The sequence below is a fragment of the Hyperolius riggenbachi genome, chromosome 9, assembly GCF_040937935.1.
Source record: "Hyperolius riggenbachi isolate aHypRig1 chromosome 9, aHypRig1.pri, whole genome shotgun sequence".
Classification (NCBI taxonomy): domain Eukaryota; kingdom Metazoa; phylum Chordata; class Amphibia; order Anura; family Hyperoliidae; genus Hyperolius; species Hyperolius riggenbachi.
The window spans coordinates 265,927,684-266,043,520 of record NC_090654.1 but is presented as its reverse complement, the minus strand read 5'-3'; the positions used below and the strand labels follow the sequence as shown (position 1 = coordinate 266,043,520).

The window sequence follows — 115,837 nt, the reverse complement described above, 5'->3', positions numbered from 1 at the left end:
GCAAAAAACACCCATAGCAGAAAACTGATGGTTTTCTGCATGGACAAGTGTGACCTTAGCCTAACAGTCAGGGCAGCAGCAGCACCTGCAGTGTAACAGTCGGGGCGGCAGCAGCACTTGTAGAGTAACAGTCAGGGCAGCAGCAGCACTTGTAGAGTAACAGTCAGGGCAGCAGCAGCACCTGTACAGTAGCAGTCCAGGCAGCAGCAGCAGCACCCGCAGAATAACAGTCAGGGTAGCAGCAGCACCTGTAGAGTAACAGTCAGGACAGCAGCAGCACCTGTAGAGTAACAGTCAGGGTAACAGCAGCACCTGTAGAGTAACAGTCAGGACAGCAGCAGCACCTGTAGAGTAACAGTCAGGGTAGCAGCAGCACCTGTAGAGTAACAGTCCAGGCATCAGCAGCAGCAGCTGCACCTGTAGAGTAACAGTCCAGGCAGCAGCAGCAGCACCTGTAGAGTAACAGTCAGGGTAGCAGCAGCCCCTGTTATGTAACTGTCAGGGTAGCAGCAGCCCTTGTAGAGTAAAGCTGGAATCACAGTGGTCAGTTGCATAACGCACGTGTTAAAATGTGTGTGAACTGCAGTTGAGACTGGACCTAGACTTTAATGCAAAGCCTGCATGCAGCGAGTTAGAATAGCGCAATCTATTACTGTGAACAGACCCAGAGAATTATATGGGCAGTAAGTTGACATGCAGAATTTTTCTGCAATGCAACTGAGCACTGTGAACCTGGCCTAAGGCTGGATCCACACCTGTCTGGTTTTCTGAGAACTAATGTTCATCAATGGGCTAGTTCACAGTTGAATGTGTTTTTCACATGCAGAAAAACAACTGACAGCAATGCAGCACTATCAGACAACTCATGCAGAAAAACTGACCCAGAAACTGATAGATACAGTAGGTGTGAATCCAGCCTAACATTCAGGGTAGCAGCAGCACCTGTGGAATAACAGTAAGAACAGCAACAGCATCACCTGCTGAGTAACAGAGCAGAAGCACCTATAGAGTAATAGTCAAGGTAGCAGCACCTGTACAGTAATAGTCAGGGTAGCAGCAGCACCTGGTGAGTAACAGTCAGGGTAGCAGCACCTATAGAGTAATAGTCAGGGTAGCAGCAGCACCTGGTGAGTAACAGTCAGGGTAGCGGCACCTATAGAATAATAGTCAGGGTAGCAGCAGCACCTGTACAGCAATATTCAGGGTAGCAGCAGCACCTGGTGAGTAACAGTAAGGGCAGCAGCACCTATAGAGTAATAGCCAGCCCAGGGCAGCAGCAGCACCTGCTATGTAACAGTCAGGGCAGCAGCTGCACCAGTTATGTAACAGTCAGGGCAGCAGCAGCACCTATAGAGTAATTGTCAGGGCAGCAGCATCACCTGGTCAGTCACAATTAGGGTAGCCGTAGCGCCTGGTAAGTAACAGTCATCACAGTAGGTGAGGAAGGGGCACCGCACCAGTAAATTGTATTGGGGAGGTGTGAAGAATAAACGCTATGGGCTTGATTCACAAAGCGGTGATAACTCAGTTATCACGCCTAAAAGACTTTAGGCGTGATAAGCTTTGCACTAGCAAAGTTATCACCGCTTTGTGCTCTAACTCGCGCGAAGCTACCGCGTACGTGCGCGCGCGCGCAAAGTCCCATAGGGCTTAATGGGAGCTTCGCGCGAAGCGCCGGGTGCTGCGCGCGCAAAAATTTGCGCGCGGAAAATTCGCGCGAGTTTCTTCTTATCATGCCTAAACTGAGTTTAGGCGTGATAAAGGGGTTTTCACTCACGTGCAAACACTTTGCACCGCTTTGTGAATCAGGCCCCATGTGTCCAAATTTAGCCAAATCCTGCACTAGGAACAGCAGGATTTCCCTTAAAGGTGGTGTTTTTAAAGGGAACCTAAACTGAGAAGTATATGGATTTTTCCCTTTAAAGCGGATCCGAGATGAAAAACTTACTATAACAAGTAACTTGTCTATATATCTTATCTAAAGTTTAGATCGTTTACACAGCATATCTAGCTGCAAACAGCTTCAAAAGTTTATGATTATTTATTCCTGTGATGCAATGAGGGCAGCCATGTTCTGTTTGTCACATTGTCACAGGCTAAGCGCTGGAGATGTTATCAGCTTGCCTGTGTGTAAATTCAGTCCCCTCTCCTTCTCCCTCCTCCCCTCTGCCTCTGAAATCTCTGGCTAGTAACCTCCTCCTCCTCCTGCCCAGACTGAGCTCCCATAAGCCCTTGCTACTGTGAAAAGCTGTGGGCGAGGCTTGTTTAGTTTATTGGGAATTAGAGTATTAAAACAAAACAAAAAAGTATTTGGCTTCAGGAATGCCCTATAAACTACTGTATATGAAAGGAATACAATTATGCAATGAGTAAAAGTTTATCTCGGATCCACTTTAAAATAATACCAGTTGCCTGACACTCCTGCTGATCCTCTGTCTCTAATACTTTTAGCCACAGCCCCTCAACAAGCATGCAGATCAGGTGCTCTGCCTGAAGTCAGACTGGATTCGCTGCATGCTTGTTTCAGGTGTGTGATTCAGCCACTATTGCAGCCAAAGAGATCAGCAGGACTGCCAGGCAACTGGTATTGTTTAAAAGGAAACATCCATATCCCTCTTAGTTAAGGATTCCTTTAAATGGCATTAGTGTTTCTTTCTGAACTGACAATTCCAAGTCCCCTTCCAGAGATGAGTAAGGGAAGGACTGATCACCAAGGATTTGTTTATCCTCCCGCTGTAGAGGGGCAATAAACAAATAAACCCCTATTCAGCAGAGCTAGCTGAGCAACAAGCTGGAGCCATCTAAATTTCCAATACGAACATCAGAAAGTAAATAAGGTGCCCATACACCTGTCGATTTTCTGGCCGATCGACCATCTGATTTGATAGTGGTACCCCCGGCCGCTGTCCCTTCAAATGTAAATGTACCCTCCGTGCATTAAAATACTTGACCTGTCCACTGTTGCCCACTGCTTTTAACAAAGGTGTCCATATATCTTCCGCATTGACGCCCCATGTGGCTACCAGCATATAGCATGTAGACCGCACGTATGATGTCACACACGCGCCCCCGCGCTATATGCCAGTAGCAGGTATAGGTGCCCCCATTATAGGGCACCATTGCGGTGAGCACGTTTGTTACTTGCGGCGGGTGACAACAGACAGGTAAAGTATTTTAATGTACGAGGGGCACATTTACATTTGGGGGGCAGCCACGGAGGCAGCGAGGCGACAGATGCAACATCATGCTGAAATCGATCAGGAATCGGCCTGCTGTGTATGTGCAGCCAACAGACCCCTCTCTGATCAGAAAGAGATCAGTCTCTTGGTCAATCTGCCCATACGTCGGCTAGATGTATGGGTACCTATAAGCAAAAGCAGAGCCTCTATAGTACATCTCTTCCTCTGACACCATGAATAGAGGGGCCGATGTCAGTGAAAGTATCTGCTCTTGGGTTACAAAAAGTTCAAGGTGAGATTCGCCCAGATATAAAGTGCATCACTTTTTCCACATTTTGTAACCGTATTTTTTGGACTATAAGACGCTCCTGACCATAAGACGCACCCAGGTTTAGAGGACAAAAACCAGGGGAAAAATATACTAAACCTGGTGCATCCATGGTGAATGGGGCATCTTGAGGATTATGCCCCCTTGTACCACTTGTGTCTGCGCGTCCTCTTCTGCCCTCCTTGTGTCCTCCTCTATGCCCCTTTGTGTTCCCCCGTTTGTCCCCCTGTGTCCTCCTCTGCATGAGCACAGTACAGGGAGTCCCCGACATTGAGGCGTATTGTAGGTTTGAATTGGCAGGCGTTCACAAGTCAGGAACTCTCTGCATTTGGACTATAAGACGCAGTGACTCCCCCCCCCCCCCCTTGGGGGGCAGAAAAAGCGAGTCTTATGGTCCAAAAAATACAGTATGTTACAGCCTTATTCCAAAATGGATTAAATTCATTTTTTCCTCAGAATTCTACACACAACACCCCATAATGACAACGAAAAAAATATACTTGAGGTTTTGGCAAATTTATTAAAAATGAAGAAAACAGAGAAATCACATGTACATAAGTATTCACAGCCTTTGCTCAATACTTTGTTGATGCACCTTTGGCAGCAATTACAGCCACAAGTGTTTTTATTATGATGCCACAAGCTTGGCACACCTATCCTTGGCCAGTTTTGCCCGTTTCTCTTTACAGCACCTCTCAGGCTCCATCAGGATGGATGGAAAGGATTGGTGCACAGTCATTTTAGGATCTATCCAGATATGTTAAATTGTATTCAAGTCTGGGCTCTGGCTGGCCACTCAAGGACATTCAGGCTTTGTTCACATCTAAAATCACAATCGCTGACACCAGCGATTTGCGATTTTGTGGGAATTTTTTTCCCCCTCCCGTCACCCGGTTGGGTACTGGGTTTTTTTTTAAAAGCGCTTTTCTAAGCGCTTTTGCAGAGCAATTCGGCCTTTTTTCACTTCCTGACGCAAGTCAGGAGATGAACTCTTTGACCTGGAAATGAATAAATACAATGTATTTATTAATCAAAGCGCTGGGGAAATCACTATACAAAGCACTTTTTCCAAGCACTTTGCAATTTTCCTATACCCTCTATTGAGCAAAAACGCTCAGAAAATGGTACAGGCAGCGCTTTGCTGAGCGGATCAGAAACAAACCGCTCAGATGAGAAATCTCTCATAGGGAATCATTGCACAAGCTTTTTAGTGTGATTTTCAAAATCGCCGGCGCTTGAAAAAAGGGCAAAATCGCCCTAGGTGTGAACGAGCCCTCACAGAATTGTCCTGAAGCCACTCCTTTGATACCTTGGCAGTGTGATTAGGGTCATTGTCCTTCTGAAAGATGAACTGTCGCCACAGTCGGAGTTCAAGAGCACTCTGGATCATGTTTTCATCCAGGATGTCTCTGTACATTGCTGCAGTCATCTTTCTCTTTGTCCTGACTAGTCTCCCAGTTCCTGATGGTGAAAAACATCCCCACAGCATGATGCTGCCACCACCATGCTTCACTGTAGGGATGGTATTGGTCTGGTGATGAGTGGTGGCTAATTTCCTCCAAACAAGAACCCTTCACATTCACATTCAAGATTTCAATATTTGGAAGTCCTTTAAAGGGTCTGTGGTAAGACATATTTTAAATGCTGCAAAAACAGTACTTATGAGAGCGTGGGGAACAAACAGGATTCCCAGGCTTTCAGAAATTGTTAAAGAACTTGACCTTATATACGATCTAGAGAATACAATTTACACGCTTCAAAACAGAACCGAAAAATTCAACAAAATATGGAGAATTTGGGTTATGTATAGATACTCACCTGAATTCAGACAAGCAATTGATGCAGATAGATAGACGGGCCGGATGACCCTCATAGGGGCATCCGCCTAACATACCCTGGCATTGGTTGATCATACAGGTAGCCGAATACTGTCGCTTCTGTAGGCTGAACCCTCGTGTCCCGGAGTTTGTTTAGTAACCAAAGTTGGTTGCTATCAATAGTTACTTTAATACAAAAAATGTGAGTAAACTATACTTAATGCCATTAAACCTATGGATGTAATTATCAGTAGATAAATACAACTTTCCTATGTGCACTATATATAACTATGTACATCCATGGTTGTTGGTTATATGTTTGCTTTATATATGCTTTCTCAAAATAAAAGTATTTGATAAAAAAAAAAAGATTTCAATATTTGGATCATTAGACCAGAGAATTTGGTTTCTCATCGTCTGTGAGGCCTTCAGGTGCCTTTTGGCAAACTCCAAGCAGGCTGCCATGTGCCTTTTATGAAGGAGTGGCTTCCGTCTGACCACTCTACCATACAGGCCTGACTGGTGGATTGCTGCAGAGATGGAAGTCCTCCTGGAGCTCTCATGGAGCAAACATCAAGTTCTTGGTCACCTCCATGACTAATAGGAAAAAAACAGAAAGGGACATTGAAAGCCCAATATAGTGTAGTATGTAGTATAACCAGGGGCGTCTCTAGCCATTTTGTCACTCCAGGCGAGAAATCCTGTAGCACCCCCCCCCTCCACCCCCGTGATTGCCCCCAGTCCCATACCCCGCACCCCTCATGGTGAACACCACTCCTGTGGTGAACCCCACCCCCAAGACCCCCGAAAATCATAATGCAGCAGCGTTTCACCAGAAAATGTACTTATTGCTGCATGGGTTCACCAGAAAATAGTTGTTATGCAGCAGAGCGTTTCACCATAAAATATGCTTATTGCGGCATGCACTCACACACACCACACACAGTACACACACACACACACACACACACATACACACAGTACACACACTGCACACAACATACACACTATACACAGTACACACACACACACACACACACACACTAGACATGCACAGCACAGTACACACACTATACACACACACACACACACACACACACACAGTACACACACTGCACACAACATACACACACACAGTACACACACTGCACACAACATACACACTATACACAGTACACACACACACACACACACTTTAGACACGCACAGCACAGTACACACACACACACACACACACACACACAGTACACACACTGCACACAACATACACACCCACACACAGTACACACACTGCACACAACACACACACACACACACACACAGAGCACACTATACACAGCACACAGTAGACATACACTATACACATACAGAGATAGGAGGAGTGGAGTGAGACTGAGAATAGCCTGAGATGGAGCAGTTTATCTGTATTGCAGTCCCACATTACACAGAGACTAGTTGCTGGTAATAGGACTGCTGTCCCTGCCAATCTCTTACACAAGTCAGCAAGCAGCCCTCCTGGAGTCTAGGGACTGTCAAAACTTTTCAACCTGTTTAAGACCTTATCTGCACATGCAGTCATTATAACAATGGAGAGAGACCAGACAGATTTTTTCCCACTGACCCTCCAGACGAGTTCTACATCATGCTGTGTATATTTACCAGCTAGCCTGCCCTCTAATTGCACTTTTATCAGCTAGCCTAGTATTTTACATTGCCTTACATCAACAAACCTGAATACAGCAGACACAGGACCAACCCTAAATCATTGAATGAAAGGCGGCCTGGGGGGAAGTCAATGCCTGGCTGCTACACAGTCTCTACATCCACGCAGTTAGCAGTAGCAGAGAGAGAGGGACTGAATTCTCAGGAGTTGGACTCAGGAGCTGATGATGCTGTACTCCTTGGATCCCTGACTAGGATGAGTGCCTTCTCTCACTGACTCATTCATTACTGTGGTTCTTTGAATCATTGAGCTGAAGTCCAGTCAGCCCCGCTGCTGCTGTGTAAACTGACACCTGAGTCAGCTGAGAGGCATTTCTTCTCTCACTACTCAGTGCAGAAGCGCCCTTGCCTCTTCCTGTCGCCTTAGGCGAAAATTTATAGCTGCCTAATGGCTCGGACGCCTCTGAGTATAACCAGGTTATGAAGAAAGACAAACAAAAACAAAAATTTGCTTTCCTAAAACAGAAAGAATTTGCGATAATTCAGGTTGGAGTGAGCTCGAGATGTCTCCCAGAGCACCACTGCTGAATATATGCAAATTAACCATTGTACCCTTAGAAGCTAAACACACCTCCAGAACCGCTGGAATGCAATGATGTGTCAGCTTGTTAAATTGTACAGAGCCATAATAATCCAAGAAGAAAGACAAACTGTGTGCTGTTATACTCACAAGTGTGGGTTACCTCATAGGCCACCACTGTATAGGCGGGTGGGAAGCATTAGGACCTGACCGCACTCAGGTTAAGAAGTCATTCTCTGTAGATAGTAGACAATAGGTAACACCCCTCCACCGAGGGTGGACTCGAGAATGTAGCAAGGATGGAACAGAGGTGCCAATGACAGAATAAAATGTTAAGCCCTCTACTTAAGGGGGGGGGGGGGGGGGGGGGGAGGAATAAGTCAACCACTATCTTCTCTTTTGAAGGTTTTTAACAATGTTATACTGTTATTGGCGCCTCCGTTCCATCCTTACTACAACCTCCATGACTAAAGCCCTTCTCCCCAGATGCTCAGTATAGATGGCCAGCCAGCTCTAGGAAGAGCTGAATTTGAACCTCTTCCACTTATGGACCTGTGCTCATTGGGACCTTCAAAGCAGCAAAAAATTTTCTGTCACTTTCTCCAGATTTGTGCCTTGAGACAATGCTGCCTCGGAGGGCTACAGGCGATTCCTTTGACTTCATGCTTGGTTTGTGCTCTGACATGAACAGTCATCTGTGGGACCTTATATAGGCAGGTGTGTGCATTTCCAAATCATGTACAATTAACTGAATTTACCAGAGGTGGACTCCAATTACTCTGTGAAACATCTCAAGGATGATCAGGAGAAACGGGATGCACATGAACTCAATTTTGAGCTTCATGGCAAAGGTTGTGAATACTTATGTACATGTGCTTTCTCCATTTTTTTCATTTTTAATAAATTTGCCAAAAATCTCAAGTAATTTTTTTTCAGGTTGTCATTATGGGGTATTGTGTCTAGAACTGAGAAAAAAATGAATTTAATCCATTTTGGAATAAGGCTGTGTCACGGATTCGCCTACGTCACCTGCACAAAATCGAGCACACACAGCATGATTTGGAGTACCCATTTAAAGGAATACTGTAGGGGGGTTGGGGGAAAATGAGTTGAACTTACCGGGGGATTTTAATGGTCCCCCGCAGACATCCTGTGCCCACGCAGCCACTCACCGATGCTCCGGCCCCCCTCCAGTTCATTTCTGGAATTTACGACTTTAAAGTCGGAGAACCACTGCGCTTGCGTTGCCGTGTCCTCGCTTCCCCTGATGTCACAAGGAGCGTACTGCGCAGGCACAAACCATACTGGGCCTGCGCAGTACTCTCCTGGTGATGTCAGCAGGAGCGAGGACATGGCCACGCAGGTGCAGTGGTTTTTCTAAAGTCGGAAATACCAGAAGTGAACCGGAGGCGGGGCCGGAGCATCGGTGAGTGGCTGTGCGGGTACATGATGCCTGCGGGGGACCATTAGAAGCCCTCGGTAAGCTCAGCTCAACGCTTTCCATAGATGCCAGCCATGCCAAAATTAGCAGATGTGCATTGAATCCAATCTCAAGGTGTTTGAGCCAAAAGGCATCTGCCTACCACCTTCTGTGACAAAGATATGGTTTTCTCTGAAATGAAATATGAAAATTCATATGTGTTTGGTCTCTGGAAGAAACAGAGGACCCAAGGACCACACAGGTCTCATTTTCCAAATTATGTGTTGAACTAACGCAGAGATATACTATAATCACTTCAGATATTCCATATCTTTTTTCTCCCTATACTGAGAGGGGAAGAATCCAGATCATGGGGCAGAGACTGCCCATCTCTTGTTACCATCTCCACCCTCTTGCGGAGAAAGAGTTAAATTGCTGGACACAATGGCTATCAGTATTTATATTCCATCAAGGATCTAGAAGAGAATAGAATCTTCAGAAGGATGTTGAATTAACCCTTTTTCCTACACGATTAGCTAGAGTTAGATTTGCATATGTTCGCACGCTAAAATGCGAATTGGTGGCAGCAAACCAATCTCTTTATGAGATCGCAGATTGTATCGATTGTACGTACAGTTGAGATTGTATTGTGTGTGGACTCACCAACCAATGCAATGTAGTGCTGAATGCCTTCAGGATTCCCTCAGGGTCTGAGGCTGAATGGTAAACTGCGGCAAAGGGAACAGGAATTGGAAGGTGATGTCACGGGCTGTAACATAACAAAATGTGGAAGAAGTGATGTGCTGTGAATACTTTCCAAATGCACTGTAATTAATATACATAATTTGTCATATTTTCATATTTCCACTAACGTCAGTCGTTGGCAAATCAAAGGACCTGTTACTCAAGGAAATATGAATGTTTTGAGAGATGGTTCATAATTGTGTTCTGTTTCAAAGCCAGGCTATTAATTTCTTGGGTTCGAAATATAACAACTCACATGTATTTGATACCTGTGAACTCCGGAAAACAAACTGAAACCAAAACTGATCATAGATTTATTGTATTATGCATTGTCAATGGCATAATTGTCTATTTCATGCAAAACTTCTTGAAACACATTGTTTCAGTGGGGTGGCTGGATGGTGTAATGGTTAAGGACTCTGCCTCTGACACAGGAGACCAGGGTTCCATGGCCGGAAGGTGTAATGGTTAAGGGCTCTGCCTCTGACACAGTAGACCAGGGTTCAAATCTCAGCTCTGCCTGTTCAGTAAGCCAGCACCTATTCAGTAGGAGACCCTAGGCAAGTTTCCCTAACACTGCTACTGCCTATAGAGCGCGTCCTAGTGGCTGCAGCTCTGGCGCTTTGAGTCCGCCAGGAGAAAAGCGCAATATAAATGTTATTTGGCTTGTCTTGTCTTGTCTTCAGTGCACGGCTCTCAGCACCAAGCGCCGAATCTAGGCGTTGCTATAGCAGCAATGCTATAGTGCATGGGGCACCTAAAGCAAACCGGAACTGAAAATTAAGTCAAAATAAATATGCACACATCATACTTACCTCCTGTGTAGTTTACTCCTTGATCTCTTTCCCCTGTACCACCTCCTGTTTGCCCACTGTGATCGATGGAATTCTCCATCCTCCATTTTGAAAATAGACATTACCCCATAACAGATTCCTGGTCAGCACACTGTTAAACTGTAATACCCCCGACTTAGGTCATAGAGAAAGATGGACATTACCTTGCTTATCAGTTGTCCTTTCAGTTATAACGGATAGTAACTGATATAAAACTGAAAACAACTGATATGGTTCAGTTCAGACAAAATCTAGTCAGAACTGGAAGGGATCGTTGTAAGAAGAAAATGGTGAGCTTCTGAGAGGAACTGACAGTGAGGTTAGTATGTAATATTCATTTGCAGGAACATCATGTGTTTATTTTAAATAATTTTACTCAGTTCAGGTTCCCTTTAAAGGGGCCCATACACCTAACGAATTTCCTGCCGATATACAGCCGATCCGATCACAGTGATCGGATCGGCTGTGAAATCGCTGCGCACACCACTGACAGAACGATCGATTTCCGTCCGAAATCGATCATTCCCGCTGATTCCTGTCGAGCCGTCCGTGCGGAAGATTGTTCTCGGTCGCCGGCGGGTCGGGAGTGCGTCGATAGCGGCGTTCGAATGCCCGACGACCGACGCTAGCGGCAATACATTACCTGCTCCGGCCGGCGCAACTCACCCTCTGTCCCCGCAGATTCTTCTCCGCACTGGGTTCCGGACCGGCTGCTGCTTCATTGAACTTCCAGTCCCAGCAGGAAGTTTAAACAGTAGAGCGCCCTCTACTGTTTAAACTTCCCCCGGACGGGAAGTTCAGTGAAGACAACCCAGCCGGACCGGAGACGAGCGCGGAGAAGAAGCTGCGGGGACAGAGGGTGAGTCGCGCTGGCCGGAGCAGGTAATGTATGCGGGGGGGGGGGGGGGGGTTGGAAGGGGCAGCGGCAGAACCAGCACCACCACCTCAGATTGTGATCGGTTTCAGGCTGAAATCGATTCACAATCTGTTTGCAGTAAAGGTGGCCATACGATCCCTGATCAGGAGTAATTTGAGGTTCCGCCGGACCCCAGATGACATCTCCCTCTGAATTGTGACGACTCGGAGGGTGAATAGTATTTAATGCTGCCGTGGATTTTAGCAGCAGCAGTAGGGTAAACCGACATTTAGCGCACCCTGTGCCTAGCTCATCGGCGGTGTAATAATACATACGCTAATCTCTACCCTTAGGGCCCGTTTCCACTAGCCGCCGTGTGCCCTATGAGACACACGCCAGCATTTCCTGTTGTACGAGTACGCAGCCGAATCCCAGAAGCCATGCCATGCACGGCTATGGGATTCGCTGCCACTCGCGCGGAAAAGTGCTGCAATGTCACCCAAATCGCCATGGCAAGCGATTCGGACGGCTGCTGCATTATCCCCTATGGCAGAGTTTGCTTGTGCGATTTGCCTGCAGGGAAACTCTGTGGATTCGGCCCAACTTCTGCATTAGTGGAAACGGGCCCTTAAAGAGCACCTCTGGCCAAAAAAAGGTTTCAATGGCAATACATATATTTAGTCAATGCACTGTGTACAGTTAGATGAACATACAAAGTTTACATCTGGTACATCGTAGTGGATAGAACAGACTCATAGTTATATCTGTAGTAGCACGGTCTTCTTTTTCCTCATACTGAAGCCTTGCCAAAATACACCCTCAGCATTTGGTCCTCCCCTCCAGCCTGGTTCTCTCCTCTGCCCCTCCCTTCCCTGCTCTCTGCCTCCCTGGATCAAATGACATCTCTTTTCACAGAGAGGAGATACAGGAAAACTGCTCCAGCCTGTCTTTATCATGCCTGTTTGCTATGAATCGTATTTAAGATGTCTGTCTGCCTGCCTGGATTAGATCACATGGGCATGGGGGGTGGAGCTATGACATGAATCCCCCAGCATCCTTTGCACCTATGATTTGGAAAGGAAAAAAATCACCCTGGACCAATTTAACCTGGGAAGGGGGGGATTAAGACCAAATGAGGAATATAGACCCTGGGGGTTAGAAAATCACACTTTATTATGTGTGTTTTTATATATCTTGGCAACTTATTAGGTTTAAAGCAAACTAATTTGTACGAAGGCAGACCCGACAAATGCAGATCCTGTAACAACTCCGTCTTCCAGAATGCAGGGGTTAAAAACTCTTTGCTGCAGACTCACAATTGTCCTTTGCTTGACTTTTGTCTGGTATACCATCAATCATATGACGAAAGCAGAATGGTAAATTGCTGGATTATTTTTACAAAGACTTTCCTGAACTTTGTACTCATAAAAACTCAGCGCCTCCGAGGAAACAAAGGTGATCGTTGAAACGCGTCAGGCCACTGCATGCATTATTTTCCTGTCTAATGAGTGTTTGTTACTTACCTATTGGCGCAAATAACCTGTGATTTACTAATAACTCGATCCGTGTACACTGGCGGGGCAGCTGCCGGGGTCAGCGAGGGGACATCACAAGGCCAATTGCCCAAAGATTTCATGCTGATATCAGACTGTGGTTCATATGATTTGCTATTCAGTTTGTTTATCTGTTAGAAATTTCATTTTATCAGCTTCTGACAATGTCTTACAGTTTTCATGCACGATTTTATAATAAAATAAATGAATGAAATCATTTCGGTCTTGCCCATGTTCTGAATGACCCAGAAAAGAGTCCTGTCTTCTGAAGAGGCGTTACCAGGTTGTTAATGTTATTTCTAGTTAGGTTGTCTGAAATTACAATCTTTCTCTTACAGGAACAGTTAGCTTTTGAAGTTACCCCCACTCAGGGCTGGTTCTCTCATGAAGCAAGGTGAAACATTTGTATCAAGCGGCAGAAACTACAAGGGCAACATGTTTGTACTGTGTGCTCACACTAACAGCATACAGTCAGAGTAGGAGAAGAAGTGAGAGGAGAGTGCGGTAAAGAGGTCATCACTGGGGAAAAGCAGCTTGTTGTGCTGTGTGAGGAGTCTGGCAGTGAGTGAGGAGGGGGGAGGCAGGAAAGCAACAGTGTTTCATTTGACTTGGGTGGCAGAAGGGAGGAGGTGGCATGGCTGTCCTGACTGAGGAGGAATGGAGTGGCTGAGGGTGAGCAGATTACTTGTCACAGCCAGCCTGTGTACTATTGTGTTGTGCTGCAGCATGTCATGTGAGAACATTAAATGAAGCCGAGTAAATTGTCGGGTGCCTTGCAATCATTCCAAATCGGGAGGGGAAGGGGGGGCGGGGGGGCATCATCACAAGTTTGCCTCAGGCAGTAAAAAGTTTAGAACCAGCCCTGCCTACATTCTCTGGTGAGATGGTGGCAGTATTACCAAATATCTTGTGACGGGATTGCAGATTGTGTTGGGTTGATTCATACAGTCGAGATTGTATTGTGTAGGGACACTTCATCCGATCCAAATTGTTATTTTATGCACAGTGAGAAAGGCATTCCGGTGACCCCAGTGTCTCGGGCCAGGATTGTAGCTGTAACAAAAGGAACAGGATGGTGTGGAACTGTCACAGGAGGGGAGACACTAGAAAGGGAACAGTGGAGGGGATGGGGAACTACCAGCTACCAGAGTTGTATAGCAGAGGAGTTGTATAGCAGAGGGAGGAGACATTAGAAACCAGGCAACTATATAGGGGAGGAAAAGGGGGGGGGGGGGGAACAAGACACCAGGGAACTATATAGGGGCGGGAGGGAGCACTAGCTAGATATAATGAAACTGTATAGAGGGAGGGGGAACCACTAGGCACAAGACAGCTGTATGGGGTAAGGAGGGAGGCCCAGTAGACATCAGGGAACTGTATAGGGTAGGGGCCACTAGACATCAGGTATCTGTATGGGGAGGGGGCCACTAGACACCAGGGAACTGTATAGGGGAGGGGGCCACTAGACACCAGGTATCTGTATAGGGCAGGGGCCACTAGACACCAGGTATCTGTATAGGGTAGGGGCCACTAGACACCAGGTATCTGTATGGGGAGGGGGCCACTAGACACCAGGGAACTGTATAGGGGAGGGGGCCACTAGACACCAGGTATCTGTATAGGGTAGGGGCCACTAGACACCAGGTATCTGTATAGGGTAGGGGCCACTAGACACCAGGTATCTGTATGGGGAGGGGGCCACTAGACCCCAGGGAACTGTATAGGTGAGAGAGAATAGCAACTAGACACTAGAAATCTATATAGGGGAGGGAGGAGGCCACTAGACACCAGGGAACTGGTGTCCCCATATACAGGTGTTCATTACCTGCATAGCACCAATGAAAAGCTAATAAGATGGATGAAGGTGGCCCCCCCTGGTCCAGAGGCCCTGGTGCAGTCGCAACCTCTGCATCCCCTATTGGTACATTACTGTCTCTCCCCATACAGTTCCCTTGTGTTTAGTGTTACCTCTCGCTCCCCTATGCAGTTCACTGGTGTCCTGTGGACCCCTCCCTCTTCTATACAGTTCCATGGTGTCTATTCCCCCCACCCCATATAGAGGTGTTAATTCCCAGCAGAGCACGCTGGGGAGGGAGGGCGGCCACTAGACAACAGGGAAGTGTGTGTGTGTGTGTCCGTGTGTGTCTGTGTGTGCGACCGTGTGTGCGTATCTGTGCGCCCATGTGCGTGTCTGTGTGCGTGCGTCTGTCTGTGTGCGTGTGTATTTGTGTGTGTTTGCGTGTCTGTGTGTGTGTCTGTGTGTGTGCATCATGAAAGCAGTTCAGGCAGCATGCTAGTTTGGGTTTGGCTCTATACCCGGGATAACATAGATTTGTCATTTGTAAGGCAGAATTAATGAGGAGATTTATGCAGATTACAGAGCACAGCTGGTAGTGAGGGGAGAGGGACAGATCATCCAGGGCAGAGGAGCCGATTAGCCAAAGATTCAATTAATAGAGAGGCCTGCAAAGCATTATGGGAAGCATGGACACCGCTGCATGCTATTATATCACAAGTGGCCAATATCAAAGCTGAGGATCTGCTAAAATGTGACAAATGACATCTAAATTTGACATCCTCTATAATAAAACCTAACTGTCCCAGCGTCATCCTTCCTGTCCCTGGCTGTGTGTCCGTGGGTTTTTTGTACTGAGCATGTGCTCAGTAAAGACAGCTGTTGGGCCAGGGAGCCAGGCGGACGGGTGCGCACGCGGAATGAAGAGTTTTTAAACTGACATTACATCTAGTTACCCCAGATATTACATTGCACGAGTCATGTGACATATCAATTGACACCAGATATTACATTGCACGAGCTATGTGACATTACGTCTAGTGAGCCCAGATATTGCATTGCACTAATCATGTGACATTACATCTAGTGGCCTCAGATATCACATTGCACTAACCATATGACATTACATCTAGTAACCCCAGATATTACATTGCACGAGTCATGTGACATTATATCTAGTGACACCAGATATTACATTGCACGAGCCATGTGACATTATGTCTAGTGACCCCAGATACTACATTGCACTAACCATGTGACATTACGTCTAGTGTCACCAGTATTTACATTACATAAGCCATGTGACATTTCATCTAGTGACCTCAGATATTACCTTGCACGAGCCATGTGACATTACATTTAGTGACCCCAGATATTACATTGCACTAATCATGTGACATTACATCTAGTGGCCTCAGATATCACATTGCATGAGCCATGTGACATTACATCTAGTGACCCCAGGTATCACATTGCACTAACCATATGACATTACATCTAGTAACCCCAGATGCGCTTTGAGTCCTATGGGAGAAAAGCGCTTTACAAATGTTATTGTATTATTGTATATTACATTGCACGAGTCATGTGACATATCTAGTGACACCAGATATTACATTGCACGAGCTATGTTACATTACGTCTAGTGACCCCAGATATTACATTTCACTAATCATGTGACATTACATCTAGTGGCCTCAGATATCAAATTGCACTAACCATGATATTACATCTAGTAACCCCAGATATTACATTGCACGAGTCATGTGACATTATATCTAGTGACACCAGATATTACATTGCACGAGTCATGTGACATATCTAGTGACACCATATATTACATTGCACGAGTCATGTGACATTATATCTAGTGACACCAGATATTACATTGCACGAGCCATGTGACATTACGTCTAGTGACCCCAGATACTACATTGCACTAACCATGTGACATTACTTCTAGTGTCACCAGTATTTACATTACATAAGCCATGTGACATTTCATCTAGTGACCTCAGATATTACCTTGCACGAGCCATGTGACATTACGTCTAGTGACCCCAGATATAACATTGCACGTTCCATGTGACATTACAGCTAATGACATCATATATTACATTGAATGAGCCATGTGACCTTATGTCTAGTGACCCCAGATATTACATATTACACTAGCCATGTGACATTACGCCTAGTGACATCAGATATTACATATTACACTAGCCATGTGACATTGCGTCTAGTGAAACGAAATATTAAATTGAATAAACCATGTGACATTACATCTAGTGACCCCAGATATTACATTGCATGAACCATGTGAAATTACGTCTAGTGACGTCAGATATTACATTGAATGAACCATGTGACATTATGTCTAGTAACCCCAGATATTACATACTACACTAGCCATGTGACATTACGTCTACTGACATCAGATATTACATTGCATGAACCGTGTGACATTACGTCTAGTGACGTCAGATATTACATATTACACTAGCCATGTGACATTGGCCTCAATTCACGGAGCATTATCAAACACTTTATCAAACTGTGAGGCATCGCGGGAAAACAGCCGCCTCTACTCAGCGTGAGGCGGCTGTTTCCCTGAAGGACATGGCGGAGCGCGGAGAAACCGCCGCGTCGGACGCGGCGGTCAGCGCGCATGTCCCTGCTGCGGAGACACCGCAGAGCGGTGCTGCTGTGACTGGGACTCGTAGTCCGTCTAGGTTCAGAATGACGCGCGTGCGCGCGGAAAGGCAGGACCTATATGGCAGCCAGAAAGAGGTCAGCTGACAACCCTGCCTCCTCTCATTGGTCCAGCACTTAGGGAGGTGCTGGAGATTCTGTTTGTATATATACTGTCGGCCGTTTAGTTGCTGGTTGTCTGGCGTTGTGAACACAACGTGGTAGCACTCAGACCGTAGTCAGATCCTAAAGTGTGCCGGGACCAGCTGGAGCTGTAATCCTACACTTAGCTAGATTCTGTTGATAGTTTAAAGTACTAGTTTGATTGTGATTATCTGTTAAGACCTGTTTGCCTGTCTGACCATTCTCCTGAACTCTGATCCTGTACCTTGTCTTTCAAATACTCTGTTGCCGAACCCCGGCTCGTCCTTAGACTCTGCACCTGCCTTCTGATTTTGTACCTCGATATATCTGATACCCTGTTGCCGTACCCTGCCTGTACTTTAGACTCCGCTTCTGCCTTCTGAATCTGTGCCTTATCTGTCCGTGTGGTTACGACCTGGCTTGTCCGACCTTGAGAACCGACCTTACTGTTAGAGGCGGTTCCCAGTCCTGATAGTGACACTCCCTCTTGAGTGTCACTCTCGTTCTGTCGTTCCTTCTCTCAGCCTGACTCCTCCCTCCGGGAGAGTCCAGGAGGAAATGTGCAGTACTCCTTACTGCTCTGAGGCCCAGTCCTCTCATTATTACTGTTTGCACCAAACACTCTACTCAGGTGTCCAGAGGTTAGTTTGTATATCGGATTATCGGTGATACTGCAGATCATCTATAATCTGGTATATATCTGTATTCCCAGTGATACTGCAGTTCACCGGTAATCAGATCCTCTCTGTGCTACACCGATCGTTACACAAATGTTTGATAACTTACCTCATGGGTAAAATCTCATTTTAAATTCACTAAGGTGTTATATATTTATCGAATGTTTTACCGATAAAACGTTCAACAAATATATAACACCTTAGTGAATTCAAAATGAGATTTTACCCATGAGGTAAATTATCAAATGTTTGATAAAGTGTTTGATAAACGTTTGATAATGCTCCGTGAATTGAGGCCATTACGTCTACTGACATCAGATATTACATTGCATGAACCGTGTGACATTACGTCTAGTGACGTCAGATATTACATATTACACTAGCCATGTGACATTACGTCTACTGACATCAGATATTACATATTACACTAGCCATGTGACATTACGTCTATTGACATCAGATATTACATATTACACTAGCCATGTGACATGACGTCTACCGACATCAGATATTACATATTACACTAGCCATGTGAAATTACATCTACTGACATCAGATATTACATTGCATGAACCGTGTGACATTACGTCTAGTGACTTCAGATATTACATATTACACTAGCCATGTGACATTACATCTAGTGACCCCAGATATTACATATTACACTAGCCATGCGACATTACATCTATTGACCCCAGATATTACATATTACGCTAGCCATGTGACATTAAATCTAGTGACCCCAGATATTACATATTACACCATCCATGTGACATTACATCTAGTGACCCCAGATATTACATATTACACTAGCCATGTGACATTACATCTAGTGACCCCAGATATTACATATTACACTAGCCATGTGACATTTCATCTAGTGACCCCAGATATTACATATTACACTAGCCATGTGACATTACATCTAGTGTCCTCAGATATTACATATTACACTAGCCATGTGACATTACATCTAGTGACCCCAGATATTACATATTACGCTAGCCATGTGACATTACATCTAGTGACCCCAGATATTACATATTACACTAGCCATGTGACATTACGTCTAGTGACCCCAGATATTACATTGCATGAACCATGTGAAATTACGTCTAGTGACGTCAGATATTACATTGAATGAACCATGTGACATTATGTCTAGTAACCCCAGATATTACATATTACACTAGCCATGTGACATTACGTCTACTGACATCAGATATTACATTGCATGAACCGTGTGACATTACGTCTAGTGACGTCAGATATTACATATTACACTAGCCATGTGACATTACGTCTACTGACATCAGATATTACATTGCATGAACCGTGTGACATTACGTCTAGTGACGTCAGATATTACATATTACACTAGCCATGTGACATTACGTCTACTGACATCAGATATTACATATTACACTAGCCATGTGACATTACGTCTACTGACATCAGATATTACATATTACACTAGCCATGTGAAATTACGTCTACTGACATCAGATATTACATTGCATGAACCGTGTGACATTACGTCTAGTGACGTCAGATATTACATATTACACTAGCCATGTGACATTACATCTAGTGAACCCAGATATTACATATTACACTAGCCATGTGACATTACATCTAGTGACCCCAGATATTACATATTACGCTAGCCATGTGACATTACATCTATTGACCCCAGATATTACATATTACGCTAGCCATGTGACATTACATCTAATGACCCCAGATATTACATATTACACTAGCCATGTGACATTACATCTAGTGACCCCAGATATTACATATTACACTAGCCATGTGACATTACATCTAGTGACCCCAGATATTACATATTACGCTAGCCATGTGACATTACATCTAGTGACCCCAGATATTACATATTACGCTAGCCATGTGACATTACATCTAGTGACGTCAGATATTACATATTACACTAGCCATGTGACATTACGTCTAGTGACGTCAGATATTACAATGCACGAGCCATGTGACATTGCGGCCGGTTTCACATCGTCAACCAGCGTTTTCATTGCCGTGCGATTAGAGTATCGCACTGCAAAAAAGCAAGCTTCATAGATACCTGTGTTAACGAGAGTTTATGTAATTCTTGGTGCCTAAACACATCATGAATGAGGCTCTCTACTGCTCATTTCCTGTGGTGGAAATACATATTGCAAGCAATGTGTTCCGCGTACAGAATGCGTGTCACGATAAAATTGGCGTCGGCGCATGCGCACCGAAATGCTAAACATTTTAAAATATCTGTGTCACTATTGTCTTACATGACTTCCGCCGACATGCTTCACCGCAGATGCTGTCCCATAATGTGCAGTTGACCTCGCATCAAATTGGATACTTCTGGTGCTTCCCACCACATCAGCTATGAAATGTACCATATACTGTAATGTATCATTGCTTTAGCGTCACTGTGTTAAAATAGAGCAATGCACTAAAAACGCACCAGTGTGAAAGGGGGCCTACATCTAGTGACACCAGATGTTACATTACATGAACCAGTAATTATCCGAGGCAGCTGTCCCTCTTTTGAAGGGACAGTCCCTCTTTCCTCATTTGTCCCTCTTTCTATGTATGTATGTATATATATATATATATATATATATATATATATATATATATATATATATATATATATATACATATATATTTCCCTACTAAAAATGTGTTTGATTGACTCTAAACATTATTCCCATCCTTTAAATTGATATATTACTAATTTTAAAATGTCAATATAAAGAAAAATGAACCAAAATAGAAAGGACCAGTGTAGTTTGAATTATAAAGCAACATATTTTTCTTATGAAATCTTTATGGTATGCGTTACTAGGGGTGTGTCAGAGGCGTGATTAGAGGTGTGGCAGAGGCGGGGCTTAAGTGTCCCGCTTTCTGATCTCAAAAAAAGTTGGGAGGTATGTCTATACTACCAGTGTAGGAGCTGTGGGTCTGGTGACACTGGATATTACCCAAGACAATCGCAGCATTGCATAAATTAGTGAAAAGACAGTTGTGAGAAGCCAAGTGTAAGAAAAGTTGCCTTTTATTGCCAGATATAATAATTATTCATCCTAAGAAGTGGAGGAGGGGTGTGGTAGCGTGAGGGAAGAGTCCTCTTCAAACAATGGGGGGTTAAACACAGGAGTTTCAGCAGTGATCTCAGATGCTCTGAAGACAAACATTCCAAACCAGACAACTGCAATGAATTGAGGGGCAGTCACACCACCCTTCACAGAAGTTACTTCTTGGGCTTCTCCAGAATGTTCAGAAACTTCCCGCGCGTCATTTCTCGAGCTGAAAAAGAAAGAGAACAATAAAAAGGAGAAAGATAGATTTTCACTGCAACCCTCCCACCAATCTCCAAGACAAACTTCTAATCTGATGTTGTAAACACCCGATCACCCTGATGTATGTGAAAGAATATTCCGTGGATAACGATACCCTGACGTGTGGGGAAAAATGATCCATGGATAATGATACACTGATGTGCGGGGAAAAATGATCCATGGATAATAATACACTGATGAGTGGGGAGGGATGTTCCATGGATAACAATACACTGATGTGGGGGGAGGGGGAAGAATGAGCCATGGATAATAATACACTAATGTCTTAAGGAAGAATGTTCCATGGATAACGATAAACTTATGCCTGGAGGAAGAATGTTCCATGGATAACGATACACTGATGTCTGGAGGAAGAATGTTCTATGGATAACGATAAACTTATGTCTGAAGGAAGAATGTTCCATGGATAACGATATACTGATGTCTGAAGGAAGAATGATCCATGGATAATGATATACTTATGCCTGGAGGAAGAATGTTCCATGGATAAAGATACACTGATTTCTTGGGAAGAATGTTCCATGGCTAATGATACACTGATGTATGGAGGAAGAATGTTCCATAGATAATGATACACTGAAGTCTAAAGGAAGAATGGTCCATGGATAACGATAAACTTATGCCTGGAGGAAGAATGTTCCATGGATAACGATACACTGATGTCTGAAGGAAGAATGTTCCATGGAAACGATATACAGGGAGTGCATAATTATTAGGCAAATGAGTATTTTGACCACATCATCCTCTTTATGCATGTTGTCTTACTCCAAGCTGTATAGGCTCGAAAGCCTACTACCAATTAAGCATATTAGGTGATGTGCATCTCTGTAATGAGAAGGGGTGTGGTCTAATGACATCAACACCCTATATCAGGTGTGCATAATTATTAGGCAACTTCCTTTCCTTTGGCAAAATGGGTCAAAAGAAGGACTTGACAGGCTCAGAAAAGTCAAAAATAGTGAGATATCTTGCAGAGGGATGCAGCACTCTTAAAATTGCAAAGCTTCTGAAGCGTGATCATCGAACAATCAAGCGTTTCATTCAAAATAGTCAACAGGGTCGCAAGAAGCGTGTGGAAAAACCAAGGCGCAAAATAACTACCCATGAACTGAGAAAAGTCAAGCGTGCAGCTGCCAAGATGCCATTTGCCACCAGTTTGGCCATATTTCAGAGCTGCAACATCACTGGAGTGCCCAAAAGCACAAGGTGTGCAATACTCAGAGACATGGCCAAGGTAAGAAAGGCTGAAAGACGACCACCACTGAACAAGACACACAAGCTGAAACGTCAAGACTGGGCCAAGAAATATCTCAAGACTGATTTTTCGAAGGTTTTATGGACTGATGAAATGAGAGTGAGCCTTGATGGGCCAGATGGATGGGCCCGTGGCTGGATTGGTAAAGGGCAGAGAGCTCCAGTCCGACTCAGACGCCAGCAAGGTGGAGGTGGAGTACTGGTTTGGGCTGGTATCATCAAAGATGAGCTTGTGGGGCCTTTTCGGGTTGAGGATGGAGTCAAGCTCAACTCCCAGTCCTACTGCCAGTTTCTGGAAGACACCTTCTTCAAGCAGCGGTACAGGAAGAAGTCTGCATCCTTCAAGAAAAGCATGATTTTCATGCAGGACAATGCTCCATCACACGCGTCTAAGTACTCCACAGCGTGGCTGGCAAGAAAGGGTATAAAAGAAGAAAAACCAATGACATGGCCTCCTTGTTCACCTGATCTGAACCCCATTGAGAACCTGTGGTCCATCATAAAATGTGAGATTTACGAGGAGGGAAAACAGTACACCTCTCTGAACAGTGTCTGGGAGGCTGTGGTTGCTGCTGCACGCAATGTTGATGGTGAACAGATCAAAACACTGACAGAATCCATGGATGGCAGGCTTTTGAGTGTCCTTGCAAAGAAAGGTGGCTATATTAGGGATTAGATTGTGAGCTCCTGTGAGGGACAGTTAGTGACAAGACAATATATATATACACACTGTACAGCGCTGCGTAATATGTCGGCGCTATATAAATACTAAATAATAATAATAATAATAATAATATTGGTCACTGATTTGTTTTTGTTTTGTTTTTGAATGTCAGAAATGTATATTTGTGAATGTTGAGATGTTATATTGGTTTCACTGGTAAAAATAAATAATTGAAATGGGTATATATTTGTTTTTTGTTAAGTTGTCTAATAATTATGCACAGTAATAGTCACCTGCACACACAGATATCCCCCTAAAATAGCTAAAACTAAAAACAAACTAAAATCTACTTTCAAAAATATTCAGCTTTGATATTAATGAGTTTTTTTGGGTTCATTGAGAACATGATTGTTGTTCAATAATAAAATTATTCCTCAAAAATACAACTTGCCTAATAATTCTGCACTCCCTGTACTGATGTCTGAAGGAAGAATGATCAATGGATAATGATAAACTTATGTCTGAAGGAAGAATGTTCCATGGATAACAATACACTGATTTCCTGGGAAGAATGTTCCATGGCTAATGATACACTGATGTATGGAGGAAGAATGTTCCATAGATAATGATAAACTTATGTCTAAAGGAAGAATGGTCCATGGATAACGATATACTGATGTCTGAAAAAAGAATGATCCATGGATAACGATACACTGATGTCTGGAGGAAGAATGTTCCATGGATAACGATATACTGATTTCTGAAAGAAGAATGATCCATGGATAACGATACACTGATGTCTGGAGGAAGAATGTTCCATGGATAATGATACACTGATGTATGGAGGAAGAATGTTCCATGGATAATGATACACTGAAGTCTGAAGGAAGAATGGTCCATGGAGAACGATAAACTTATGCCTTTAGGAAGAATGTTCCATGGATAACGATACACCGATTTCTTGGGAAGAATGCTGGCAATGTGGGCGGATGCTGGGAGTGTTGGCATTGTGTGTGTGTGTGTGGGGGGGGGGATGCTGGGAAAATTGGCATTGTGGGGGGGGGGGGGGCATGCTGGGAGTATGTAGGAGGATACTGGGAGTGAAGGGAGATGTTGGCAATGGGAAGGATACTGGGAGTGTTTGCAGATGTTGGCACTGTGGGCGGAGATGCTGGAGGTGTTGGCAATGTGGGGGAATTTAGCATTGTGGGGGTGATGCTGGGAGTGTGTGTGGTGGGGGGTGCTGCTGAAGAGAGAACATCTGACAAGGAACTATATTTCATGCTCTTGGAATACGCAATGCTCCTCCTCAGCCTAATGGGATTTTCCCAGCAGTATGTGTGAATTTGTTTCTCCACTCAGAAATGAACAGATGTTGGTATAAATTACTGCAGCCTCTGACGTCTGGCAAATTAAATGCACGCTCCGCATTACTAAACAATCTGCAGAAAGAAGAGCGCAGGGACTGAGGTCTCTACAGAATTCACAGTAACTCATCTTTAAATGTAGTCACTATAAGGGCAGATAAACTGCCTCTCTCGTTAATCCCTACACCACCATCATCTTCATTCATTCCATTTCTATTCATTGCCAGCATCATCTTCATTCACTGTCCCCATCATCTTCATTCACTCCATCCCCAATCATTGCCCCCATTATCTTTATTCCATCTCCATGAATTGCTGCATCCCCTTGATTACATTATTCTTCATTGTCTGCATCAACTTCATTCATTCCATCTCCATTCATTGCCTACATCACCTTCATTCCACCGCCATTCATTGCTTGCATCATCTTCACTCTATCTCCATTCATTGCCTCCATCAACTTCAATCCATCTCCATTCATTGCCCCCATCATCACCATTTATTCCATCTCCATCCATTGCCTGCATCACCTTCATTTCATCTCCATTCATTACCTGCATCATTTTGTTCCATCTCCACCCATTGCCTGTATCATCTTCATTCCATCTCCACCCATTGCCTGCATCATCTTCATTCCATCTCCATCCATTGCCTGATTCATCTTCATTCAATCACCATTGCCTTCATTCCATCGCTATACATTGCCCCCATCATCTTCATTCACTCCATCCCCATTCATTGCCCTTATCTTCATTCACTCCATCTCCATTCACTGCCCGCATCAACTTAATTCGCTCCATCTCCATTCACTGCCTGCATCACCTTCATTCCCTCTCCGTCCATTGCCTGCATCACCTTCATTCCCTCTCCGTCCATTGCCTGCATCATCTTCATTCCATCTCCATTCATTGCTCCCATCATCTTTATTCCATCTCTATTGACTGCCTGCATCATGTTCATTCCATCTTAATTGTTTGCATCACCTTGATTCTATCTCTATTCATTGCCTGCATCACCTTCATTCCATCTCCATTCATTGCCTGCATCACCTTCATTCCATCTCCATTCATTGCCTGCATCACCTTCATTCCATCTCCATTCATTGCCTGCATCACCTTCATTCCATCTCCATTCATTGCCTGCATCAACTTCATTACATCTCTATTCATTACCCGCCTCATCTTCATTCCATCTCCATTCACTGCCCACATCATCTTCATTCCATCTCTATGCATTGCCCCCATAATCTTCATTCACTCCATCCCCATTCATTGCCCTTATCTTCATTCACTCCATCCCCATTTATTGCCCGCAACATCTTCATTCCATCTTCATTCATTGCCTGCATCACCTTCATTCTATCTCCATTCACTGCCTGCATCACCTTCATTCCATCTCCGCTCATTGCCTGCATCACCTTCATTCTATCTCCATTCACTGCCTGCATCACCTTCAATCCATCTCCGTTCATTGCCTGCATCACCTTAATTCCATCTCCGCTCATTGCCTGCATCACCTTCATTCTATCTCCATTCACTGCCTGCATCACCTTCAATCCATCTCCGTTCATTGCCTGCATCACCTTCATTCCATCTCCGCTCATTGCCTGCATCGCCTTCATTCCATCTCCATTCATTGCCTGCATCACCTTCATTCCATCTCCGCTCATTGCCTGCATCACCTTCATTCTATCTCCATTCATTGCCTGCATCACCTTCATTCCATCTCCGTTCATTGCCTGCATCACCTTCATTCCATCTCCGCTCATTGCCTGCATCACCTTCATTCCATCTCCGCTCATTGCCTGCATCACCTTCATTCTATCTCCATTCATTGCCTGCATCACCTTCATTCCATCTCCGCTCATTGCCTGCATCACCTTCATTCTATCTCCATTCATTGCCTGCATCACCTTCATTCCATCTCCGCTCATTGCCTGCATCGCCTTCATTCTATCTCTATTCATTGCCTGCATCACCTTCATTCCATCTCCGCTCATTGCCTGCATCACCTTCATTCTATCTCCATTCACTGCCTGCATCACCTTAATTCTATCTCCATTCACTGCCTGCATCGCCTTCATTCTATCGCCATTCATTGCCTGCATCACCTTCATTCAATCTCCGCTCATTGCCTGCATCACCTTCATTCTATCTCCATTCACTGCCTGCATCACCTTCATTCCATCTCCGCTCATTGCCTGCATCGCCTTCATTCTATCTCCATTCATTGCCTGCATCACCTTCATTCTATTTCCATTCATTGCCTGCATCGCCTTCATTCCATCTCCATTCACTGCCCGCATCACCTTCATTCCATCTCCGTTCATTGCCTGCATCGCCTTCATTCCATCTCCATTCACTGCCCGCATCAACTTCATATCTCCATTCATTGTCTGCATCACCTTCATTCCATCTCTATTCATTGCCTGCATCATTTTATTCCATCTCCATCCATTGCTCCCATCCTCTTCATTCATTCCATCTCCACTCACTGCCCGCATCATGTTCATTCCATCTTAATTGTTTGCATTACCTTCAATCTATCTCCATTCATTGCCTGCATCAACTTCATTACATCTCTATTCATTACCCGCCTCATCTTCATTCCATCTCCATTCACTGCCCACATCATCTTCATTCCATCTCTATGCATTGCCCCCATAATCTTCATTCACTCCATCCCCATTCATTGCCCGCATCATCTTCATTCCATCTCCATTCACTGCCGACATCATTCCATCTCCATTCATTGTCCGCATCATCTTCATTTAATCTCTATGCATTTCCCCCATAATCTTCATTCACTCCATCTCCATTCACTGCCCGTATCAACTTCAATCCATCTACATTCATTGCCCCCATCATCTCCATTTATTCCATCTCCATCCATTGCCTGTATCACCTTCATTCCATCTCCATTCACTGCCCGCAACACCTTAATTCCATCTCCATTCATTGCCTGCATCATCTTCATTCCATCTTCATTCATTGCCTGCATCACATTCATTTTATCTCCATTCATTGCCTGCATCACCTTCACTCCATCTCCATTCATTGCCTGCATCATCTTCATTTCATCTCCATTCACTGCCTACATCACCTTCATTCCATCTCCATTGATTGTCTGCATCACCTTCATTCCATCTCCATTGATTGTCTGCACCACCTTCGAACACCAGAACTCTGTAGTATGTAAACACAGACCAACACACCTACGCAGGAAAATCTATCTTCAGCAATTTGCGATTGGGATTGAAGAGGCGGCAGGACAGGGTGATACACAGTGTGGACACACAAACACACAGGACAGTTCAGTGTTCTCCCCAGGCTCTTTTAGCCGGGTGCTCCACCCGGCTAGTTTTGGTGAGCACCCGGCTGTCATCTGCTTAACTCCTCCGCTGTAAGAAGAGAAGTGACAGCCCTGCATTCTCTCAACTCGCCCCACCCTGACATTTTTTCATGCCACCCGGCTACTAAAAAATTCTGGGGTGAACACTGCAGGTTGACACTCCTTCGGGATAAGGTAACACACACCCTGTACACGGGGGACAGTGGCAGTAGAGGTCTGCCTGCAGTAGTTTGGGGATGGAAGAGGCGGCTGAAGTTGTGAATACTAATGAGATCAGCACCGCTTGTGGCCTCACCTTGAAACGTCCATCACTGGGTTAAACATGATGCTAATTGCATTTGGATTGATTAATTTCACTCAGTCCTGTCTATTCCAATAATGAAATAATCACAGAGAGGGCGTGTGCAGGGGATCACTGCCACATTATCAGAGCAAGAGGCGGACTGGGGGCTCCATGGTAACAGAGACACGTGTTTTACGATTGTGAAACCCCAGACATCATAGCAGTGTGCAAAAGATAATCTTCAGTACCCAAGCAGAGACCAACATGCCTCAACAATGTGCAAAAACAATTCCGCAATGTGCAAAAGCAATTCCGCAATGTGCAAACACAGACCAACACACTTCTGCAATGTGCAAACACAAACCAACACTCCTCCGCAGTGTGCAAAAGATAACCAACTGTGCGCAAGCAGGGACCAACATGCCTCAATAAAGTCCAAACATAAACCAACACACCTCCACAGTGTGTAAACACAGACTAACTCACCTCTGCAGTGAGTAAACATGGGCCAACAACACCTCCGCAGTGTGCAAACACCACAGATCAACACACCTCCGCAGTGTGCAAACACCACAGATCAACACACCTCCGCAGTGTGCAAACACCACAGACCAACACACCTCCGCAGTGTATAAACACAGACCAATATACCTCCACACTGTGTAAACATGGACCAACACACCTCTGCAATGTGCAAATAGGCACCTACACAGGGTCCACACACAGTCCTACACACCTCTGCAGTGTGCAAACACAGACCTACATACCTCTGCAATGTGCAAATAGGGACCTCCATAGTGAAAACACAGACTAACATACCTCCGCAGAGTGTGAACACAGACCAACTCACATCCGCAATTTGCAAACATGGACCAACACACCTCTGTAGTGCGCAAACACGGACCAACATACCTTCGCAATGTGTTAATAGGGACCTACACACCTCCACAGTGCAAACACAAACCAACATACCTCCGCAGTGTGTAAAAACAGACCAACGCACATCCGCAATGTGCAAATATGGAGCAACACACCTCCGCAATGTGCAAATATGGAGCAACACACCTCCGCAATGTGCAAACATAGACCAACACACCTCCACAGTGTACAAGCAGGGACCAACATGTCTTGATAGTGTGCAAATGGACAAACACACCTCTGCAATGTTCAAACACAGACACACACACCTCCAGAATGTGGAATCGGGAAAAAAACAGGAGCACTCTGCTCCATGAAAGACACACAGTTGCAGGACAGACACTCACTATTCTGACAGATACACACTGCTCCAAGACAGACAGACAGACAGACACACACTGTTCAAGGACAGACAAACACTTGTAGAAACAACACACACAGCTCCAGAACAAACAAACACTGCTCCAGGACAGACACACACCTGTAGAACAGACACCTTCCGCTCCAGGAGGGACACACACTTGTTGAACAGACACACAGTGCTCCAGAACAGACACACACCTATAGAACAGACACCCACTGCTCCAGGAGAGACACACACTTGTAGAACAAACACACACTGCTCCAGGACAGACACACACTGCTCCAGGAGAGACACACACTTGTAGGACAGACGCACCCTGCTCCAGGACAAACACTTTTAGAACAGACACACACTACTCCAGGACAGACGCACACCTGTAAAACAGACACACACTGCTCCAGGACAGACAGACACCACTCCAGCACAGACAAACACTTGTAGAACAGACACACACTGCTACAGGACAGACACACAATTGTAGAACAGAGACATACCACTCCAGGACAGACACACACTTGTAGAACAGACACACATTGCTACAGGACAGACGCACACTTGTAGAACAGAGACACTGCTCCAGGACAGACAAACACTTTAAGAATAGACACACTGCTCCAGGACAGACACAAACCTGTAGAATAGACACACATTACTTCAGGACAGACACACACTTGTAGAACAGAGACACAGCGCTCCAGGACAGACACACACTTGTAGAACAGAGACACACTGCACCAGGACAGACACACACTTGTAGAACAGACACACACCTGTAGAACAGAGGAACAGAGACACCCTGCTCCAGGACACACACACACCTGTAGAACAGACGCACACCGCTCAAGGACACACACACACACACACACACTTGTAGAACAGACACACACTTGTAGAACATACACACACAGCTCCAGGACAGACACAAACTTGCAGAACAGACACACTGCTCCAGGAGAGACACACACTTGTAGAACAGACACACACCACTCCAGGACAGACACACACACTTGTAGAACAGACACACACCACTCCAGGACAGACACACACACACACCTGTAGAACAGACGCACACCGCTCCAGTACAGACAAACATCTGTAGAACAGACGCACACCGCTCCAGGACAGACACACACTTATAGAACAGACACACACCCGCAGAACAGACGCACACCGCTCCAGTACAAAACCTGTAGAACAGATGCACACCGCTCCAGGACAGACACACACTACTCCAGGACAGACACACACTACTCCAGGACAGACACACACACCTGTAGAACAGAGACATACTGCTCCATGACAGGCACACACTTGTAGAACAGACACACACCTGTAGAACAGAGACACACTGCTCCAGGACACACACACACCTGTAGAACAGACGCACACCGCTCCAGGACAGACACACACTTGTAGAACAGACACACACTTGTAGAACATACACACAGCTCCAGGACAGACACAAACTTGCAGAATAGACATACTGCTCCAGGAGAGACACACACTTGTAGAACAGACACACACCACTCCAGGCCAGACACACACACACACCTGAAGAACAGACGCACACCGCTCCAGTACAGACAAACATCTGTAGAACAGATGCACACTGCTCCAGGACAGACACACACTTATAGAACAGACACCCCTCGCAGAACAGACGCACACCGCTCCAGTACAAAACCTGTAGAACAGATGCACACCGCTCCAGGACAGACACACACTACTCCAGGACAGACACACACACCTGTAGAACAGACACACACCGCTCCATGACAGACACACACTACTCCAGGACAGGCACACACACCTGTAGAACAGACACACACCGCTTCAGGACAGACACACACTTGAAGAACAGAGACATACTGCTCCAGGACAGACAAACACTTGTAGAACAGACACACACCACTCCAGGACAGACACACACCTGTAGAACAGAGACACAATTCTCCAGGACAGGCACACACTTGTAGAACAGACACACACTGCTCCAGGACACACACACTTGTAAAACAGACACACACCGCTCCAGGACACACACACTTGTAAAACAGACACATACCACTCCAGGACAGACACACACCTGTAGAACAGAGACACACTTCTCCAGGACAGGCACACACTTGTAGAACAGACACACACCGCTCCAGGACACACACACTTGTAGAACAGACACACACCGCTCCAGGACACACACACACTTGTAGAACAGACACACACCGCTCCAGGACACACACACATTTGTAGAACAGACACACACCGCTCTAGGACAGACCCACACTTGTAGAACAGACACATTTGTAAAACTGGCTATCTCTAATCAGCATTCCCATAAGCATCCATTTGCCCTGTGATTGTGGAGGTATGATTGTGATTGCTACAGGCTATGTTCGGAATTACACGTTGTATATAAAACAATGTGATTACATAATAAGGGATCCAGTGATATGATCTGCATTGTGTGATGAGAGAAGCCCAGGCATGGAGTGCTTTCCTTGGTTACAAGGAGAATAGATCTTCTATAAAGGGGTGGAGGAGGCGGGAGAGGGGCTAACAGGTCCCCGAGATAGCGCCCCCCCCCCCTCTCTGTCATCCATCGGGCATCATGTTTGTGCTCAAAATTCAATTACCTCCTTATTGATAGCTGAGCGAGATATTTAAGCTGTAGACATGAGGATGTGATTTCCCGAGGGAGCAGCCCCTCTCTATTTCACCGCTCTGCGTCCCCCGGGTGAATTCCTGAGGCGTCCATATTAATAGGTAATCAGTCACAATTCATTTATTAAACAGCCGCCGGTGATTAGCCACAAGACGCCAATGAATCCTTCATTTACTTATGGAAATGTTTGTCTTACCCAAGTAGCTGAAGAGGCACTTTCATCACCAAGTGGCCCTATTAGCAGATTCTCCCAGCAAAAGAAATATGCCATGTAGGAGACTATACCCGTTATACCCGTACCATGTATTTTCTTATCAGCCACCATACTCTACCGGTACCTACTTATCATGCCTGTAGCCATCAGCTGCCATGTGCCACCTGCATCCACCACCATACCATACCTGTAGCCATCATACTTCACCACTGCCTATCACCATATTACACCAATACCTATCACCATATCACACCTGTAGCCATCATACCACACCACTGCCTACCACCATATAACACCTGTAGCCATCATACCTCACCACTGCCTATCACCATATCACACCTGTACCCATTATACCTCACTACTGCCTACCACCATATCACACCTGTAGCTACCATACCCCACCACTGCCTATCACCATATCACACCTGTAGCCATCATACCTCACCACTGCCTATCACCATATCACACCTGTACCCATCATACCACACCACTGCCTACCACCATACCACACCTGTACCCATCATACCCCACCACTGCCTATCACCATATCACACCTGTACCCATCATACCTCACTACTGCCTACCACCATATCACACCTGTAGCTACCATACCACACCACTGCCTACCGCCATATCACACTTGTACCCATCATACCCCACCACTGCCTATCACCATATCACACCTGTACCCATCATAGCCCACCACTGCCTATCACCATATCACACCTGTACCCATCATACCCCACCACTGCCTACCACCATATCACACCTGTAGCCATCATACCTCACTACTGCCTACCACCATATCACACCTGTAGCTACCATACCCCACCACTGCCTATCACCATATCACACCTGTACCCATCATACCCCACCGCTGCCTATCACCATATCACACCTGTACCCATCATACCCCACCACTGCCTATCACCATTTCACACCTGTACCCATCATACCTCACTAATGCCTACCACCATATCACACCTGTACCCATCATACCTCACTACTGCCTATCACCATACCATACCTGTACCCATCATACCACACCACTGCCTACCACCATATTACACCTGTACCCATCATACCTCACTACTGCCCATCACCATATCACACCTGTACCCATCATACCTCACTACTGCCTACCACCATATAACACCTGTACCCATCATACCTCACTACTGCCTACCACCATATCACACCTGTAGCTACCATACCCCACCACTGCCTATCACCATATCACACCTGTACCCATCATACCCCACCACTGCCTATCACCATATCACCTGTACCCATCATACCTGACTACTGCATACCACCATATCACACCTGTAGCTCCCATACCACACCACTGCCTATCACCATATCACACCTGTACCCATCATACCTCACTACTGCCTACCACCATATCACACCTGTAGCTACCATACCCCACCACTGCCTATCACCATATCACACCTGTACCCATCATACCCCACCACTGCCTATCACCATATCACACCTGTACCCATCATACCTGACTACTGCATACCACCATATCACACCTGTAGCTACCATACCACACCACTGTCTACCACCATATCACACCTGTACCCATCATACCCCACTGCTGCCTATCACCATATCACACCTGTACCCATCATACCCCACCACTGCCTATCACCATATCACACCTGTAGCTACCATACCACACCACTGCCTACAGCCATATCACACTTGTACCCATCATACCCCACCACTGCCTATCACCATATCACATCTGTACCCATCATAGCCCACCACTGCCTATCACCATATCACACCTGTACCCATCATACCCCACCACTGCCTATCACCATATCACACCTGTAGCCATCATACCTCACTACTGCCTACCACCATATCACACCTGTAGCTACCATACCCCACCACTGCCTATCACCATATCACACCTGTACCCATCATACCCCACCGCTGCCTATCACCGTATCACACCTGTACCAATCATACCCCACCACTGCCTATCACCATATCACACCTGTACCCATCATACCTCACTACTGCCTACCACCATATCACACCTGTACCCATCATACCTCACTACTGCCTATCACCATACCATACCTGTACCCATCATACCACACCACTGCCTACCACCATATTACACCTGTACCCATCATACCTCACTACTGCCTATCCCCATATCACACCTGCACCCATCATACCTCACTACTGCCTACCACCATATAACACCTGTACCCATCATACCTCACTACTGCCTACCACCATATCACACCTGTAGCTACTATACCCCACCAATGCCTATCACCATATCACACCTGTAGCCATCATACCACACCACTGCCTATCACCATATCACACCTGTAGCCATCATACCACACCACTGCCTACCACCATATAACACCTGTAGCCCTCATACCACACCACTGCCTATCACCATATCACACCTGTAGCCATCATACCACACCACTGCCTACCACCATATCACACCTGTAGCTACCATACCCCACCACTGCCTATCACCATATCACACCTGTACCCATCATACCCTACCACTGCCTATCACCATATCACACCTGTACCCATCATACCTGACTACTGCATACCACCATATCACACCTGTAGCTCCCATACCACACCACTGCCTACCACCATATCACACCTGTAGCTACCATACCCCACCACTGCCTATCACCATATCACACCTGTAGCTACCATACCCCACCACTGCCTATCACCATATCACACCTGTACCCATCATACCTCACTACTGCCTACGACCATATCACACCTGTAGCTACCATACCCCACCACTGCCTATCACCATATCACACCTGTACCCATCATACCCCACCACTGCCTACCACCATATCACACCTGTACCCATCATACCCCACCGCTGCCTATCACCATATCACACCTGTACCCATCATACCTGACTACTGCATACCACCATATCACACCTGTAGCTACCATACCACACCACTGCCTACCACTATATCACACCTGTACCCATCATACCCCACCGCTGCCTATTACCATATCACACCTGTACCCATCATACCCCACCACTGCCTATCACCATATCACACCTGTACCCATCATACCTCACTACTGCCTATCACCATATTACACCTGTACCCATCATACCTCACTACTGCCTATCACCATACCATACCTGTACCCATCATACCACACCACTGCCTACCACCATATTACACCTGTACCCATCATACCTCACTACTGCCTATCACCATATCACACCTGTACCCATCATACCTCACTACTGCCTACCACCATATAACACCTGTACCCATCATACCTCACTACTGCCTACCACCATATCACACCTGTACCCATCATACCTCACTACTGCCTATCACCATATCACACCTGTACCCATCATACCTCACCACTGCCTACCACCATACAACACCTGTACCCATCATACCTCACTACTGCCTACCACCATATCACACCTGTACCCATCATACCTCACTACTGCCTACCACCATATCACACCTGTACCCATCATACCTCACTACTGCCTACCACCATATCACACCTGTAGCTACCATACCTCACTACTGCCTACCACCATATCACACCTGTACCCATCATACCTCACTACTGCCTACCACCATATCACACCTGTACCCATCATACCTCACTACTGCCTACCACCATATTACACCTGTACCCATCATACCTCATTACTGCCTACCACCATATCACACCTGTACCCATCATACCTCACTACTGACTACCACCATATCACACCTGTACCCATCATACCTCACTACTGCCTACCAGCATATTACACCTGTACCCATCATACCACACCACTGTCTACCACCATGCCACACCTGTAGCAATGGGGGTGGGGTTGAGGCTGTGAATGAACAGTACACCATGCAGATAGTGGGTCACATAGCGACACTGTTGGCCTGAGCTCAGTGCTGGTGGTTAGCCATTATCTGCAGTCATTAAACAGCTAGAGAAGGAGCAGCTGCACACAATGTGCCGCACGCGTCACAACACATCACTCTCCCCGGCTGACACCATCTGTCCCCCAGGGACCCATGTCACACGCCTGCAATTCATTAGGTCAGTGAGAGCAGCTGAGACGCCGCCACGTGCCAGAGGGTCCTATCCCCTCCCACCCCGACCCTCACTTCCTCCACTCCACACATGACAGCTGGAGGACCCCCAGGAGAGGTGACAGCATGACAAGACCCCAAACACCCACCTGATGCTCAGCAGCCACCTAATCAGCATATAAATGGCCTCCGGACTATTCACCAGACATGAGAGGAAGCAGCTCTGCCTGGAGCACCGGAGAGGTCAATGCTATAGATAATTACATAATAATACTATGGTGGGATTAGATTGTGTGCTCCTCTGAGGACAGTCAGTGACATAACTATGTACTTTGTAAAGTGCTGCAGAAGATGTCAGTGCTATATAAATACATAAGAATAGTAGGGTAGGGCATTAGACTAGGACTATGATAAGGATTACATTGTGAGCTCCTCTGAGGACAGTCAGTGACATGACTATGTACCCTGAAAAGTGCTGCAGGCACTATATAAATCTATAGATATATAAAATTGGGTGCGCGTGCGTGTGTGTGTGTCGATCACTCAAAAACGGCTTGACCGATTTGAACGAAATTTGGTATAGAGATCCCTTACTACCTGGGATATGTTCTGGGCGTCTCGCGTCCCCCCTGCGCACATGGGCCGAGCTACAAAATGCTAATCAGATTTCACCCATTCATGTCAATGGAAAAAATGTAAAAGGCTGCCATTCTCCCAGTGATCAAGCCAGAGTCCCCACACTTGGCACAGTTGGTCACTTGGTGACCGAGGTTACAAATCCAGAAAAAGTGGGTGGGGCATAAAACAGCCAATCAAATTTCAGCTGTTCGTTTTAAATGTGAAAATATAAACTGCAGCCATTCTTACACTGTTAATCACAGGGTTCTCAAACTTGCCACACTTGGTCACTGGGTGACTGGGATTAATATTCAGTGGGTGGAGCCCACAACAGTCAATCAAAATTTACCTATTGATTTTCAAGTGGAATATTTATTGCTGCCATTCTTACACTGTCTATGGCAGAGGCTTCAAACTTGCTACAGTCGGTCATTGGGTGACTGGGGTCCAAATTCACTAAAGGGGCGGGGCCACAAACAGCCAATCAGATTTCCTTGCTGGATAAACTGCTTCTGTTCACACATTTTTGATGCATGGAACCTGAAAGCTCACAAACTTGGTCAGTGAGTGACTGTGTGTCAAGGTTACAAAAAGTGGGCGGAGCCAAAACCAAATTTCACTGGGAAAATATAAACTGCAGCCATTCTTACACTGTTAATGGCAGGGTTCTCAAACTTTGCATAATTGGTCACTGGGTGACTGGGATTAATATTCAGGAAAATGGGTGAAGCCTACAGCAGCCAATCAAAATTCACCTGTTGATTTTCAAGAGGAATATTTAAATTGCTGCCACTCCTACATTGTTAATAGCAGATGCCTCAAACCTGGTACAGTCACTCACTGGGAGACTGGGTTTAAAGGAATGGTCCAAGCAAAAACCAAAATCCATTTACCTGGGGTTTCCTCCAGCCCCTGGCCGCCGTCCTGTGCCCTCGCTGCAGCTCTGGTGGCTCCTTTGCTGCAGAAGCCGACCTCAGCAGGTTGGCTTCTTGTGCGCTCCACGGCGCTGGTCACGTGGTCCTGCCGACGTCATCAGGTCTGTACTGCACAGGCGCAGAACTACTGTGCCTGCGCAGTACAGACGTGATGACGTTGGCGGGACTCCGTGACTCGCGCTGTGGAGCGCACAAGAAGCTGACCCGGAACGGCTGCCAGGGGCTGGAGGAAGCCCCAGGTAAGCGGATTTTGATTTTATTTTTTGGTTGAATGTTTACTTTAAATTCTGAAAAGGGGGTGGGCTACAAACAGCCAATCAGATTAGTTTAATTTCAATGGAAAAATGCAACTTATTGATGCCAAGGACCCCAAACCTCACAAACTTGGTCATTGAGTGACTGTATGTCAAGGTTAGAAACAGTGGGCAGAGCCAAAAACAACTATATTTCAACATGGGAAAATATAAATTGCAGCTATTCTTACTCTGTTAATGGCAGGGTTCTCAAACTTGACACAGTTGGTCACTGGGTGACTGGGATTATAATTCAGAAAAGTGGGTGGAGCCTACAACAGCCAATCAAAAGCCACCTATTGATTTTCAAGGGGAATATTGAAACTGCTGCCATTCTTACACTGTTAATGGCAGAGGCCTCAAACCTGCTGCAGTCGGTCATTAAGTGACTGGGGTTCAAATTCACTAAAGAGGCAGAGTTACAAACAGCCAATCAGATTTCTTTGCTGGATAAACTGCTTTCATTCACACAATTTTGATGCCAGGAACCCGAAAGCTCACAAACTTGGTCATTGAGTGACTGTGTGTCAAGGTTACAGAAACTGGGTGGAGTCAAAAACAGATTTCCCTTGGAAAATGTAAACTGCAGCCCTTCTTCACTGTTAATGGCAGGGTTCTCAAACTTTGCACAGTTGGTTACTGAGATTAATATTCAGAAAAGTGGGCGGAGCCTAAAAAAGCCAATCAAAAGTCACCTGTTGAATTTCAAGGGGAATATTAAAATTGCTGCCATTCTTGCACTGTTAATGGCACAAGACTCAAACCTGGTACAGTTAGTCACTGGGGTTAAAATTCAGAAAAGGGGAGGAGCCACAAGCAGCCAATCAGATTTGTTTTTATTGATGCCAAGGACCTGAAAGCTCACAAACTTGGTCATTGAGTAAGGCCTGGGGCATACCAGAGGAGTTTTTCTGAGCGTTTTGAGTTATGTTATCCTATGTGTCTGTGCACACTGGAGCAATGAGGTTTTGTAAAAAACCCCATAGCATTACATTGGGAAGAGCTTTTGAAACCTCTAAAAGCTCTTCCCAATGTAATGCTATGCGGTTTTTTACAAAACCTCATTGCTCCAGTGTGCACAGACACATAGGATAACATTAGCAGCAGATTTAAAAACTCAAAATGCTCAGAAAAACTCCTCTGGTGTGCCCCAGGCCTGACTGTGTGTTCAGGTTACAAAAAGTGGGCAGAGCCAAAAACAAATTTCACATGGGAAAATATAAACTGCAGGCCTTCTTACACTGTTAATGGCAGGGTTCTCAAACTTTGCCCAGATGGTCACTGGGAGATTAATATTCAGGAAAGTGGGTGGAGCCTATAATAGCCAATCAAAATTCACTTGTTGATTTCACACTGCCATTTTTACACTGTTAATAGCAGATGCCTCAAACCTGCTACAGTTGGTCATTGGGTGACTGGGGTTCAAATGCTGGAGAGGGGAAGAGTCACAAGCCAATCTGATTTGTTTAATTTCTATAGGAATATACAAATTATTGATGCCAAAGCTCACAAACTTGGTCATTGAGTGTTTGTGCTAGGGTTAGAAAAAGTGGGCGGAGCCAACACCAGCCAAATACATACCCCGGGCAACGCCGGGTCATCAGCTAATACATAATAATAATATGGAAGGACATTACACTATGACTATGGTTGGATTAGAGTGTGAGCTCCTCTGAGGACTGTCAGTGACATGACTACAGTGATGTGAAAAACTATTCGCCCCCTTCCTGATTTCTTATTCTTCTTATTCTTTTGTATGTTTGTCACACTTAAATGTTTCTGCTCATCAAAAACCGTTAACTATTAGTCAAAGATAACATAATTGAACACAAAATGCAGTTTTAAATGATGGTTTTTTATTATTTAGTGAGAAAAAAAACCTAAAACCTACATGGCCCTGTGTGAAAAAGAAATTGCCCCCTGAACCTAATAACTGGTTGGGCCACCCTTAGCAGCAATACCTGCAATCAAGCGTTTGCGATAACTTGCATTTTAATTTTGGCCCACTCATCTTTGCAGAATTGTTGTAATTCAGCTTTATTTGAGGGTTTTCTAGCATGAACCGCCTTTTTAAGGTCATGCCACAACATCTCAATAGGATTCAGGTCAGGACTTTGACTAGGCCACTCCAAAGTCTTCATTTTGTTTTTCTTCAGCCATTCAGAGGTGGATTTGCTGGTATGTTTTGGGTCATTGTCCTGCTTCAGCACTTAAGATCGCTTCAGCTTGAGTTGACGAACAGATGGCCGGACATTCTCCTTCAGGATTTTTTGGTAGACAGTAGAATTCATTGTTCCATCTATCACAGCAAGCCTTTCAGGTCCTGAAGCAGCAAAACAACCCCAAACCATCACACTACCACCACCATATTTTCTGTTGGTATGATGTTCTTTTGCTGAAATGCTGTGTTACTTCTACGCCAGATGTAACGGGACACGCACCTTCCAAAAAGTTCAACTTTTGTCTTGTCGATCCACAAGGGATTTTCCCAAAAGTCTTGGCAATCATTGCACAGGGGGTAGAGGAACTAGGCCCTTTAGAAACAGCACCACACATATACAGTAATGATAAGATATATGTAATTTATTCAATACAATAACATCACTATACACATAAAAACAATTAAAACATATATGCCACCTGTGTAATCAATGACCATGAAATAGCAGCGCTCAATATATCATATGAATGTGCTTGTTATAGATCAACCTCAGGGGTGCTCACATAAGAGCCACCCGCTGGGTATGAACCCGGGTTCAATTGTTAACCAGTACAAGTAATAACGTGCAAATCTGTCCCAATGACAGTGACTCCCAATACAGTGCTAAATGCTATCAATATGATGCAATATTATAAAAACGATGCAATATGATCAACCAATCCTCAGTGAATGCACAATACCAGTGAAGCTGAAACACACTTAACAAAAGTGACTATGATACTGCATACTGGACAAGAACCACGGAGGACACATGTGCAATATACTTATCAGGATAGGAGCGCAACATCAGGCTGGCAAGGGAGAAGAAGAGCCCCAGGCGGATGTCTCCACCGGTTCCGCGGCTATTACGCCGCTTTATCAAGAGCTGGGGAAGCCGGAGCCAAGAGCCTGGGGCTCTTCTTCTCCCTTGCCAGCCTGATGTTGCGCTCCTATCCTGATAAGTATATTGCACATGTGTCCTCCGTGGTTCTTGTCCAGTATGCAGTATCATAGTCACTTTTGTTAAGCGTGTTTCAGCTTCACTGGTATTGTGCATTCACTGAGGATTGGTTGATCATATTGCATCGTTTTTATAATATTGCATCATATTGATAGCATTTAGCACTGTATTGGGAGTCACTGTCATTGGGACAGATTTGCACGTTATTACTTGTACTGGTTAACAATTGAACCCGGGTTCATACCCAGCGGGTGGCTCTTATGTGAGCACCCCTGAGGTTGATCTATAACAAGCACATTCATATGATATATTGAGCGCTGCTATTTCATGGTCATTGATTACACAGGTGGCATATATGTTTTAATTGTTTTTATGTGTATAGTGATGTTATTGTATTGAATAAATTACATATATCTTATCATTACTGTATATGTGTGGTGCTGTTTCTAAAGGGCCTAGTTCCTCTACCCCCTGTGCATCAATTTTTTGGTCCTAGCACACACATTAATAGTGTTGCAGAGATATTCCTTTCTTGGCAATCATTGAGATGTTTTTTAGCAAAATTGAGACGAGCCTTAATGTTCTTTTTGCTTAAAAGTGGTTTGCGCCTTGGATATCTGTCATGCAGGCGGTTTTTGCCCAGTCTCTTTCTTAGGGCTGGTTCAGACGGACGTTTGGAGGCGTTGCGTTTGCTGGCGTCGCGTTCAGCAGCGTTTGTGTGCGTTTGGATGCGGTCGCGTTTTTTCTTCCCCTAGGGGGACATTAGCCGTCGCGGTTAACCTCCCCTGGAAGCTACATGTAGCTTCCAGGGGCTCCTTGAACGCCAGGGAAAATCGGGACCCAAACGCCGCGTTTGTGTAAACGCGCTTGAAAGCTTGGTACAAACGCTCCCATTCACTTGAATGGGAGCGTTTAACACCAAGCCCTGAACGCTGGCTGTAAACGCTCTGCAAACGTCCGTCTGAACCAGCCCTTATGGTGGAGTCGTGAACACTGACCTTAATTGAGGCAAGTGAGGCCTGCAGTTCTTTAGATGTTGTCCTGGGGTCTTTTGTGGCCTCTCGGATGAGTTTTCTCTGCGCTCTTGGGGTAATTTTGGTCGGCCAGCCACTCCTGGGAAGGTTCATCACTGTTACATGTTTTTGCCATTTGTGGATAATGGCTCTCACTGTGGTTCGCTGGAGTCCCAAAGCTTTAGAAATGGCTTTATAACCTTTACCAGACTAATAGATCTCAATTACTTTTGTTCTCATTTGTTCCTGAATTTCTTTGGATCTTGGCATGATGTCTAGCTTTTGAGGTGCTTTTGGTCTACTTCTCTGTGTCAGATAGCTCCTATTTAACCCCCTTGCCGGTCCAATTCCTGCTGCAAGGGGGCAGCGCAGCACTTTAAAAAAAAATTTTTTTCCAAATTCGCTGAGCACCGGCATCCCCCCACCCACTCCGATCGCCTCCGGTGATCAGAGTAAGCAGGAAATCCCGCTCAGAACGGGATTTCCTGCTGGGCTTCCCCGGTCACCATGGCGACGGGGCGGGATGACGTCACCGACGTCATGGACGTCGGGACATCAGAAGGAATCCCGATCCACCCCTCAGCACTGCCTGGCACTGATTGGCCAGGCTGCACAAGGGGTCTGGAGGGGGGCGCGGCGAGGCAGGTAGCGGCGAATCGGCGGCGATCGTGAAGTGCACGCAGCTAGCAAAGTGCTAGCTGCGCGCAGCTAGCAAAGTGCTAGCTGCGTACAATAAATTTTTTTTTTTAAATCCGCCCAGCGGGGCCTGAGAAATCCTCCTACGCAGGTTACCCCGAGCTGAGCTCGGGATAACCGGTAAGGAGGTTAAGTGATTTCTTGATTGAAACAGGTGTGGAAGTAATCAGGCCTGGGGGTGACTACAGAAATTGAACTCAGGTGTGATAAACCACAGTTAAGTTATTTTTTAACCATGGGGGCAATTCCTTTTTCACACATGGCCATGTAGATTTGGATTTTTTTTAAAACTGCATTTTATGTTCAATTATGTTATCTCTGACTAATAGTTAACGGTTTTTGATGAGCAGAAACATTAAGTGTGACAAACATGCAAAAGAATAAGAAATCAGGAAGGGGGCAAATAGTTTTTCACATCACTGTATGTACTCTGTAAAGTGTACAGTGATATATAATGTAAATACAATATCATCTTCAATATACATAAAATCGTGTGTGTGTGTATGTGCCACAATCACTCGAAAACGCCTTGAACCAATTCAAGAAAACTTGGTTTACAGATCCCTTACAACCTGGGAAGATATGTTCTGGGGGTCTCATGTCCCCCTGCACAGAACCACAAACATCCAATCACTTTTCCCCCATTCACATAGATGGAAAAAATGTAAAAGGCTGCCATTCTCATAGTAATAAAGACATAGACCCCAGACTTGGCACAGTTGGTCACTTGGTTACAATTTTAGGGAACGTGGGCGGAGCATAAAACAGCCAACCAATTTTCAGCCGTTCACTTTAAATGGGAAACTGAAAACTGCATCCATTCTTAATTGCAGGGTTTTCAAACTTGGCACAGTTGGTCACTGGGATTAATTTTCAGCAAAGTGGGTGGAGCCTACAACAGCCAATAAAAATCCATTGATTTTGAAAGGAAATATTTAAACTGCTGCCATTTTTACACTGGTAATAGCAGAGGCCTGCTACAGTAAGTCCTTGGGTGACTGGCATTCAAATTCACAAAAGAGGGCGGAGCCAAAAACAGCCAAGTACATTTCTTTGCTCAATGAAATGCTTCCATTCACATATTTTTAATGCTAGTAACCTGAAACCTCACAAACTTGGTCACTGCTAAAAAGTGCAGCCATTCTGACACTGTTAATCGCAGGGTTCTCAAACTTTGCACAGGAAGTCACTGGGTGAATGGGATCAATATTCTGGAAAGTGGGTGGAGCCACAGCAGCCAATCAAAATTCACCTATTGATTCTCAAGGGGAATATTTAAGTTGCTGCCATTCTTACACTCTTAATGGCAAAGGCCTAAAACCTGCTACAGTTGGTCACTGGGTGACTGGGGTTCAAATTCACTAAAGGGGGAAGAGCCCCAAACAGCCAATCAGATTTGTTTAATTTGAATGGGAAAATTAAATTTATTGATGCCAAGGGCCACAAAGCTCACAAACTTGGTCATTGAGTGACTGTATGTCAAGGGAAAATAAAGTGGGCAGAGCCAACGAGCGAAGACATACCCGGGCAACGCCAGGTTTTCAGCTAGTATATTTATTTTTATTTATTTAGCTATTTATATAGCATTGGCATGTTAGTGCTGTACAGAGTATATTGTTTTGTAGGTAACTGTCCCTCAAAGGGGCTTACAATCTAGTCCCTACCATAGTCATATGTCTATGTATGTATTGTGTGTAGTGTATGTATCATAGTCTAGGGCTCACATCCCCCTGTACAGAACCACAAACAGCCAACCCCTTTACACCCATTCACGTCAATGGAAAAAGGTAAAAGGCTGCCATTCTTACAGTTATAAAGCCAGAGTCCCCAAACTTGGCACAGTTGGTCACTTGGTGACTGAGTGTAACGATCGGTGTAACACAGAGAGGATCTGATTATTGGTGATCTGCAGTATCACCAAAAATACAGATATATACCTGATTATTGATGATCTGCAGTATCACCGATAATCAGATATATTACTAATCTCTGGACACCTGAGAGATATGAGTGTTTGGTGCAACAGTAATACTTTAAGAACAATATCAGGAGGACAGGTACAAAGGCAGTAAGGAATACTGCTAGAGAATGAGTACCTTTCAGCAGCCTGAGAATCTCCTGCAGGGAGGAGTCAGACTGGGAGAGGAAAGGACCAGAGCGTGAGTGACACCAATAGGAGGATGTCACTGACTGATCTGTGAACTCTCTCTTAACTGGGGAGATAGCTCTCAAGGTCGGACAAGCCAGGTCGGCAACACACGGACATACAAAGTACAAAGACAGGAGGCTGATTCGGTAATCCTAAGGCAAGCAGGGTTTGGCAACAGAGTATCAGATATAGCGAAGTACCGAATCAGTGAACAGAAGAGTGGTCAGGAAAGCAGAAAGTCATAACAGATAATAAACAATGCCTAGTCTTGGGTGTGTGCATGCGGCAATCAGGTACCCATGTTCTTTCCTCAATGCCATAACCCTTCCAGTGGACCAAATACTGCACAATCTCTCACATACTCCTTGCAGTCAGTTGCCAATGAAGGCCACCATGCACACCTATCAACAAGGTCCTGTGTTCTGGTGGCACTAGGATGTCCAGCATTTTTGTGGGAGTGGAACATCTGCAATATCTGGAGGCGGAATGGCAACGGTACAAACATGACCCCTTCAGGCTTTCCTTCAGGGACATCCTGCTGGAAGGGACTTAAAGTTTCAGTCCAGTTCCTCCAGGTCTCTGTGGCTGCCAACACCACTTTCTGTGGGAGAATAGTCTCTGGGTCTGAGGACTGTGCTGTCTCTGGCTCAAAACATCTGGATAAAGCGTCTGCTTTAATGTTTTTACTACCCGGGGTATACGTAATTATAAATCTGAATCTCAAGAAAAACAGTGACCACCGAGCCTGTCGGGGACTCAATCTCTTAGCCCCCTCGATGTATTCCAAATTTTTGTGATCAGTGTAAACTGTAATCGTATGTTCTGCTCCCTCTAGCCAATGACGCCATTCTTCAAACGCCAATTCAATGGCTAGGAGCTCCCTGTTGCCTATATCGTAGTTTTTCTCTGCGGGTGAAAATCTACGGGAGAAATAGGCACACGGGTGTAACCTTCCCTGCAACACAGAACGCTGAGACAGCACAGCCCCTACCCCAACCTCTGAGGCATCTACCTCCACAATGAAGGGATAGGAGATGTCAACGTGTCTTAAAATGGGTGCAGTACAAAACAATTCCTTCAGGGTGGAGAAAGCAGCAAGAGCTTCGGAGGACCAGTGGTTAGTATCCGCCCCTTTCTTTGTGAGACTGGTGAGGGGTGCGATGACTGTGGAGTACCCCTTTATGAACCTTCTATAGTAGTTAGCGAACCCCAAGAATCTGGAGAGCCTTCAGACCCACCGGCTGAGGCCACTCCAGAACAGCAGAGACTTTGGCAGGGTCCATAGAAAGGCCCGAGGTAGAAATTATGTACCCCAGAAGGGTGACAGATGTTACCTCAAAAATGCATTTCTCCAACTTGGCATATAACATGTTTTGTTTTAGCTTGCGCAACACAAACCTGACATGATCCCTATGCTCTGAGAGGTTGGCTGAGAAGATTAGTATATCATCCAAATATACCAGGACAAATTTGCCTAAAACCTCTCTGAAGACCTCATTAATGAGCTCCTGAAAGACGGCCGGGGCGTTACACAATCCGAAGGGCATCACCAGGTACTCGTAATGCCCATCGGGTGTGTTAAAGGCCGTCTTCCATTCATCGCCCTCTCTGATCCATACCAGGTTGTATGCACCCCGCAAATCCAACTTTGAGAAAATCTTAGCATTGGTGACCTGAGTAAATAAATCATCTATCAAAGGCAATGGATAGCGATTTTTTACTGTGATTTTATTCAGGCCCAGATAATCAATGCACGGCCTTAGGCCTCCGTCTTTTTTCTTTACAAAAAAGAAACCTGCTCCAGCAGGCGACCGGGAAGGGCGAATGAACCCTTTAGCTAAGTTTTCACGGATATATTCCTGCATGGCCAACTTTTCGGGCCTAGATAAATTGTAGAGATGACCTCTAGGGGGCATACAACCAGACCGGAGATCAATAGGACAATCGAAAGGGCGGAGTGGAGGAAGTTTATCGGCCGAATTAGGACAGAAAACGTCTGCAAACTCAGAATACTGATCTGGCAATCCTTCCACGTGAATCTTGGTCTCACCCAAGGTTACCTTCGCTAAACAATGATGAAAACAATGGGAAGACCAGCTCGTTAGCTGACCAGTGGCCCAGTTAATCTAAGGTGAGTGAAGTTGTAACCAAGGCATGCCAAGAATGATCGTGGAGGTTGTCATACGTAACACAAAAAAAAAACTAATTTTCCCTATGCAACACCCTGATAGTGACCCCCACTTCTGGAGTCTGTGACAGAGCACTGTTACCCTGCAGAGGGGAATCATCTACTGCAGTAACCTCTATCTGTGGTTTTACCGGGGTGACCGGAATACCCAACTTTTCTGCAAATTCAAAATTCATAAAATTAGCCGCTGAGCCCGAGTCAATGAAGGCTTCAGTGACTTCAGACCCATCTTCCCACGAAATAGTACAGGGAAGAAGCAAACGTTTATCATCTAGGGGTAAAAATTGCATGCCTAGGGTATTACCCCCGACTACACCTAGGCAGTAGCGTTTCCCGACTTCTTAGGGCAATTTTGCACTCTATGACCCCTCTCTGCACAATAAAGGAAGAGATGCTCTGATATTCTGCGTTTCCGCTCCACTTGAGACAACTTTGACCGACCAATCTGCATTGGCTCCGGTGGGGGTGAAGCGGGTGGAGGTGGAGTCACTGGGGGTGCAGCGTGGGACACCATTCTCACATGGTTTTTACCCCGGGTCTGTCTCTGATAGCGCAGCTGGCAATCTATCCTGATGGCCGATGAAATGGCCTCATCTATGGACTTAGGTTTCGGCTGACTTAACATAAGATCGGAGACCTCGTCTGACAACCCTGATAAAAAACAATCTAAAAGGGCAAATGTGTCCCACTTGGCCGATACTGACCATCTCCTAAATTCAGCAGCATAATCTTCAACCGGTCTCTTGCCTTGACGTAAAAGTTTGAGCTTCCGCTCAGAAGTCGAGGCAATGTCCAGATCGTCGTAAATTATAGCCATAGCTTTAAAAAATTCCTCTACAGAGGTTAGGGCCTGGTGGGAAGGCTATACGCCCAGGTCTGAGAATCGCCAGATAACAAGGTTTAAATAAAGGTAACCCTTTGGGCCATAGTTCCTGAAGAATTAGGTCTTAACTCAAAGTATGATAACACTCTACTTCTAAAATTTCGGAAGTCAGATCTGTGACCAGAAAATTTTTCAGGTACAGGCATACGTATGTCTGTGCTAAGAGGAGATCGCACATCCTTCACAGCCGTCTGGAGGGTTTGTATAGATCCAGACAAAGCGTCCATTACCGTCTGGTGGCTGCCCAGCGTTGGATGCGGAATCAGCCGCCTTGTTCTGAGCACACGCGGCTGCTTTTCCGCGTTTTCTCACACTGAGGTTACAAATTCAGGTAAAGTGGGCAGAGTATAAAACAGCCAATCAAATTTCAACAGTTTATTTTAAACTGTGTAATATGTTGCTGCTTTAGAAATACAATAAATAAATACAATCAATGGGAACGTGTAAGCTGCAGCTATTCCTATACTGCGAATTTCAGAGTTTTCAAACTTGGCACAGTTGGTCACTAGGTGAATGGGATTAATATTAAGGAGCCTACAACAGCAAATCAAAATTCACCTTTTGATTTTCCTGGGGAATATTTAAATTACTGCCATATTTACACTGTTAACAACAATAATATTTTTATAGCACTTTTCTCCCTGAGGACTCAAAGCGCTGTGACCCTGCATTATGCAGTCTCAAAGGCTCGGGAAAAGAGGTGAGTTTTTAGCCTTTTTTAAAGCTGTCCAGAGAAGGAGCCTCTCACACTGATTGTGGAATTGAGTTCCATAGAGTAGGGGCTGCATAGGAAAAGGCCCGAGCACCAAATGTTAAGTGTATTCTGGGAATAACCAGCTTCATCTTGTTGGCAGAGCGGAGGGTGCGTGGAGGGGCATAAAGTTGTGGCTGGATAGTGTAATGGTTAAGGGCTCTGCCTCTGACACAGGAGACCTGGGTTCGAATCTTGGCTCTGCCTGTTCAGTAATTCAGCACCTATTCAGTAGGAGACCTTGGGCAAGACTCCCTAACACTGCTACTGCCTATAGAGCGCGTCCTAGTGGCTGCAGCTCTAGCGCTTTGAGTCCGCCAGGAGAAAAGCGCAATATAAATGTTCTGTGTTTGTTTGTTAATAGATCCGCTATGTATTTGGGTCCCATGTGGTTTAGAGCCTTGAATGTTAGCAGGCAGATCATAAAATTGATTCTCCATTTTACTGGCAACCATTGAAGAGTTTGCAGTACTGGGGTGATGTGTGAGCTGCGGGGGGCATTGGCTAGGAGTCTGGCTGCAGCATTCTGTACTAGCTGTAAGGGGCGCAGAACCTTATCTGTAGATTCGATGAACAGGGCATTGCAGTAGTCTAGGCGGGAGGATACAAATGCATGAACCAGGGCAGGTAGGTCTTCAGCTGGGATAAGGTGTTTGATTTTAGCTATATTTCTTAGATGGAAGAAGGAAGACTTGACGACAGCTGATACCTGCTGTCTGAGTTTTAGATTTCCACCCAGGATCACCCCAAGGTTTCGCACAGAATCTTTTTACTGTACAGTATCTCCCCCAATTGCTAGTTTGAGGTGCTGAGCGTTTTGAACTTTATCCATCATGGTGGACCACCTACCACCAACACCTCTGTTTTGTCAGAGTTCAGCCTCAACCAGCTGGTGTTCATCCAATTTTGTAAATCCGTTAGACACGTATTTATGGATGCTGAAGGGTCTTGGGTGCCAGGCTTGAAGGACAGATACCGTTGTGTGTCATCTGCATAACAATGGTATCCTAGGCCATATGGCAGAAGCATCAAACCTGGTTTAATCAGTCATTGGATGACTGGGGTTCAAATTCACAAAAGAAGGTGGAGCTACAAACAGCCAATCACATTTGTTTAATTTTAAATCGTAAAATTTAAATTATTGATGTCAAGGACCTTAAAGCTCACAAACTTGGTGATTGAGTGTGTCAAGGTTAGAAAAAGTGGGCAGAGCCAAAACAACTGAATTCATAGCCGGGCAATGCCCAGTCATCAACTAGTAATAATTAAAAATAATAATGATAAAATGGTAGACAGACTATGCTAGAAATAGATTGTGAGCCTCTCTGATGACAGTCAGTGACATGACTATGTACTCTGTAATGTGCTGCAGAAGATGTCAGTGCTATAAATAAATAATAATAATACTACAATAGTACATTAGACTATGACAATGGTAGGATTAGATTGTGAGCTCTTCTAAGGATTGTCAATGACATGACTGTGTACTCTGTACAGTGCTGTCAGTACTGTATAAATACCAGCAGCGATCAGAGGCAAATCTCAGGCCACGCCTGTAACGATCGGAGGCAAATCTTAGGCCACGCCTGCAGACGTCAGAGGCAAATCTCAGGCCCCGCCTGCAGCGATCAGAGGCAAATCTCAGGCCCCATCTGCAGCAATCAGAGGCAAATCTCAGGCCACGCCTGCAGCGATCAGAGGCAAATCTCAGGCCACGCCTGCAGCGATCAGAGGCAAATCTCAGGCCCCGCCAGAAGCGATCAGAGGCAAATCTCAGGCCACGCCTGCAGCGATCAGAGGCAAATCTCAGGTCCCGCCAGGAGCGATCAGAGGCAAATCTCAGGCCACGCCTGCAGCGATCAGAGGCAAATCTCAGGCCACGCCTGCAGCGATCAGAGGCAAATCTCAGGCCCCACCTGCAGCGATCAGAGGCAAATCTCAGGCCATGCCTGCAGCGATCAGAGGCAAATCTCAGGCCACGCCTGCAGCGATCAGAGGCAAATCTCAGGCCACGCCTGCAGTGGTCAGAGGCAAATCTCAGGCCACGCCTGCAGTGGTCAGAGGCAAATCTAAGGCCACGCCTGCAGTGGTCAGAGGCAAATCTCAGGCCACACAGTAGACATGGATCTGGTATACACGGGCTGCACAAACAGTGGATACAGATCCTGTATACATGGGCTGCACACACAGTAGACATGGATCTGGTATACACAGACTGCACACACAGTGGACACGGATCTGGTATACACGGGCTGCACACACAGTGGACACAGATCTGATATACACGGGCAGCACACACAGTGGACACGGATCTGGTATACACGGGCTGCACACACAGTGGACACGGATCTGGTATACACGGGCTGCACACACAGTGGACACAGATCTGATATACACGGGCAGCACACACAGTAGACATGGATCTGGTATACACGGGCTGCACAAACAGTGGATACAGATCCTGTATACATGGGCTGCACACACAGTAGACATGGATCTGGTATACACAGGCTGCACACACAGTGGACACGGATCCAGTACACATGGGCTGCACACACAGTGGACACGGATCTGGTATACACGGGCTGCACACACAGTGGACACAGATCTGGTATACACGGGCAGCACACACAGTGGACACAGATCTGATATACACGGGCAGCACACACAGTGGACACGGATCTGGTATACACGGGCTGCACACACAGTGGACACGGATCTGGTATACACGGGCTGCACACACAGTGGACACAGATCTGGTATACACGGGCAGCACACACAGTGGACACAGATCTGATATACACGGGCAGCACACACTGTGGACACGGATCAGGTATACACGGGCTGCACACACAGTGGACACGGATCTGGTATACACAGGCTGCACACACAGTGGACACAGATCCCATATACACGGGCAGCACACACAGTGGACACAGATCTGGTATACACTGGTGGCACACACAGTGGACATGGATCAGGTATACACGGGCAGCACACGCAGTGGACACAGATCTGGTATACACAAGCTGCACATACAGTGGACAAGGATCTGGTATACACAGGCTGCACACACAGTGGACACAGATCCAGTATACATGGGCTGCACACACAGTGGACACAGATCCAGTATACACGGGCTGCACACACAGTGGATATGGATCCGGTATACATAGGCTACACACACAATGTATACGGATCAGGCATACACAGGCAGCACACACAGTGTATACGGATCAGGTATACACAGGCTGCACACACAGTGTATACGGATCAGGTATACACAGGCTGCACACACAGTGTATACACAGGCTGCACACACAGTGTATACACAGGCTGCACACACAGTGTATACAGATCAGGTATACAAAGATTGCACACACACAGTGTATACACAGGCTGCACACAGTGTATACGGGTCAAGTATACACGGGCTGCACACACAGTGGACATGGCTCTGGTATACACAGGCTGCACACACAGTGGATATGGATCCGGTATACATAGGCTACACACACAATGTATACGGATCAGGCATACACAGGCAGCACACACAATGTATACGGATCAGGCATACACAGGCAGCACACACAATGTATACGGATCAGGCATACACAGGCAGCACACACAATATATACGGATCAGGCATACACAGGCAGCACACACAGTGTATACAGAACAGCTATACAAAGACTGCACGCACACAGTGTATACACAGGCAGCACACACAGTATATATGGATCAGGTATACACAGGCAGCACACACAGTATATACGGATCAGGTATACACAGGCAGCACACACAGTGTATACGGATCAGCTATACAAAGCTAGCACACACACAGTGTATACACAGGCAGCACACACAGTGTATACGGATCAGCTATACAAAGACTGCACACCACACAGTGTATACACGGGCTGCACATACAGAGTATACGGGTAAGGTATACAAAGGCTGCACACACTTGGAATAATAATGCGGATCGCTATGACACGGCTGACAGACACACAATGAGAAGCGACACACTTTATAGAGGCTGTAAATCCGGCGATTCCTGCAGCTCCGACCACAGCACAATAATGAGAACTGCCGAAAATTTACTACATGTAGCCGAGCGCCGAGAGGAGCCAAAATTACACCGCGGCGGCAACATAAATCAGCCGTGACTGCACTGCCACCACATAACCCCACTGCTGGGACATGTAGTGCACACAAACATCCTACAGGCTGGAGCTGCTGAGACATGTAGTGCAAACTCACATACACATCCTACAGACTAGAGCTGATGGGACATGTAGTGTACACACCCTGTAGGCTAGAGCTGCTGGGACATGTAGTACACCCCCCCTCCCTACAGACTAGAGCTGCTGGGACATGTAGTGCACACTCACCTACACATCCTACAGACTAGAGCTGATGGGACATGTAGTGTACACACCCTGTAGGCTAGAGCTGCTGGGACATGTAGTACACCCCCCCTCCCTACAGACTAGAGCTGCTGGGACATGTAGTGCACACTCACCTACACATCCTATAGACTAGAGCTGCTTGGACATGTAGTGCACACACCCTGTAGGCTAGAGCTGCTGGGACATGTAGTGCACCCCCCTACAGACTAGAGCTGCTGGGACATGTAGTGCACACTTACATCCTACAGGCTAAAGCTGCTGGGACATGTAGTGCACCCCCCCCCCTACAGACTAGAGCTCATGACACATGTAGTGCACTCACAGACACACACCTTACAGACTAGAGCTGCTGGGACATGTAGTACACACACACACACATTGACCTATATTTATAAAGGTCTCTCTTGTTGCACAACATATTGGGGTACAACGTTAACAAATTATTACCAATTTAAACAGCACCATTGCTAATTGATAGAGTATCAACAACACAAGTGTTAATATCTTAACTGAATATATGGAATTCAGTTCTGGGCACCACATTACAGGAAAGATATTGCAGTTTTAGAGCAGGTGCAGAGACGAGCAACAACACTGATACGAGTGATGGAAGGTCTCACTTACCAAGAAAGGCTAGATAAACTGGGTTTATTTAGTCTGGAGAAAAGACACTAATTAACATGTATAAATACATCAGAGGGCAATATAAAAACTTGGCGGATGAGCTTTTTGTCCCTAGGCCTTCACAAAAGGACTAGATGACATAATCTGCGCATGGAGGAAAAATGTTTTAGCCATTTATTTAGGAAAGGGTTCTTTACAGTAAGAGTGATTAAGATGTGGAATGCATTGCCACAGGAAGTAGTTGTGGCAAATTCTATATCTGCATTTAAAGGGGGCTTAGATGCTTTCCTTGCATTGAAAGACATCGATGGCTACAATTACTAAGTAATGCCCAATGATGTTGACCCAGGGATTTTATCAGATTGCCATCTGGAGTCAGGAAGGAATTTTTTCCCTTTTGAGGCTAATTGGACCATGCCTTGTGGGGTTTTTCGCCTTTCTCTGGATCAACAGGGATATGTGAGGGAGCAGGCTGGTGTTGTACTTTGTTTTCTGGTTGAACTCCATGGACGTATGTCTTTTTTCAATCCAAATAACTATGTAACTATCAAAAACAAGTTTCAATCTCTTTATTAACCACTTAAGATTCCAGGACGTGAAATTAACGTCCTGTAGTTAAAAAGCCGCTGAGCGCTCTCGCGCGTGCATGCACGCTCCCTCCTGCTCATGCACGCTCCCTCCTGCTCGTGCACGAGAGTGCATTCATTTAACTGTTCATGAAACCAAGGGGAAAAAAAGTTTAAATTAAAGTGACAGTGACCCCATTAAATAACAAAGTGTTTCTCTTCTCTCCCCAAGTAAAATATTAACTCCTACCTAACTAATTAACCCCTTGTGTCACCTATACTTAGCCCTAATATTAGCGGACACCTGTAATGGCTGCCGCCAGTAGCGATCGCACGCGATCAATAGGGCGAAAGCTTCGGGACTCAACACTGTACATATGCATTGCTGTGCTGTTGCCTAGCAATGTATCTTACAGCACTGGGGGTCCCAAAACTGTGCGCCATAGCAATCAGGTCCAATCGCTACAAATGCGCAAGCTGGCGATAATGGAACGCAACATTCCCAACTGGTGATGAAATATGGCATGTAGGGTATCAATTTAGCCGGGAAAAGATAAGTAACCTATTTTGATATGTTTTATAACTGTGGCACTTATGTAGCACTTGTGAAGGGTGAAATATGAAAAAAAAATTGTATTTACACCTATTTTTTTTCCATATAAAATGCTCGTAAAAATTAAATAATTCTTGAAAACAAATATTAGCAAAAGAAAGCCTAGATTGTCCTGAAAAAAAACTACATGTGCATGACTTTGATGGCATAAGTCACATGTGTCGAACTCCAGGCCTGGAGGGCCAGATCCATGCCAGTGTTTAGGATGGACTGAGAAAGAAAGGAATGTGTTCTACCTGATGGACCACACCTTTCCTGATTCAGACGCATCAATTCATTTGAGCTGTATCAAAAGTGTGTGAGGATCTCGGCCCTCGTAGGACCGGTTTGACATACCTGGCATAAGTAATCAAAAAGTTATTGATGTATCAATATTGACAGCTGAAATGCCAAAATTGTCAAAAATCTTACAGGGGAAAAAACCCCGGAATGTGACGTGGTTAACGTATCAAAATCCATAATTTTTACAAAAAAAAATAAAACTATGCTTAGAAGAAGGCAAGACATGCTGCAACCATCTGCAAGTGACCCCCACTATTCAGACATCAATGCAAAATGAGTGAACCAGAAGCACTCCAGGGATTAGATCCATCAGATGCCGGCAATAGTGTTGCGCACACATATGCACGGCAGTATTGGCATTACTTCCACATGCTGCACCGCAACTGACGCCAGTAGCCCGACTCCGGTACTAGAGTAGCACCACCATCGCTATGGTAAAGTGCGTTACTAACGATCGGCATTTGATGAGTCGGGTCCCATATGGGGTAAATCTGCCCCTGAAGAGATGACCCGGGTCATATATCATTAATTGTCAACATACATTAAACTGAGTAGAGCCTGCCCTACCTTCCTATATCACAGCAGGTATCTTAGTATCTGCGTATACAAGGAATATGCATGTTCATTATGAGACCAATAGCTGTGCCACTCTGCTGCCTGTAATCTATAGGCTGCTAAAGGCAATGGCAGGCTAGCCTGCCTTGGGCAGCAGGGTGGCGTGGTGGTTAGCGCTCACCTTGCAGCACTGGGTCTCCAGTTCGAATACCAGCCAGGGCATCCGCACAATTTGCATGCTCTCCCCGTGTCTGTGTGGGTTTCCTCTGGGCACTCTGGTTTCCTCCCACATCCCAAAAACATACAGGTAAGTTAATTGGCTTCCCCTAAAATTGGCCCTAGACTACAATACATACACTACACACAATACATACATAGACATATGACTAATGCAGGGATTAGATTGTGAGCTCCTCTGAGGAGTTAAAGTGAACATGTGCCCTAGCAGCTCCTCAAGTGTCCTCCGGTCCCCGCCGCAGCTTAGTTTCATTTTTGGCCAACTGATAGTCGGACCCCGGGAACGTTTCCTCTTCTCCGCCGTCAAGCACATCATGCGCATGCGCAGTATGCCTGCGCTTGATGGCGGGGAAGGCAAAGAAGAGGAGGCGTTGCCGGGGGCCTGTCAGGAATATATTGGGGTGCTGATGCTGTTAAGGATAATACATTAATATATTTTCATTTTCCCATTTTTATAGCTGCTGTGGTATGTCAAAGGTGTAGATACGCAGGCTAGATTCATGGACTGTTCATGTGATTGTGTGGGTGGGTCACTAGACCTACATGTGCATATAAAGAGGACTTCAGTGAATAGAGCTTGGGTAATCAGACAATGGCAGAAGTGAAGTGTTGAAGTCCTTGACACTTGAAACATTTACACTTCTGTTGAGGAAGTGAAGAACTCTAGACTAAGTCAGGAAGAGTCGCTGCACCAAAAGTTGACATGTGTGCTATTTCATTGTGAGGAAATTGAATTATTGGTGGAGGTGCAAACTACACCCTGTAAATCACATCTATGGGAAGGGGGTGGAAATCTCTGCAGACTTTAAAAACGGAGACAGGAAAAAGCCTTAATCAAGTTTCCACCTGGAGTTGAAAGCCTCACTTCACAATCTTTTGATGTATAGACATTTACCTGGAAATGGAATATGTCTGAGATTTAATTAAAAACTAGTTCCTCCCCTCCCCAAGGAAGTTGCAGCCTCCAGGCGTATCTCACAGTATAAAACAGCAGCTAGGATAACCACAACTTGTAGTTCTTGGAAGTAGCTCACACGGCTAGAACTAACCTGGTTCCTGACCAGAAGTGCGTACTCCCGCAACAACGCCAGATCGATACGCTGGTACGTTTATTTCCCCGTTTATTTTGGTAAGCAAAATCGCTTTGTGTGTATTTTTGTACTTTTATCTTTGTAACTTTTTACTTTGTTTTTGTAATCTTTTGTATATATTCTGTTCTGCATTGTTCCACCTTTTTCCCTGGAATATTAAATTATTATTTAATAAGCTTGACTTCTGCCATACTAAACTAACACTCATAGCCTAGAAGAGATTGAAGTGTGTATAAGTCCATGCCGAATTGTATGCTTGAGCAACACTACCATATGAAATTGTAATTGCATTGTGTGTGGGGGCGTTTGTCATACGTTGGCCTAAAGCGCGCAGCTGACCCAATGTACGAAAAACGCCAGTGCGAGTAGCGACAGCAGAGTGGCTAACAGTATCGTTCGGATCGACTGTTAGTGGTTTTTTGCTTCACTACAGTGTAAGATTGCAACTGTGTGTGTGTGTGGGTGCGTGGCGTTCCCGTATTCGGCCTAAGCGCAAAGCTGACCCGAAAACGAAAACGCGAAGTGCGCGCCGAGGACTCGACAGCAGAGTGGAAGTGTCTAGCGAACAGCTAGTGGTGGCAGTGAGAGGTGTTCTGAGGGGTCCCAGCCTTGTTTTAGCTTGACTAAGGCTGCTTCCCCTCTCGATCTGGTTAAACCCGCAGTCAAGAACCGTATAAGCAGGCGTGCCGCGGGCCGGTTCCTGACAGGGCCGACTGTGAGTCGGCCAAAAACGAATCTAAGCTATGGCAGGGACGGGGGGACACTCGAGGAGCTGCGAGGGCACAGGACGGATGCAGGGGGCTAGGGGAAGCCCCAGGTGAGTGAAACTTTTTTTTCATCAACAGTTAAGGTACACTTTAAGTGACAAGACAATATACTCCGTACAGCGCTGCAGAAGATGTCAGGGTTATATAAATACTAAATAATAACAACAGTGCTCACAGAAAGTAACTGAATAATAAACAACCATACTGCCCCTGACTGGTGTCACAACATGCCCTGGAGCAGTGCTGGAGTAATCAGTAATGCATTATTCGGTCACATGACCACTTCTTCAGAGGTAATGTCTGTGGCGAGGAAAGTTAGGAACTCAACTCCTTTTTATAGAGATGCCGGCAACCGACACCTGTGTCTCACTTCATCAATCAGCACAACAGAAGTGTGCTGGCAGCATCAGCATCGGGAAGTGTAGTAAAGAGGCCACTTCCGTGTTCCACGGTGATTCTGGTAAGCCATTTGGTGTTCAATTAGAGGTACTGCATGTAACTTTATTTTCAAAGAACATATTTGGGGTAGGGACACTAGGAATGTGCTGCCACCCTGTGGTTACTGTAGAGACTGCAGGGTTCAATGCATGGAATGATTATATTTGTATACTATCCTATACAACCTGCTACACCGTGTCCACAGCCAGCATTTTCTACACTGACCTCTGTTCGCTGACATCTCCTCACTGACCTCTCCTCGATTATCTACTCAATAACCTCTCCTCACTGATAACTCCTCATTGATCTGTCCTTGCTGATCTCCTGAGAAACAAGGGTCTCAAGTGAGAGTCATGGTGTAGATGCAGGAAGGGTAGCCAAGATAATATCCAGGCTTGTGTAGCTGGAAGGATAGCACGCCATGACAGACTCCAGGCTTGTGTAGCTGGAAGGATAGCACGCCATGACAGGCTCCAGGCTTGTGTAGCTGGAAGGATAGCACGCCAAGACAAGCTCCAGGCTTGTGTAGCTGGAAGGATAGCACGCCAAGACAAGCTCCAGACTTGTGTAGCTGGAAGGATAGCACGCCATGACAGGCTCCAGGCTTGTGTAGCTGGAAGGATAGCACACCATGACAGGCTCCAGGCTTGTTTAGCTGGAAGGATAGCACACCATGACAGGCTCCAGGCTTGTGTAGCTGGAAGGATAGCACACCATGACAGGCTCCAGGCTTGTGTAGCTGGAAGGATAGCACGCCATGACAGGCTCCAGGCTTGTGTAGCTGGAAGGATAGCACGCCAAGACAAGCTCCAGACTTGTGTAGCTGGAAGGAAAGCACGCCATGACAGGCTCCAGGCTTGTGTAGCTGGAAGGATAGCACGCCAAGACAAGCTCTAGACTTGTGTAGCTGGAAGGATAGCACACCATCACAGGCTCCAGGCTTGTGTAGCTGGAAGGATAGCACACCATGACAGGCTCCAGGCTTGTGTAGCTGGAAGGATAGCACACCATGACAGGCTCCAGGCTTGTGTAGCTGGAAGGATAGCACGCCGAGACAGGCTCCAGGCTTGTGTAGCTGGAAGGATAGGACGTCATGACAGGCTCCAGGCTTGTGTAGCTGGAAGGATAGCACACCATGACAGGCTCCAGACTTGTGTAGCTGGAAGGATAGCATGCCATGACAGGCTCCAGACTTGTGTAGCTGGAAGGATAGCACACCGTGACAGGCTCCAGGCTTGTGTAGCTGGAAGGATAGCACGCCGAGACAGGCTCCAGGCTTGTGTAGCTGGAAGGATAGCACACCATGACAGGCTCCAGGCTTGTGTAGCTGGAAGGATAGCACACCATGACAGGCTCCAGGCTTGTGTAGCTGGAAGGATAGCACGCCATGACAGGCTCCAGGCTTGTGTAGCTGGAAGGATAGCACACCATGACAGGCTTGTGTAGCTGGAAGGATAGCACGCCATGACAGGCTCCAGGCTTGTGTAGCTGCAATGATAGCACGCCATGACAGGCTCCAGGCTTGTGTAGCTGGAAGGATAGCACGCCAAGACAAGCTCCAGACTTGTGTAGCTGGAAGGATAGCACACCATGACAGGCTCCAGGCTTGTGTAGCTGGAAGGATAGCACACCATCACAGGCTCCAGGCTTGTGTAGCTGGAAGGATAGCACACCATGACAGGCTCCAGGCTTGTGTAGCTGGAAGGATAGCACGCCAAGACAAGCTCTAGACTTGTGTAGCTGGAAGGGTAGCACACCATCACAGGCTCCAGGCTTGTTTAGCTGGAAGGATAGCACACCATGACAGGCTCCAGGCTTGTGTAGCTGGAAGGATAGCACGCCATGACAGGCTCCAGGCTTGTGTAGCTGGAAGGATAGCACGCCGAGACAAGCTCCAGACTTGTGTAGCTGGAAGGATAGGACGCCATGACAGGCTCCAGGCTTGTGTAGCTGGAAGGATAGCACACCATGACAGGCTCCAGGCTTGTGTAGCTGGAAGGATAGCACGCCAAGACAAGCTCTAGACTTGTGTAGCTGGAAGGATAGCAGGCCAAGACAAGCTCCAGACTTGTGTAGCTGGAAGGATAGCACGCCATGACAGGCTCCAGGCTTGTGTAGCTGGAAGGATAGCACGCCATGACAGGCTCCAGGCTTGTGTAGCTGGAAGGATAGCACACCATGAAAGGCTCCAGGCTTGTGTAGCTGGAAGGATAGCACACCATAACAGGCTCCAGGCTTGTGTAGCTGGAAGGATAGCACACCATGACAAGCTTGTGTAGCTGGAAGGATAGCACGCCATGACAGGCTCCAGGCTTGTGTAGCTGGAAGGATAGCACACCATGACAGGCTCCAGGCTTGTTTAGCTGGAAGGATAGCACACCATGACAGGCTCCAGGCTTGTGTAGCTGGAAGGATAGCACACCATGACAGGCTCCAGGCTTGTGTAGCTGGAAGGATAGCACACCATGACAAGCTTGTGTAGCTGGAAGGATAGCACGCCACGACAGGCTCCAGGCTTGTGTAGCTGGAAGGATAGCACACCATGACAAGCTTGTGTAGCTGGAAGGATAGCATGCCATGACAGGCTCCAGGCTTGTGTAGCTGGAAGGATAGCACGCCAAAACAAGCTCTAGACTTGTGTAGCTGGAAGGATAGCACACCATCACAGGCTCCAGGCTTGTGTAGCTGGAAGGATAGCACACCATGACAGGCTCCAGGCTTGTGTAGCTGGAAGGATAGCACGCCATGACAGGCTCCAGGCTTGTGTAGCTGGAAGGATAGCACACCATGACAGGCTCCAGGCTTGTGTAGCTGGAAGGATAGCACGCCATGACAGGCTCCAGGCTTGTGTAGCTGGAAGGATAGCACGCCGAGACAAGCTCCAGACTTGTGTAGCTGGAAGGATAGGACGCCATGACAGGCTCCAGGCTTGTGTAGCTGGAAGGATAGCACACCAAGACAAGCTCCAGACTTGTGTAGCTGGAAGGATAGCACGCCATGACAGGCTCCAGGCTTGTGTAGCTGGAAGGATAGCACACCATGACAGGCTCCAGGCTTGTGTAGCTGGAAGGATAGCACACCATGACAGGCTTGTGTAGCTGGAAGGATAGCACGCCATGACAGGCTCCAGGCTTGTGTAGCTGGAAGGATAGCACGCCAAGACAAGCTCTAGACTTGTGTAGCTGGAAGGGTAGCACGCCATCACAGGCTCCAGGCTTGTGTAGCTGGAAGGATAGCACAGCACACCATGACAGGCTCCAGGCTTGTGTAGCTGGAAGGATAGCACGCCATGACAGGCTCCAGGCTTGTGTAGCTGGAAGGATAGCACACCATGACAGGCTCCAGGCTTGTGTAGCTGGAAGGATAGCACGCCAAGACAAGCTCCAGACTTGTGTAGCTGGAAGGATAGCACGCCATGACAGGCTCCAGGCTTATGTAGCTGGAAGGATAGCACGCCATGACAGGCTCTAGACTTGTGTAGCTGGAAGGATAGCATGCCATGACAGGCTCCAGGCTTGTGTAGCTGGAAGGATAGCACGCCATGACAGGCTCTAGACTTGTGTAGCTGGAAGGATAGCACGCCATGACTGGCTTGTGTAGCTGGAAGGATAGCATGCCATGACAGGCTCTAGACTTGTGTAGCTGGAAGGATAGCACGCCATGACTGGCTTGTGTAGCTGGAAGGATAGCATGCCATGACAGGCTCCAGTCTTGTGTAGATGGAAGGATAGCATGCCATGACAGGCTCCAGTAGCTGGAAGGATAGCACACCATGACAGGATTCAGGCTTGTGTAGCTGGAAGCATAGTATGCCATGAAAGGCTTGTGTAGCTGGAAGGTTAGCATGCTATGACAGGCTATGAAAGGCTTGTAGTTGGAAGGATAGCACGCCATGACAGGCTCAAGGCTTGTGTAGCTGAAAGGTTAGCATATGGCACAGCCCTGGGGGTTGGTAGTGGCAGGAGACAGTGACATGGAAGTGTTGAGGCAAATGGAGACAACGGTGGAAGCGAGAAGGAAGAGTGCACTTACCTGATTTTGAGCTTGTGTTTATTCCTGACACTTCTTAGGGATGCCCAGGTAGTGCCCCCAGTGGAGGAGATGGGAGTGACACCGCACACAGCTTACAGCACAATGATTGGCTGCAAACAATCATTACTTTCACACTCTAAAGGTGCGTACACACATGCGACTATAGCCGTTTGAAACGATCGTTCCCCGATCATTTCAAACGAGGATCGTTTAAAAAAAAAAGCAGCCAACGACCATTAAGTCTAACGACGGACGAGCTAGATCGTTAAAAACGAACTATCTAGCTTGGCGGATTTTTTCCAACGACAATCGTTTGCAACAGTTGTACATCGTTGGAAAACGGTCGTTCGTACTAGGCTTGACATGCACATTTCGCTATGGAACTTTTCATTTTTATGCGCAAGTGCAATAGTTGCTTTACGTGATGTAACGTTTGTTCTAATGATCAGATCGTTACACACCTTTAAAAGCTAACTTTACTTAGGTCGTTCTTTCGTCAATTAAAAGTTTGTTCGTCGTTCACAACGAATGATCGTTGTCGTATGTGTGTACATAGCTTAAACGGCTATAAGCCTCCTCCACTTGCCTGGGCATCCCCAGTACTGCTAATCTCACGTATCTACATGCAATTTGACCAACAAGTGATGGAGATTCATAGACTGCCTAATTAGATAGTAGCCCCATCTTCCTGTACATATTCAATAACCATAACTTCCCCGCCTCACCAATCCCCGGACGATCAAGTCATGACAGGTACTCACACTCTTCAAGTCCCAGCTGATAGGCCAAATTCTGCAGTCCACGAATCTTCTCCATCAGGTTAGCAATGGTCAAACTTCCCAGTTCTGAGAGAGAAGAGTCATTAGAGAAACTAAGACCTCCTAAACAAATCGGATAGCATATCCCACAATAACTGCCCTCAACATTACAGGTGAACACCATCGTTTTCTATGCAACTGCACAATATAAAAAACAAATATGCTGGTCACAAAGGATACAGAATATAAAAGCTAAAAAACACACATTATAAATGATGCATAGATGTGATACAATATTTTTAAAGCAATAACAAAAATACAATAAACCAACCCTTCACTAGGCCACAATCCATCAAGAAACTGGACTCCCCTCGCCACTATCCAGTCCACACAACACTGATCACTGAGCCACCATCCAACATGACCTGCACTGCTCACTGAGCCACCACCCAGCCTGACCATCACTACTCAGTAAGTCACCATCCAGCATGCCTCACACTGCTTACTGAGCCACCATCCAACATAACCTACACTCCTCACTGAGCCACCATCCACCATAACTCACACTCCTCACTGAGCCACCATCCACCATAACCCACACTCCTCACTGAGCCACCATCCAACATAACCTACACTCCTCACTGAGCCACCATCCAACATAACCTACACTCCTGACTGAGCCACCATCCACCATAACCCACACTCCTCACTGAGCCACCATCCAACATAACCTACACTCCTCACTGAGCCACCATCCACCATAACCCACACTCCTCACTGAGCCACCATCCAACATAACAGACACTCCTCACTGAGCCACCATCCAACATAACCTACACTGAGTACACTCCTCACTAAGCCACCATCCAACATGACCTGCATTACTTACTCAGCCACCACTGAGTAAGTAATGCAGCCTGACCATCACTCACTAAGTCACCACCTAGCATTACCAACACTCCTCACTAAGCCACCATCCAGCATGCCTTACACTGCTTACTGACCCACCATCCAGCATGCCTTACACTGCTCAATAAGCCACCATCTAACATAACTCACACTTCTCACTGACCCACCATCCAGCATGCCTTACACTGCTCAATAAGCCACCATCTAACATAACTTACACTCCTCACTGAGCCACCATCCAGCATGACCTACACTCCTTACTGAGCCACCATCCAGCATGACCTACACTCCTTACTGAGCCACCATCCAGCATGACTTACACTGCTCACTGAGCCACCATCCTGTATGGCCTACACTCCACATTGAGCCACCATCCAGCATGACCGACACTATTCACTGATACACCATCCAGCATACCCTACACTCCTCATATGGCCTGCTCTATAGTTCTTGCATGTGGCCTGGTTTATAGTTTCTGCATGTGGCCTGCTCCACAGTTCCTGCATGTGGCCTGCTCTACAGTTCCTGCATGTGGCCTGCTCTATAGTTCATGGATGTGTCTTGCTCTGTAGTTCATGTATGTGGCTTGCTCTATAGTTCCTACATGTGAGCTGCTCTATAGTTCCTACATGTGGCCTGCTTTATAGTTCCTGCATGTGGCTTGTTTCATAGTTCCTGCATGTGGCCTGCTCTATAGTTCCTGCATGTGGCCTACTTCATAGTTCCCGCAGGTGGCCTGCTCTATATTTCATATTTGTGCCCTGCTCTAAAAGTTATGTTTGAATCACTCAAGGGTGTAGAGAAAGCAGCAAGAGACTTTGTCATTCATACTATTTACACTATTGTTTATATTCCCATTATGAAAGCTGTCATGCCGATTTATTTTGCATAGATAAATTCATGCACCCCAATAGCATTGAGAGATTTGAAACAAATACCCCGGAGCATAACACAGGGGGCAAATTACCTTTCAACATTTCAATGTCATCATTCTCCAGTTCTGCCATCCACTTAGGCGGAGAGCTAGCAATCGGCTGGAAGGAAACAACAAAGTATGAGGCCACAAATCTTTAGGTGGAGGAGAGGGAAGATGTATAGGAGGAGGAGGAGGAGGAGGAGGAGAAGGAAGATCCACAGGAGAAGGCGAGGGAAGATGTATAGGGGGAGGAGAGGGAAGATGTATAGGGGGAGGAGAGGGAAGATGTATAGGAGGAAGAGAGGGAAGATGTACAGGAGGAGGAGAGGGAAGGTCTATAGGAGAAGGAGAGGGAAGATGTATAAAGGGGTAGAGGGAAGATGTATAGGAGGAGAAGAGGGAAGGTCTATAGGAGGAGGAGAGGGGAGGTCTATAGGAGGAGGATAGGGAAGGTCTATAGGAGGAGAGGGGAGGTCTATAGGAGGAAGATAGGGAAGATGTATTACAGGAGGAGAGGGAAGATGTATAGGAGGAGGAGAGGGAAGGTCTATAGGAGAAGGAGAGGGACGATGTATAGGAGGAAAAGAGGGAAGATCTATAGGAGAAGGAAGGGAAGATCAATGAGGAGGAGGAGGAGACGGAAGATGTCTAGGAGGAGGAGAGGGAATATGTATAGGGGAGGAGAGGGAATATGTATAGGAGGAGGAGAGGGAATATGTATAGGGGAGGAGAGGGAATATGTATAGGAGGAGGAGAGGAAATATGTATTGGGGAGGAGAGGGAAGATGAATAGGAGGAGGAGAGGAAAGATGAATAGGAGGAGGAGAGGGAAGATGAATAGGAGGAGGAGAGGGAAGATGAATAGGAGGAGGAGAGGGAAGATGTATAGGAGGAGGAGAGGGAAGATGTTTAGCAGGAGGAGAGGGAAGATCTATAGGAGGAGGAGAGGGAAGATCTATAGGAGGAGGAGAGGGAAGATGAATAGGAGGAGGAGAGGGAAGATGAAAAGGAGGAGGAGAGGGAAGATGAAAAGGAGGAGGAGAGGGAAGATGAATAGGAGGAGGAGAGGGAAGATGAATAGGAGGAGGAGAGGGAAGATGAATAGGAGGAGGAGAGGGAAGATGAATAGGAAGAGGAGAGGGAAGATGAAAAGGAGGAGGAGAGGGAAGATGAATAGGAGGAGGAGAGGGAAGATGAATAGGAGGAGGAGAGGGAAGATGAAAAGGAGGAGGAGAGGGAAGATGAAAAGGAGGAGGAGAGGGAAGATGAATAGGAGGAGGAGAGGGAAGATGAATAGGAGGAGGAGAGGGAAGATGAATAGGAGGAGGAGAGGAAAGATGAAAAGGAGGAGGAGAGGGAAGATGAATAGGAGGAGGAGAGGGAAGATGAATAGGAGGAGGAGAGGGAAGATGAAAAGGAGGAGGAGAGGGAAGATGTATAGGAGGAGGAGAGGGAAGATGTTTAGCAGGAGGAGAGGGAAGATCTATAGGAGGAGGAGAGGGAAGATCTATAGGAGGAGGAGAGGGAAGATCTATAGGAGGAGGAGAGGGAAGATCTATAGGAGGAGGAGGAGGAGGAGAGGGAAGATGTACATGAGAAGAAGCAGGAAGATCTATAGAAGGAGGAGAGGGAAGATGTTTAAAAGGAGAGGGAAGATCTATAGGAGGAGAGGGAAGAGCTATAGGAGGAGAAGGAAGGTCTATAGGAGGAGAGGGAAGAGCTATAGGAGGAGGAGGAGAGGGAAGGTCTATAGGAGGAGGAGAGGGAAGAGCTATAGGAGGAGGAGGAGGAGAGGGAAGGTCTTCAGGAGGAGGAGAGGGAAGAGCTATAGGAGGAGGAGAGGGAAGGTCTTCAGGAGGAGGAGAGGGAAGAGCTATAGGAGGAGGAGGAGGAGGAGAGGGAAGGTCTTCAGGAGGAGGAGAGGAGGGAAGAGCTATAGGAGGAGGAGGAGGAGAGGGAAGGTCTTCAGGAGGAGGAGAGGGAAGAGCTATAGGAGGAGAGGGAAGGTCTATAGGAGGAGAAGAGAGAAGGTCTACAGGAGGAGAACGTCAGCATGTGGGAAGGGTCTACTTACACTTTTAAAAGAGGCAGCAAACTCTGCAACGCCAGGAACTGCAGAATACACAAAGCATAAATATTAGCAGCCAGGTCAGTCAGATACTCCCTGGATACACAAATTTCCATCATTTTATACTCTAACAATGGCTTCTGGTAACACAAAGAGGAGTTTGATTTTGCTGGAACTTCCGTAACTTAAAGCTGAACTGAGCTCAGAACTTCCTCTCTGCTCTAAAAGATAAACAACAACATAACTTTTAAAGTAAGCCTGATATTAAAGAATGCAAAAGTTTTATACATACCTGGGACTTCCTTCAGACCCTTTCGGCCTGATCAGTCACTCGTCGCCATCCTCTGCCTCCTCCATTATGGCTCCCTGTACCTTTGGGAGTCAAGGCTTACTGCGAATGCACCACCCGCCGCACTCCCAGTCGGGAGCTTTCTGCACCTGCGCAGTACTACTGTGCAGGCCACTCCCAGCCATGGGAGTGCGACGGGGGAGCGAGCATGGCCGCACTGTGCCGACTGGTCCAGTTTACAGGGACCACAGAGGAGAAAATGAAACAACGGAGGATGACTGTGAGGGAGCGAACAGGCCGAAGGGGGCTGGAGGAAGCACCAGGTACGTATAAAACTTTTTCATTCATTCATCTCAGGTACACTTTAAAGAAAAACATTTTTCTTTGTCACAGCTTAGAGAACTCCTCCCGAGATTCTGCAGAGTGGTTACTTACTGGTATCCTGGGAACACAGAAAGGGTTAACCTCCTGTGTTTGCATATTAGCTCAGAATTGGACAGACAGCTCAAATTACACTAGCTCATTACTTGCTGAGAGGGGAGAATTAGGCAGGCTGTTCTCTATAAACACACACAGAGTGGACACGGTTGGTTTCTTCGAGTTCTCCTTATCTCCTGTGCAAGAGTTTAGGTCCACTTTAAGCCTTGTAGCACTAGATGACATTGTGATCCAGAGCCTTCCCTCTCCATTGGTAAGTATCTAAATCTTTTTATTTTTTAAATACTTTTTATTGGCATGTTCATTATAGTACAACACGAGTGAAAAAGCATAACACAGGAAGAACATGAAGGAAAAAAGAAAGTATTTAAAGGTCTTCCTCTATAAAAATTAAAAGTACCTATAACTATGAACTGTCAGAAGACAAGGACATCCCTGTGGAATTAGAGGATATAGGGCCTGACCCAATTAACTTTTTCTCCAAGTTCTCCAAGGTGATATTTCACCTCTAATCAATAAAATGCCCTTTAAGCCATCAGCAAGAAAGAAAATACTAAGGGTTTGATTCACTGCAACAAATAGCGTGCCTTATCAGAGTTAACATGTCTTATCAGAATTAGCGTGCCTTATCAGAGTAGCATAGCTAATTGGTGCCTTATCAGAGCGCTGCGCTAATTGGCAATGACGAGAGCTCTACTTGTCCTGCCCTGAGCCTCTGCTGGTCCAATGACTTCAAAGGACATTATCCCAGCACTTTGATTGGCCCAATAGGCTGCCAGTCACTTAACAGGCAGCCTATTGGGCAAATCAAAGTGCGGGGATAACGTCCTTTAACCTCCCGGACGTTCTGATTCAGTGCTGCGCACGGCCACGGGAGGGTTTTTTCTGGCCTAATTTTTTTTTCATGTAGCTAGCCTATCGCTAGCTACATGCTTCCCCCCTCCCTGCTCCATCCCTCCCACCCTTCCGATCGCCGCCGGCGTGAAGACCCGTCCGGAAATCCCGTTCTGAACTGGATTTCCTTTAGGGCTTCTCCCGTCGCCATGGCGACGATCGTATCGCCGTCGTGACGTCAGATGGAGTCCCGATCCACCCCTCAGCGCTGCCTGACACTGATTGGCCAGGCTGCGCATAGGGTCTGCGGTGGGGGCCCTCTCTCGTGTCGGGTAGCGGCGAGCGGAGAAACACGCAGCTAGCAAAGTGCTAGCTGTAGCTGCGTTTCAAAAAAAAAAAAATTATTCAAATCGGCCCACCAGGGCCTGAGCGGTGACCTCCGGCGTCCAGAACGCTAGGGAAGTTAAAGTGATTGGACCCGCAGGGGGTCAGGGCAGGACGAGTGGAGCTCTCGTCATTGCCAATTAGCAGGCATACGTTTGTAGCGCTCGCTATTCTACTCTGATAAGGCATGCTAACTCTCATAAGCTTTAACTCTGGTAAGGCACGTTAACTCTGATAAGGCACGCCATTCGTTATAGTGAATCAACCCCTAATAATCATTTTGACAATTCTTTCTCACCTACTCGTTGGTACTTTTCCAGTGGAAGAGTGCTGAAAAGTTATTTAAAATAGAAGATGCAAAATGATCTCCAAGGAGAAAACTTGGAGAAAACGTGAATTTTATCAGGCCAATAGTGTGAAGTTTAGGAATTCTCATCTGCAGGAAGAGGATTAAAGTTGAGTAGATCTGTGCCGTCACAGGGGCTACTGGCCTACAAGGCTTAGAAATGAGAACTCAAGAAAGAAGTGTGCTTGTCCAGGGCCAGATCTTTTGTGCAGCAATGTGAACTGCAGGCTTCAGGCACAGCAATTAGATGGCAGGTTCTTGCATATGTACAGAGCATGATGCAGAGCAGAGGCAGGGTCCGTAGAAAAAAAAAATGTGCTGCCAGAGATGTGTGTTACTGCTGCCTGAGACGTGTTACTGCTGCCCAAGTTGGAATAAACTAGTTTTCCACCAGTTCTCTGTCTGCTCATGGAGGAGGGACTCTCATCATATCACATCACACAACACAACACAACAACTAGTGAGAAGGTTCCACAGACGTACGTTGCTCTGGCCACAAGTCTGGTGATGCCCGGTCCAGTTTCTCAAAACTTAGTAAAGATGTCTCCAGATCTGTCAGTGAGGGAGAAAACAGAAAAGTCTTGCTTACAAAACGTAGTGTGTTGGATCCACCAATAACAGTACACCCACATTATTATGAGTGAGATACCCAGAGAAACAATGTCCCCCTTTAATCAGAAGACAGATCCCCAAGAATGAAAAGAAGAAAAAAAAAAGGATGCAGTAGTAGTTATAAAGGCATGCAAGGAAAACTGGAACACTTTCTCAAAACAACCAATCATAATTCAGCACAATAAATCAAGATTCTACATGGCAGTTCTCAGCAACTGCTTTATACAAAGGAGGTGGAGAAAAAGGAGAAGGAGGAGAAAGAGGAGGCTATCTGCTTGTCGCTAGCCTGCTATTTACCTGTGGCTTGTCAATCCATCAACAGGCTCCCCCCGCCGCTGCTAGCTTCCTCCAATCTGGAGCTAAGCCACGACCTAGGCTTACTTCCTGGGTCGCGACATAGCTTCAGATTGGAGGAAGCTAGCGGAGGCAGGGAGCGCCTGCTGATGAATTGACAAACCACAGGTAAATAACAGGCTAGCGACAAGCAGATTGTCGCAAGCCTGGCAGTATATTGCTGGGGGGACAGCAGAGCCCGGGAGAGCTGGCGGCTGCAGCACAATGACACAGAGGCATGTCATTGTGCACAGGACATGCCTCTTTGTCCTGTTAAGATTTGAAAATACTGCCTCGGGTTCTCTTTAAAGGATACATGCTGCTATGCGTAGGGAAAAAAAGGACATACTCACTGCTTCCCTCGCTCCCTGCCGTTGGCCCCCACTCGGTTCCCACAGCTGCCGGTACCGCCCGACTCTCCTGACCCCTGACATACTGCGCTGCACAGTATGTCTTATAATCTTCCCTTCTGCCGTCGCATCATGACGGCAGAAGAACGGACACTCCCCCACCTTCTCCCTTCCCAGCGTGTGCGTTCCACTAATAAAGCTAGCGTGACATGCAAGCTGGAGTTGCGCTGGGAGCGGCGATTTGGTATAACAAAGTGCCCGCTTCCCCCATCCATCCCAACTTACTCCCCCTCCGCTCTCTCACCAAATCGCCGCTCCCAGCGCAACTCCAGCTAGCATGTCACGCTAGCTTTATTAGTGGAACGCACACGCTGGGAAGGGAGGAGGCGGGGGAGTGTCCGTTCTTCTGCCATCATGATGCGACGGCAGAAGGGAAGATTATAGGACACACTGTGATTAGGATAAAGACCAGAGGCGCCAAAAAGAGTAAAAACAATACTAAGGTTAAAAACTTGGGGGGAGACGTACTCACCACCCATCCAACAGACCAAAAACCAATAGAAATCACACTGTTTGGTCAAAAATCAGCAATTTATTAGTACTCCCGGGTGCTACGCGTTTCACGGGATTATCCCGCTTCCTCAGGCAATCAAACAGGAGCACAAGCAGTTGGGGGTCTGGAACGAGCTAAAGCGCTTTTGACCAAACAGTGTGATTTCTATTGGTTTTTGGTCTGTTGGATGGGTGGTGAGTAAGTCTCCCCCCAAGTTTTTAACCTTAGTATTGTTTTTACTCTTTTTGGCGCCTCTGGTCTTTATCCTAATCACAATGCAATCCACCTGTGGTGGCAAGGATTCTTCCTAATTTCCTTCTACAGAAAGCGACATCTTATACCTGAGTGGGGTCAGGTCCTAATTCTCCCCACCAGCATATGGAGTGGTTGCCTAGGGGCAACCCATGTTTGTGAGTATAATCCTTTTGATTAAATTTTGTCTCGTTTGCTTTGAAATACAGCACCATTTGGGCTCTCGGTCTTTTGTTTTTTGTCTCTGAAGTGCATAGGACACACTGTGCATGCGCAGCACAGTATGTCCGGGTCAGGAGAGTCGGCCGCTACCGGCAGCTGTGGGAACCGAGCGGGGGTCGACAGCAGGGAGCGAGGTAAGCGGTGAGTTTGTCCTTTTTTTCCCCTACACATAGCAGCATTTATTCTTTAAGGTTAGCTATGGTGGGGGGTTTAGCTGTAGTAAATAAAATACTGGTATTTAAAACAATACTGAAGTAAAAAAAAAACAACCAGATACTTGCCTATGAAGAGGGAAGAATCTGGGTTCTATAAAGCCTTCCTGTTCCTCCTACAGTACCCACGTTCCAGCGCTGTCATCCACATTAGCAGCTCTGTGCTTCAGGAGCCTGAGTGCTCTCGAAGACAGACGGCACCGTATTGAGCATGTGCGAGCACACACTCGTGCCTGTGCAGAACAGAGCCTGTCTTCGGCAGCACTTGGACTCCCAAAGCCTCCCAGGGCAGCAGATTCAAGTGGGGGGCGACAGCGCTGGAACGAGGCGACCGTAAGAGGAACGGGTAGGCTCTATAGGACCCAGAGCCTGCCCTCTCCATAGGTGATAGTTAAAGTGGATCCGGGATAAACTTTTACTCATTGCATAATTGTGTTCCTTTCATATAGTTTATAGGGCATTCCTCAAGCCAAATACTTTTTTGTTTTAATACTCTAATTCCCTATAAATTAAATAAGCCTCACCCACAGCTTTTCAGAGTGCCTTGGCATTTTCAGACAGTAGCAAGAGCTTATGGGAGCTCAGTCTGGACAGGAGGAGAGGGAGGTGTTACTAGCCAGAGATTTCAGAGGCAGAGGGGAGGAGGGGGAATTAGGTTTTCACAGGCTGAGGGGTGGAGATGCAGATGTGTAATGTTTACAAACAGAACATGGCCACTGTCATTGTATCACAGGAAGAAATAATCAGATTCTGCTGAAGCTGTTTGCAGCTAGATTTGCTGTGTAAACTATCTAAACTTTAGATAAGATACATAGACAAGTTACTCGTTATAGTTAGTTTTTCATCTCGGATCCGCTTTAATACCGATATTTTACTATGGTTTCTTCCACTTTAAATATAGAAAAGCTGTAAATTTACAGATATTCTACAAATCGGCTTTTCTAGATACCCACATTTTCGGGCACCAAATTTTTTTTTAAGCACGCCACACAATTGGAGGGGTCACACAGAAGGGGAGGAGTCTGTAGTATATAGAATATATTGGGGATCACACAGAAGGGGATGAGTCTCTGGTATATAGAATATATTGGGGATCACACAGAAGGGGATGAATCTCTGGTATATATAATATATTGAGGGGCACACAGAGCGGGGGAGGAGTCTCTGGAATATAACATATATTGGGGGATCACACAGATGGGGAGGGGGTCTCTAATACAGTGATGTGAAAAACTATTTGCCCCCTTCCTGATTGCTTATTCTTTTGCATGTTTGTCACACTTAAATGTTTCTGCTCATCAAAAACCGTCAACTATTAGTCAAAGATAACATAATTGAACACAAAATGCAGTTTTAAATGATGGTTTTTATTATTTAGTGAGAACAAAAACTCAAAGAGTCTTTTACAGCGCTCTGGAGGAATTTTGTCCAACTCATCTTTGCAGAATTGTTGTAATTCAGCTTTATTTGAGGGTTTTCTAGCATGAACCGCCTTTTTAAGGTCATGCCACAACATCTCAATAGGATTCAGGTCAGGACTTGACTAGGCCACTCCAAAGTATTTATTTTGTTTTTCTTCAGCCATTCAGAGGTGGATTTGCTGGTGTGTTTTGGGTCATTGTCCTGCTGCAGCACCCAAGATCGCTTCAGCTTGAGTTGACGAACAGATGGCCGGACATTCTCCTTCAGGATTTTTTGGTAGACAGTAGAATTCATGGTTCCATCTATCACAGCAAGCCTTCCAGGTCCTGAAGCAGCAAAACAACCCCAGACCATCACACTACCACCACCATATTTTACTGCTGGTATGATGTTCTTTTGCTGAAATGCTGTGTTACTTCTACGCCAGATGTAACGGGACACGCACCTTCCAAACAGTTCAACTTTTGTCTCGTCGGTCCACAAGGTATTTTCCCAAAAGCCTTGGCAATCATTGAGATGTTTTTTTAACAAAATTGAGACGAGCCTTAATGTTCTTTTTGCTTAAAAGTGGTTTGCGCCTTGGATATCTGCCATGCAGGCCGTTTTTGCCCAGTCTCTTTCTTATGGTGGAGTTGTGAACACTGACCTTAATTGAGGCAAGTGAGGCCTGCAATTCTTTAGATGTTGTCCTGGGGTCTTTTGTGGCCTCTCGGATGAGTTCTCTCTGCGCTCTTGGGGTAATTTTGGTCGGCCGGCCACTCCTGGGAAGGTTCATCACTGTTCCATGTTTTTGCCATTTGTGGATAATGGCTCTCACTGTGGTTCGGTGGAGTCCCAAAGCTTTAGAAATGGCTTTATAACCTTTACCAGACTGATAGATCTCAATTACTTTTGTTCTCATTTGTTCCTGAATTTCTTTGGATCTTGGCATGATGTCTAGCTTTTGAGGTGCTTTTGCTCTACTTCTCTGTGTCAGATAGCTCCTATTTAAGTGATTTCTTGATTGAAACAGGTGTGGCAGTAATCAGGCCTGGGGGTGACTACAGAAATTCAACTCAGGTGTGATAAACCACAGTTAAGTTATTTTTTAACAAGGGGGGCAATCACTTTTTCACACAGGGCCATGTAGATTTGGAGGTTTTTTTTCTCACTAAATAATAAAAACCATCATTTAAAACTGCATTTTGTGTTCAATTATGTTATCTTTGTCTAATAGTTAACGTTTTTTGATGAGCAGAAACATTTAAGTGTGACAAACATGCAAAAGAATACGAAATCAGGAAGGGGCAAATAGTTTTTCACATCACTGTATATAGCATATATTGGGGGGTCAAACAGAGGGGGGGGGGGGGGGGGGGAGTCTCTGGTATATAGAAAATACTGGGTGTCACCAGAGATCCCCACCCCATCTGCGTGACTCCCCCCAATATATTTTATATTCCAGAGATCCCCTCCCCATCTGTCTGACCCCCAATATTTTCACACGGATTAGGAGGGAGTCTCTGGTATATAGAATATATTCAGGATCACACAAAGGGGGAGTCTCTGGTACATAGAATCATACCTCCCAACTTTTTGAGACGAGAAAGAGGGACACTTAAGCCACGCCCCTACCACACATCTGACCACGCCCCAGCACACCCCTAGTCACGCAAACCATAAAGATTTCATAAGAAAAATATGTTGTTTTATAATTCAAACCACACGGTTCCTTTCTATCCTGGTTCATTTTCCTTAATTTTAACATCTTAAAATTAGTAATATATCAATTTAAAGAATGGGAATAAGGTTTAGTCAATTAAACATTTTTTAGTAGAGAAAAATATATATACATAGAAAGAGGGACAAAGTGCTGAAAGAGGGACAAATGAGGAGGAAAGAGGGACAGGGCTCCCAAAGAGGGACTGTCCCACCGAAAAAGGGACAGTTGGGAGCTATGATAGAATATATTGGGGGTCATACAGGGGGGAGGGGTCTCTGGTACATAGAATATATTGGGGGTCACACAGAGGGGGAGGGGTCTCTGGTACATAGAATATATTAGGGGTCACACAGAGGGGGAGGAGTCTCTGCTACATAGAATATATTGGGGGTAACACAGAGGGGGAGGGGTCTCTGGTTCATCCAGTGATCCTCTAATATAATGTATTGGGGGTTACACAGGAAGCGGATTTCTCACCCTCAGTCGTCGCCGCCATTATTTGAAGGAAGGGGTCACATGAGAAGAGTCACGTGATTTGCAGGGCCGCCATCTTGCTATACGCGGAAGAATTGTTCAGGCTGTGTGGGCGCGGTAAGCTGTGGCTCTCGGCGGAAGTGACGTCAATATGCCCCGGAAGTAGCAGTGTTAGAGTCCTTGGCAGAGATTGTGAGGAGGTCACATGGTGGCAGCCAATCAGAGCGGGGCTCCAGGGGGCCGTGTCCAGGGCAGCCAGTGATGGTAGAGGGGCGGGGAGGAGCGGAGGGGAGATTAGGGGCTGCAGAGAGACAGAGGTTGACAGTCCAGCATGCTGCGGCTCGGGAGAGTACTGCGGGTGAGGGGGAGGGGCTGAGCCTGTCATATAATACATTGCATTATTTTATATATTATTCTGTAACTGTGTTACTACAATGTCAGTACTGTGTATTGTTTGTTTTTCCTGTGTCCCCTTTATATATCATATCCAGTGGCGTAGCCGTGGGCCCCAGTGCAAGTTTAGCATTGGGGCCCCCCAAGCATGCTATAGATAATTGATACAACACCCCAAAACCAATCAAGGACAACCACAGTGTCAGAGGAGCAAGAAGGGGATGGGAAGCTGTGTGTTAAAGATCCCTACTATTGAAAGCATCTACAGAAGTGAATATTATCAGCACAGGACTAATAGAGAGCTAATACTGTGGTTGAGGATGGGCCTCTAGCCCAAGGGCCCCGATGCGGTTGCTACCTCTGCACCCCCTATTGCTATGCCACCAGTAGCGTAGCTAAGGAGCTGTGGGCCCCGATGCAAGTTTTACAATAGGGCCCCCCCAAGCACTCTATACATAACAATTGATACGGCCCACCAAAACCTGCCAATGGCAACTACAGTGTCAGAGGTGCAAGAAGGGGATGGGGAACAGTTTGTTAATGATTACCACCATTCAAAGTATCTATGGAAGTAATTATTATGAGCATAGGACCAATAGAGAGCTAATACTGTAGTTGAGGAAGTGCCCTTCGGGGCCCCTCTGGCCCAAGGGCCCGGAGGCGGTTGCAACACCTATTGCTACGCCCCTGTACGCCACTGATCATATCCTTTGTATTGTACTGTCCCAGTATTATTATGTATATAGCCTGACCTACATAGTTATCCCTATTCTGTAATACCTGTATTGTATATTATATGCATCTATGCACAAAGGGCGCTGAGGGAAAAAGGGCGCCTAGTGAAACTGAAAGTTTTTTTTTTTTTTCCTAACGCAAACGCAGCAAACACGCACACAACATTAACATAAAACATGACTTAAACCGCAGCCTTTCACGCTATGTTATGTGTGCTCCCAGCCTCAGTCTTCCCAGAAATGTTTTTCATCCAGGGGCATGAAGAAGCATATAAGTAACATAAAAGTGGTGAAAGGTTGATGTGTTGACGGATCACACACACATGCATGGTGGACACATTGCAGTCCTAATCTGCACATAGGATCTGTGACTTTGTTTACAATAAATCTGTATTATCTGTCAACCCAATAACCTTTCACTGCCTTAAAGGGCCCATACACTGGTCGATTTCAGCCATCGATCGTTTTGCGGCCGATTTCAATCGATTTGATGTATCTGACAGGATAGAAAATCTATCAGATCAATGGCCCATAGAGTTGCATTGGATCTAATGGTCCAATAATGGATTTAGATTGATTTCCAATAGATTTTATTCTATTGGAAATCTGTTCCTAGTGTGTGGCACATATCAAATAGATTCCTGTCAGATTCGACTTGACGGGCATCTGACAGAAATTGAATTGTCGAGTTTGCTGCAAATCTATAATTATATGCCCACCTTTACTTGTTATTTGTGGCATGAAGAAACAGTGGGGGGATGAAATTTTTACTAAATTAAAGTGGACCCAAATTAAAAATACAAGATTTCAGAAATAAAATCTATTTTCTAAATTATAATAATAGCAGCCTTTTTTCAGCTGCATGGTGACAAATATAAAATATTTTACATTTATTGGAGGAACCCCTCCCCTTCCTTTCATATTGCCGGGACAGAATCTGGCAAACTGGTGGAGTAGGTGGTGTCCAGCAAAGAAGGAATTGCTAATGGCTGCCACCTGTATAACCCTAGTTATGCAAAGAGAAGGGTGAAAAGCATGCACTGAAATGCTCATAGGCTTGAAGGAGTGTTTATTTATCTTTGTACGTGTCAGAGTGGTGCAAATAAATATTTTGAATTAAAAAAATGTTTGGTTTGGGTCCGCTTCAACACACACACACAAACACACACACTCACTCGCTCTCGCACAAACTCGCACTGCCCCAGAAATATTCACTATCAGACAAAGTCCCCCCCCCCCCCCCCCCCCCAAAAAAAATGAAAAAAATTAATATATATATATATATATATATATATATATATATATATATATATATATATATATATATATATATATATATATATATATATATATATATATATATATATATATATATATATATATATATATATATATATATATATATACTCTAAGTATGTATATTGTAAGCTCATAAGGGCATGGCTCTCTCAACTTTTTGTGTCTTGCAATTTTTTTTATTAATTTTGTGTCTTGAAATTCGTTATACATTTTTATTCATCATGTTACTGTAATTACCAATTCTGTATTTTGTATATTTGTGTACGTATTTGTCTGTATTGTTTTGTACCCAATGTTTGTTTCATAGTTTGTACAGCACCACAGAATATGTTGGTGCTTCATAAATTAATAATACTCCATCCCCAACACTCCTGTCTTGTCCCCATCCCACATGTCTGATCAGACTTTCCATTGATAAACTGCACAAAAGTCAATTGATTGTACAATATGAGAAATAGATTACTGGCAGTAGATTACTTAGTCCACCAGTCCTGATCACTAGTCCAGTCAGTCGTGTCGCCAGTCAGTCATACCCTCCAGTCCTTTAAGGCCCCATTCACATTACAAACGCGGACGGCCATGCGTGCAGAATGCAACGCATGCGAACACACGCCATCCGCGTTTATATGCGTTGCGTGGCTGATCCCATCACTGAAAAGAGAATGGGACTCCTGCGCGGTTTTGCAAAAAATGTGTGCAGCATGCGTTCCCGGACCGCACAGGTCCGGAACGCATGCAGTGTGAACATCAGACAGTGCAGTCTATGCACTGTCTGATGTCGTGCGTGTCGGCCTCCTGCACGCGTTTCCAAAACGTGGCTGGCAACGCGTGCAGTGTGAACGGGGCCTTAGTCACATCTAATCACCTTTCTGCTTAATTTTCTCCAATAGTGGTTTCAGCAACCTCCTGCGGTCAATTGTTCTCTTAGATAGATCTGGGAATAACGCGATACTCCAGCCATTAAATTTCAGTGAGCCTAAAGTACGAGTTACATCTAATCAGTCCCCCTTTCTCCTCAGTTTCCCCAGCCTGTCCCAGGTTCACTCACCTGCACCTCTATACCCGGTTGGGTGTAGAACATTATTGTGGTAAGCAGGTTAGAAGTACAAAGACAAGTGTGTCTTGCCTACAGTCAATTATGGTGGTGGGAGTGTCATGGCTTGGGGATGCATGAGTGCCGTTGGCACTGGGGAACTACACTGAAACTATTTACACAAATGGGTGAGATATACTCAGTTGCCGAAGATCATAAAACACTGGAAGGCGCCCATAGATTTTCAAAGCATATAGTAAAGCCAAACAATTAAAGGTAAGGATAGTATGTCTTACCTGGTATGAAGACTCGTACCCATAATAGAGTTAGAAATCAATTTATTTAGCACTTAGGACAACACGTTTCACGACCGCAAGTCACTTCTTCAGGTCAATTATCGTGCTTTATCGTGCCGGAGATACTATAGATGTCAGGAACAACGGAGATGGCAAAGAATTGGCACATGGCTTATATGCAGACTTGATGTATGATGTGGCATGTGTGGCTTGATCTGATTGTTTTTATATTTTGCAGGCTTCCGCTCAGGTCCATCATGCCAGCTACTCATCTGCGGCAGTGGTAAGTTCCTCTCCTGCTTGTCACAGATTTTTTAAAAAAATCCTTTTTTCTTTTACACTTAAACTGAACCAAACACATTAAAAACTAAAGGATTTATACTTAGGGCTTCCTCCAGCCCCCTGCAGTCCATCAACTCCCGCCGTGTCGGCCTGGTCCCATCCGCAACACCAATGTGAAGTCTGCAGTCCAGCTGGGTTGCGGTCCACTGTGTATGCGCGGCCCTGGCTGCGTGCACCTCTGATCGTGCTACCGTGGCTGGGAGCGTCCCGCGCAAGCACAGTTATGGTCTTAGCAGACCAGAGTGACCAGTGTGAACAGCTCTTATTTATAGAATTGTAGCTGTTCACTGTCAGTTTTGCGATGTGCCAGTGACCAGGCTATTTTTTTTACCAATTAGGCCACTGCAGCTCTAAGGCGTCGCTGCAGGGCTGTACAACCTAGCACACAAGTTATTCCCCCCCCCCCCCCTTCCCCTTTTCTGCTCACCAACAGAGTTTCTGTTGGTGGGCTCTGATTGCTCCCACAATGTTTGTTTGTTTTTATTTATTTGTTGTTGGTTTTTAAATAAATTTACCCTTTTTTTTGTTTTTAATTATTTTTATATTCCTCCCCCGCCAGCCAATCACAGCAATCGGCTGTCATAGGCTGATGCCTATGACAGCCGATTGCTTCTGTGCCTCCCAGTACATTGCTGCCATAGATCACAGCGCTGTACAGTGTAAAGTTTCGCCATCTAACAGTCTCCTAGCGGCGATCATCACTGGGAAACGGATGATGGAGAGGAGTATCGGCGCGCGCAATCTCATGCAAAACCCCGCCCCAGGACTTAACGCCAATTGCCATTGAGCGGTCCTGGGGCTGCCGCCGCGTCCACGCCAGTTGGCGCGGAGCGGTTGTAAGCTAGTTAAGCCCTTCTCTGCCAGGAATGAGTCGGTAGCAGACATGGGTGGACTCTGCAATTCTAAACCAGATTAGGGAAGTAATTAGTATGAAATACAAAAGAATGCCAAATCTCCCTGGCAACACATAAGACCATGAATCCGATTCCGGTTTCAGCATGAGCTCCTGAATTCCTTCATACATATCAAGCACTGTGGTTTATAACATTTCATATCAGGTGAATTCATAACTCTGCTTTGAAATATGACACGATTCTGAATCGCCTCTTAAAACACTCATGTTTTTTGTTATCCTTTTTGTAATTTAATGTTGCGGTTAAATTATTTGCCGATATTGCTAGTAATATCGTTATTTAACGTCGTGCCTAAATTAGCTCGCAACTTTTTTAAATGTATGAGCAAAAAGCTCCCCAATGTGAATGGGCCCTAAAAGTGCAGAGAAGATTGACACAGAAATAATGAATTAGCATGTGACGCTTGGTGTAATGGAGCGCACACGCAGCACAGAGGGGTCAGCGTGCTTCTGAGCCTCGCACTATGCGCCGGCCAGAAGTGAAGAGGGAAGGACATACTGCGCACACAGGGCGCAGTATTTCCGGGTCAAAGTTCAATAAAGTCGCCACACACCGGCATGTATAGAGTGAGAACGGCGGCAGACAGAGGGGGGCAGGAGGAACGGCTGGTATGTGCTGATTACAACCTACACAGTGCTGCAATCATTTTTACCACAACCGTTCGGTTGTGGTATCCTTTAACAGGAATATGGAAATATGGCAAAAGATGTACATTCATTATTTCTGTGTCAAACTTCTCTGCACTTTTAGGGCCCATTCACATTGGGGAGCTTTTTGTGAACGGTTCGGGCCATCTTTAGTGCCTAGCCCTAAGACCCTCCCTGGTGGTGCCTAGCCCTAAGACCCCCCCCCCCCCCTAGTGGTGCCTAACCTTAAAGAGTAACTGTCAGGCTGCAAAAGCTAATTTAAACCTCTATTCTCCTGTGTTAAATGGTTTAGAAGGAAGCCAAAAAGGCAATACTGGAGTTAAAAATCTCTCACTATGATGTGTGCTGAACAGCAAGGCTCTTTATTCCCAAGCTCCTAAGGAGGACGCAGGCCGAATAACCGATACTGCAAAGCATTCTGGGGCTGCCTCTTCTTCCCACTGCAGTACTTTGGGTCACCCCCCTTTATTTCCCTATTCCTAGGCTGCTTTCTCAGTGAGACGTTACAGGCTCATGTTACAGCAGCTTCTAACAGCAGCCAGCACTGAAAAATCACAGGGCACATGTTCCGTTAAGAGTATACTGCATGAGTCCGCTATTGTTCCTAGCCACATGGCTAATTAATATTCACTGCACAGTAGTGTTGTCAATTACGATCTTTTTTGTGAGTGGAATCATCAGGAAGCAGGGAGGATATGACATCACAATTGGCTTCACAGGAGACAGACAAACATGGAACCTGCCATGAGCTGTCAGGAGCATCATTCTCTGCAAATACTATATAAAAATTCTGTGAAATCCAAACGTGGACAGAGAAATGCATATGTAATGTAAGTACAGCCAATATTTAGCTACTGATATGTTTTTTTTCTCTGAGACCCTATACCTAACAGCTCCTCTTTAACACCCTCTGATCCCCACTAACATTAATACAATAAATTTCAATCTATTTGCAGCTGCCCCCTAAATAGCATAACATTTTTCCACATTACTATAAATAACAATTACGCCCACCTATATCGATAAATAATTGCGCCCATTTTTGGTCGCGACTTTTTCAATTGCTCCTCTCTTTGGGCCCATTCACATTGAGGAGCTTTTGGGGCAGCGCTTTGATAATTGGTGGCTGTTACTGCTGCTGGCACAGTGGCAGCTGCTAATCAGTGGCTGTTACTGCTGCTGACACAGTTGCAGCTGCTAATCAGTGGCTGGTACTGCTGCTGACACAGTGGTGGCTGCTTATCAGTGGCCGTTACTGCTGCTGACACAGTGGCAGCTGCTAATGAGTGGCTGGTACTGCTGCTGACACAGTGGTGGCTGCTTATCAGTGGCTGTTACTGCTGCTGACACAGTGGCAGCTGCTAATCAGTGGCTATTACTGCTGCTGACACAGTGGTGGCTGCTTATCAGTGGCCGTTACTGCTGCTGGCACAGTGGCAGCTGCTAATTAGTGGCTATTACTGCTGCTGACACAGTGGTGGCTGCTTATCAGTGGCCGTTACTGCTGCTGGCACAGTGGCAGCTGTTAATCAGTGCTACTGCTACATTGGTGGCAGAGCAGTGATACAAGGTGGCCCCTGCATGCAGCACCACAGCGACAGCCTGTGGGCCGCATGGAATTAAACTGTAGAGAGCTTTGGGGGCCACCAGAAAAAGCTTGGCAGGCAGCATTTGGGCCCCCAAGCCGGATTTTGGGCATGCCTGTTCTAGCTGGCGCCAATCTGTCACTTAGCTAGCTTGCTGCAGGAGAGTTTATTGTCTCTCTAGCACAGACTTTGGCAATTAAAGGACAACTGAAGTGAGAGGGATATGGAGGCTGCCATATTTCCTATTAAGCAATACCAGTTGCCTGGCAGTCCTGCTGATCCTCTGCCTCTAATACTTTTAGTCATGGGCCCTGAACAAGCATGCAGCAGATCAGGTGTTTCTGAAATTGTCAGATCTGACAAGACTAGCTGCATGCTTGTTTCTGGTGTGATTCACACACTACTGCAGCCAAATAGATCAGCAGAGCTGCCAGGCAACTGGTATTGTTTAAAAGGAAATAGATAGGGCAGCCTCCATATTCATCTCACTTCAGTTGTCCTTTAAGGCTTTCTCTGGAAGGGGTCTGCAATGTCAGCAGAAAGAAACTCCTTTTACAACACACCACCTTTTAGGGCTTGTTGACGCTTAGGGCATTATGCGTTTTTTTTAAGCGCCGGCGATTTTCTAAATTGCCCTAAAAGCGCTTGTGCAATGATTCCCTATGAGAGTGTTCACATATGAGAGGTTTGTTTCTAATCCGCTCAGCAAAGCGATGCCTGTAACATTTTTGGGGTGATTTCCCTATAATGGCAGGTATAGAGAAATAGCAAAACGCTTGAAAAAGTGCTTTGTATAGCTATTTCCCTAGAAATACATTGTATTTATTCTTTTCCGGGTCAAATAGTTCACTTCCTGACTTGCGTCAGGTACTGAAAAAACAAATTGTTCTGCTAAAGCTCTATTGAAAAGCGCTTTACAAAAAAAACAAAGCGCGCAGGAAAGCACTGGGAGGGGGGAAAAAAATCACTCACAAAATCACATATCGCCGTTGTCAGCGATTTCGATTTTAGGTGTGAACAAAGCCTAAAGGTGGCCACACACAATACAATAAAATGTTCAGATTTTACGTTAATTGGAAAAAAAAACGGTCGGATCTCCCGAAAAAATCGAAAGCTTTTTTTTTTTTTTCATTCAATTGAAAAATCCGATCGGATTTCCCGTTTTTTCTTCGATTTTAATCGATCCGGAATGCCAGATATTTTTCTTCAATCTTTCTAATGATTGTATAGTGTGTGTTGGATTGTCAATTTATTAATATACACACCCTAGAAATTTTGTCAGTTTCCAATCATTTTTATCATAATTGGGGAAAAATTGAACATAGGTATGTGGTACATTGGTCATATTTTTGAAATGTTACAATCAGTCAGAAAAATTTATTGCAATTCTTAAATTGAACAGATATTTAAAAAATTGTATGGTGTGAGGCCACCTTAAGGGAAACTCTGCAGTTCCCAGCGCAGGTTTTGTGTGCATTCAGATGAATAGAGATTATTAGGGTGGTGTTTATAAAGGATGCTTCCGATGCCAATGGCACGTGGGTGATGCGGACTGCTCCAAGCAGGGCATACAGCCTCACTCATTTGCCTACATGCTTGATGAGAAGCAATGCGCTTCCTGCTGAGCCTGACACTGGCAATCGCAAAGCCGGAAAAGAACTTGTAGATAAAATTGATCAAGCAAGCCCTGCCAGGTGATGTTGTAACTCGCCAGCGCCCACCGGCGCCGCTGCGGAGTGCCCCATGTGTGGTGCAGCATAGCAGAACTCCTGGCGCTTGTCCAGAGTACATCAGCCACAGTGTCGGCCGCTAAATGTCAGCTACTGGTTGTGAAATAACAGATACAATCAGTGATGGCTTGTGACTACATTATCGCTACTGTTCTCCAAACAAGAGGAAGCTGTGTGTCATGTGACCTCATACTAATGACGCCTTTTTCTTTCGTAGCCTCGAACAAAACTCTTCATCAATGGACAGTTTGTGGACTCGCAGACGTCAGAATGGATCGATACCCATAACCCGGTAAGTCGCTATAGAAATTGATGGTCTTTAAGCTGCGTCTCCGAGGACAGAAATTGAGCATTCAGTAGACATTTTTTGTTATTATTATTGGAAATTCTGTTCATTCTGTCCAGAAAAGTTGGAGCTCCGTTTTCTGTAGAAATATGCTCCGTTCCCTTCTAGACAATAATTTGTCTGCACTCCCATTGAAAACATCAGGCTAGAGGAAGGCACCACCAGCTTTACCTATGACTTTTTTTATGCCTTTAATTCTTATGTGCTGCACTTATGATAAATCCTGTAAGGTCACACGAGGAGAGAGGAGCTGTAATCATGTGACCACTGCCTAGCGAATTGGAGGAAGGAGAACGTAATGTCTGCAGTGGAGCGTGTTGTACTACAGACATTCACACTCCAAAGTCCTGCCTTATTATCAGAGATCAAGGCTTCTGCCCTGAGAGGACGCCAGGAATCCTTAACCCTGTAACCTGTATTACCCTATAACCTGTATAATACTGCAGTGCTACATGTTGTGCTACAGACATTCACACTTCATAGTCCTTCCTTATTATCAGAGATCCTGGCTTCTGCACTGAGGGGAGGCCGGAAATCGGTAACCCTGTAACCTGTACGCTGCTGCAGTCATGCCTTCGTCACCCTGTCTAGGACTGTGAGCAGATGTCAGACTCCTATTCACCATACACCGGACTGTAACATGTCTCTTTGCCAGTGACTGTCATAACCGTGGTGATTGGTACCTATCTATTTGCTGCCATTTGTTTTGGTGCAAAGAGAAAACCATCCAAAAAGCCAAGCTATGCCATGTTTATTTTATGATCTTTCTTTCCTTGGTGTTTTGACACATTTGTGCTACTAATTCCTTTAGGGCCCTTTTCCACTATCAGCGTTTGCGATGCTGAATCGCAAATCGCTAGCGATTTTTAAATCACTAGGGTTTGCTAAATAACATTGGAATTGCGGTAGGTATTTTCCACTACCGCCATTCGATTTTTACAAAAGCGCAATCGCACCACGGAGCGATGACTTTGCTATACAGTGCATTGCATAGCAAAATCGCAATCAAGGAAAAAAAGAGGGACTTGCTGAATCGCTAGCGATTGCTAGTGGAAAGGGGCTCTTACTGTTAAATTCTTTTCTTGAAGACTGATAGAGGTGAGTGCAAGCAATATACTGTGTGCTGCTGGAATTGGGGACAGAATACTGCAGCTGTAGAGAGGCTCTGTTCCCACTAGAGCGGAGAACAGACATTTTTTGCTTTCAGAATTTGAATTAACATTTCAAATAAAACAATTGTACAAATGTGTGTACCTGAAAGGGAAACAAGAAATTGCATCCCATGCAGGGGCATCAATCAGATCAGGAGAAAAGGAGTCTCCAGCCGCTGTCATATACTGGAGAGACCTGGGCCTAAGTTATAGACCTGCACAAAAAAATACTGTAAAAAATAATTAACCCAGTGATCTGCAAACTTGGCTCTCCAGCTGTTAAGGAACTACAAGTCCCACAATGCATTTGCCTTTATGAATCATGACTGTGGCTGTCAGACTCCTGCAATGATTGTGGGACTTGTAGTTCCTAAACAGCTGGAGAGCTAAGTTTGCAGATCACTGGACTAACCGAACAAAGATCTCTTGGGTCGGCAGCAAGCAGTGCCTGCAGTCTAGAAAGGGCCAAGTGTGAATGGGTGGGGAGTGTCGTCCCGTCCTCTGTGTGCCCAATCCATGCACAAAGAGAAAGAAAAGAAGAGGTGAGAGGGGTCAGAGAAAGAGATATAGAGGAGGAGAAGGAAAGGGAGACGGGGGCAGCAGAGTCAGAGAGAGCGGTCTAACATCAATATGTTGTACGCGATTCAGTATCTAGGCCAGGAAATTCAAGTTGAATCCAAGGTTGCTAAATACAAAGAACTTTTTTTTTATGAGTATCGCGTAAAATACTAGTAAGTTTCTCGTTAATCATAAAGTCTGACATGCGGGCCTTACTCTCAGGGAAGTTTGAAGGTTTTTTTTCCAGTGTTTTGCTATGGTCATTTTTGTCGATCGGAAGAGGTAAGAGCACCATCTAGTTAGCACTTTTTTGCAGGGCTGTGGAGTCGGTACAAAAATCTTACGACTCCTCAGTTTATGAAACCACCGACTCCGACGCCAGGTACCCAAAACTACTCCGACTCCTCAGCTTCGACTCCTTAGTCTAATTTTTACAAAAGCTATGGATTTGGTTTAAAAATCATCCAACTCCTCACTTTATTGAAACCTCCGACTCCAGGTACCCAGAATGACTCCACAGCCCTGCTTTTTTGTACGCTGATTCCAGGGGCAAAAAATGTTAGTGGAACATCCTGCAACTCTCTGCCAGCTGTCTGCCCAGTCTACTTGGTCCTTGGTTTGTCCCATCTCCCATTCCCAGCCCGATGAATAAGAGTGTTGTCTGGAAGAGTCAGTGCGTGAAAGCCTATTGTAAATAATTGAAATAGGCTTTATTTCAATTTCAGGTCCAGATGGAGTCCTAAGGCAGTGTTTTCAATAAAGAAAGAGAATAGGGGGAGATCTTTATCTTGTGTGAGGGGAGAGATACAGTGCTTAAAGTGTAACTGTCGGGCATACAATCAAAAATCCAGTCTTTATTTTTATCTGGTAAACAAGTAATAAGGATGCTAACCAGGCAATCCATGGCTGGAGAGGGAGTACCTAGGAAAATCTTCATGTATAGATTTTGGGTACAACCTTTCATGAAATTGGGTCCCTCGGATCAAGACCACAATTTATTCTTCTAATATTTTAGACATTTCATTTCTTTCTGAGGGCTGTTAAAAGACAACTGAAGTGAGAAGAATGTAGAGGCTGCCATATTTATTTCCTTTTAAACAATACCAGTAGCCTGGCAGCCTTGCTGATCTATTTGGCTGCAGCAGTGTCTGAATCACACCAGAAACAAGCATGCAGCTAATCATGTCAGATCTGACAATACTGCCAGCAAAACCTGATCTGCTGCATGCTTGTTCAGGGGCAATGGCTAAAAGTAATAGAGACAGCGGGTCAGCAGGTCTGCCAGTCAACTGGTATTGCTTAAAGAGACACTGTAGCGAAATAAAAATGATGATATAATAATTTGTATGTGTAGTACAGCTAAGAAATAAAACATTGGGATCAGAGACATAAGTCTAATATTGTTTCCAGTACATGAAGAGTTAAGAAACTCAGTTGTTAGCTATGCAAAAGAGCCATTGAGCTCCACGACTTTCAAAGTTGCAGAGAGCTCTGTCTTTTGAAGCTTGTTATCTCAACTGTCACTCACTGTATTTTCTTTTTCTCTGCAGAGGACAGGTCAATAGTTCACTGGCCTGCTCTGTTAAATCATTTAGAATGCTTAGTAGTGTCTAAACTGCAAATATTAGAGAATGAAGTAATGTTATAAACCACACTATATAACCGAAAATAAAAATGAGAATATTTTCTTTGCTACTAATGTTCTGATAAATATCTGTACTACACAACCAATTCATTACATCGTAATTTTTTTTTTTTTCGCTTCAGTGTCTCTCTTTAAAAGGAAATAAATATGGCAGCCTCCATATCCCCCTCACTTCAGTTGTCCTTTAAAGGGAACCTGAGGTGGGAGGTGTCCTGATACGAGATGAGGATTGTCCGTAAACCATGAGCAGACATGGAATCCAATGATAAATGCTTTATTCTGATCCATGCATAAGAGAACTTTAATCCATAAAGTAGTGTACAGCCTTCACCTAGCTGCCTCTCTCCCTACCAGTACAGGTGAAACTCGAAAATTAGGATATCATGCCATTTATTTCAGTAATTCAACTTAAAACGTAACACTAGTATACGAAATAGACACATTACATGCAAAGAGAGATATTTCAAGCCTTTATTTGTTATAATTATGATGATTATGGTTCACAGCTTATGAGAACCTCAAAATCTCAGCCCAATATGCTGGGAATACACCATGAGATATCTTGGCAAATAGATGGCTCGATAGATAATTTCCGACATGTCCGATCTGGTGTTGGATCGTTTTTCTGATTGTTTTCTCATAGAAGTGAATGGAAATTGATCAGAAGAACGATCGTAAAAACGATCAGACAGTAAATCTGCTGAAAAATATCATTGTGTATTCCAGCATTAGAATATTGTGAAAATGTTCAATATACCGTACTAGGCTCAAAGTGTCAGACTCTAATCAGCTAATTAATCCAAAACACCTGCAAAGGGTTCCTATTTCATATATTTGTTTCACCTTTTAAAAGTAACTGTCGGGCATAAAATCAAAAATCAATTCTTTATTTATGTTTATTTGGTAAACAAGTAATAAGGATGCTAACCAGGCAATCCAAAAGTTAAAAATTACTCATTTTTCTTCTTCATAAAACTTCATTCCCCAGTTTCCCTGGTTCTTATGTGGTACATCTGCCGCACAAAGGAAGTTGCAGGGCATGCTGGGTTTTCTTTTTTTCTTCTTTACTTTCCCCTAAGACTTAACTAATGCAGCCTGATTTCCCCTCCCACATCTCTGTTCCTCTCTGATTGGCCAATATTTCTCAATGCACTTTCTACTGCAAAGCTGGGTGGGAGTGTCTGAAGGCTGGGAGGAGGGCGGGCAAAGCATACGCTGACAGAGTGAGGGAGGAAATGATTTCAGGATTGGCTTCAAGATGGACACAGACAAAATGGAAAATCTTACAGACAGTGCAATACATATGTAAGTAGAGCAAGTATTTATTTATCTACTTATATATGTGGTGTTTTTTTTCTGAGATAGTATGGCTGACAGCTTCACTTTAAGTTGAATTATTGAAATAAATAGTTTTGCACAATATTCTAACTTTTAGAATTTCACCTGTATATCAGGCTTGCGAACAAAGAGACATCAAATGTTAGCAAATGATCAGTCTGCTAGTAAACAATAGAACAGCAAATCCCCCACCTGACTCCAGTAACTCAAGGCTTCTACACACGTCCAGACAAGAGTTTGGCGTGTGTACGGCTGGCAAACAACAAAACAACTGGTGGTTTGCCAGATCCATCCAGCGGATCATCCTGCACAATCTGCAGGTTGGGACATGTGTACAAGTCGTTTGAACAGCTTTGTTGTTTTTGAATGCAGACATGTTGCGCAGTTTGTCATTTCTCTTGCGCACGCAGGATTAAAGAGAATCTGTAATTTGCCTCTGGAGGGTGAAGCCTCTTGATCCTAATGTGGCATCCCCTGTCCTCCGCAGTAGCCCCAATCCAGAGCTGGCTCCCCCAGAAAAGCTTGTGGATCGGATGCGCGCAAGCGCAGTAGCACCTGCAGCACACGGCGATATTTACCTTTTGGATCCAGCGCAGGCACAGTACTATCTTCCCCCTCGGGCTTTGGTGGAAATGGCCGAGATCGATCGGCTCCTCTCTACTGCGCAGGCATGAGACATGTACATAACTAATCAATAAGCTAATCCTATAGGACTGAGCAAACCATGTAATCGCCCAAAACAGGCTACAAACCCTCAACCTGAAACCCTGAGATGCCCCATGAAGCCTGAAAAGTGAGCATTGATGGGCTGGGGGGGGGGGGGTTACATATTCTAGCAGAAGGATCCTGAGTAGCAGAGTGATGACTTTAAATGAGTAACCATGCTAGTCCAGCATTAACAAGTGAGCCCTGTGTCAGATTGCTATTATCTATCTGCAGGCTAACTAGCTGCCAAACCATAAAGAACTGCTGCTTTGCCTTAATAGCTCCACTTCTAGAGTCCAGTCATCTTTGGACTTTTGGAACCTTCGAGGGGGTCTGGTGTTTCTGGATAGTGTACTGGTTAAAGTGGACCTGAACTCTTGCACAGGACAGAAGGAAAACCTAGAGAAATGCACCCTGTATGTATTTAGAGAGCTTAGTCTGTCTAATTCCCCACCCCACCCCAAAATCTGTGACTAATTACAACTGTAATTTGATTCCTCAGCTGTCTGTCACGGCAAAGAGGCTAATTGGAAAGCACAGGATGTTAACGATATGTCTGCTTCCATGAAAGCAGGAAGTAGATACACTGCAGAAGTATTGCAGGATTTGTATGAGCTGTATCAAAGAAATGTTTTTCTTTAAAGGTTATTATGCTGTTGCTTATCTTTTAGAGCAGAGAGGAAGTTCTGAGTTCAGGTCTGCTTTAAGGGAGGTTCACCCTTACAGCATACAGGAATTGCCCATGTCCTTTTCCTGCACATAATCTGGTATGATTTCAAGGGCTCTGCCTCTGACACAGGAGACCAGGGTTTGAATCTTGGCTCTTCCTGTTCCGTAAGCCAGCACCTATTCAGTAAGGAGACCTTGGGCAATACTCCCTAACACTACTGAGCACGCCCTAGTGGCTGCAGCTCTGGTGCTTTGAATCCACCAGGAGAAAAGCACGCTATAAATGTTGTCTTTAGCCGTGGTGTACAGTACTGCATATTATGCCAGTCTCTCCCTGGATCCTCTCTGTGGAGCTGTTGGTGTCCATCAAGGAGACTTTACCTTGCACAGTTTTCTCTCTTATGGATGGCAGACCTCAGGGTTTTTTCCTTGTAAGGATTGTAAATGGTGTAGGGAAGCTAGAGGCAGGGGCGTGACTAGAAATCACCTTCTTTGGTGCCCCTCCCCCCCCCCCCCCCCCTTTTGCACAGGTAAACGTAGAACCAATTGTATTCAGTTGCCTAGTGCACACTTGAATGTGTTTTCCCCATGCAGATAAAAACAGACAGCAGTGAAGAACTGCACACATTTTTCTCTTTCAATTACATTAGCTTCTGTGATACAACGTGCATGTTTTCACACATACAGACACACATGATGTGAAAAAAATGCATACAGAAAACTGACAGATGAGTGTGCTTCCAGCCTCAGCTTATTACACTCACTCTGTCCATCTCTGATGGAGCAGAACTGGCTCTGCAGCATCACTACAGTACAGAGCACTTGGGGAGGGGTAGAGAGGTTGGGGCTGGGAACTGTACACAAGATCCTACTGCACACTGGATAGGGACTGTCTACAAATCATTGTCTGCAAAACGTTTACTCTCTGTGCCCTTAGTTGTCAGTCTCTCAGGACAGGGAAAATAAAATTCTCCCCCCACAGGGCCCTCTGCTGCTTCATCCCTTGCAGGGTCTATTGTTACGCCCCTAGCTAGAGGGAGCAAAACAAATAATAAACTATGACCATAAGTTTAAAATATAGGCTTTTAAAACCTGTCCCACTGCTCATGTAGGGGATGTGATCTGGTGTGAATGCAGACTACAGTATGTAGACCCCCAGAAAGCGCGAATAGGGGAGCATATTAACAATATACACAATAACAGTATTAACCCTCTGGGGGATAATCCCGAGCTGAGCTCGGGGTAAGCCGCCACAGAGGATTTCTCAGGCCCTGGTGGGCCGATTTGCATAATTTTTTTTTTTGTTGCACGCAGCTAGCACTTTGCTAGCTGCGTGTATATACCGATCGCCGCTGATTCGCCGCTACCCTTGTGCTGCGCCGCTCCCCCCCCCCCCCCCCCCCCAAGACCCCGTGCGCAGCCTGGCCAATCAGTGCCAGGCAGCGCTGAGGGGTGGATCGAGCCTCCCTCTGACGTCACGACGTCGATGACGTCATCCCGATCGTCGCCATGGCGACGGGGGAAGCCAAACAGGAAATACCGTTCTGAACGGGATTTCCTGTTTGCTTTGTATGCCGGAGGCGATCGGAGGGGGTGGAGGGATGCCGCTGCACAGCGGCTATCATGTAGCGAACCCTGGGCTCGCTACATGATTTAAAAAATAAAACATTTTAAAAAATAGTGCTGCGCCACCTCCTGGGCGATATAATTGTATCCGCCAGGAGGTTAACAATATAACAATGAAGAAATAGTTTTTAAAAGCATAGTGTACCTTATACTTTAAATTGAAACATAAGGTGACCTGATTTCTCTGATTTACGCAGAGGTCATATCTTTCACTCTCAGAACTCTGCTAAATGTATAAAGAGATGGGAAATAGAACCGGGAGAAGCTCTGGACAGGGAGGATCTACTGCACATTTTGCAAAGCATTCCAAAAGGTTCAGTGTCCTCTAACCTAATAGAAGTTAATTATAAGCTACTATATAGGTGGTATCTGGTTCCCTCCTTGGAGGCTACATTTAAAGGTCCACAGGCTGGAAACTGCTTCAGAGGCTGCAGACCAGCAGGAACTGACCTTCATATATGGTGGGAATGCCCCACAGCTATAAAATCATGGTGCAGAGAAAGTACACAAATTTGGTGGAACCTGGTTTAAAACTGTGAAATTTAAAGAGAACCCGAGGCGGGGTTCTCACAATGCAATCCACATACAGAGGCTGGGTCTGCCTATACAGCCCAGCCTCTGTTGCTATTTCAATCCCCCCTAACTTCCCCCTGTGCTCTGTAATCACCTATAAATTACAGCCGCGCTGCCAACACACAGCGTGTCAGCTGTGTTTACTTCTGTATGTCAGTCTGCCGCTCCCCCCGCCTCCTGCAGAGCTCCGGTCCCGCCTGCGTCCCTTCCCTCCCCGCTGATTGGAGGGAAGGGAAGCGGGCGGGGACCGGAGCTCTGCAGGAGGCAGGGGGAGCAGCGAGACTGACATACAGAAGTAATCACAGCCCGCACAGTGCGGCTGTGATTTATAGGTGATTACAGAGCGCAGGGGTTAGTTAGGGGGGATTGAAATAGCAACAGAGGCTGGGCTGTATAGGCAGACCCAGCCTCTGTATGTGGATTGCATTGTGAGAACCCCGCCTCGGGTTCTCATGAAAGCAAATTAAATTTTACCATTGAAATCAATGAAAACAACCTAATTGGCTATTTTTGGCTCCACTCACTTTAAAAAAAAGTGCATGAACTAGAGACGTTAAGTCTTCAGCTGGGATAAGGTGTTTAATTCTCACTATGGTTTTCAGATGGAAGAATGAGGATTTGACGACAGCCGATACCCGCTGTCTGAGTGTTCACTTTCCATCCAGAATCACCGCAAGATTTCGCAGAGCCTTTATACGGAAAGGCATCTCTCCCATTGCGATACGATCCTATGTTTTTCTATCCCAAAAGACCTCGCTGAGGCATTACTTGGGGAGAAAAAATACAGCAAAGTCCCCGTTATTCTAAACTCAGGTAACAGGAGGTCTTAACTAACCGGCATGCCTGAGGACAGTGTTCTCCCCAGGCTCCTTTGGCCGGATGCTCCACCCTGCTAGTTTTGGTCAGGTACACATAGATAGTATAGGGATCAGGTTTTGGTACAGACATGGTCAGGGCTGGCAGGTACGCATGGATAGGACAGAGATCAGAATGACAAGCATATTACAAAGGGTAGTTTCTTCATAGTCATGGATAGGACAGGGATCAGTTTTGTATACAGGCATGGTCAGGTCTGGCAGGTACACATAGATAGGACAGGGATCAGGGTTGGGTACAGGCATGGTCAGGTCTGGCAGGTACACATAGATAGGACAGGGATCAGGGTTGGGTACAGGCATGGTCAGGTCTGGCAGGTACACATAAATAGGACAGGGATCAGGGTTGGGTACAGGCATGGTCAGGTCTGGCAGGTACACATAGATAGGACAGGGATCAGGGTTGGGTACAGGCATGGTCAGGTCTGGCAGGTACACATAGATAGGACAGGGATCAGGGTTGGGTACAGGCATGGTCAGGTCTGGCAGGTACACATAGATAGGACAGGGATCAGGGTTGGGTACAGGCATGGTCAGGTCTGGCAGGTACACATAGATAGGACAGGGATCAGGGTTGGGTACAGGCATGGTCAGGTCTGGCAGGTACACATAGATAGGACAGGGATCAGGGTTGGGTACAGGCATGGTCAGGTCTGGCAGGTACACATAGATAAGACAGGGATCAGGGTTAGGTACAGGCATGGTCAGGTGGGTCGTACTGATGTTTGCTCATTTGCAGTTTGTAGATCCCACACAGTGGATGGTGCAGGGATGAGTAATGTTACCTTTATATTCTATTTTATTGTCCTGTTTCTTTTCCACTTAAAGGCCACCAATGAGGTGATTGGGAAAGTGCCTCAGGCTACGCAGAGTGAGATGGAAGCCGCAGTAAAAGCGTGTGAGCAAGCCTTTCCCGCCTGGTCTGAAACCTCCATCCTCAACAGACAGCAGATCTTCCTTCGCTACCAACAACTCATCAAGGACAATCTGGTGGGAGGAGTGTGTGTGGTGGGAGGAGTATGTGCGTGTGGCAGCGGGAGGGGGTGTGTGTGTGTGTGTGTGTGTAGCAGTGGGAGGAGTGTGGGTAGGGTTCTGGGCGGAGTTTGTCTATGCAGTCATTAGTCAATAACATTTCTTACAGAAAGAGGTGGCACGTCTCATCACTCTGGAGCAAGGGAAGACTTTGGCGGACGCTGAGGGAGACGTATTCCGAGGACTGCGTAAGACCATGAGGCATAAGACAACAGCTGGCTAATAGTGATCACCTGTAGATGGCTTAGGAAATAATAAACATTTTGATGGGGCCAGACAAAAAACAGGTTTCCATTCAGCACTGCCTCTTTATAGGACCGCAACTACTGGCCTGCATGATATCTCTGTCCTTCCCCCTCCCTGTATGGAGTCATTGGTCTTGCCCCTGCATGGGGGAGGGTTTGCATTGCCCCTGTATGGGGGGAAGGGATGGTATTGCCCCTGTACAGGAGAGGTAGCATTGCCCCTGTATGAGGGAGGGGTGGTATTACCCAACTATGGGAGGGAAGGGGTGGCATTGCCCCTGTATGGGGGAGGGGTGGCATTGCCCCTGCATGGGGGAGGGTTGCTATTGCCCCTGTATGTGGTAAGGGATGGTATTTCCCCTGTACAGGAGAGGTGGTATAGCCCCTGTATGAGGGAGGTGTGGTATTGCTCATCTATGGGAGGGAAGATGTGGTATTTCCCCTGTATGGGGGAGGGTTGGTATTACCCATTTATGGGATGGAATTAGTGGTATTGCCTCAGTATGGGGGAGGGGTGTCATTGCCCCTGCATGGGGGCAGGTTGGTATTGCCCCGTAAAGGGGGGGGGGGTAACATTGCCCCTGTATGAGGGATTGGTGATATTACCTCTGTATAGAAGGGAAGGGGTGGTATTGCTCCTGTTTGGGGGAGGGCTTGTATTGCCCTTGTATGGGGGAAGGGGTGGTATTGCCCCGGTCTCATATATCTCTCTCCTTGTTGCTCTGCAGAGGTGGTGGAGCACGCCTGTAGTGTGACCTCACTGATGTTGGGGGAGACACTCCCCTCCCTCACTAAGGACATGGACACTTTTACCTACCGCCTCCCCCTGGGGGTCTGTGCTGGGATTGCACCTTTCAACTTCCCTGCGATGATACCTTTGTGGATGTTCCCTATGGCCATGGTGTGTGGCAATACTTATTTGATGAAGCCCTCCGAGCGCGTGCCGGGAGCCACAATGCTGCTGGCACAACTGCTACAGGATGCCGGAGCACCAAACGGAACGCTGAACATCATCCACGGCCAGCATGCTGGTAAGACCACATACTGCCCCTGCCTCAGCCCCGTGGCGTCACTTCCTGCCTCTGTTCCGTGGTGTCACTTCCTGCCTCTGCCTTTGGCGTCGCTTCCTGCCTGCGCCCCTGGGCGTCACTTCCTTCCTCTGCCTCACACGTCACTTCCTGCCTCTGCCCCTCACACGTCACTTCCTGCCTCTGCCCCCCATACACATCACTTCCTGCTTCCCTCCCCCCCGCCCCTCCACACATACATGCATCACTTCCTGCCCCCATATCCATCACTTCCTGCCTCTGCCCCCCCCCCCCGACACATCACTTCCTGCCTTTGACTCCCCCCCCCCCCCCCCCCCCACAAGTCACTATCTGCCTTTGCCCCCCCCCCCCCCACCCACACACGTCACCTCCTGCCTTACCCCCCCCCCCCCACACACACACACCCCCCATACACACACACACACACACACACACACAAAGTCACTTCCTGTCTCTGCCCTCACACACGTTACTTTCTGCCTCTGGCCCCCCACACCTCACTTCCTGCCTACTTCCTCCACCTCCTTCCACTTCCTGCCTCTGGCCCCATCCCACCCGTCACGTCCTGCCTCCTTACCTACACACGTCACTTCTAGTGGAAATTTTTTTACACATTTTTTTTCAATAGATTGAACGGTATAGGATAGATTGTTACTTTCTTGAGTTTATAGACCCAAGCAATTTTTTTTTATCATTATTATTATTTTTTACATAATTGGGTAAAAACTGAACGTAGATGTGGGATGCATTGGTCAGATTTTAACTTGTTACAATATATCAGAAAAATTGATTTTACTTCTTGTATTTAAAATAAATCTATAAAATCATATTGTTTGGTCCATTTCCAAGCTGCATATGCAACTAGTAAAAGTGGTCACAATCTAATTCCAGCTCTGCTTCATAGGATGATCCATTTTTAAGCTGTATAAATTTGCATTGAAAATGTGTATAATCCCGCTTCAACTCCGTTATTGATATTTGCTTTAGCATCCCTATGAGTGTAGTATGAACTCTTCAGAACATCAGGTCACAGAGGTTGGAGACCATGAGGTCCATGACCATGAGGTCAGGAGAGGAGAATGTAGTCTGTTCCTTTCATCTTGTTGTCCTTTGTTTTTTTTCAGCTGTGAACTTTATCTGTGACCATCCATCCATTCGAGCAATAAGCTTTGTTGGATCCAATCAAGCTGGGGAGTACATTTATGAGAGGGGCTCCCGGAATGGCAAGAGAGTGCAGTCTAATATGGTAATAGGTGGCCACATGGAGAGGCACAAACACATTTCCACCACTACAGTCTAGCCATTTGTTGTTTTTCCTTTCAGGGAGCCAAGAACCATGGAGTGGTTATGCCGGATGCCAATAAAGAGAACACGCTGAATCAGCTGGTAGGCGCGGCGTTCGGTGCAGCGGGGCAGCGTTGTATGGCACTGTCAACTGCTGTTCTTGTTGGGGAGGCAAAGAAGTGGCTACCAGAACTTCTGGAAAAAGCCAAGAAACTGCGAGTGAATGCTGGTAAGAGACAAATGGCTGCCTGTAAACTCACCTTAAGTACATCTCTAATCGTCTCTGCACTGATGCGGTGTCCTCACCTGATGTGTGCCCGCTTCTGTCGTCTCTCCCTCTGTCCTCACCTGACGTGTGCCCGCTTCTGTCATCTCTCCCTCTGTCCTCACCTGACGTGTGTCCGCTTCTGTCGTCTCTCCCTCTGTCCTCACCTGACGTGTGCCCGCTTCTGTCGTCTCTCCCCTCTGTCCTCACCTGACGTGTGCCCGCTTCTGTCATCTCTCCCCTCTGTCCTCACCTGACGTGTGCCCGCTTCTGTCGTCTCTCCCTCTGTCCTCACCTGACGTGTGCCCGCTTCTGTCATCTCTCCCTCTGTCCTCACCTGATGTGTGTGCCCGCTTCTGTCATCTCTCCCTCTGTCCTCACCTGACGTGTGTGTGCCCGCTTCTGTCATCGCTCCCTCTGTCCTCACCTGACATGTGCCCGCTTCTGTCATCGCTCCCTCTGTCCTCACCTGACATGTGCCCGCTTCTGTCATCTCTCCCTCTGTCCTCACCTGATGTGTGCCCGCTTCTGTCATCTCTCCCTCTGTCCTCACCTGATGTGTGCCCGCTTCTGTCATCTCTCCCTCTGTCCTCACCTGATGTGTGCCCGCTTCTGTCATCTCTCCCTCTGTCCTCACCTGATGTGTGTGCCCGCTTCTGTCATCTCTCCCTCTGTCCTCACCTGACGTGTGTGCCCGCTTCTGTCATCTCTCCCTCTGTCCTCACCTGACATGTGTCCACTTCTGTCATCTCTCCCTCTGTCCTCACCTGACGTGTGCCCGCTTCTGTCATCGCTCCCTCTGTCCTCACCTGACATGTGCCCGCTTCTGTCATCTCTCCCTCTGTCCTCACCTGACATGTGTCCACTTCTGTCATCTCTCCCTCTGTCCTCACCTGACGTGTGTGTCCGCTTCTGTCATCTCTCCCTCTGTCCTCACCTGACGTGTGTGTCCGCTTCTGTCATCTCTCCCCTCTGTCCTCACCTGACATGTGCCCGCTTCTGTCATCGCTCCCTCTGTCCTCACCTGACATGTGCCCGCTTCTGTCATCTCTCCCTCTGTCCTCACCTGATGTGTGCCCGATTCTGTCATCTCTCCCTCTGTCATCACCTGACATGTGTCCACTTCTGTCATCTCTCCCTCTGTCCTCACCTGACGTGTACCCGCTTCTGTCATCTCTCCCTCTGTCCTCACCTGACGTGTGCCCGCTTCTGTCATCTCTCCCCTCTGTCCTCACCTGACGTGTGCCTGCTTCTGTGATCTCTCCCCTCTGTCCTCACCTGACGTGTGCCCGCTTCTGTCATCTCTCCCTCTGTCCTCACCTGACGTGTGTCCGCTTCTGTCATCTCACTCTCTGTCCTCACCTGACATGTGTCCGCTTCTGTCATCTCTCCCTCTGTCCTCACCTGACGTGTGCCCGCTTCTGTCATCTCTCCCCTCTGTCCTCACCTGACATGTGTGTCCACTTCTGCCATCATATCAACCTCTCTATCCTCACCTGATGTGTGCCCACTTCTGTCATCTCTCCCCTCTTTCCACATTTGATCTGTCCTCACCTGACGTGTGTGCCCGCTTCTGTCATCTCTCCCCTCTGTCCTCGCCGGGCATGTGTGCCCGCTTCTGTCATCTCTCCCTCTGTCCTCACCTGACGTGTGTCTGCTTCTGTCATCTCTCCTCTGTGTCCTCACCTGACATGTGTCCGCTTCTGTCATCTCTCCCTCTGTCCTCACCTGACGTGTGTGCCCGCTTCTGTCATCTCTCCTCTCTGTCCTCACCTGGAATGTTTGCTCCAGCTTCTGTCATCTCTGTCCTCACCTGACATGTGACCACATCTGTCATCTCTCCTCGCTCCTCTCTGTCCTCACCTGACGTGTGTGCCTGCTTCTGTCATGCCTGTCCTCACCTGATGTGTGCTGCTCTGTCATCTTTTACCTGTGTCCTCACCTGACCTGTGTGCTCACTTCTGTCATCTCACCATCCTCTGGTGGCACTTGTGCCACGTCACTAATGTAGATTTTGTACAGAGAAGTCTTCTCGTGCTTGAAGGACATTTCTGTTGGGTGTGTTGCTGTAATGGATGGTTGTTGTCAGATATTCTCTAGCATCAGATGAGGCAATAATGAAAAAGGATTCCATGGTCTCTTCCTCTCCTGTTCTTCCTCCTTCAGGGGACCAGCCTGGCGCAGATGTGGGGCCGCTGATCAGTCCAGCAGCAAAGGAGCGAGTGTGCAGCCTGATTGAGAGCGGAGTTAAAGAGGGCGCCACCTTGCTGCTGGATGGAAGAAAAGTCAATGTCAAAGGTTATGAGAACGGAAATTTTGTGGGGCCGACTATCCTCGCCAATGTGACGGTAGGTTATTTTAGAGTTCCGTATTGTACATATTTTGTATTGTGTGAAAGATTCTGAACCTGGCTTCTCTATACTTTGCAGCCAGACATGACCTGCTACAAGGAAGAGATCTTTGGACCGGTTCTTGTTGTTTTAGAAGCAGATAACTTGGATGAAGCTATTAATATTGTAAATAAAAATCCATACGGAAATGGCACAGCCATCTTTACCACCAATGGAGCCACAGCTCGGAAATACACTCACCATGTGGATGTGGGACAGGTAAGTACTACAGTATAATCTCATTATAGTAAACACTGATATAATAAACCTTGGGTATAGTAAACTAAATGTCCAAGTCTTGGCCCAGGATTACAGGTATATGGGAGTAACACCTGGTATAGTAAATCCAGATATAATACAGTGTTCTCCCCAGAATTTTTTTCCAGCCGGGTGGCATGAAAAAGTAGCCGGGTAGAAACTGGTACTTACAGCATAAGAGGCTGATAAGGAGGCAAGCTGATGATAGCCGGGTGGTCACCAAAAGTAGCCGGGTGGAGCACCCAGCTAAAAGAGCCTGGGGAGAACACTGATAGAACGTCTGTTATAGTAAACCTGTTTTGTGCGCCTGTAATATCCTGTATCTGGCTATAGTGGAAAATGGGCGGATGCATGCGTCATATGTCAGTCGGAGACCTATGAGCTGTGGTTGTGGGCGGGTTGGCAGTCACTTTTATCCTGCACGCTACTCTGGGCCTGCTTGGATTACCTCAAAAGCACCAGCCCTGTATCAGGCTATAGTGGAAAATGGGCGGACGCATGCGTCATATGTCAGTCGGAGACCCATGAGCTGTTGTTGTGGGCGGGTTGGCAGTCACTTTTATCCTGCACGCTACTCTGGGCCTGCTTGGATTACCTCAAAAGCACCAGCCGGTGAGATCTGTGCTTTCTGTGACATACTTGTGCATGGCTGCAATGCTACAGTATCATCCAGGCTGCACAGAGGCACATACTATCAGTATTGTACCTGCATTAACCACCTTGGTGTTCTATTAAGATCGCCAGAGCAGCTGCAGGAGGGGGTTTTTTTTATTAAAAAAAACTATTTCATGCAGCCAACTGAAAGTTGGCTGCATGAAAGCCCACTAGAGGGCGCTCCGGATGCGTTCTTCTGATCGCCTCCGGCGACCAGAAGTAACAAGGAAGGCTGCAATGAGCAGCCTTCCTTGTTTCGCTTACCTCATCGCCATGGCGACGAGCGGAGTGACGTCATGGACGTCGGCCGCCTCCGATCCAGCCCTTAGCGCTGTCCGGAACTGTTTGTTCCGGCTACGCTGGGCTCAGGCGGCTGGGGGGACCCTCTTTCGCCGCTGCACGTGGCGAATCGCCGCGCTGCGGCGGCGATCAGGTGGCACACGCGGCTGGCAAAGTGCCGGCTGCATGTGCTGCTTTTTATTTGATGAAAATCGACCCAGCAGGGCCTGAGCGGCAGCCTCCGGCGGTAATGGACGAGCTGACGCCATGAAGGTTAACTGGTAAATTCTCTGCTTCTTGGGCAAGCTGTTGCAGGATTATTACATGCACATCGCTGAATATTGAGCACTGTGCATTTTGATCCAGAATAGACGCCGTCTGTGCTCACTTGCTGAAGCATTGGAAAGAAAAAATGACTCCCAATTATCAACTGAATTAAGATCCAGTACCATAGTATACCTTTATCTGCTTGAGTATGGCCATATCTGATCTACTGACTTCAGCCACACCATCGGGACCCCCTAGACTGCTTCGCAGCCGCACGTGATCCTGACGGCTGCAAAGCTGCTGCTTTGCATCTGTTTGCACTGTTGGTCTGGTAACCTCCACTGCAGTCATTACCGCTTGGTATATGCACTTATTGGCATATGGCTGACCAGACAAAAAGGAAGCTTTACCATATGTACTCGAGTATAAGCTGAGTTTTTGAGCCCAAAAAAGTGGGCCAAAAGTGGGGATCTCAGCTTATACTCGAGCCACATGCAGTTGTCTCCCCCACCGCGTGCTTCCAGACGCAGATTTAGATGCATGCAGTGTCCCTCCCCGCATATCTTTTACCCCCAGTGTCCCCACTTTGTGCTATGCTTCCCGATTTTAGATGGCACAGTGCTGCCGTGTCTCCCCCCTGTACTGCCACCAGAGTGGAGCATAAAGCCGTTTGTCCCTTGAATGTTTTGGCATGTGCAGTGCGCTATCGCTCCCCCCCCCCCCCTTACCTGCCACCAGAGCAGAGCATAACTTACAGATCTTTGTACCCCCCCCCCCAGTGTCCCGCCGTATGCAGCGCTGTTCTATCATGCCCTCTAGTGGTGCCTCTCATCACACACGCCACCGCAGGGCTGGTAGCGATGAGTGAATGCTACTAAGGCAGGTAAGGAGGGAGAGACAGCGCGCTGCACATGCCGAGACATTCAAGGGACAAACGGCTTTATGCTCAACTCTGGTGGCAGGACGGGGGGAGACACGGCGGCACTGTGCCATCTAAATCAGCAAGTAAAGCACAAAGTGGAGGCAAACAGCTCAGTGCACATGGGTGAACCTGGCAGCATGTGACCATCTGGACTGGCAACCAAGGCACGTTTATTTTCTGGTGAAATGCTTCCCACGTTACAATTATTTTCTGGTGAAACGGTGCCACATTATGATTGTTTTCTGGTGAAACCCTGCTAGATAGAGAATAGGAGAGGTCTCAGGACTTTGTGACAAAATCACCAACATCAGGAAAAGCTTTAACCAGCAGCCTCTTCTCTCCATACAAACTCCAAAGGAACCTGAAGCAAGAGCTATATGGAGGCTGCCATATTTATTTCCTTTTAAACAATCTCAGTTGCCTGGCTATCCTGCTGATCTTTTTGGCTGCAGTAGTGTCTGAAACAAGTATGTGGCTAATCTCAGATTTTTGTCAAAAACATCTGATCTGCATATGCTTGTTCAGGGTCTATGGCCAAAGGTATTAGAGGCACAGGATCAGCAGGACAGCCAGGCAATGCACATTGTTTTACAGGAAATAAATATAGCAGCCCTCCCTTTTACAGCAGGTTCCCTTTAACTGTCTTCTCACTACTAACTGAACTCCCGGTCTTCTCTCATCTCTAAATCACATCCCACTACATGCCCCCTCGAGCCCATTCCCTCGCATCATACTCACCTATCCTTTACCATTACACCTGCCTTCACCTCCCTCTCCTGCTCAACCTTTCACTCTCCATATTTCCATCCACACTTAGGCCTCTTTTCCAAGGGCAGTTGATAGGCAGTGAAATGCCTCTTAAAGAAAGCCTGAACTGAAAATTAAAAGTCAAAATAAGCATACTCAAGTCATACTTACCTTCCATGTAGTCTACTCCTCAGGGTCTTTCTCCTGTCCCGCGTCCCGTTTGTTCACTGTGATCAGGGGAATTTTCCGTCCTCCATTTTGAAAATGGCCATTACTTATAACAGCTTTCTGGTCAGCACACAGTTAAACTGTAACATCACCCACTTGAGCCATAGGGAAACATGGAGATTACCTGGTACATCAGTTTTCCTCTCAGTTATAACTGACAGCAACTGATATTTTTACTGACAGCAACTGATATATTTCAGATCTGACAAAATATTGTCAGAACTGGAAGGGATTATTGTCAGAAGAAAATGGTGAGTTTCTGAGAGGAACTGATGGCAAAGTAACTATGTAATGTTCATTTGAAGTTACCTCATGTGTTTGTTTTAAATATTTTTACTCAGTACAGGTTCTCTTTAAGCTCTCATAATTGCTTGCTGCTTCCACCTGATAACTGCTCACTGCTGCCTGCTAACTGCTCATTGCTGCATGGTAACTGCTTGCTGAGCACACAGTTCAACTTCTCATGGAAAAGAGGCCTTAAAGGGAACCTTGTCTGAGAGGGAAATGGATGTTTCCTTTTTAACAATACCAGTTGCCTGGCAGTCCTGCTGATCTCTTTGGCTGCAGTAGTGGCTGAACCACACACCTGAAACAAGCATGCAGCTAATCCAGTCTGACTTCAGTCAGAGCACCTGATCTGCATGCTTGTTGAGGGGCTGTGGCTAAAAATATTAGAGACACAGGATCAGCAGGAGAGTCAGGCAACTGGAATTATTTGAAAAGGAAAAATCTATATCCTTCTTAGTTTAGGTTCCCTTTAAAGTAAACCTGAGATGGGGACTTAATATAAAAATCTACATACCTGGGGCTTCCTCCAGCCCTCTCCAGGCTTATCGCTCCCACGCCGTCCTCCTCCCCCTCCTCGTTTGTCTGCATTTGGCCCCTGAAAAGTCCTCAGTTCATGGACCAACTGCGCATGCCAGGCCATGCACGTGCTCCCACCGCTGGGACGGGAGTGAGACTGGAGTGAGGCGCCTGCTTGCCCCGACTAGATGACTTACCAGGGCTAGTTGCAGACAAATGAGGAGATGGAGGACGGCGAGGGAGCGATACGCCTGGAGGGAGCTGGAAGAAGCCCCAGGTATGTATATTTTTTTTATTAAGTTTCCATCTCGGGTTCACTTTTTTCAAGCAAGCCCTAACGCCTAAACTCAAAAAGGTGAGAGTGCCTGGAGGTTGATGTTGCAAATGATTGTACACTTGTGTGTAGAAGTCTGCTTTGGGGTTGGATGGAAGGAGATTGACAGTGAGAAGAAAGAGCTGATTAAATTGGATAGGGAACAGCATCTAGTGAAGATCGAGTGTGTGTGACTGTTAGTGGTTCACCACTGTAACCCATGCGGTGTGAGGTCAAGAGAGGTAGTAAGTGACAGAAGCTTAGAAACACAGTTATTGGTGTCGATGGGGATGTTGAAGTCTCCAATACTGATTTAGGGAATGCCAGTGGACAGGAAGAGGGGACATAGCCTAAGAAAATACTAGCTGGACCTGGGGGACGATGGATAAAGAGCAACGGACTGGATAAGGAGGATGTGATAGTGATGTTGGCGGCTTTGTCAGGTTATGATGATTTTGGCGGCTATGTCATGTGATGGTAGATGTGTCAGGTGATGGTGATGTTGTTAGAGGTGATGAGTCTGGTATAGCTATAAACATGGTGAAATTTGGGCCAATACATGGCAGGACGTAGTTCTTTGTGTTTAATAAGTGGATTTTCATTGTCCTAGGTCGGTGTAAATGTACCAATCCCAGTTCCATTACCGATGTTCTCCTTCACCGGATCGCGGGCTTCCTTCCGGGGAGACACCAACTTCTATGGGAAACAGGTAAAGTGTCTTTAGCTGGGAGCTGCTCAATGGGGAAAACATCATCTTAACATTTTTGCTTGTTTTGTCTCCTCAGGGCATTTCCTTCTACACCCAGCTGAAAACAGTCACCTCCCAGTGGAAGGAGGAAGACTCCACACTTACTAGTCCTGCCGTGGTCATGCCAACCATGGGCCGTTCCTGAAGATAGTGATGTCTCAGAGCCACATCTCCTGTCCTGGGGAGTCCCGATACTAATGAATGTTTCCACTTTCCCCTGCAAAGATCTGACTGGACGTCCTAATGTGATTTCTACATTTCACAATATTCAAATAAAGGCTTTTATTATTTATAGTAAATGTTGAGCAGCTTCTGTCTCTTTTTTTTTAGTTGAAATAATCAAGAATCTCAGAGATTCAGCCACTGAGAGGAACCAGAAATAAATCTCCGTGTTGGTTTCTCAGCCAGGAATTTGAACTTGTTCCATAAATACTGCACATGTGATTCTACTATTGTAATAAATGCCCACGATTCTTACATTCCCATAAATACTGACCGGAATTATGTGATGGGCCACTCCACTTTCTGGTTCACTAGTAGGCAGGGCTACCTGTCCTGGATAGAGATGGTGTCATGGCCGAACCTTGAGATAAATGATCGACTTTTGCTTGAAACTAGTCAATGTTTAAAGGGAACCAGAGATTAACGTTTCACACAAAATAAACATGACATTCGATAGCTTGTAAAGAATAAATGCTCTACCTGATAATTTCGCCGCTCTGGTGTGCCTTTTTGAGTGGTTTTTTTATCCATTATTGCCCAGGAAAAAAAACAATATGGCCGCCGGCTCATACCTGTTCTGCTTCCGGGTTATGAGCTGTTCTGGATGCACTGTCTAGGCTCTATGAAACTATAGGCAAGCAGGGCTGCTGCTGCAGCCTTTCATCTGTGTGCATTAACTTCATTATTCTGGTATGCTGTGTGGCTGCCTGTAGGAAGTGTCTTTGGTAGGAATGAAACTGCACAGAATGATGATGACTGCACACAGATCACAGATGAAATACTACAGCAGCCACATTTTCCTGTTATGTTTGTTTGTTTTTTGCTCAATGACACATTCATTGAAGTATGCCAGAGCTAAAATCTATAAACCATTGACCCTTTTTATCTCTTTCCTGCTCTCCAAAGCCATTTTCTGCTAGGAAAGTGTATTATAGTTGTAATTTCTTATCGGTGAGGGTCACAATGTAGTCACACTGTAGTCTGACCCAGACAGGAACTACCACTTACATACCTGAGGTTTAACTCTTTCAGGCAGAGAAAAAAAAAAGGAACACAGCATAGTTATTTGTGTGCTAGGCACTGTACATACACATTTCTATCTCATCATGCCACCTCTGGTACCCTTTAAAAGCAGATATAGAATTTGTAATAATTACTTCCTGTGGTAAAATATTACACACTTTAATATCTTACTGTAAAGAAACCTTCCTAAATAGATGGCAAAACCTCCATACGCAGATCATGCCCACTTTTCCATTGTACAAGCCCAGGGACAAAAAGTTTATCTGCCAAGCTTTTGCACTGTCCTCTGACGTATTTATATGTTATTTACGTCATCCCTTAGGCATTTTTTTTTTCCAAGCTAAATAAACCAGATTCGTCCATCCTTTCTTGGTGAGACCTTCCATCCCCTCTGATTAATTTAGTTGCCCATCTTTGTACCTGTTCTAGTAGGTTAATGTACTTTCTATAATGTGGTGCCCAAAACTGTATCCCCTACTCCAGATGTGGCCGCGCAAGTGATTTATGCAGAGGGAGTAGTATACTAGCATCTAGTGATTTTATTTCCTGTTTTATGCATCCCATCATTTTACTTGCTTTAGCTTCTGCTGCTTTGCACTGAATATGATTTAATTCATTGTCATATTACCTGTACAGTGGACAAGAGGAAAGTCATAGCTGTAAAATTTCACTGTAGAGAGTGCAAGAGGAGGATCACATCCATTGAAGAGCCACTACACTGAACTGCGGTTCCAAATTGTTCATTCCATAACCATGTTACATGGCGATGGAATTTACAGTTTGGAACAGCAGTTCTGTGTGCTGGCCATTCATTGGATTTGGATTTGTTTGTACAGTGCTACCAGTCTGCAGTTACAAGCACCTGACAAAGCAGTAGGAGGTGTGTTCAGGAGCGTAACCAGAAATCACCGGGCCCCCTTCAAAAATTTGGATGGGGCCCCCTCCCCTGCCCCCCAGGTCCGTATTGTGGGGCTGGAAGCGTCACAGAATGAAAGCATGGCCGCACAGCGGCGGGGAGGGAGGACAGTCCGTCCCCCGTCCCCCCTCACCTTGGGCTCCCCTCTCTGCGCTCCCTTCAGCAACTATTATCAGTGGCAACAGGCGGGCAGCAGCAACACATACCCCCATCGCAGAGGTCTCCAATCTTTGACGCTACTTCCTGTTTAAAAAGGAAGTAGCATGAAGCACTGAGAGATCGGAGACCTCCATGATGGAGGTATGTGTTGCTGCTGCCCGCCTGTTGCCACTGATAATAGATGCTGAAGGGGAGCGCAGAGAGGAGAACCTGAGGTGAGGGAAGGGGGGGGGGGGTACTGTCCCCCCTCCACGCAAATGTGCAGCCATGCTTTCCTCTCGTGCTGCGACCCCTCCAGCCCCACAAAACGGACCTGAGCGGGCCCTGGAGGGCCCCCCTTAGTGGCTGCTTCCCTTATAGTTACGCCAGTGGGTGTGTTAATGCCCTTGTGGCCGCTATAGGACTGGTAACCTTGGTAATCTATTTGTGCTTTCTTGACAAGTCATTTTCGGGTATTCCCTGTTTTGAATATCAAAGTACAAACCTACTTCTGGAAAAGCGCTCACACTGTATTGTTTTATGGTGCCCATACACGATACAATAAAAACGTTCGATTTTCCCGTTTATTCGATCTAAATGATCAAAACTGAATGAAAATGCTGGAAAAATCTTTATATTCGATTTAACGGAATTTAGAAAGACGTAAGGTGGCCATACATGGTACAATTTTTCAATTAGATAATTTAGTTAGATTATTCCGTTAGATCGAATACACTGGCGAACGGAGGGGGCTATTCCGGGTGTCTGGAACACCCCCCCCCCTGCACTGAGCTGTGTATTCAGCCAGGGAAGCCCGCATAATATAAACAGCCTCTTTCTCCCTCCCTTCTTACTTCTGGTGCCTCCCTCCAGCTAATAGAATGAGAGAGGCAGCCGAGCTTCCCCCACAAGAAGATGCAGCCTGCAGTGAGAGAATGTTGATTCTGGAGTCCCGGACTCTCCACAGCACAGAAGTGTCAGACATGATGCAATTAGAGGGCAGGCAAGCTGGTAAATATGCACAGCATGATGCAGAACTTGCTTGGACTCAGGGTCCGTGGGCAAACATCTGTCTGGTCTCTCTCCATTGTTATAATGACTGCATGTGTGGATAAGGTGTTAAACAAGTTGAAAAGTTTTTGACAGTCCCTAGACTCCAGGAGGGCTTCTTTCTGACTTGTGTGGGAGACTGGCAGGGACAGGAGCCCTATTACAGGCAAGTAACCTGTCTGATGTGGGACTGCAATACAGATAAGTTCTCTGCTCCATCTCCGGCTATTCTCAATTTCTCCACTCCTCTCTCTGGGCTAGTGCAACGCCAAAATGACAATAGCAATCGCTAGCAATTTGTGAGTGTGATTTTGTGAAGCGATTTTCAGAGAGATTTTTGAATGAATCGCTCAAAAACATGCTACATGCAGTATACGTGCGATTTTGAAAAAGTCACAACGCTGCTGTGAGAACACTGTCATAGGGTAACATTAGCCAAGCGCTTTTCAAATCACTGTTGATTTGAAAAACGCTCAGAAGCCCTCTTGGTGTGCACCAGCCTCCTTCATTCACCTTTGTTTCCCGCTTTTCCTAGTGCTGAGTGTCTGTGTCTTCTTGTCATACAGGAAAGCTAAATAAAAGTGCAATCCTGGTGAGGCAAAATATTATTATTTAGTATTTATATAGCGCCGCCATCTTCCGCAGATGCATATATCCCTGCATCATATGGGTATCGCTTGCGCTATGTGGCATATTCCACTGAATTGTCCAAACTAAGTCTATCTCCTGTTCCTCTCTTGGGGAGTTGTTCCAGCGCTGTCCCCTGTTCAAATTTGCTGCTTCCAGAAGCCCTCAGAAACACTCGTGTCCTTGAGTACTTCCAAAGATAGGCAGCTCCGTAATACGCCAGCGCACTTTTGTGCATGGGCAGTATGGAGCCACCTGTATTCGGAAGCACTCGAGGACATAAGTGCTTCTGGACCTTTCAGGAATCCCCCCCCCCCCCCCCCCCTTAAAAATCCTGCATTTGCCCCTGGAATATAAAGATTTTTCCAGCATGTCTGATCATTTTTCCCGAAAAAACGGGATAATCATTCGAATTTCTTGATCGAAAAAAAAAAATATTTTCAACTTTCATTCAATTCGATCATTTAAATCGAATAAACGGGAAAATCAAACGTTTTTATTGTACCGTGTATGGCCACCATAAGTTGTGTTAAGCTTCTCTTTTCTTCAGACTTATGATACCCATACATGGTACAATTTTTTTCATTTATTTTTTTTTCGATTAATTTAGTTTGATTATCCCTTTAGATCAAAAAAAATCACATAGTTGTTTTTAACCACTTGAGGACCTAGGGCTTTCTACCCCTTAAGGACCGGCCACTTTTTTTCCATTCAGACCACTGCAGCTTTCACGGTTTATTGCTCGCTCATACAACCTACCACCTAAATGAATTTTGGCTCCTTTTCTTGTCACTAATAAAGCTTTCTTTTGATGCTATTTGATTGCTCCTGCGATTTTTACTTTTTATTATATTCATCAAAAAAGACATGAATTTTGGCAAAAAAATAATTTTTTTTAACTTTCTGTGCTGACATTTTTCAAATAAAGTAAAATTTCTGTATACATGCAGCGCGAAAAATGTGGACAAACATGTTTTTGATAAAAAAAAAACCATTCAGTGTATATTTATTGGTTTGGGTAAAAGTTATAGCGTTTACAAACTATGGTGCCAAAAGTGAATTTTCCCATTTTCAAGCATCTCTGACTTTTCTGACCCCCTGTCATGTTTCATGAGGGGCTAGAATTCCAGGATAGTATAAATACCCCCCAAATGACCCCATTTTGGAAAGAAGACATCCCAAAGTATTCACTGAGAGGCATAGTGAGTTCATAGAAGATATTATTTTTTGTCACAAGTAAGCGGAAAATGACACTTTGTGAGAAAAAAAAAAAAAAAAAAAGTTTCCATTTCTTCTAACTTGCGACAAAAAAAAATGAAATCTGCCACGGACTCACCATGCCCCTCTCTGAATACCTTGAAGGGTCTACTTTCCAAAATGGGATCATTTGTGGGGTGTGTTTACTGTCCTGACATTTTGGGGGGTGCTAAATTGTAAGCACCCCTGTAAAGCCTAAAGGTGCTCATTGGACTTTGGACCCCTTAGCGCAGTTAGGCTGCAAAAAAGTGCCACACATGTGGTATTGCCGTACTCAGGAGAAGTAGTATAATGTGTTTTGGGGTGTATTTTTACACATACCCATGCTGGGTGGGAGAAATATCTCTGTAAATGACAATTTGTTAATTTTTTTTACACACAATTGTCCATTTACAGAGATATTTCTCCCACTCAGCATGGGTATGTGTAAAAATACACCACAAAACACATTATACTACTTCTCCTGAGTACGGCGATACCACATGTGTGGCACTTTTTTGCACCCTAACTGCGCTAAAGGGCCCAAAGTCCAATGAGTACCTTTAGGATTTCACAGGTCATTTTGAGAAATTTCGTTTCAAGACTACTCCTCACGGTTTAGGGCCCCTAAAATGCCAGGGCAGTATAGGAACCCCACAAATGACCCCATTTTAGAAAGAAGACACCCCAAGGTATTCCGTTAGTAGTATGGCGAGTTCATAGAAGATTTTATTTTTTGTCACAAGTTAGCGGAAAATGACACTTTGTGAAAAAACACAATTAAAATCAATTTCCGCTAACTTTTGACAAAAAATAAAATCTTCTATGAACTCACCATACTCCTAACGGAATACCTTGGGGTGTCTTCTTTCTAAAATGGGGTCATTTGTGGGGTTCCTATACTGCCCTGGCATTTTAGGGGCCCTAAACCGTGAGGAGTAGTCTTGAAACGAAATTTCTCAAAATGACCTGTGAAATCCTAAAGGTACTCATTGGACTTTGGGCCCTTTAGCGCAGTTAGGGTGCAAAAAAGTGCCACACATGTGGTATCGCCATACTCGGGAGAAGTAGTACAATGTGTTTTGGGGTGTATTTTTACACATACCCATGCTGGGTGGGAGAAATACCTCTGTAAATGGACAATTGTGTGTAAAAAAATCAAAAGATTGTCATTTACAGAGGTATTTCTCCCACCCAGCATGGGTATGTGTAAAAATACACCCCAAAACACATTGTACTACTTCTCCCGAGTACGGCGATACCACATGTGTGGCACTTTTTTGCACCCTAACTGCACTAAGGGGCCCAAAGTCCAATGAGTACCTTTAGGATTTCACAGGTCATTTTTGTTTCAAGACTACTCCTCACGGTTTAGGGCCCCTAAAATGCCAGGGCAGTATAGGAACCCCACTAATGACCCCATTTTAGAAAGAAGACACCCCAAGGTATTCCGTTAGGAGTATGGTGAGTTCATAGAAGTTTTTATTTTTTTGTCACAAGTTAGCGGAAATTGATTTTAATAGTTTTTTTTCACAAAGTGTCATTTTCCGCTAACTTGTGACAAAAAATAAAATCTTCTATGAACTCACCATACTCCGTACGGAATACCTTTGGGTGTCTTCTTTCTAGAATGGGGTCATTTGTGGGGTTCCTATACTGCCCTGGCATTTTAGGGGCCCTAAACCGTGAGGAGTAGTCTTGAAACCAAATGTCGCAAAATGACCTGTGAAATCCTAAAGGTACTCATTGGACTTTGGGCCCCTTAGCGTACTTAGGGTGTAAAAAAAGTGCCACACATGTGGTACCGCTGTACTCAGGAGAAGTAGTATAATGCGTTTTGGGGTGTATTTTTACACATACCCATGCTAAGTGGGAGAAATATCTCTGTAAATGACAATTGTTTGATTTTTTTTTTACACACAATTGTCCATTTACATAGAAATTTCTCCCACCCAGCATGGGTATGTGTAAAAATACACCCCAAAACACATTATACTACTTTTCCTGAGTACGGCGGTACCACATGTGTGACACTTTTTTGCAGCCTAGGTGCGCTAAGGGGCCCAACGTCCTATTCACAGGTCATTTTGAAGCATTTGTTTTCTAGACTACTCCTCGCGGTTTAGGGCCCCTAAAATGCCAGGGCAGTATAGGAACCCCACAAGTGACCCCATTTTAGAAAGAAGACACCCCAAGGTATTCCGTTAGGTGTATGGCGAGTTCATAGAAGATTTTATTTTTTGTCACAAGTTAGTGAAAAATGACACTTTGTGAAAAAAAACCAATAAAAATTAATTTCCGCTAACTTTTGACAAAAAATTAAATCTTCTATGAACTCGTCATACACCTAACATAATACCTTGGGGTGTCTTTTTTTTCTAAAATGGGGTCACTTGTGGGGTTCCTATACCGCCCTGGCATTTTACAGGCCCAAAACCGTGAGTAGTCTGGAAACCAAATGTCTCAAAATGACTGTTCAGGGGTATAAGCATCTGCAAATTTTGATGACAGGTGGTCTATGAGGGGGCGAATTTTGTGGAACCGGTCATAAGCAGGGTGGCCTTTTAGATGACAGGTTGTATTGGGCCTGATCTGATGGATAGGAGTGCTAGGGGGGTGACAGGAGGTGATTGATGGGTGTCTCAGGGGGTGGTTAGAGGGGAAAATAGATGCAATCCATGCACTGGGGAGGTGATCGGAAGGGGGTCTGAGGGTTTGGCCGAGTGATCAGGAGCCCACACGGGGCAAATTGGGGCCTGATCTGATGGGTAGGTGTGCTAGGGGGTGACAGGAGGTGATTGATGGGTGTCTCAAGGTGTGATTAGAGGGGGGAATGGATGCAAGCAATGCACTGGCGAGGTGATCAGGGCTGGGGTCTGAGGGCATTCTGAGGGTGTGGGCGGGTGATTGAGTGCCCTAGGGGCAGATAGGGGTCTAATCTGATAGGTAGCAGTGACAGGGGGTGATTGATGGGTAATTAGTGGGTGTTTAGGGTAGAGAATAGATGGAAACACTGCGCTTGGGTGGTGATCTGATGTCGGATCTGCGGGCGATCTATTGGTGTGGGTGGGTGATCAGTTTGCCCGCAAGGGGCAGGTTAGGGGCTGATTGATGGGTGGCAGTGACAGCGGGTGATTGATGGGTGGCAGTGACAGGGGGTGATTGATGGGTGGCAGTGACAGGGGGTGATTGATGGGTGATTGATAGGTGATTGACAGGTAATCAGTGGGTTATTACAGGGGAGAACAGATGTAAATATTGCACTGGCGAATTGATAAGGGGGGGTCTGAGGGCAATCTGAGCGTGTAGGCGGTCGATTGGGTGCCCGCAAGGGGCAGATTAGGGTCTGATCTGATAGGTAACAGTGACAGGTGGTGATAGGGAGTGATTGATGGGTGATTGATGGGTAATTAGTGGGTGTTTAGAGGAGAGAATAGATGGAAACACTGCGCTTGGGTGGTGATCTGATGTCGGATCTGCGGGCGATCTATTGGTGTGGGTGGGTGATCAGATTGCCCGCAAGGGGCAGGTTAGGGGCTGATTGTTGGGTGGCAGTGACAGGGGGTGATTGATGGGTGATAGGTGATTGGCAGGTGATTGACAGGTGATCAGTGGGTTATTACAGGGAAGAACAGATGTAATTAATGCACTGGTGAATTGATAAGGGGGGGTCAGAGGGCAATCTGAGCGTGTGGGCGGGTGATTGGGTGCCCGCAAGGGGCAGATTAGGGTCTGATCTGATAGGTAACAGTGACAGGTGGTGATAGGGGGTGATTGATGGGTAATTAGTGGGTGTTTAGAGAAGATAACAGATGTAAACGATACATTTGGGAGGTAATCTGACGGCGGGTTTGCGGGCGATCTAATGGTGTGGGTGGGTGATCAGATTGCCCGCAAGGGGCAGGTTAGGGGCTGATTGATGGGTGGCAGTGACAGGGGGTGATTGATGGGTGATAGGTGATTGGCAGGTGATTGACAGGTGATCAGTGGGTTATTACAGGGAAGAACAGATGTAATTAATGCACTGGTGAATTGATAAGGGGGGGTCAGAGGGCAATCTGAGCGTGTGGGCGGGTGATTGGGTGCCCGCAAGGGGCAGATTAGGGTCTGATCTGATAGGTAAAAGTGACAAGTGGTGATAGGGGGTGATTGATGGGTGATTGATGGGTAATTAGTGGGTGTTTAGAGGAGAGAATAGATGTAAACAATGGATTTGGGAGGTGATCTGATGTCGGATCTGCGGGCGATCTATTGGTGTGGGGGGGGTGATCAGATTGCCCGCAAGGGGCAGGTTAGGGGCTGATTGATGGGTGGCAGTGACAGGGGGTGATTGACGGGTGATTGACAGGTGATTGACAGGTGATCAGGGGGATAGATGCATACAGTAAACAGGGGGGGTGGTCTGGGGGGGGGGGGGGGGTCTGGGGAGAATCTGAGGGGTGGGGGGTGATCAGGAGGGGGCAGGGAGCAGG

The 115,837-nt window shown here is 46.0% G+C and overlaps 2 protein-coding genes across 2 annotated transcripts; one reads left to right on the top strand and one right to left on the bottom strand.

Annotated features, from left to right (window-relative positions):
• Nucleotides 1-21,334: 21,334 nt before the first annotated feature.
• LIN52 (lin-52 DREAM MuvB core complex component) lies at nt 21,335-76,360 on the bottom strand. Its single transcript, XM_068254527.1, has 6 exons — nt 76,212-76,360; nt 70,560-70,628; nt 67,792-67,829; nt 65,769-65,835; nt 63,896-63,979; nt 21,335-21,603 (listed from the first exon to the last, which is right to left on the bottom strand). Exons 1-6 carry the CDS (start codon nt 76,228-76,230, stop codon nt 21,548-21,550), a joined length of 333 nt encoding a protein of 110 aa, XP_068110628.1. The 5' UTR covers nt 76,231-76,360; the 3' UTR covers nt 21,335-21,547.
• Nucleotides 76,361-76,465: 105 nt separating this feature from the next.
• On the top strand, nt 76,466-106,452 carry ALDH6A1 (aldehyde dehydrogenase 6 family member A1). Its single transcript, XM_068254526.1, has 12 exons — nt 76,466-76,566; nt 80,202-80,246; nt 85,400-85,474; nt 95,497-95,658; nt 95,810-95,888; nt 96,674-96,976; nt 98,119-98,240; nt 98,318-98,507; nt 100,710-100,891; nt 100,973-101,152; nt 106,016-106,114; nt 106,191-106,452. The coding sequence occupies exons 1-12, from the start codon at nt 76,540-76,542 to the stop codon at nt 106,296-106,298; spliced, it is 1,572 nt and encodes a 523-aa protein (XP_068110627.1). The 5' UTR covers nt 76,466-76,539; the 3' UTR covers nt 106,299-106,452.
• The last annotated feature ends 9,385 nt before the right edge of the window (nt 106,453-115,837 follow it).

Coding starts and splice junctions, on each gene's coding strand:
- LIN52 (XM_068254527.1), bottom strand. Junction 67,830..70,559: donor AGACTTGTGGCCAGAGCAAC/GTACGTCTGTGG, acceptor TGTATTCTGCAG/TTCCTGGCGTTGCAGAGTTT. Junction 65,836..67,791: donor TTGCTGCCTCTTTTAAAAGT/GTAAGTAGACCC, acceptor GTTTCCTTCCAG/CCGATTGCTAGCTCTCCGCC.
- ALDH6A1 (XM_068254526.1), top strand. CDS start 76,540: ATGCTGCGGCTCGGGAGAGTACTGCGG. Junction 98,241..98,317: donor AGAGAGTGCAGTCTAATATG/GTAATAGGTGGC, acceptor TTTTCCTTTCAG/GGAGCCAAGAACCATGGAGT. Junction 100,892..100,972: donor CTATCCTCGCCAATGTGACG/GTAGGTTATTTT, acceptor TATACTTTGCAG/CCAGACATGACCTGCTACAA.